This window comes from Schistocerca gregaria, chromosome 3, assembly GCF_023897955.1.
Source record: "Schistocerca gregaria isolate iqSchGreg1 chromosome 3, iqSchGreg1.2, whole genome shotgun sequence".
In the NCBI taxonomy this organism is placed as follows: domain Eukaryota; kingdom Metazoa; phylum Arthropoda; class Insecta; order Orthoptera; family Acrididae; genus Schistocerca; species Schistocerca gregaria.
The window spans coordinates 544,002,081-544,146,259 of record NC_064922.1 but is presented as its reverse complement, the minus strand read 5'-3'; positions in this window follow the sequence as shown (position 1 = coordinate 544,146,259).

The window sequence follows — 144,179 nt, the reverse complement described above, 5'->3', positions numbered from 1 at the left end:
AATAAAACTGCTCTCCGGGAAGCACAGCAAATAACAGAATTTTACTGATTCCCGGTATACAGTATGACAGGAAGAATACATGGTTAAATTTGTGGGTGATACGGGGCTATAAATGGTGTGAAATTTAGTACACAGAGCTGTCAACTATGGCGGGAACAATGGCTCCAACCCGACTGCGAAGCGAATGGAAGTCAGCTTGTTTTACAAATGCAGGTACATAACATGATGCAGCTCCATCTCCATTGCAGGTTTTTATCAGTCATAGTAGCTGGAGAAAAGCGGTGTGCCAGACTATCTTTAACCAATATCCAGATTTTTTAAGGGTGAGTAGTATGGAGATCGTGCTGACCACGGCTACATTCTTTGCGTCGATGCTACTTGTCGCAGCACTCTCGATTTCTGTTACAAGGAATCTTAAAGGACACCACGTGTCTTGTCTGACACCGTAAGTCATCTATCTCAGTCCTACCGAGAACATCTTTTACTTTGATCAAGCGATGTCTTTAGCACATTATGTAATGATGACGCGGGCCCCTTTCCTTGTTTTAACGATTTCACACTGCGACAGTTTGTTATTAGTGATTTCTAACCCAGGAATCCCGGTAGCACATGATGTTCTCAATCTGATATGGATATACTTTCTATCTGTTATTCCCCTTTGTTTAATCCATGCACGTGTGTCAAACATCCTTTCACATAAGGTGTTTTTATACCACAAACACGCTCGATGACTTGTGCTAAACTTTCTTTCTTTTTTGCTTTTAGGACTGATCTACTTGAAATACAGGGGCTTGGTTTCCCATGTATGGTTGTAGACTAATGTACGACGTACTGTAAGTTTTAAATGTCGGATAATTTTGGTCATTGTTAATTAAAACGGGGTTCTACTTTACATTCGTGTTTGCCTGTATATTAAAATACATACACATAGCTTCCTGGTTATGGCTCAGTACTGAGTGCAACGCTTTCGCGTGTACCGCGTATGTGTGACACCACTCTATGAGGAATACATAATTGTAGTTTGTGACCTTCGTACTTCTCGCTATCAATTTCGTACAATAAAAGTGTAACGACACATGATATTGTTTCTACTGATCTTCAAAATGTACAGGAATTTTTCTTTACCCATATTCATCACTTGGTTTGAAACGTTTCTTTTCTAGGCTGCACTACAACCGCACAGTTACTGTTCTTCAAATAATACAGGAATTAGTTTCTTGCAGCTTCTTAGTTATTCCCCAAGACCTGGGTGACGTAGGTTCAAGTTGACTAACCTACTTACTTGCTTACCTTCTTCTTCGACGTGTAATCACGACGGTTGTTACACTACACTGGATGCCATTATGGTGTTAATTTAATGAGTTCCAGCCCTCTTTACACTGTTTTCATATTACCTGACGAGCGTTAGTTTTCACACGATTACTTGTTTTATTAGTTGAGATGGTTGTTTATTCAGACTGCACACCTGCACCTCTAATGCCTTGATAATACTCGACACAGTGTTCTGCTATATTCGTGATATCCACATTCTCAGATAACCATTTAATCACAAAAGTACTAACTGACATATTACACTTTGTATGATATCCTCTGACACATGTTTTCTGGTGTTTTTTTTTTCTGTCGTAGATTATACCATCCTTCCTCTTCCCCTGTCTAAGGGCTACATGACATATAGGGGTACGCGCCTTTGGTTGTTCTGATTGCAGTGAATGTCTTTCTAATATACTGCGTATGTATCGCAGTACTTTTCTTTAGGCTTATATCGTAGCATATGGTCTGGTATATCACCTAGCCAAACGCGTGCTTACCAGCAGACTTATCACTATCGTGATAACGTTGGTTTTGCCTTTTCCATCTACTTCGATACTTACTGCCTAGTAGGAATTCCTTACTGGTTATTACATTAGATTCACAGTTTGGTACACTGGAAAAGTTTTATTAAATCAATTGCTTCTTACGATTTTGTGATCTATAAATTGCACTGATATGTTTTTATATTTTACTTTTATTAGTTTTTAGTAGTATGTAGAACACGATGATACAGGTAGTTATAGGGCTGACCTCCAGTAAGTGGTATATGTTTTAATAGTATATGACAGCATGTACTTAAATGTTTTACGTTTAATCTGTACTCGTCAGTATATGGCTGTATTCTATTACTCCAATTATTTCACGGGCATTATATTAGCATCACACCGTGATGATTGACCTGCGTTTAGTAGACTCCCTTTTTACGATTATATGACCTGTATACTTATCTCACTAGTTTTAGTTAATACGGTGCGGAACTGCTCTCTTATTTTATTCCTTAACTTATCTAAACTTTATGTAACTTCCTGTACTGGCTGATACTGTTATGTTATTATATATTACCATTGTACTTAAGACTTGTACCTAGCCCATTTTTTGGTTATCTATTTCTACTAGTACCATTTTTGTCAGTACACACGGCCTGAAGATGGCGTAGTAAGTAGCCAAAACTGGTACCCAAATAAAATAAGTCAGGAAACTAGGATCAAATGGCTGTGAGCACTATGGGACTTAACATTTGATGTCACCAGTCCCCTAGAACTTAGAACTACTTAAACCTATCTAACCTAAGGACATCACATACATCCATGCCCGAGGCAGAATCAGAAGATGCCACCGTAGCGGTCGCGCGGTTCCAGACTGTGAAGCGCCTAGAACCGCTCGGGCACAAGGGTCGTCGGAAACTAGGCGTCTGAAAGATGTTTCATTTGACATCCTAGATCGAACAGCCGAGTCCCGCAACCACCGCTGAAATGATGGACATACAGAAACACAAACGTGTGGTTCCTGAAGAGGGGCAGCAGCCTTTTCAGTAGTTGCAGGGGCAACAGTCTGGATGATTGACTGATCTGGCCTTGCAACATTAACCAAAACGGCCTTGCTGTGCTGGTACTGCGAACGGCTGAAAGCAAGGGGAAACTACAGCCGTAATTTTTCCCGAGGACATGCAGCTTTACTGTATGATTAAATGATGATGGCATCCTCTTGGGTAAAATATTCCGGAGGTAAAATAGTCCCCCATTCGGATCTCCGGGCGGGGACTACTCAGGAGTATGTCGTTATCAGGAGAAAGAAAACTGGCGTTCTACGGATCGGAGCGTGGAATGTCAGATCCCTTAATCGGGCAGGTAGGTTAGAAAATTTAAAAAGGGAAATGGATAGGTTGAAGTTAGATATAGTGGGAATTAGTGAAGTTCGGTGGCAGGATGAACAAGACTTCTGGTCAGGTGAATACAGGGTTATAAACACAAAATCAAATAGGGGTAATGCAGGAGTAGGTTTAATAATGAATAGGAAAATAGGAATGCGGGTAAGCTACTACAAACAGCATAGTGAACGCATTATTGTGGCCAAGATAGATACGAAGCCCACACCTACTACAGTAGTACAAGTTTATATGCCAACTAGCTCTGCAGATGATGAAGAAATTGAAGAAATGTACGATGAAATAAAAGAAATTATTCAGATAGTGAAGGGAGACGAAAATTTAATAGTAATGGGTGACTGGAATTCGAGTGTAGGAAAAGGGAGAGAAGGAAACATAGTAGGTGAATATGGATTGGGGCTAAGAAATGAAAGAGGAAGCCGCCTAGTAGAATTTTGCACAGAGCACAACTTAATCATAGCTAACACTTGGTTTAAGAATCATGAAAGAAGGTTGTATACGTGGAAGAACCCTGGAGATACTAAAAGGTATCAGATAGATTATATAATGGTAAGACAGAGATTTAGGAACCAGGTTTTAAGTTGTAAGACATTTCCAGGGGCAGATGTGAACTCTGACCACAATCTATTGGTTATGATCTGTAGATTAAAACTGAAGAAACTGCAAAAATGTGGGAAATTAAGGAGATGGGACCTGGATAAACTGAAAGAACCAGAGGTTGTACAGAGTTTCAGAGAGAGCATAAGGGAACAATTGACAGGAATAGGGGAAAGAAATACAGTAGAAGAAGAATGGGTAGCTCTGAGGGATGTAGTAGTGAAGGCAGCAGAGGATAAAGTAGGTACAAAGACGAGGGCTGCTAGAAATCCTTGGGTAACAGAAGAAATATTGAATTTAATTGATGAAAGGAGAAAATATAAAAATGCAGTAAATGAAGCAGGCAAAAAGGAATACAAACGTCTCAAAAATGAGATTGACAGGAAGTGCAAAATGGCTAAACAGGGATGGCTAGAGGACAAATGTAAGGATGTAGAAGCTTATCTCACTAGGGGTAAGATAGATACTGCCTACAGGAAAATTAAAGAGACCTTTGGAGAGAAGAGAATCACGTGTATGAATATCAAGAGCTCAGATGGCAGCCCAGTTCTAAGCAAAGAAGGGAAGGCAGAAAGGTGGAAGGAGTATATAGAAGGTTTATACAAGGGCGATGTACTTGAGGACAATATTATGGAAATAGAAGAGGATGTAGATGAAGGCGAAATGGGAGATACGATACTGCGTGAAGAGTTTGACAGAGCACTGAAAGACCTGAGTCGAAACAAGGCCCCCGGAGTAGACAACATTCCATTAGAACTACTGACAGCCTTGGGAGAGCCAGTCATGACAAAACTCTACCAGCTGGTGAGCAAGATGTATGAGACAGGCGAAATACCCTCAGACTTCAAGAAGAATATAATAATTCCAGTCCCAAAGAAAGCAGGTGCTGACAGATGTGAAAATTACCGAACTATCAGTTTAATAAGCCACGGCTGCAAAATACTAACGCGAATTCTTTACAGACGAATGGAAAAACTGGTAGATGCAGACCTCGGGGAGGATCAGTTTGGATTCCGTCGAAATGTTGGAACACGTGAGGCAATACTGACCTTACGACTTATCTTAGAAGAAAGATTAAGAAAAGTCCTAACCTACGTTTCTAGCATTTGTAGACTTAGAGAAAGCTTTTGACAATGTTGACTGGAATACTCTTTTTCAAATTCTAAAGGTGGCAGGGGTAAAATACAGGGAGCGAAAGGCTATTTATAATTTGTACAGAAACCAGATGGCAGTAATAAGAGTCGAGGGGCATGAAAGGGAAGCAGTGGTTGGGAAAGGAGTGAGACAGGGTTGTAGCCTCTCCCCGATGTTATTCAATCTGTATATTGAGCAAGCAGTAAAGGAAACAAAAGAAAAATTTGGAGTAGGTATTAAGATTCATGGAGACGAAGTAAAAACTTTGAGGTTCGCCGATGACATTGTAATTCTGTCAGAGACGGCAAAGGACTTGGAAGAGCAGTTGAACGGAATGGACAGTGTCTTGAAAGGAGGATATAAGATGAACATCAACAAAAGCAAAACGAGGATAATGGAATGTAGTCAAATTAAATCGGGTGATGCTGAGGGAATTAGATTAGGAAATGAGACACTTAAAGTAGTAAAGGAGTTTTGCTATTTAGGAAGTAGAATAACTGATGATGGTCGAAGTAGAGAGGATATCAAATGTAGACTGGCAATGGCAAGGAAAGCGTTTCTGAAGAAGAGAAATTTGTTAACATCTAATATAGATTTATGTATCAGGAAGTCGTTTCTGAAAGTATTTGTTTGGAGTGTAGCCATGTATGGAAGTGAAACATGGACGATAACTAGTTTGGACAAGAAGAGAATAGAAGCTTTCGAAATGTGGTGCTACAGAAGAATACTGAAGATAAGGTGGATAGATCACGTAACTAATGAGGAGGTATTGAATAGGATTGGGGAGAAGAGAAGTTTGTGGCACAACTTGACTAGAAGAAGGGATCGGTTGGTAGGACATGTTTTGAGGCATCAAGGGATCACAAATTTAGCATTGGAGGGTAGCGTGGAGGGTAAAAATCGTAGAGGGAGACCGAGAGATGAGTACACTAAGCAGATTCAGAAGGATGTAGGTTGCAGTAGGTACTGGGAGATGAAGCAGCTTGCACAGGATAGAGTAGCATGGAGAGCTGCATCAAACCAGTCTCAGGACTGAAGACAACAACAACAACAACAGAAACACATCAAGCGAGATACGTACACTATATACCCAAATCTAATCTGTCTCCGTGAAGTTTCTGTAACGCGTGATTAGCTTTTAGTGTCTCACATTGCTTTATTCCGCTAAAACTATCCAAAACAAAAACGTTTCATTGTAGGTCACGAGGTGGTTGCCAAGCATATGCCAGTTTCGTGGTTAGTAATACCGTCTTGAATGCGTCTGTTAGTGACACTGACGTACGCATTTACGTTACTAACTTGGCTCTTAGATTTGGATCCCAGTAACTACTAAGAACTCTAAAACTCCTTCTCCTACTAGAAGAAAAAAGACAAAAGAAGAAATACGTTTTGCCACAGGCTCTTGGGCATTGTTGATTTTTCCCTCTTAAAAATGAGAAGTTCCTGTCTTGAGGCATTACTACATCAGACATACTAGCCAAGCAAAATGTGGTTTCTGGAAGTTAGCGTGGGGAGAGCTACGTTGAATGGCCCGCAAAGATAAATTCTGCACTTGATTCTTACCTGTATAATCAGTTGAGGACTTCTTTACCTCATATCTTCTAAAGCTGTCTCGATGTCTCCTTTGAATTTCATGTCTGTAAAGGCCACGGTTCCTAACATGTGATATGAAGACAATGAATTTTGAAATGTCTGTCAGGGCTACTGCAATCGTACAATATAGTCTCGATACCTGAGAAGGCATATCATTCACAAATTCAGCCCAAATTGAGGAAAATGCATTTTTACAATCAATCCTAAATGAGTTCCAGTCTGAACTCATTACAAACAGTGTCGATACCCGTACTTGTGATTACGTGCTCCGGCTCTGGATGGCAGAATTCGACCCGATACAAACGTTTATCGAGGTAAAGTTAGATTTTAACTCACTTTTAAATAACCACTCGGAATGCACACATGAAGCTTCTGTTCGACTCCCTTAGACAATGCCTTACTATTTCCCTCCTGCCCGTACACGGTACACTTTCATGAGTGATCGGCTGCGTCCACGTGTCATTCGTAATATGAAATTAATTCTTTTGTTAATCTTTGCAGGGCAGATATCAGTGTGCGTAAAGTCTTTGCGTCAAACCAGATACGGGATTACCTGCTGTCTACCGTTGCTCAAGGACAGATCAACTTACCCACGTCGCTTTCCCACATTTCCAGTCCATACTGCATGACGATTAGTCACTTGTGGAACCAGTAGCTTGTTTTTCCTACCAGCTCAAACAGCTATACTAGAGTATGCAGCTCGTTACGATAAAATAAATCCTGATGTGTGTGGTAGCAAAACCGTCTCAACACAATACAGGATGAACAGAGTGCAGAAATTATTAAATCAACGTCATATACTTAGGAAAAATTGACGTAAAGTCTTCTTTTTCTGACGTTGGCTTCTTCCCTTATGAAATACCCCAAATGCTGTGGACTAAAGTGATTTCTGCAATGATAAAGATGAAGATGTTAATCACCGCTTTGGCGACTTGAAATGACCAACAGCTTCAAGTAACCCTGAAAGTATCTAATGATTAGTTAGTGACATGTTCCGTACACCGTATTCATAAAAACCGTCGATATGCTACGAGAATACAGGATCAATTTTGATATTTCGCAACACGCAAGGATTGTTGCCCAACTAACGCGTAGTAACGTCAAATCGATGAAAAGGTTACCATGTACCACCATGCACTGTATAGTTACTAGAAAAGCACGTATCTATATGCTGGGAAGGACGAGGGAAGAAACAGACAAATAAATGAGTGGAACAAAGGAAAGGATTACAAGTGGATATTGTAGCTATTCTTAACTAAGAATAGGGCTGACAGAAATATAGGGATTGGTCGATGACAAACAAGTTTTTTTGGGATCATTGCAGTTAGAACGGAGTATGTAGCCAATTAAAGGAGCAGATAATATCAGGAAGTGGATAGAACATATCTGGATGGTTAAAGATACAGTGAATGCTGAAGAATTCTTTATCTACTAATTCATGGACTGTCCATAACGATTGAACATTTTATTTTCTCATTACTCAATAAATTTCATTACGAGTAGTGAATTTGACCAGATTGTATGTGGAAAAGGAGTTATCGTAAACTTTTATAGGTCCTTAAAAAGACGTTAAAATGATTCACTTTTCTGTAAAATACACATACCTCAATTTTTTAGCAGTTTTGGTCTTGATAAATTTATCCCTCACAGAGCGCGAATGCATGAAAAAATACGAAATTCAAGAGGTTCCAGAATTTTCCATTATTCTTGTATAAAGATAAGTCAAGTCTAGTAGCTTCAGAACATAACGAACACGATTCTTCCAATTAAATATACCAACAACATCCACCATTCTACGTACCAGTCAAGATAAACTACTTTTGCTGAAGATGCCATATCGTCACAGGACCGTCATGTTAATTATTGGATTTGGCAATGCTAGTGATAGAGGGTGACTGGATAGCCTTCCTATAACCCCACCCCCCTAACCCCTCCCTCCCCCCTCCCGATGAGAACGTTTTCAGAAAGTTTGTGCATAGCTTCACTGACGCAGGACGTGGGGGAACAGCCCGGAATTCACCGTGTCGAATGAGGCAAACCGCCTGAAAACCAATCCAGGCTGGCCGGCGCACCGGCCCTCGTTGTGAATCCGCCTGGTGAAGTCGATCCTGGGCCGTACCACCTCCTCTAATTCCCGAGAGCGGCTGTCCAGCTATTAGCGGGTATGATTTCATTATTCAGTTTCAAGCAAGCGAATATCTGCCTGACAACATTTTCTAACTTTCGTCATACAGCACAGACGTGAATGACTGTAGAACGACTACAGAGAAGTGAAACAAAGAACTGACAGTATGCTCTTGTTCAGAGTGTAAGGTGCCTGCTTTCCTAATTTTACGTTTTTTGAAACTCGACAGATAGCCAAAGTTCTTTTGTTGCATTCAGCGATGCTGCAGAGAGCAGGAAGTCAATTCCCACTGATGCAGACCCAGCAACATGTTCGTATGGCCCTACGATGAACCACAAGTGTGGAGAGCTTCCGGCGAGCATCGAGAATGAATTTTACTCAGCAGTAAAGCTACAGATGAGCCACTAGTGTTCTGGCATGAGCGCCGATTTTATTTTATTAAATATTAATGATTAAATATTTTTTCGCGTAACTGGTACTAGGAGGAGTCCGCGGGTCATCATTGCTTCACCACAGGAATATCACAATAAACTACGTAATTCGTTTACTTGTCAGTGACGTACCGATGGCTACCAAGTGTTAAGATGTGAGTAAGAGATTTTCGCTTCATGCCAAGCTCCCCAGTCGGTGATATGAAGTACTCCGAGACTGTTCATATACGAGAGCCAGTGATAGAATATTTTCAGACACTGTTCACAAATGAATATTCGACTTTATCCTGCTCTCAGAACTTATTAACTTTCTGAAAGGAAACTTTAGTAGTACTAAACGGTTACTGTTATACAATATTTGCGAATAAACACTTCGTAATTGCATACTGGATCTTATTTCACAGGCACTAGCCACCATATCACTGATTACAATCATTGGTTGCCTGCTTGCCCCCAGGTCATTAGGGCTTCACCACCATAACGAAATGTCGTGTGGCGAGGGCCACCTGGCGGGTAAACCTGATCGCGTAGTGCAAGTCTTTTGAGGTGACGCGACTTCGGTGACTTGCACATCGATGAAGATGAAATGGTGGTGATGACACAAACACCCATTAACTGAGCGGAGAAAATATCCAACCCAGCCGGGAATCGAACTCCCGCCTCCCCATGCCCCATGGCATGACAAGCCGGCTCGCTGCCCACTCAACTACGGTGGCGGACACCACAACAATAGCGCTACGTCGTAGAGTAATAAATTCGATAAACAAATGAATATCGTTAACTTAGCGAAGATGTACGAAGAACTGCGAACTGTTACAATGTAAGTAAGAGATTTCGGATGTGCGCCAAGTTGGGTGATAGGACGTACTATGGTCCTGTTCATATGCGAGAGTTAGGAACAGAATGTATTTGTATATTGTTCATCTATAACATTCGGCTTTACCGTGCTGTCGGAACTTATTAACTTATGGGAGCATTCGCTCTATAATAGTTCATTGTAACTGTTTTACAGCGTTTGTAAATAAATGCATCGTAATGGCATCCTGGGACTTATTTCATAGAAACTAGCTAATTATACTCACAGGTTGCCTCTTTACTTCTTCTGAAGAATCGAGTCCGCTACCAGATCTGCTTTTGGGAATATCATCTATGAGAGCCTCAGAGGTAATACAAAAAAAAATCATCTTAATTAGGGCAGGCTTGGTCAATACACTATACATGGCCTATACCACTTCCTACGCAATCGCAGTTGTACTGTGGGACTTACCTAGACATTGAAATACATAAAGAAAGTTTGATTTCTAACTGACGAAATAGCAATAGAGCAGATGCTCAGTTTGCCGGCCAAAGTGGCCGAGTAGTTCTAGACGCTACAGACAGAAACCGCGTGACCGCAACGGTCGCAGGTTCGAATCCTGTCTCGGGCATGGATGTGTGTGATGTCCATAGGTTAGTTAGGTTTACCTAGTTCTAAGTTCTAGGGGACCAATGACCTCAGAAGTTGAGTCCCATAGTGCTCAGAGCCATTTGAACCTGCCTCGGGCATGGATGTCATTATTCACAGTGTTGAGAATGGCTGTCTTGTGACATGTGAGTCGGGTACGGGCAAGTTAGGGGGTGCCCCAGGAATCAGTGTTGGGCCACTCCTGTTCGTTATTTATACAAATGATTGCCCTCTAGTATACAGGGTAACTCAAAATATTTCTGTTTGATGATGACACTAGCTTGCTAGTAAAGGATGTTGTGTGCAACATTGGCTCGGTTTCAAATGGTGCAGTCGATGGCAAAAGTTCGTGACTTGAAAATAAACTAACGCTAAATCTCACTAAGACTAAGTTTTTTTCCAATTTCTCACACACAATTCAACAAATCCTAACGTTTTAACTTCACAGAAGGGGCATATGATTAGTGAAAGTGAACAGTTGAAATTTCTAGGTGTTCAGATAAATAATAAACTGCCGTGGAAAGCTCACGTTCAAGATGTTGTTCAAAGACTTAATGCTGCCATTTTTACTATTCGGACGCTATCTGAAGTAAGTGCTCGTACGACACGAATATTAGTCTATTTTTCTTATTTTCATTCGCTTATGTCGTATGTTACTATCATATCTTGTGGTAACTCTTCCCATTCTAAAAGGGTATTATTGGCTCAGAAACGGGCGGTTCTGGCAATAAGTTGTGTAATTTCAATAACCTCTTGCCGACCTCTGTTCACGAGTCTGGGTATTTTGATATTGGCCTCTCAATATATCTGTTCCTTAGTTTCATTTCTTGTTAACAGTATTAGCTTATTCCCAAGAATAAGCAGCTTTCACTCAGTTAATACTCGGCAGAAATCAAACCTGCATTTGGATCGCACTTCCTTAACTCTTGTATAGACAGGTGTGCAGTATAGTGCTGCACCCATTTTCAATAATCTACCATTAGAATTCAAAAATCGTAGCAGTAATCCACGCGCTTCCAAATCGAAACTGAAGAGTTTCCTAATGGGTCACCCCTATTCTGTCGAGGAGTTCCTTGAAAAATTAAGTTGATTCTTGTATTGTTGACTGTGTTTACTTAAATTTATGGCTTGACATTTTTCGGGTTCAAGAGGATTTTATTTTTGTCTGTTACTAGTTTCATGTTGTAATTTTATGTACTGACACGTTCCATGAGATTGGAGATCTGCTTCTCAATTTGGTGCTACGGAACTTGACGTGTAAATAAATAAATAAAAACTTTGCAGCGAAGCACTGAATAAATCCTGATCCACTCGAACAGCGTTTGTCAAACATACAATTAACATGGAGCTGGGACAGAATGGTAACTTGCAGTTTTAGACATTCTGATAAAAAGAAAAGTAGCGGTACCCTGCAATATGAAATCTACAGAAACCAGATCCACACAGGTCTGTACCTTCATACATCGTGCTGTCGTCATCCAGAACATCGGTACATTGTTCCAACAATTTTAGTTCACAGGACGCGTGCCATCTGTGACAAAGAAAATTTTTCAGTTGAGCTGCAGTAACTTTAAGATGGGTTTCGCCAAAATGGGTGCAAGCAAGTGATACGGATATCAGCAAAGGAAAGGGAGGAACGGGTAAGAGCAGCTCGTCATTATCCCCTATTTTGGACATGCTCTAGGCAAAACTGCCAGAGCCGAATTGCCCCGTGACCGTGAGTCACCGACCCCGGCACCCCGCGCCAGCAGGTAGTGGTTGGGAGGACAAGGCCACCACTGACATATACACTGAAGTGGTAAAAGTCACCGGATAGCGATACATGCATACGTAGATAGCAGAAGCATCGTGTATACAAGGTATAGAAGGGCAATGCATAGAAGGGCAATGCAATGGCGCAGATGTTGTTTGTAGTCAGAAGATTAATGTAAAAGTGTTGTCGACGTGAATATGACAGCACGGCGGGAATTAACAGCCTCTGAACACGCAATGGTAGTTGGAGCTAGACGCTTGGAACATTCCATTTCGGAAATCGTTAGGGAATTCGATATTTCACGATCCACAGTATCTATAGTCATCACGGAAAACAAAATTTCAGGCATTACCTCTCACCAGGACAACGCAAAGACCTTACGACCTTCACGTAACGACTGAGAGCACTGACGTTTGTGTATAGTTATCACAGCTAACAGACAACAATCACTGGGTTAAGTAATTGCAGAAATCAACTTAGAACGTAGGACGAATGTATTCTTTAGAAAAGTGAGGCGAAATTTGGTGTTAATGGGCTATTGGAGCAGAAGACCAACGCGAGTGCCTTTGCTAATAGCACGACATTGCCTGCAGCGCCTCTCCTGGGCTCTCCACAATGGTTAGACCCTAAACTACTGGGAAACCGTGGCCTGGTCAAATCAGAACCGTGTTCAGTTGCTAAGAGCTGATGGCAAGGATCGAGTGTGGTGCAGACCACACGCAGCCATAGACCCAGGTTGTCAACAAGGTAGAGTGTGAGCTGGTGGTGGCTCTGTAATGGTGCAGGCTGTGTTTACATGAAATGGATTGGGTCCTCTGGTCCAACAGAACTGATCATTGGCTGGAAATGGTTATGTTTAGCTACCTGGAGACCATTTACATCCACTCATAGATGCAAATTTTCTAATTAACAGTGCACCATACCCCTGGGCCGCAATTGTTCTTGACTGGCTTGAAGAACATTGTGGACAATTCGAGCGAATGACTTGGCCATCCAGATCGCCCGACGTGGATCTCATTCGCCACTTATGGGACATAATCGAGAGCTCTATTCGTTCATAAAATCCTACCTCTGCAACACTTTCGCTATCGTGGACTTGTATAGAAGCAACATGGCTAAACAGTTCTACCAGGGACCTCCAGCTACTTTGTGTGTCTATGTCATGTCGAGCTGTCGGCCACTGTGGCGTAGCGGTTCTAGGCGCTTAAGGCTGGGACCACGCGACCGCTACGATTGCAGGTTCGAATCCTGCCTCGGTCATGGATGTGTGTGATGTCTTTAGGTTAGTTAGGTTTAAGTACTTCTAAGTTCTAGGAGACTGATGACCTCAGATGTTGAGACCCATAGTGCTCAGAGCCATTTGAACCATTTGAACCATGTCGAGCTGCTGCACTACAACGGGCGAAAGGATATTCGACAGGATATTAGAGGTATCCAATGACTTTCTTAACCACATTTATATACAATACTCCCACGTAATTTCAGCAGTTGGCCAGAAGGTGATGAGAGCGACAACCATCGTTACAGGCCGGAAATTCATCGTAGGCTTCCGTCTTGAAGCCCGAGAAGATTTCGTCATCATTCCAATCCGTGTTTCACAAGTGTTCTGCTACTCTCGACGTGTCCCGGAAATGGGAAACTAGGGACGTAAATCCTAATTTGGCAGCGACGACAGGCTCGATAATTGCTGCTCCAGTGTTGGCCAGAGACGAAGCATGAGTGTGGCGGCTGACGCGCGCCGGCGAGACAGAAGAAGAAGCTCTCTGGAGGTCCACGTAATTGGTCGTGGGGTTGGAGGGGGGGGGTGGCACGGGTTGCGTGTGGCTGCGGCTGCTGTGGAGGCTCCTGCGGAGGCTATTAGAGGAATTAGGAGGACCGCCACCACATCAGGCCGGACCTGTTCCCTGCTCTTCTCCTCTATTCCCAACGGCCTGCCTGCCTGCTGCAATTAACTGCCGCCACCACAGCACAGCACACGACGTGCTTGGCAAAAATGTGCGCCGCGCGACGTACGCGACAAAAAGCGTTCATCACATTAGTTCACGGGCATTACTTGCGTCGCTGTGCTGCGATTCGCAGAACGTTAGGCGCGCACTGTTGCCTCGGGGCTCAGAGGGCAGGTAATGCGTGAATAAGGACCCGAGATTATGTGGCTCGAGAGCGCTGAAGCCGTCGTGTCGTCAGCATAAAAACTGCGAAGGCGAAGGGGCGGAAATGTGGAAATCGTGACATGCATCTTCAAAAGAACTTTCAGTACTGATGTGTGCCAGTTGCTAGTCAGGTGAAGTGCCAAAGTCTAAGCGTTCAATTTGTGTTTGAAATTTAACTGCAAATTTTCAAACGATTGGGCAAACCTACAGAAACACGCAGAAACGAAACACGCAGAAACGAAAGAAAAATGAAGTACGACAATTAATTACATGACAAGACAAAATAGAAAATAATTAGACAATATAATGAATTAATGAGGAAATAGTTGCATAAAACAGACGACTACAGTTGCTGAAGACGAATGAAGCGATAATCAGATAATTCTGATTAAAACGGTTGCCCAAAATTACCAGGTGATTATAGGCCAAACAGTATATTGTTCGTAGTATATAAGCCTTTCGAGCATATAGTTCATAAACAGCTGAAACAGCTGATGGAGTACCTTAACACATCCATCCCAAATATCAACCAGTCATCTGTTAACATCACAGAAGTGCATGTGTATTACTCAGTGTATCAGGTAGCTTGCCGTTTAGCGCCATTTTAACATGCCTTATTCCAGCAATGCTTTTGAAAGTGTTGATTTCGATATACAGTATTACGTATCAAAACTAAACAGCTGAATTTCTCAAACGATCGAGTATTGCAGTCCCGCCATTATGTGAAGAACAGATATCAGCGAGTCGTCTACAAGTTAAGAAAGTTGTGATAAAAACAAGAGTTCTCTAGAGTTCCCCACAATTCCTTTACTCACTGTACATCAACACTGCTTAATCTGTACTACGTTGTTGTAACTACCAATTTTACACCAACAACATCCAAATGTATCTAACCTTCACCATCAAAAATATTGCTGCTACAGTATCAGGTAAGAATTCCGACACCTTTTTATGTATCATGAGAGGCTCAAAGCTTGTTTTTCACATTAAACTCACAGGTCACCCTCATATCACACTGATAGGTGGACCTCATATAACACAGTAGGGGGTACTAATTCTAGCCATCACAACCTACAGAGATAGCTCTTTGGCAGGATTAAATATTTAACCATGATCATGTGTGATAAATTGTAGTATATATATATATATATATATATATATATATATATATATATATTGAAAATTCACTGATATAAACTCAGTTTTTAGTTTTGCTGTATTCAAAAGTTTATCTTTACTCACAAAGGATTTTTCATTATATTAAAAAAAACTTTACATATTTAAAACCTATATTCAAGAAATGAAATGAATTCAGCTTGCATCAAGCTAAATATTAAAAAGTACAAAAATTCAAAAACTAATTGAAAATTAAGAACAAGAACCAAATGAACTTTATTTGTTTTGAACCACAATATATAAAATTTAATCCAACAACTTTCTTTAATTTATCTTCATCTCTTGAACATATTTTTCTATAGTGAAGTGGATGAGTAATTTTGTATTTATCGTGTAATAGTGATAAAATTTTCTGACCATATTCAGTTACCAAAATTTCAGCTCCTGAAATACTCTAAGATTTATTTTTTCAATTCTGTTAACTTAGTGAACACTTCTGTATAGCCATTATTATTACTATTAAGTTTACTTCCTACATTTTAAATGGTGCCATCTATGTTCATTTTGTTTTTCTTTTACTTATAGAGAAAAAAATTAGAGTTTCAAAAATTACAATGTTTATTAACAGTTTTAATCTTTTCAAATCTAAATTTAACCATTATTATTTCCTCTTTCTTTTTGAAAATACTTCAAATGAAAATTTAAACATGAAGTCAACACTTCTATAACTTTTAATCATTTTTTATTCATTTATGTAACCAAAAATTGTGAGTACATATTGTATGTTGTGAATCATAAGTTAAGTTAATTTACCATAAGTTGTTATACATGTAATTGTACCATCTGTTGTATTTTCATTAAAAAATTTTGATTGTTGGTTTATATTTTCTTGAAATATTAGTTCATATAGATATATTTATTACATAGATTATAGTTTGAATAAAATTTAAAGGACATGTATTTGAATCATTGTTAAACTGTGTTATTCCTTTAAAATTTCTAAAAGCATCATAAGCTCTTAAAAAAGTATTTGGTGGACCAAGATTCTATAATTCTTGAGGAGAATTTCATTTCTTTCATAGCTATTTTGCAATTTAACATGATCGAATAAGGAAGAGTCTTTCTAGTGATTAATTTTTTTGACTAGTTTGGAAAACAATAAAAATAAAGTGCATCAAATTCAGCAGAATTATAACAACTAGTAGTATCTAGTTCAAAATTGCTTTATCCATTAAATCCAGCAATTTGAATTGTGCGTGATTCAAAAATTATTCTACTTCACTTGAATATTCTGGTTCATATTTAACAACAGGAATCCATATGTCCATACTTTTACATCATATTTAGCTTCATTAAGAAGCAAACTAATTTCATCATTACCAACCTGTCTAAGAAGTGAACGTTTTTGATCTATTGTTTAACTTCAGGGAGAAAATGACTCTAAAAACTCCTTTCCAGATTACTTATGTAAAATCCTGAAAAAGTCCTCCAAATAATTATAAGAATAAAGTTCTTCATTTTGTTTGTTTTCCTTTTTATTATTGTTAAGAGTATGTCCTTCCATAGTTAATTCATTTGATGGAGATGAAGTTAATTGAATAAGCGCTGGTGAAGAAATAAATGGATGTTCTATTCTAGACAAAATATTTTTTCCTTTTCTAAGTGTAGTAACATCAGAAAACGTTTGCACATAATTATCAATTTCTTTAATATTTGACCATCACATTCTGAAAATCAGTTCCATCTGTGTAAAAAACAACAAATGTCATATTAAGTTGTGAAACCAACCACCAACAATATTATTTCCTTCTTTTGACTATTTAAATTACTTTTTCTTTCCTCATTTCCATGAAATGAGTAAAATTAATAACTCTCAATATTTTCCTAGATTAATAATGAAAACGTTACTAATGCATTTTTAAAATTACTACTACACAAGCACCATTGAGCTCAATCAAATTATTATTTTCATCAGTTATAGTTATTTCCGAATTCTGAATAGTATCAACAATTGGAATACTTATAATATAATTTGCTTCACAAGTAATTGGTCCTCCAAAATTTAATACATTGTTTAAATGAAGGAATAGAATGATTTTCTCTATGAAAAAGATCAGAATGTTTAACACCCAATCCATCAGCTAGATTAAAATTTATATTTATTACTTCAAATGCAAAAAATTTTCTATAGGTTCAATAATTTCTACATTAAAACCTAACATTTGTTTGGTATAATCATATTTATCTGTAAATAATTTCACATCAACTTTAGAAGTAACTCTGTTTAGCATTTTATCTTTTTTAATGTGTATATTAGATTTTTCAGTTGAATACATATTTAAAAAAAATTTCAAACTGCATTGACCAACAGAAATTTTCATCACTTCTTGGTGAGTGTATAATTTATAATTTTTCGATTTAGTTTTGGACTTGAAAAAGTAGAATTAAAACCAACTAGTGAAACGGTTTTATAAGTAACACTTATGGTACAGTTAATCTTTTTGTAAGAATGGATACTTTATCATTCAACTGAAATAATTTACTCCATTACATTATTAAAAATTAGATAATGAAATGACAAATTGGGAACCACAAATAAGAATTCTAGAAAAAAATTGGGAATATGCACAGTAAACTTTTAGCAAATTCTATTTGATGTTCAGTAATAGGACCAAGTGACTGTTGAATATCGACACTAAAGTTTGATAGTTTTATTCTAGCACCTGGATGGTTGAATTGGAGTAAAATTAATCATTTGTAAATTTATTCTGCAAAATTAGACAAACCAAAATATCAAGCATTTTTAAAAGGTGAGAGAAAATAGTATATATCATCAGGAAATAATTGCCACTTTTATCGAAAATAATTACGAAATTATTATGTTAGACGAATGTGAAGATAATTTAGTTGTTACATTTGGTGATCTAGTCTCTAAATCAAGAGGCTATTTACTAGAGGTAGAAACAAAGGAATAGATTGTTTTTATTTAAGTCAAACATATTCAAACTATAAAATCAGTTAGAGATAATTTAAGTTTTAAAATATTTTCAGACAAGTTGATACAAATTTAAATCTTATTTAGTATGACTTAAAGTCTGACGATTTTTAAAAAAAATGTGTAGTGTATGCTGGAATAAAGATGAATTTGATTATATTACCATAGATATGAGAAGCAAAATTAACAATGATTACAGATAAGGGATTAAGAATTTTTTTTTAAAATTGAACATAAACATTAAACATAAACAATGAACACAAACACTGAATACAAAGATTCAATGTTAATTATGAAAATAATTGAAGACCATAAAATAGAAATGATTATTTTTTTCCTTAATAGTTGTTTACAAAATATGACCAAATTTGTTAATAAAGCTAGATGAGACAGATAAGTAAGGAATCAATTCAAAGAAGTGTTTAAAAAATTGGAAAGCAACTAAGAAATAAATAAGGGAACAATTCAAAGAAGTGTTTAAAAAATTGAAAAGCAGCTATGAACATACTATGAAAAATTTAGAAAAGGAGAGCAACCATTTATAAATCCAATTGTATGAGTTAACCAAGGAAACGAAGGATTATGTGATAATGCTTTGAAAACAATTGAAAAAATAGAGAAGATGGAAAACCAATGGTTACTCATAATCTACATTATGTAGATTAATTTAATTGTATTACAACAACTAAAGAATATGATAGTGATAAAAGTGAGTCAGAAATAAATTATATGATAGAGAATTATGAAAAAGAAGGAAAAATTAGAAGAGAAAGATGCTAAAAAGTGTGAAATAATGTTAGACGTTATCAGTCATAGTGAAGATACTGTTTTTGGATTTAGACCTGTTATTATTTTTAAACATATTGGTAAATACTCAGTTGAAAAGTATTTTGATGAATTAAAAATTGATGAAAAAGAATATGAAGGTACTGATGGACTGATGTAAATGTTAACTAAAAAATAAATTACAATGGATGCTTCATGTTATGAATTTGATTATGTTGATTTACAAAATTATGCTACAATTTTATTCAACTCAAATGCTCTATTTAATGAAAGTAATCTAAGTTAAACAGAAGCAAGTAAAGGTAATAAATGTAAAAATTTGATAAACACAGTTATTAATTGTTATTTTCCTATTTCTCCAGAAAGAAATATTAATAATTCATTTCAAAAAGTTGGTAAAGCTTTGATTTAAAACCAATAGAATATACTTAGATGAACGATGTTCATGATTTAATCAATAGATTAACAATAATTATAGTGAAGCATTAGCATAATGAAAAACTTGGAATAACTCAAATGTTAACAAATAAATGTAGTGATTTCTTCAACAACAATCAGAATGGAATTCCATATTTAATAAAATTTTTAATAACCATCCCCACATGTTTTGGAAATTAAGGTAAAGGATTTGTAAGTAGATTAATTAATAAATTGCCTTTCAAAATATGTCTTACTGGTTACAATAAGTGTGGCCCTGGAATGAAATTAGGAGAAAGAATATCTAGGGGAAATCAAGAAAGAAATCCATTAAATAAAACTTGTAAAAGGTATGATTTTGCTTACAGAGGTAATAAAGATTTAGAAAAAACGAATGTATGCTTCAGGTTCTTCAGTTGGTGAAAAAAACTGCAAATTTATTTGTGCAAATGAATAAATTTAGTATTGATTATACTTTGGTACCTAGTGACAAAAATAAATGAAAATCAATTAAAATTAAACTCAATGATGAATAATAAAGTAGAATGTATTAATTTCTTACTGAAATTTAAAAAAGAGATAATACAACTAAAACTGGTGAAAATTTACTTATTACATTAAGTATCCCAGTTGAGAAAAAATTATTGAATATATACTAAAAAAGAAATAAGATTCAGGATTAACAAAACACAAAGATGGATATTTACCAATTTTACTTGCTGCATTACATGTATTTGGTTCATTACACAGTGGTGCAGCAGCAATCACAAAATCAGTCCATGATGAACAAAAAAGTGATAAATTAGAAAAACAAAAAAGACAGAATTAAAGGAATAGGTTTAAAAAAGTAAAGAAGTTCAACGAAATTAACAAATGTTTTGTTAATTATATATCTAATTTTAACACAATAATTAGCTGAACAACTAAAAATTAAATATTTTCTTGGTGTTTTTGACTGATGACTTACCCAATCATCCTACAGATGGTGTATGAGGAATAGTAAATCTATATGCATCTGATCATGTTGGTATTCATTTGATTTCTTATTATTAGAACAGTGGTATTAAAATAGTTTTTGACTGATTTGGAGGATATATACCAAAACATTTAGTTAACTATTTGGAAAAAATGATTTATACTACAATGCTGAGAGAATACAAAACTCTAATTATGTAAAATGTGATCATTTGTGTATATTTATATTAAAACTAGGAACAGAGAATTAAGTAATCTGTTTTCGAATATGAAACTTTCCCATTTTGTCCCTGTTGGTTGAAGTTAATGTTTAGTCTGACTTCTCGTTTGCCTACCTGAAGCGATATGTTTTAAGTGCTGAAAAGGATAGTCATGTTTTATTGAGAGATTACATTGTCAACCATCCTGCCATTCCATTACAGTTAAATATTTATTGTGCTAGTAGCGCAGAGGTTGTTTGTTAGATGTTTTCAAATATGTGAAGTGACTGATGTCAGGTTTCTACAGTTCTGTAATGTTTAGTGTTCCGGTTGCACCAAGGCTATAAGATGTCATGCGATACATCCTTATACCATGTCGGACCTTTTGCCCAGTGTAGTGCAGCAGTTTGTCGTGACATGGACTGAAAAAGCCACTGACGTTGCCTGCAGGAATGTTGAGCCATACTGCCTCTGTAGCCATCCATAATCGTGTAAGTGTTGCCAATTTAGGATTTTGTGCACAAACTGACCTCTCAATTGTGTCCCATAAATGCTCTGTGGGGTTCTTGTTGGGCAATATGGATGGCCAAACCATTAGTTAAAATTGCCCAAAATATTTTTCAAGCCAGTTATGAACAGTTCTGGCCCAGTGACTGCGAGCATGACATTCGTAAAAATTTCATCGTTATTTGGGAACATGAAGTAACATGAGTGAGTGAAAATGATATCCAAGTAGCCAAACGTAAACATTTACAGTCAACATTCAGTTCAGTTGGACCAGAAGACTCAGTCATTTCCTTGTAAATATAGCCCACAGAGTAATGGAGCCCTCACCAGCTTCCAAAGTGCCTTCATGAGAAATTGGGTCCATAGCTTCATGTGGTCTCCATCACACTCAAATGCTTCCATCAGCTCTTACCAACTGAAATCGGAAAAGACGTGGCCAAGCCACGGTTTTCCAGTAGTTTATGGACCAACTGATATGATCTCAAACACAGAACAGGCACTGCAAGCGATGTTGAACTGTTCGCAAAGGCACTCGGGTCAGGTGTATGCTTCCATAGCCCATTGTCTCAAAATAACACTGCACTATCCTAACAGATACTTTCGCTGTACGTCCCACATTCATTTCTGGTGTTATTTCACACAATGTTGCTTGTATGTTAGCACTAACAGTTCTACGCAAACGCCCCTTCTCTCAGTCGTCAAGTGAAGACCGTCAGTCACTGCGTTCTCTGTGGCGAGTGGTATGCTCTGCACATTCTTGACACTGTAGATTTCGGAATATTGAGTTCCCTAACGATTTCCGACACTAAATGTTCCATGCATCTAGCACCAACTACTATTCAGCGTTCAGAGCCTGTTAATTATCATTGTCCAGCCATAACCACATTGGAAACCTTTTCACGTGCATCACCTGAGTGAAAATGACAGCTCTGCCATTGCAATGCCATTTTATACTTTGTGTATGTGATACTACCACCCAATGCACTGGCCTTTTATACCTTGTGTATATGATACTACTACCACCATCTGTTTATATGCATACTGCTGTCCCATGACGTATTTCATTTCAATGCATGTACTGCCTGAGAGAAGTATTGCGTGTTGAAGTGGTAAGAGATACAAACACAGAATCTTGCACTTTAATTTTACAACGAAAATGACTATTCGTTAGATTTAACATAGCTCATCTAAACAAACAATGGAATGACATACAACACTCTGGAAAGAAATAACAACAAGCAAGGAGTATCAGCTTATTGTCTGATACTTGTCATTCCACAGCACTCCACGAATCTGCACTGTGGGCGTTAAGGACTAAATCACACTATGAAAAGCAGTATCTAGCTAACAAGTTTTCTTTTCAGAGATTACTGCTGAAGAGAATGCAAGAGTTAAACATAATATCTTATAATACTCTTTTCTCAGAGAAAGTTTTGCAACAAAATCCATATGGTACAACCCCAGATATGCAGTCATTTCTCAAGCTGAAATTCATAAATGATGAAAGGATGTACGGGATGATTAAATTACACTGAATTAAATAGACTTGTTTCAACATCTAAACCCTCTAATAACGTTAATGCATGTAGTGGAGTGACCTTCCTGCCAGGTATAAGAGGGTAGGCTTATTAATTCAACTATATGGCACAGTTTAAGTGTAAACTGAGTAGACAATGGTATGGTGTGGCAACAATCCGTCATGGAACGTTCAACTGGCGTATTGAGGACAAAGGATTGTGAGGGTCCAAAATATTGATTAACACCACAGAAAGTGTAACACACTGCACCACACTATAAAAAGCTAGTTGGAAATGGGCACATTGGGTTTGGGACCCAAAGCAAATGATTTACACCAGCCGGAGTGGCCGAGCAGTTCTAGGTGCTGCAGTCTGGAACTGCGAGAATACTGCGATTGCAGGTTCGAATCCTGCCTCAGGCATGGATGTGTGTGATGTCCTTAGGTTAGTTAGGTTTAAGAAGTTCTAAGTTCTAGGGGACTGATGACCTCAGAAGTTAAGTCCCATAGTGCTCAGAGCCATTTGAACCAAATCATTTACAGGTGCCACCAAGACAAGCCAACTGGAGGCATAAAATGGTCTCAGCCCTTCCCTATACTCCAATGATCCACGCACATGAATTCCATGAGAGCTAGCATGCTCTAGTACCGATATCTGCACGACCACTACACAAGCCACAGAACTAGTCTATGCATTGGGAAGAAAACCCATACCTTGCAGAGGGAACATTCATAGCATTCTGAACTCGCTCATTTAAAAGCAATTGACATACACGTTCTGGATCACAACTCCTTATTTACGGAAAACCAGTTTCAATCTGCACTGCAGATCATCTTCTGGTCTGGCAGTGCAAATTGTAGTTTGTCGACATGGTGCAAAAACTAACATCAATTATAAGCTACACCTTGACCTGAAACATTTTATAATTCAACTCAAATACCTCACCTCTTCGATTTTTTGTGATTGGATCTCTTCAGTAATAACCTATTTCAATGGTAAATAAAACAGTTATTTATAATTTTGTAAGAGTTTATTTGATTAAATGAAGTTAACACAAAATAAAATGTAAAAAATATGTTTAAATAACGAACCACTTAGATTAGAAAGTTCCACAACTGTTACTGTTTCTTTTAATTATAACTGGAAAGAATTATTGAAGTAAATAAATCACTTTCCTTTTTAGTATTTATTAAATTTTAGCTAAAATAACGGCGGCATTAAGTAATTGAAATTGTATAGGATCAGAAGTTTAAGGGTGTATGGAACACCCTATGCTTACAATGTTAAATTGAGCTAAAAGTTAGGAACATTTTCTCATTTGTTATTTGGACGGTACTCTTGATTTTATCCATTGTGGATGTGGAACACTGCGACTGTGGTGTGAAAAGGTTTTCAGAAATTACTGCAGCAGTCGCCTGGTTGCAGTAATTTCTGAAAAACTCTTGATTTTGTCACAGAACGCAGAGATATGTTCTGCTTATATGCTGAATCATTAATTTCGAAAAAATAATGTATAGTTTTTCCGATATTTTATTTTTTGTAAATGTTAAAAAAAGTTATACATTTTAACAAGTATTTTAAAATTTACATCCATTAATACAAAATAATTCGACATATCTTTTAATTCAGATATATTAGAAGGTCTTACGGAGCAACTACAGAAAACTTCATCTTTCTACTATAAATAGGCCGAGAAAATGTACTTTATACAGCAAAAAAAACTAAAGTTACGGGAAATTAGCTTCAAAGTCTTTACTTCAGTACAAGCCTGCTCCATAGCTTTTATCATCAGAATCGTCCAACAGCTTCCTCTTGATGGCTCTGCTATGCTGTCTAGCCATCTTTGAATACACTTTTATGGCATTATCTGAAGACCTGAGCCATTCCTTGTCCAAACAAAACATAGCTGCGGCAGTTCGTAGTCCTACACAGAGCCCGAACTTCTGCAGAACTTTGCACTTTGTTATATTGCCCTGATTGAATAATGGAACAGCATCATAAACGCCAAAGTGAAGTGTGTTTATACCCACAAACACAGTTTTAGGTAGTCTATTCCATATCACATGGTTCACACACTCATTTGGATTTTGAGTCCGACCATGGAGACATTTCTTTAGTAGATTAATATCTGCGAGGTCTCGGAATATTGGTTTTATTTCATCCATTATGGCAGGTGGCAGGTGATGAGGGTGATTGTATTGTTTCTTAGTTACCCTGCCTCTGTTGTACTTGAACCAACTATCGTCTCCTTTTGGACATAGCCCATGTTGGGGATTCTCATTGTTTGAAGCTGTATGAAAAAACAGAGCCCAGACTGCTCTTCTCATTAATTCTGCATCTGCTGTATTCTGTCTTATTGCTAGACCATAGCACTTCTGAATATGATTTATCATAGCATCTGTCAGTCTATTTTTCCCATCTAAAGTTTTTCCATCGCTCAGTTTCTTGCCTTTCATGCTAGCCTTGAGCCGACGAAGTCTTGATCCCATCCTTTTCTGAACATGACCAACACACTCCAGTTTGGAAATTTTCACATCGTTACCATGGGGTCTCAGTTCCTGAATTTCTTTGAAAGCCTTTGAGTCACCATCTCCAAGATAATTTATGTATCTAACGTTGTACCATTTTACTGAGCGTTGATAAATACTTCTTACACCAGCGACTTCCATACCACCACTTGACCCATAGTAATTTGCCATGCACTCCTTTTCATGTTTATTTTTGATTTTCTCCTTGCATCTGCAATGCTTGGAAAGTATTGCCACATCAACTACTTTACCAGTGTCCACACTTGTAGCTGTTACTACACCATTCAGAGATGTGTGGCCTCTCTTCTGCCAGCTTCCATCAAAAGCTTTGGACAAGTTTCTGCTATTATTATTTTCAACAACTGCTCCCTCAACAGCATCTTTCATGTTTTCCTGTGCCACATCTTCTACAGCAGAGTCTATTGCAATTATGTGTTTGTTAAATTTTGAAGGTGGAGGAGGGAAATTCATCACACCACACAACATGGCACCTGCAGCCCTGCCCTTTCCTATACACCGTAATCCATAAACCAGTCTAATGTTTATGTCGTATAGTTTGCCTGTATCTGCAGTAACATTTACCTCATATTTTATAGACCCAGCATTTAGTTTCTTGTATTTTTCTTCAATTCCAGCTAGTTTTCTTCTTGAAGCACTTTCTGGTGTAGTGGCAGCTAGCATCGCTCAATGTATCACTACCAGTGTTGAGGTTAGTCGCTACTGGGACATCAGGTACAGATGAAGATGAATCAGACAAATTTTTAGTACACTCTACTTTCTTGCGCCAATGTACACGCTTTCTAAATACCTTCAGACTAGGTCTTGGCTTGTTGAAAGAAAGAAAACTCAATGACTTCTCCACATAAGACTTTCACAACAATGACATGGATGTACTCACAAAGGAAACAATACAAATGGTGCAGAATCTATTTTCAACTGTGTAGCAGTGTAGCTAACAAAAACGCTAACTCTCTTGTGCTCAATTATATCTCTGGCAAGGCTGTCTATATCAGGTATATTTCGCGTCTCATATACAAGGTGCAGAACATCGTGTGTGGAAATTAATTAAAAAAATTATTTAAAATAGTTCTATTCACGTCATCCAAATATTTTATACATGGTATTAAACAGGAGAGTCTAAATTTTTCGAAAATGCATTTACCCAAAAATCGATTTTTTCATCGAAAAACTCATTCCGTATACCCTTAACTTTCACTGCACACAGACTTTCATTATAGCAAGACACCTACCATTTATGAATATATATAGGTGCCATCAAAATTGGAGCTGTCGACACTGGTGAATTCTCCATTGTCATCCCAATATTCAGATGTTCGACAGTGTAGGGGATTTGACATTACTACAAGGAGTCCAACATGATTGTCTTAATTATTATTTCATTTGAATCTACTTGTACCCTATGTTGGACCTTCCTCACCATTACTTTTATGACACTTTTATTTTAGGAACATCTGGCGCTCTCTGAACGTAAATTATGAGTAACGATTGGCCATATCAAGTTTGATACCCATTGGTTGTTGCGCTAGTAATGCTCCTTATTAAACCCTGGAGCAAGCATTAAACCATTTAAATAACTTGCGACATTAGACCCCTGTAAATAATCCTCATGATTGCAGCTAATTCCTTTTGCTATTAATTTGCGTACCATGTTTTGGTATTAAAAAATCCGAACTTAGAGAGTACCACCGTTCTGAGAAAGGTTTGTTTACACAGAAATACAGCTGAGGATGCACCTACATGGTATGAAATCATTTGTACCTGTCTCTGTTGACTACAATAAAACAGCTTACATGGACAACTGGACTCTCAACCAATTCTACCAGCATTTCATCACCTCAGTATGATTTAATTCCCTTGAGTGATCCTTTCAGTATGTATGACTTGTTTCATTTAAATATATTAATTTAATTTTTAAGTCAAAAGCCATAATTTTGAATGTATTACTGGAAATAAAAATATAATTCAAAACATTTGAAAACTGCCACCACTATATTAAATGAAAAGTGAATTATTGAGTGTATGAAAAACTAGAAAGAACATATGCAACCATTAATTCAACATGTATTAAATTGTATGTAATCCTTAAACTTTTATTTTCTTCGAAGTTTTAAAGATTTTATTAGTTTCATTTATATTTTCATCTTTCAAAAATTTAAAATTATGTCAGCTCTTATTATGAGTCTGAAACCTATGCAATAAACCAAATTTAACATAATATTATTTCAGTGAAGATGATGAATTGTATATTTTACTTTATGTATAATTCTCATTGTTGTTAACTTATCAGAATCTAGGCAGATCTGATTATTTTTGTGTATTGTTTTGCTTATATACTTACATAATCAGTTGTATTTAACATAAGGAGAACCAAAAAACTTAAGAAAGTCATTACTACGAAATGTCCATGAAGGAAGCACATGTTTCACATGTGTCATCGATGATATGAGCCTACAGCATGTGGTTGGCAAGGTGCAAGGCACGTCCTGATACATGGAGACTGGACTGCCACCCAATATATTAAGAAGCTGTGTCCCAACCCCTCATGTGCTCAGTAGCATAGTAATCAAGATCGTCGAGAAAGGACCCTGGCGTACAAGCACCTTCATTCCGAGGCGTTTTCTGACACAATTTGGAAGCGATGATTTGTAGCTGGAAGATCTGTGCGTCACCATTAGGTGTTACAAGCGATCAACAAAAATTTGCTGTAAATTAACACTGAAAATTAAGGTGGCTTTGTGTCCTATATTAATGAAATCGGTAATGAAATCGTCTAATTGAGGAAAGCTTCGAAAAAAAATACAAGTTTAAAGGAACCAGCAATGAACTTTAGTAGCTTCGTATTTTCTGTTATTGAGTATAAGCTGTAAGTTTTCTGTGTTTTAATTCCCTGTCCATGTCACTGACTGTGTGATAAAATTTTATGATCGTTGGTGACTGTGCATAACTATTAGTTGTAACTATATGAAACTTTAGTAGAGAGAAGCCCCATCTGTATAGTTTCATAAATTATGTGCATTCTGTACGAAGTATGCCTTTGTGGAGGTGCTTGTTATATAATTGCATAACCTTTGTAAGTATCCTTGTTTTAGAACCACGCGACCGCTATGGTCGGAGGTTCGAATCCTGCCTTGGGCATGGATGTGTGTCATGTGCTTAGGTTAGTTAGGTTTAAGGAGTTCTAATTTCTAAGCGACTGATGACCTCAGAAGTTAAATCCCATAGTGCTCAGAGCCATTTTATCCTTGTCTTTGGCCTTCTAATATAAAACATTTACGCACTCTTTTAATCGCACAACACCGGCATGTAAACCGGAATATCCTTTCACTGAACCATATCTGAATCGATGCAAAATGTATTTACAAACACTATTCCCTAAATGCACCGAACACTTTCTGAACCTGACTTTAATTATGATACGGCTTACCTGTGAGACAACGAAAACATACATCAGCTATGCAATGCTTTTGACAAATCCAAACTCAAAATGCTCTCTAAATGCGACATACCATTTCTGGGAATGCTGGTACAGACGAATGACTAACCCGATGTTACCATATTTAATATATTCCGAGCTGCAACAAAAACATTCAAAAGATCACCCCGCCACACTAGCACGGCCAAGTCAACACATTTGTTTCAACCAAAATTCGACAAAGAAGTGTCCACCAGCACAGACTGGCTATTCGACAACAGTATGGACAGGGGAATCCAGAGTTCTTTCTGTGGCAAATCCCACAGACAAACTTGCCACTCCTCATAGTACTGAAATCTTACAGATCAACAATATGTAGGTGACACAGATGGACGGCACAAAAAAATCAAAACCTACGAGAAGTATGGTGCAGCCTGTTATCTCAGTGGAGTTCTACATCACTGATCGTAAATCGACCATCAGAGGTTCTGCGCACTTATGACTGACACTGACACTGAGGGAGTGATCTGCGAGGGTATTGCAAGCTAGGATTCCTGTTGTCCAAATTCGCATGAGATTTGCGGTGTGGGCTGGTGTGGGGGGAGGAGGGGGGAGAGTGGGAGATTTCGTGCCTTGTTTGATATAAATCACATTAGCAATGTCTATATTGCCTTTGGTGAGGACAAGGCTCAATGCCACAGTGGGGACCCACTGCTTGAATGCCTCCCCTCAGAATTCTCAAGCCTAGCAGACTCTCGGAGTGTGAGTGCTGAAGAGTGGAAGTTATCCACGTGCTTACAGAAGGCCTGATGCAACTGTGGAAACTTAGACGTGACCTACAGATCTCCATCATTTTAGTTACCAACTTCCTTCAGTAGCTCCTGCTGAGCTTTAAAGCAAGGCAGTTTTAGGTAGGAAACTGAGTACGTTGGGACCCACAGAAAGAGCGTTTGCGTTTGTACTGTTTGTTCATCCGCATCAGTTTGCGCTGCTAGTGTTGCCTCTTGGTTTAGCCCAAGTTAAAATAAATGTAAATGTCATGTGACTTCCCGCATCTCGTGGTCGTGCGGTAGCGTTCTCGCTTCCCACGCCCGGGTTCCCGGGTTCGATTCCCGGCGGGGTCAGGGATTTTCTTTGCCTCGTGATGGCTAGGTGTTGTGTGATGTCCTTAGGTTAGTTAGGTTTAAGTAGTTCTAAGTTCTAGGAGACTGATGACCTAAGATGTTAAGTCCCATAGTGCTCAGAGCCATTTGAACCATTTTTGTCGTGTGACTAGGGCCTCCCGTCGGGTAGGCCGTTCGCCGGGTGCACGTATTTCGATCTGACGCCACTTCGGCGACTTGCGCGTCGAAAGGGGATGAAAGGATGGTGATTAGGACAACACAATACCCAGCCGGGAATCGAACCCGGGCCCTTAGAATTAAATTTCTGTCGCGCTGAACACTCAGATACCGGGGGTGGACACCCCACGTAAACACTTGCGGTTGTTGTTACAGATTACAACTGATGGGATTGTTTGTTCCTTACATGAGAGGTAAGGGTACGAGTGTAGATTTTTGTAGTCGATTAAACAGATGCACATGATGGAACAGTGTCACTGGGGCACACTGATTGGCTTATCAGGGTATTCATTCTACCCCGCATAAGCAACCGTCTCACCAGAATACGAGAGGTGCTCATAAAGCTTTAATTACCATTTCGAAAAATTTAAATCACGAAATAAATATTTTGTTTGTTTGCAGGTGTATGTCTGTGATTTCTGTACACACTGAAATTCCAACGCCAAAGTTTCGTTTCACGCCACCAACCGAAAGGGTGGATACCCATTATAACTTTATGAACCGGTTGCCCAGTTATCACAACCACAGGTGGAAACGCAAGCGGCCAAAGACACTGCTAGCTAGGGCATAGCCACCTATGGTAAACTAAAATACGTAAACAGCGACAAACGTCGGTAAGCCCCTGCATATCAGCAACACTGACTGGCAACTAGCAGCTGCTACTAGAGCCGACCAACAGGCCACAGCAGAGACACCGAGGAGCTCGCCCACAGACGCAGAAACAATCTGCCAACATTCTCTCACATTGTGCTTCCGGTATATGACCTATCGGACACAAGATCGATAACAAACCTAGCTGTTGCAGGTTGCTGACGCTGAACGAGGGCTCTGTACCAGCACCAAGCGCCAGCCGCCGTGCAGCACAAACGCACGACGCCAAGGTTGCATCACACCCACTACTAACAAAGCCTATCCTTGCACAACCTATCGCAGGCAGCAAGACAACCGCTACTGCTCTTACCACCCGACCTAACTATCGCAAAGGTTTTTTTCCCTTGGCTCTTGCCTTGACACTTTTTTTTCCCTCTGCCCTTCAAACCGCTACCCTTCGTCAGATTTCGACCTACCTATCTCGTCGGATAAGCGCGTATTAACGGTTAATCCTAACCAGACGTACGCAAACATCGCAGTACCCACATCCTGCGACCCCTCACTTTAGTAAATACTAATCCTTATGCACAGATGGTAATAGACCTTTTGTGTTGGCCATCATGCCGGTGTGGGCGAGGAGGGGCGCCACCTCTATTAAAAAAAAGGTTGCCCAGTTTTGTTCTGGCATCTTTACTGACATGGTACAGTACGCCTTCACTTAGTTTTCAGTGTATTTCGCAAGTGCACGTGTGTACCTGCGTTTGGTTCACGGAATGTTTTACCACACGACAGCCTAATTTCTTCGTTAGGCCGATTCCACTCGTTAAGACGATTCGTTTCATATGTCACAAGCCATACTATAAAAGCAATTAGGTATTTTGCATAGCACAAAGTGTAATAAGAAAATACTTGGCTTGCATGTACACGGTACTAACAGTTCCTACCACCTTAGCATGTGGATAAATACGTATTGTAATAAAGTGGAAATGAAGTGAAAGAGGTTTCCCAGTTGACAACGCAGACACGTGACAGGAAAATACACTACGAGAGCCATGACACAGTGACCCTCGCAGCAGCAAGGCCAATTAGTGGACATTGGATGCAGTCCTTGGATTTGCGCGAGAGGTAATCACAAAATGCAGCGTCATGGGCTTTCTATAAATAATAAATATCAATGTAAATGTCGTGTGACTAGGGCCTTCCGTCGGGTAGACCGTTTGTCGGGTGCAAGTCTTTCGATTTGAAGCCACTTCGGCGACTTGCGTGTCGATGGGGATGAAATGATAGTGAGTAGGACAACACAACACCCAGTCCCGCCACTCAACTACCAAGGGCGTACTCCGTAAATAACAAAATTACGTAACACTGCCGTGGGCAGTACATATGCTTCACGTGCTGAGCACCTAGCCTCAAGGAGCTTTTAACGCAAGAAGGGAACTTCGAACTTTGTTGGTCAGGAGGAAGAGAGCATACGCACATATGCAGGAGTTTGTTTCGGAGATTCTTATTGGTAGACTAAGCGACAGTAGACATTAACAAGCAAGCACATTGGCTGATACCAGTCATGGAAAGAAGCGAAGCTGTGGTACACAGATGGAAGCCAACGACAGTGTAGTCTATTACGTATGGATAATTGAGGCCACACTCTGTCAGGAGGCGTGGTGCGTTGCACAGAGCACTTAACGGTCTGTGGTGCGCAGAGACAGATATTTTCCGAACATTACCAGTTCCACTTCTTGAATACAAATGTATACAGTAAGTCATGTAATAAATTCTTCTGTACAGGGAAGAGACTGTTGTTTGTCCTAAGGTAGAGTCCCCCCCCCCCACCCTCTCCAGCTCACCCCTCCCCTTACTCACTGACATATTTTGGGTGCACCGACAGCAGGTATTTTTCTGATTTTTAACAGTCAGCTTGGCTCGGATCACCACACTTGGCAGGGCCTGGGTTCACCAGCTTAGTTTTTCTTTTCACAGCATTCCTTACACGCTGAGTGGTGGGATAGATCACACCGAACCAGCACCGGCTCATTGGACCTGCTTCGTGAGTCCAATGACGACCTTCTTGTAGTCTTACTCATCTCAGTGACACGTAATGAGCGATGAACTAATGTATCGGTGTGATTCAATGGTTTCACATAGGATAAAGGTAGTCCTGGGTTGTACAGCTGTCCTCATTAGTTACCTGTCATTGAATTAGCGTGTAATTTACCGCTTAGTGGCTCCTTCATTCGCTGCTGTAATTCGCTATAGTCAACAGCAACATTTATTATAAAGAAATACCAACAATGGTTGACGTTGAGGGATTTCTTTGAAACAAGGTACACCCTTGAGACTATCACACGTGAAAATCAGTAGTTACACGACCACTGAGGACATTTGTAGAAAAACGATTTTGCAAGACGAATGACGGCAATCAAATATTCTCTTACCACGTGCGATCTTGCTCGTAATGCAATTACCAACTGAGCTATGCAGGCTTGACAAATTACGATCCACCCTCATACCATCGTTTCTGCCAGCACCTCTGCTCTGCTTTCCAAACTTCATACAAGATCTCCTGCCTGACACGCTGTCTGTAACGTGTAGTTGAGTGCTGTAATTCATAGGGAGGTCTCGCGGGCGCGTTCACTCAAGCTTGTACCTATTTTGTGCTGCTGTTGCTGATGATGATGATCAGGCCAATATCTGCTTTAGATTTCATATTTACGGTTTGACTTGAGAAAAATACTGAGTTTAGCGGCTCCTTGACTTTTGGGGATCAATTTTATGAGTTATACATGAAACTTTGACAGTTGGAGACTTTATTTCATGTGATGCATATTATTACTCTTTTAATTCGTTCACTACTGGCCATAAAAATTGCTGCACCAAGAAGAAATGCAGATGATAAACGGGCATTCATTGTACAAATATAATATACTAGAACTGACATGTAATTGCATTTTCACGCAATTTGGGTGCATAGATACTGAGAAATCAGTACCCAGAACAACCACCTCTGGCCATAATAACGGCCTTGATGCTCCTGCGCATTGAGTCAAACAGAGCTGGGATGGCGTGTACAGGTACAGCTGCCCATGCAGTTCAACACGATACCACAGTTTATCAAGAGTAGTCACTGGCATATTGTGACGAGCCAGTTGCTCGACCACCATTGAACGGACGTTTTCAGTTGGTGAGAGATCTTGAGAATGTGCTGACCACGGCAGCAATCGAACATTTTCCGTATCCAGAAAGGTCCATACAGAATCTTTAACATGCGGTCGTGCATTATCCAGCACAAATGTAGGGTTTCGCAGGGGTCGAATGAAGGGTAGAGCCACGGGTCGTAACACATCTGAAATGTAACGTCCACTGTTCAAAGTGCCGTCATTGTGAACAAGAGGCGACCGTACCATCACGCCAGGTGATACGTCAGTATGGCGATGACAAATACACGCTTCCAATGTGTGTTCACCGCGGTGTCGCCAAACACGGATGCGACCTACAATCACAGGCGCTCCTGTCTGTGATGCAGCGTCAAGGGTAACCGCAACCATGGTCTCCGAGCTGATAGTCCATGCTGTTGCAAACGTCGTCGAACTGTTCTTGTAGATTGTTGTTGTCTTATAAACGTCCCCATGTGTTGACTCAGGGATCGAGACGTGGCTGCACGATCCGTTACAGCCATGCGGATAAGATGCCTGTCATCTCGACTGCTAGTGATACGAGTCCGTTGGGTCCCAGCACGGCGTTCCGTAGTTAGGTTTAAGTAGTTCTAAGTTCTAGGGGACTGATGATCTCAGAAGTTAAGTCCCATAGTGCTCAGAGCCGTTTGAACCATTTTTGATTTCGACCAAGGCAAGCAGCAATGTCGCGATACGATAAACCGCAATCGCGATAGGCTACAATCCGCCCTTTATCAAAGTCGGAAACGTGAAAGTACGCATTTCTCTTCTTTACACGAGGCATCACAACACCGTTTCACCAGGCAACTCCGGTCAACTGCTGTTTGTGTATGAGCAATTGATTGGAAACTTTCCTCATGTCAGCACGTTGTAGGTGTCGCCACCGGGGCCAAACTTAAGTGAATGCTCTGAAAAGCTAATCATTTGCATGTCACAGCATCTTCTTCCTGTCGGTTAAATTTCGAGTCTGTAGCACGCCATCTTCGTGGTGTAGCAATTTTAATGGCCAGTAGTGTAGTTTGTTGCACAACACTCTTCTGTATCTTGTGGACTTACTAAACAAGAGGGTACAGGTACATGTTCAGCGATGAGATTTTCTTGAGAAATTTTTATTTAATTAACCCACGTTTTCAAAATTTCGTTGCTGTTCAATAAGGATCCATATTTCTTTGTTTCACCTTTAACGTTAAACATTAAAATCCGCACTGAGTGTATATAGAGTGAAAGGAGACATTAACGTCTCCAGACGATGAATGCCGATGGAAACGAGCTATCGAATACTCCATTACAATTAGTTATTCTCCAACAGTGAATACTTGATCAGCCGGTGGGAACGGCGACGTGAGGCGCTGTCTCCGTTTTCGGCTAGTAGCAGCTGCTGACTAAGATGGAATGATGTAAATAACTTATAAAGTTGCTGTGGGGACGGAGACAGAGAGTATTACTTTTTTCAGTAGTTTGCCTAACGAAAAACTCCAAGGACCAGTTAAGGTCATTCAGCGAGCATTTTACTTTGCTTTCTTTTCATGAAGTTTTGCGTCCACGCATTAACGATTAACGTTGCTGAAGAAACAGGCTTGGTCACAGACCAAAAATGGACTACGTGGATAATCGGCGCACATTCGATGAACGGCAACCAACCGCGAATTTCCAGTTAAAAATTTCACGCTGCTATTAGTGCCAGAGAAAAAGTTCGGCTACCTGTTTCTAACGGTAGGAGGCAATAAATAAAAACGCTGAAGTGTAAATATACGTTTGCTAGAAAATATCGAGAAGCAAATACTTATTTGCAGAATAATAGTAATCACAATACTCCATCCAATAAGAAGAGCCGACCGGTGTGGCCGAGCGGTTCTAGGCGCTTCAGTCTGGAACCGCGCTACCGTTGCGGTCGCAGATTCGAATCCTGCCTCGGGCATGGATGTGTGTGATACTTGGGTTAGTTAGGTTAGAGTAGTTCTAAGTTCTCGGGGACTGATGACCTCAGATGTTAAGCCAATAGTGCTCAGAGCCATTTGAACCATTTCCACTATAGCCCTTGCTTACGAGAGTGTATTTGAATCATTTTTGTATTAATTCCAATGCCATTTTGAGGTGACCTTGAATCCATCAATACGCCATCTTCTAGTTTTGACACAATCATGCGTTCAGTCATCTATTTGCACATTTAGTTTTCATAATTTTTTTTTCAGTTCTTCTACGCTAGCCCGCCAGTCGCGAAAGTTTTTTTTCTGTTGGTGGGAGGGCCGAAATGGTGCTCAGCTGTTATGTTCCCATGTTTTTCTGCATATGCTATTACTTTCAATTTATAGCCCGCATCAAATGAATACATTTTATTTTATTCCATTACGAAACTGGCAATTAAGGAAATATTGTACTGTTACCGATAGCCGGCCGCGGTGGTCTCGCGGTTCTAGGCGCGCAGTCCGGAACCGTGCGACTGCTACGGTCGCAGGTTCGAATCCTGCCTCGGGCATGGATGTGTGTGATGTCCTTAGGTTAGTTAGGTTTAAGTAGTTCTAAGTTCTAGGGGACTAATGACCACAGCAGTTGAGTCCCATAGTGCTCAGAGCCATTTGAACCATTTGTTACCGATAACACAAGTCACTTTCAGTTCAAGGTCACAAACACAGTAGGATGCAATGACGCATCGTAGGCTGTAAAATGTTTTGGGTTCGCGATGGTTGTGCGGCAGGGACACAGTGTCATCAGCCCTGTGGACTCCCGCAATTCATGTTCATCGCATCGATGCACTGCTGCAGCCAGTTGAATATAATGTCGCCAGTTACAGATACGTTTCCTGCGGCACCGGATGCATGTTATAAATATTTTATCCTACAGAACTTATCAAAGTTATGTGCTTTAATTTTATATAAAATATCTATATTTCTCTGCTTTGAATTGTAAATTTAGGTAAATAAAAACGTTCCTTAATAATGTATTAACAATTACAGAGAATTACGTATGTATGTTTTGTGCTGCATACAAGATAATGATCCCCTCAGCCGCCATAGAGCTACCTACCAGACATACTTGGTGGTCGTTGTGCCTACACCGCTTCTTTGTCAGTCGACAGCTGGTGGTGAACATGAGCGCTTGTAATCGGCGTGATACAATTATATTTTTGTTTGTACACAGTAATTTTACATTCGAAATGCCGATTTCAAGTGATCTTCATGGTAGTGAAAACTCGTCAGATCGTAGACATACATGTGTACAATATCATTATGGAAATTTCCTTGGCTTAATACCTGTTTCGCCCAGTGTCAGAAAGAACCTGATGCAGTGAGAAGCGAAATCAAATTAAAAGTCACGTATGTGTCACGTTGTGCAATAATTATTAGCTTCTTAATTGAATGTAAACCATGGTGAACTCTAACGCAGTATGTAGTGTTTTATACAAGGTTATAAGACAAATTATTCATTTGTTACGCCGGCCGGAGTGGCCGTGCGGTTCTAGGCGCTACAGTCTGGAACCGAGCGACCGCTACGGTCGCAGGTCCGAATCCTGCCTCGGACATGAATGTGTGTGATGTCCTTAGGTTAGTTAGGTTTAAATAGTTCTAAGTTCTAGGCGACTGATGACCTCAGAAGTTAAGTCGCATAGTGCTCAGAGCCTTTCATTTGTTACACAGTTTCAAGAAAAAATCTCCCTTTTAGAAAAGTTGTTTCAGTTAGAACTTCAGACGTTATTCGTAAAAAGATCTAACATTACAAAGGAAAAGCAAAATCAGATTTTAAGTCATAACGAAACATAACTTAAGTATCACGTTACAGTCATAAAACGTTATTCGAAAAGTTTTAAAATGCAGGACAGCAGTTGTTTTCTGAAACAGTTTGAAATTTTTCATACATAGACAACCTTCTAAGAGATTCACTGATCTAGACATACATATACACAAGACATTTTGTTGAGTCTTATTGTGCAGTGTTGAGTGTTGTTCGAGAATTACATACTTTCATCGAGTGTTGATGTGCAGAAAACATCTGATCATGTGTTCACGAGCTCAGACTGTCTTTCGTAGTAGGTTTAGCGAAATCTGAATCACTAAATGCAGTGTCACACTTGTAATTACCTGGCAGTGATTCAGTACTTCAATTTATTTTACAAAGTTGCGCAGCATGGGCGGTGAACTGTTTAGAACCAGAAAATCGACCCGTTGCCACGCTATCAGGTCATTCGAGCGTACACAGTACACATTTTTATTTGGTAAATTATAAGTGTCGATGACAATCATTTTCCACCTTGCCTATCCGTCTGCAGTGTGGTTCAGTTTTAAATGGAGATCAGAGATTGGTAGCCTTTGTACCTCATTAAGTCACACAGTTCACAGTCTTGGTCATATTTTATTTACACAGATAACCGAAATCGACTATCTATCATCAGGATTATAAATCTGGTAAGCAGTTTATTTACCGTGATGTTCAAATGTGTGTGAAATCCTATGGGACTTAACTGCTAAGGTCATCAGTCCCTAGGCTTACACACTACTTAACCTAAATTATCCTAAGGACAAACACACACATACCCATGCCCGAGAAGCCATGCCTCCGCCAGGACCAGTCGCATACCGTGACGTCATTCACAAGAGATGCAGCACGTGTATGGGAGACCTAGTTATGAAACAACCACAGAATAAGATTAGCAGACATAGCAGGCTCCGTATTGTAGTGTTAAAATGGAGGACGCTCAAGAAAGGAGGAGTCTGTCTTAGTGAGGACTATGAAGTATCGGTTCCGGTCAGAGTACTGCGCTGGACTCGCGAATACAAAACAATTCTTCATGCCCGGAGGAATGTTCCTGTCCACAGTGCATCCACCTAGCAGCTGTCAGTTTACATCTACATCTACGTGATTACTCTGCTATTGACAACTAAGGGCCTGACGGAAGCAGCTGTCAGTTTACATCTACATCTACGTGATTACTCTGCTATTCACAACTAAGGGCCTGACGGAAGGTTCAATGAACCACCTTCAAGCTGTCTCTCTACCGTTCCATTCTCGAACGGCGCGCGGGAAAAACGACCACTTAAATTTTCCTGTGCGAGCCCTGATTTCTCTTACATTATCGTGATGATAATTTCTCCCAATGCAGGTGGGTGCCAACAGAATGTTTTCGCAATCGGAGGAGAAAACTGGTGATTGAAATTTCATGAGAAGATCCCGTCGCAACGAAAAACGCCTTTGTTCTAATGACTGCCACTCAAATTCACGTATAGTGTCTGTGGCACTATCTCCCCTATTTCGCGATAATACAAAACGAGCCGCCCTTTTTTGAACTTTTTCAATATCACCCGCCAGTACCACCTGATACAGATCCCACACCTCACAGCAATACCCTACAGTGGGGCGGACAAGCGTGGTGTAAGCAGTCTCTTAAGTAGACCTGTTGCACCTTCGAAGTGTTCTGTCAATGAATCGCAGTCTTTGGTTTGCTCTACCCACAACATTATCTATGTGATCGTTCCAATTTAGGTTATTTGTAATGGCAATCCCTAAGTATTTAGCTGAATTTACAGCCTTCAGATTAATGTGACATATCGCGCAATCGAAATTTAGCGGATTTCTTTTACTACTCATGTGAATTGCTTCACACTCTTCTTTATTCACGGTCAATTGCCACTTTTCGGACCATACAGATATCTTACCTAAATCATTTTGCAATTCGTTTTGGTCATCTGGTAACTTTACAAGATGGTAACTGACAGCATCATCTGCAAATAATCTAAAAGGGCTACTCAGATTGTCTCCTATGTCGTTAATATAGATCACGAACAATAGAGGGCCTATAACACTTTCTTGGGGAGCGCCGGATATTTCTTCTGTTTTACTCAATGACTTTCCGTCTATTGCTAAGAAACCGTGACCTTTCTGACAGGAAAACACGAATCCAGTGGCACAACTGAAACGATATTCCATAGGCACACAGTTTGGTTAAAAGACGCTTGTGAAGAACGGTGCTGAAAGCCTTCTGAAAATCTAAAAATATGAATTCAATTTGACATCCCCTGTCGATAGCACTCATTACTTCATGAGTATAAAGATCTAGTTGTATTGCGCAAGAACGATATTTTCTGAATCCGTGCTGACTATGTGTTAGTAAATCGTTTTCTTCGAGGCACTTCATAACGTCCGAATTCACTAGGCCCTTTATGTTCCAAAACCCTACTGAAAATCGACGTTAGTGATATGGACCTGTAATTCAGCAGATTACTCCTATTTCCCTTTTTGAGTATTGGTGTGTCTTAAGCAACTTTCCAGTCTTTAGGTACGGAACTTTCTTTGAGAGAGCGGTTGTATATAACTGCTGAATATGGAGCTATTGCATCTGCATACTCTGAGAGGAACCTGACTGGTATACCATCTGGACCGGAAACCTTGGCTTTGTTAAGCGATATAAGCTGCTTTGCTGCACCGAGGATATCTACTTCTATGTTTCTCATCTCCGCAGTTGACCTTGATTGGAATTCGGGAATATTTACTTCATCTTCTTTGGTGAAGGACTCTCGGAAAACCGTGTTTAATAACTCTCCTTTGGTGGCACTGTCACCAGTGACTTCACCGTCGTTTATGCGCAGTGAAGGTATTGATTGCGTCTTGCCACTGGTGTGCTTTATATATGATCAGAATGTCTTTGAGGTTTCTGCCAGATTCCCAGACAGAGTTTCGTTGTGGAAATTATTAAAAGCATCTCGCATTGAAGCACGCACTACATTTCAAACTTCTGCAAAACTTTGCCAATCCTGGGGATTTTGCGTTCTTTTAAATTTGGCATTCTTTTTTCGTTGCTTCTGCAACATCGATCTGACCCGTTTATGATAATCACCTGGCTCTGAAATTTCTGTTTCGGTCACATGGACAAGCTTAGCTTTCGCAGAACATCTCCTCTTGTCTGTAAGTTCCCGTATTCGTGAAGTTTAGTCTAGCTCCGCGACCTAAAACTTATTTATTTATTTATTTTTCATTCATTTCCCCTTTCCATTTCTGCACACCTGGAAAATAAACTCAGAATTAAATTTTCACTGTGTAATAAACAACCTTCCTAACGTTTGTGTGGTGCATAAGGTTTCGAAGCTTTTTATTCGTCGGCAGTAGAGCGCACTGCGGACACAAAAATACAAATTTCGTCTTGTAAACGACAGATATGGCACAGCTGTTCTGCACTAAATTCATTCACGTAGATTTGATAGTCAAGTTTGCAAAGTTAGCAAAAGAGCACCAAGGTCTATGTCTTTAGTGGACAAGCCATCATATGGTGTGTGGCGGAAAGTTCACAATATTTTGGAATAAACAACTACTACATTTGTTACTTTCCAGCGTTATGGCAGACGGTAGATGACCTTTTGTTGCAAATTTTGGATAAACTTCTCAGACCAAAGAGAGTATGACTACTGCTGGCACTTAATAAATTGTTCCATCTGCTATTTAAAGGTGCATAGTCTCCTGTATTCTGCTTTTACTTGATGCCTTTGCTATAAAATATCATTATGAACAAAGCAATAATTTCTGCACATGTCCAAACTGAACACCATCAGATTTTATAAGCAATGACATGATTATGTTCATCTTGCCAAAGCCTGATGGGACCATAGTTATTGGTTGAATGGTTTTGGGCAGAATTGGTCTATTCCTTTTTTCTGTAGAGCTGCATAACCAGTTAATTACGAGGGTGAGTCAAATGAAAACCTTAAATATATTTAAAAATATTATTTGTTGTGCAGAAGTGGTAAAAAGCTGTATCACTTTTCAACATAATCTTCCCCACGCTCAATGCAAGTCCTCCAGCGCTTACAAAGTGCCTAAATTCCTACAGAAAAAAATTCTTTTGGTAGTCCGCGCTACCACTCATGCGACACGTGGCGTACCTCTCCATCAGAACGGAACTTATTTCATCCCACTGCGTCTTTGAGAGGTCCAAATATATGTAAATCACTTGGGGCAGAGTCTGGAGAGTATGGTGGATGAGGAAGACACTCAAAATGCAGGTCTGTGATTGTTGCAACTGTTGTACGGGCAGTGTAGGGCCTTGCATTGTCATGTTATAGAAGGACACCTGCTGACAGCAATCCACGTCGCTTTGATTTGATTGCAGGCTGCAGATGATTTTTTAGGAGATCTGTATATGATGCACTGGTGACAATGGTCCCTCTAGGCATGTAATGCTCCAAAATGACGCCTTTTTCGTCCCAAAAGGGAGTCAGCATAACCTTCCCTGCTGATGGTTCTGTTAGAAACTTCTTTGGTGTTGGTGATGAGGAATGGCGCCAGACCTTGCTCGCTATCTTCGTTTCCGGTTGGTGAAAGTGAACCCAGGTTTCGTCCCCAGTAACGATTCTTGCCAGGATGCCATCACCTCTTCGTTCAAAGCGCTGAAGGAGTTCTTCACAAGCATCAACACGTCGTTCTTTCATTTCAGGAGTCAGCTGCTGTGGTACCCATGTTGCAGACACTTTGAGAAACTACAGCACATCATGTACGATGTGGTGTGCTAACCCATGTCTAATCTGTAAACATAGTGCAATGTCATTCAGTGTCACTCGGAGGTTTTCCTTCGCTATGCCTTTAACTGCTGCAAAGTTCTGTGGAGTCACAACTCGTTGTGCCTCACCTGGACGAGGAGCATCTTCCACACCATTGGCGAATTTCCAACTCCATTCGTAGACTTGCTGCTGTGACAAACACGCATCACCGTACTGATCCTTCATTCATCGATGAATTTCAATAAATTTCATACCTTGTCTACGCAAAAACCTAATAACAGAACGCTGTTTTTCCCTGGTGCAAGTCGCAAGTGGGGCGGCCATCTTCATACTGATACTGCGACGGTATGTGTGCATCTGTACTATGCTGCCACCTACAAGCCATTCTGTACGCTGTTTGTAACACGCCTACAAACTTACAGGATAACGGTACGAAATTTCGATTTGTTATTACAAATTTAAGGTTTCTATTTGACTCGCTATCATAATTAAAAGTCAGTGTGAAGAGGGTGTTTCGTCCATCCAGTCATAATATTGAGTACGTAGCTACATTAGCACACAGGGAATTTTGCAGAGTTAAAAGAAAAAGAACACAATTTACACTCTTTATTTGTTGTGCATAGACACATTATAAAGTTCTGCATGTACGCAAATATATGAACATGCTTAAACACGGGCCATAGGTCTATATCTACATCTCACGTAGTGGAGTATTACTCATCAGTGATGCATATTGACACACAACATGTGTCACAACGCTAGGTAATGGCTCCTGCTGTAGGGTGTAAATTCTGATGTGCAAGCTGCACCAAATTCTTCATATCCTCTCACAGAAGTTATTTACATATTTTCATGTGGTTGCCTGCTGGTGCATTCATAAAATTACGCTGAACTGTTTAGCTTGCATATATTAAATACTTAAATGTACTCATATATTTTTGTAAATGAGTGCATTCTCTGTTACTGCATGATCTTTACTGTTCATGGAAAGTCACTACTGTAGGCAGTAGGGTCATTTAAGATCACTGAAGGGGTCTGAGGATTTCTGCTGAAAAAGGCTGCAATTATCATTGAATTATTGTCTAATTAAAGCCACTCATTGTTGGAAAATGTCGCTTTGCAACCAAAACCAGTACTGGACTGAACAGCAGTTATGATATCATTCTCACAAGAGCTCATTCACTTTCACAAACATTCGACTCTTCATTGTATTAACGAGTGATACTTTCACAACTGAAAGTTCAGACAGGGGATTTGTTAGAGAATACTCAACATCACCTGCAACAATGACAGTAATAACTTACACACACACACACACACACACACACACACACACACACACACACACACACACACACACACACACATACATACATACATGCACATATACACACTAATAATATTCACACACATGTATGTACACATCCACATGGGCACCTATGAGCACCTACACATACACTAACATGTGTACCTTTATATGTACCCAAACCTGCACCCACAAGCACACCCACACACACACACTCAAACATCTTCCCACACACTTGCACACAACAATTTACATCAACAATACATTATTATCATGCACCAACTAATACTTGCATTCTGTCTGAAATTCTTTTCTTTCTGTTGTGCTATGTCAGATGGAAATGATGCTGCAGCAGATTTAGAGAGTTTGTAACTTGTTCATAGTTAGTATTACTACTGCAGTGTGTGTAACCTACTGAAACTTAAAAAGTTCTGTGTAACACAGCTGCAGTATGTACTAGAATCATGGAAGACCATGAGCATGAGTCAGCTTATTACTATGTGTCTCAACAGCATTGTACCATTCAGCTGGGCACATCAGGGTCACACAAGACTCGTTATCATGCACCTTACACTCACATCTCCAACATACATTGCCACCCTCCTATGAGTCATGCTTCTTTCCAGCTCAGTAGGTGACACAGGAGAAAAACCAGGTGTGTACTGTGTGTAGTTCATCTTTTCAACACTGGTAGCAGTGTGGGAGTGGTTGTTCTTTCGAGCTCATGTGGCTGAGTGAAAAAAAAATGCAGATATTTTCTGAGTGTGATCCTTTTTCCAGGCTCAGGTGTACTTCACCCGTGATACACTCATAGATAATCAAAAAAGTAAAAGAATTCCATAGTCAGCAGAACTTTAGCTGTGGAATCTTCTTCTTCCCTTAACTCTGTGGTGCATCCCTGGCAGTGCCTGCTGAAAACATACATTAGAAAAAGGTCTTGTAGTCCCAAGGGCTGCTACACATGGCCGAGTGATGTGGTGTGATCCCGACACACCCAGCTAGCAACTCTGTTTGCCCCAATGGTGGGCACAATTAACAGCCATCTCTCAAGGCATACACTGCCTTAGTGGTTGCTGCTCATGTACTCACCCACTGCTCCAGTGCTAATGCAGAAACTGTTTATAAATACATAATGAAAATAGAAACAAAACACTGATATCATCATTTTAACTCAGGGCAAGTGACCTTTTTCCAAATTTTTGAACTTCAAAGTACTGCATTTTTAATAGCACAAGCAAGCTATCTCCAACACAACATTATAGGTATAGTTGATGATTTCATAGTTTTATTTGAGGATAAGAGAATTATGACTACCATGTAGAAATTCAAAGTACACCATTTCTAAGTGTCGCAACTGGGCTATCACCAACATAACATTAAATATAAAATTGTCACCTATCCATTTTAACTGTCCTATTTGGCAGCATGTTACATTTTTTCCCACCAGAAATATGTTAATGCTCCTTGAGAGAGACAGAATGGAGTTGGTGATGGAAGAGGGAGAGGCTGGCCTTGAGAGAAGAAGTAGGAGATGGTGGCCTTGAGGAATAGGTAAGGAGTGACCTTGATGGGGAGCACTGACCTTGAGTTAGACCCTCATGTAGATAGACACCAAAGTGTGCCAGAACTGGCTGTACCCTACTACTACTCATATGCATGTTATTGTTTTTGCATGTAAAAATTTTCAACTGGACTGTGAACAGTAGTCCTACAATTAGCTAAGTGAGCCAGTTGTCAGTTCTGAGAATCAAGGAAAATTATCTTTCTAGGAATCATGGCCATTAAAGCACAATTGTGATAAGACCAACAATGGTTTTGATAACAGACTCACTTTGTTAAAAAAGGAAACATTACACTTCAAGAATGCTCCCTTTATTACGTTCGTGTAATGCAAGATATACCTTTCCCAGATTTCCCATAATGCCAAGTACATATTCTGTGAATAAATACAAGGTGGTATCCTCAAGTTCACAAACTGTGAATTCTGTATGCAGTGGTTAAAAATTGGAAATTGGTGGTAAGGACTATGGGACCAGACTGCTGAGGTCATCGTTCCCTAGGCTTACACACTAATTAAACTAGCTTAAACTAACTTACGCGAAAGACAGCACACATACCCGTGCCCGAAGGAGGACTCGAACCTCCGACAGGGGGAGCCGCGCGAACCGTGACAAGACGCCTAAGACCGAACGGCTAACCCGCACGGCACAGAGGTTAAAAGTACACTGAAATATCACTAGCTATCTCCCAGTACATCCTTTGGAATTAGTGTGCCACGTGGGTGCAAGCTGAGTTGTGTGATTAGTTGTGTGGCGAGCATATTTCCATTGTCTTATTTTTGTGAGTTTACAGTGTTGAGATGGTTGACCTGAAAGAGGAGCGTGTATCTATAAAGTTTTGTTTTTAGCTTGGGAAAACCGCTCCACAAACACAGCAAACGTTCAAACGAACGTTTGGAGACAATGCCTTCAGCCAGTCACTCAGTAACGATTGACCGTTTCACCAGCAGGAATTTCAGACAACTGTTCAAGAGGATACGAACTTACTTCCAAAGAATGTCTCTAATAAAGGAAGTTGAGTTAATGGTTATGCAAGGGCCTTTCTTTATCACTGTCAAGAAAATCTTGGCATATAAAAATAAAATTAAGTCCCTGTTAATGCACATAATTACTCGTAAAGAAGGCATCCCTCGTTTTCAGATGTCCGTTAAAGAGACCTGTCGCAAGGTTCTGATCTGATTGAGGCACGATAAACCGGGTAACATTAACGAAAGTCGTACATGAAAACTTGGTCTGCACAATGACAATACAGGACTGCGCATTTCTATATTATTGAATATCCTTGGATTAAACGTAAGGTGACAATAGTTCAAAAAAGGTTCAAATGTCTCTGAGCAATATGGGACTTAACTGCCTAACTAGCCTAAGGACATCACACACTTCCATGCCCGAAACTGAAGCGCCTCGAACCGCTTTTTCTTTTTTTTAACTCATTTTGTTCGATATTGTTTGTTGCGTTTGGTCTGGGCGGACGTCACAAGACATCCGTTCAAGTTGATCGTTGATTCTTGGACTCAGTTTTTTTTATTTATTTTATTACAGAGAGCACGCAGCCCTCTGACCGAACACGCTGAGCTACGGTGCCGGCTTCCGCTCGGCCACACTGGCCGGCCGTTTCAGTGAAACTGGCTGTGTATCACATAGGACGACAGGTGAGGACCGGTCAGCATGATGATTGCTGGAATAACTCATTCACGCGTGTCACATAGCAGGAACATCAGGAAGGCCGCACGGGGTAGCAGAGCGGCCTAAGGCGCCTTGACAGGTTTTACGGGGCTCCCCCCGTTCAAGGTTCGTGTCCTCCATCGGGCATGAGTGTGTGTGTTGTCCTTCGCGTAAGTTAGTTTAAATTAGATTAAGTAGTGTGTAAGCTTAGGGACCGCTGACCTCAGCAGTTTGATAACATAAGATATTAACACAAATTTTCAAAAAACAACGGGGACTAACAGCGGTAGGTGAGCATACGAGGAAGTACCCAAAAAACCGGAATAATTTTTAAAAGCCATATATTGTCAAATTGCTTACAGAGCAACCTTATCCCCTTCAAAATACTGTCCATTACAGCTAATACATTTCTCCCATCGATGATTACACTGTTATAAACATCTTTCGTAGTCATCTTTAGAAATGGCTTACAGCTCCTCCCTCGTTTTTTCCTTGACTTTTTCAATGCTGTCAAGTCGATGTCCTTTCATTCCCTTTTCATGCGTGGAAAGAAGAAAAAGTCCCAAGGAGCCAGATCAGGTGAGTAAGGTGCGTGGGGCAGCGTAACTATGCCATTTCAGCCAAAACCTTTCCAACAGAGATGGCTGTATGTGCAGGTGCGTTGTCGTGGTGGAAGAACCAGTGTCCTGTCTGCAACATCGGGTCTTTTTCTGAAGAATGAAACGAACCCTTAGAAAAACTGTACACGACTGTGCTTAAACTGACACACAATATTTTTAGCGCAACGCAATCTGACTTCCAAAAATCCCTACAAGAGAATGGCCCTGACTAACATTAACCTATACGTTTCACAAATCACTTACCTCACAAAAATCTTCGTTACTCAAGCTACTACAATACAGCGAGCGCCACTATTGCCAGCTAAATAAAAGATTCAAACCACGGAAGGCACTAACTACTGATAGGCATAGTTAGCAAATGAACGATTTTAATAGAGAACAAACAGTGTATTTACCTTAATAGTCAAAATATATATAACACTTCATGACACCAATTCTTACAAATTTGAAAACTCCGCCATCTCTCTACCCACGTCCACCACTGCTGGCGGCTCACCTCCAACTGCGCAACGCTACGCGCTGTTAGCATCCAGCTGCCGCTGCTCAACACTACAATGGCAGACAACAATGCAAACTAAACACAGACTGCGCACAGCACAGCCAGTGATTTTTCATACCGAGCGCTAAGAGGCGTTACCAATAAGAAAACCTAAACAGCCTACTTACAAGAACAACGAGCTCGAAGATAGTCTACTAATGTCTGACAGTTGATCAGTTGTCGATTCGGGCAGTTGATGGTCGTCCAGGTCGAGGTTTGTCATCAATCGACATGTCGTCATTTTTAAATCCGGCAAACCACTCGTACACTAGAGGTTTTCCATAGCGTCATCTTCGTAAGCTGTTTTCGACATTAAAACAGCTTCAGCACCACTTTTAGCGGGTAGAAAACAAAATTTCACTGTTGCACTTGTTCTCTTAAACCTGTCATTACAAAAAACGAAACAAGAAAAAAGAGCGCTAGCAAAAACAATCACTGCAGATGAACAGAACAAGCCAGGTCGCAACACAGGGGTCACCGAACTGCCAAGTGACTTGCGCTATAAACGCCAAGCGGCGGTAAAGCTTACTGCACGAGCAGTGTATTTCCGTTTTCTGTTGCGGTACTCCCTCGTAAAAACTGAACATTCACTGTTGTATCAAACATTTCTGCAAGTTATTTACATTTACCGCAGTTAAAAGTTTTGTATCCCGCCTGGAAAGCGGCGTGTAGGTCTGCTCCTGTAAACTGAAGGGTACGCCGAATGTAGGAAGCGAGCAGGAGCAGGAAAAGGTACTGCGTATATGCTAAAACTCTTTTACTGGTGTATAAACATATAAAACTGATATTATTGCTTTGCGTACAGATGAGCACATAGATGCGAGGACGTTTCTCAATCATATCTAAAATCGCTGAAAAGAGGAAAGGCAGCTGGACCTGGTGGGATACCAGTTCGATTTTACACAGAGTAAGAAAAGAAACTTGCCCCCCTTCTTGCAGCGGTGTACCGTAGGTCTCTAGAAGAGCGTAGCGTTCCAAAGGATTGGAAAAGGGCACAGGTCATCCCCGTTTTCAAGAAGGGACGTCGAACAAATGTGCAGAACTATAGGCCTATATCTCTAATGTCGATCAGTTGTAGAATTTTGTGACACGTATTATGTTCGAGTATACTGACTTTTCAGGAGACTAAAAATCTACAGTGTAGGAATCAGCATGGGTTTCGAAAAATACGATCGTGTGAAACCCAGCTCTCGCTATTCGTCCACGAGACTCAGGGGGCCATAGACAGGGGTTCACAGGTAGATGCCGTGTTAATTGACTTCCGCAAGGCGTTTGATACCGTTCCCCACAGTCGTTTAATGAACAAAGTAAGAGTAATGGACTATCAGACCAATTGTCTGATTGCATTGAAGAGTTCCTAACAGAACGCAGCATGTCATTCCCAATGGAGAGAAGTCTTCGGAAGTAAGTGTGATTTCAGGTGTGCCGCAGGGGAGTGTCGTAGGACCGTTGCTATTCACAGCCGGCCGCTGTGGCCGAGCGGTTCTAGGCGCTTTAGTCGGGAACCACGGTGCTGCTACGGTCGCAGGTTCGAATCCTGCCTCGGGCATGGATGTGTGTGATGTCCTTAGGTTAGTTAGGTTTAAGTAGTTCTTAGTCTACGGGACTGATGACCTCAGATGTTAAGTCCCATAGTGCTTAGAGCCATTTCAACCTTTTACTATTCACAATATACATAAAACACCTTGTGGATAACATCGGAAATTCACTGAGGCTTTTTGCGGATCATGCTGTGGTATATCGAGAGGTTGTAACAATGGAAAGTTGTACTGAAATGCAGGAGGATCTGCAACGAATTGACGCATGGTGCAGGGAATGTCAACTGAATCTCAGTGTAAACAAGTGTAATGTGCTGCCAATACATAGAAAGAAATATCCTTTATCATTCAGCTACAATGTAGCAGGTCAGCAACTGGAAGCAGTATATTCCAAAAATTATCTGGGAGTAGGCATTAGGAGTGATTTAAAATGGAATGACTACATAAAATTAATCGTCGGTAAAGCAGATGCCAAACTGAGATTCATTGGAAGAATCCTAAGGAAATGCAATCCGAAAACAAAGGAAGTAGGTTACAGTACACTTGTTCGCCCAGTGATTGAGTATTTCTCACCAGTGTGGGATCCGTACCAGATAGGGTTGGTAGAAGAGAGTGTGAAGATCCAAGGGAGAGCAGCGCGCTTCGTTACTGGATCATTTAGTAATCGCGAAAGCGTTATGGAGCTGATAAACTCCAGCGGAAGACTCTGCAGGAGAGACGCTCAGTGGCTCAGTACGGTCTTTTGTTGAAGTTTTGAGAACATACCTTCACCGAAGAATCAAGCAGTATATTGCTCCCTCCTACGTATATCTCGCGAAGAGACCTTGCGAATAAAATGAGAGAGATCAGAGCCCACACAGAGGCATACCGACAATCATTCTTTCCACGAACAATACGAGACTGGAATAGAAAGGAGAACCGGTAAAGGCACTCAAAGCACCCTCCGCCACACACCGTCAGGTGGCTTGCGGAGTAAGGATGTAGATGTAGATGTAGAAGTTACAAAGGCAAAATCTGTAGTGGCTCCCCCACTATGAAATAGAAACAATTTTGCTTGGTCGTGTACTCGCAAGCCAATGGGCAGAATCTGGAACGGCGCTCGCAGAGCTGCAAAGCTGGAGGGCGCTGTCGTCTGTTTCTGTGTGGTAGTGCCAACCTACGAACTTGCACCTACGCCGTGGCATCGTAGCTATCGATACCACAAAAAGTTAGTTTAGTATAACTAATTTATAAACAGCCTTGTCTATAAGAAACTTTCTGAAAACGACAACGTGAATCCGAGATATAATCTTTTAATCACTTACTGCGAATGTTTGACATGAACATACCATGAATCTGTCTCGTATTTCCAAATGCAGAGAATGAATTTCTTATATCGGTTTCAAAAGTTCCCAAGAATGAAGTCACGTCGCGTTTAAGAGACAACGAAATCCGTAACATACCATCCAACAAAGCTCCAGCATACAATATTATGACATGATAGAAAGCCTCCAGTAACATTATGAGTGACCGATTGTTTCATCTTTTTCTAAACGGCGAAATGGGAATTTTAAATAAGGGAAATCTATTTTGAGATAGCAATCTCTGAAAAGAATTGGCTACATACGAACAAAATAAAAAGAAAAAAATTGAAACTGTAATAGCGAAGCACGTTGCCACATCTGCTTCACTGCTGTTCTCTGGCAGTCCTGAGTGTCCGCAGTAGTCATCGTGGTGACAGAGGAGCCGCCTGCGCGGCGCGGCGAGTGCCGCCTGGAAGTCACTGGAAGCCGCGAGAAGAAAAACAAATAGCGCAGGTGTCTGGCGTTAAGTGTCGGCGGGCCGGCCGGCAGTGCGCATGCGCGACAAGTGGAGCGCGCGACCGCGCGTGTGCCGGCCGCACCTGCCGGCCGCGGCACGCGACACGCGCCGCCAGCGCCCCGCGCCGCCGGCGGACAATGCGGCGGAGCCCTGAACTAACGGTTCGCTGCAGTGAGAGTCGCCGCCGCCGCTTCTGGGCGAGGCACGGCGCAGCTGCTGCTCGCGCCACTGTACGCGGCTCAGTCTAGTCGGCTGCCAGGTGCCTTTCCAGCTCTCGCAGTTGTCTCAATCGTATTTGGAGGACTTCCAGATTATTGGTTTTGATTCGTATTGTGCATCATCAGAACCGTGTCTGGTTACGGAAGTAACAACATATCAAACAGTCGTTTTGCGCGCACCGGAGACAGAATAAAAAACGAAACCGGCAATGATAATGGCCTCAATTGGTGCGATGATGAAAGTCGGGTATGGCATATCCAGCTGATGCCACTCACTGATGAGTAAATAGCACAGAGCTATCATATAGTGAAATGTTGATCGTTACGTTCCACCTACTGCTGCAAACAGCTCCGTACGTACAAGTCCAAAAGCTAAGGGTAAGATATCCTACATTTACATGTACATTTATACTCCGCAAGGCACCCAACGGTGTGTGGCGGAGGGCACTTTACGTGTCACTGTCATTACCTCCCTTTTCTGTTCATTTTTTGAGTTCGATGTATCCTAAGAGCGGTCAATGTAATGACTAATTCCATACGTCTCAGAATCAACAGCAGGAGCCGCGTAATATTCCTCATAGATAATGAGGCTGTCCACCATCCCTAGTTCCAAATGTTACAGTTATCAACTTCTCTCCCTCAAGAAAGAGTCTAGCAGTAATAACAGACCAAAGTCTAAATTGGAATGAGCACATAATTTTAATGGGAAAGAAGCATCAGCATGGCCCTATGCCCCACAAAATATGAGAAACTCTTCTCTCTTGTTGTACAAACACTTTCAGCTATAGATCTAAGGATGTTATCGTGCAAGGTCTTTATCAGAAAAGCTCATAGCGTCTGGAATTGGTTATGATTGCCTGTGTTCAGTATATCTGTGCTGTTCGACTCTTTGATCATGTTTCACCATCATACGCACAGCTATCCCGGCTGTGTGCAGACAAGCGCACAGATTTCCATACTGTTTGTCTACTCTACTGCCAAATCAATGTACACCGTCCCTCACATGTCTTCTCGACATTTACGGCTCTTGTCTAGACAGTATGGTGGCAACATCCTTTTCCACCAGAGCAGTATCCTATCGGTACGACTCCAGCATTCAAACACATTCTCGAAGTCCTTCTGAGCAGCAGCAACCCAACTTGATAATAACCTCCCGGCTCGGAAGAACTGAATAAAACCTTCAGTTTTAGAAGACAATTAATGATATACTTACTAAAGCAACAACAGTGATTACCATTGTCCGTGTACGCACTTGTTAACCCTGTAAGTCGGTCTTTTCAACCAGACCTTGGTAGTGCAGTCTCCTTAAATTCACTTTTCCCACAATTCACTATATCAGAAAACAGCTACTTAATGCACCTATATATTCTTTTTGTAACTACAGCTATTATTATCACAATTATTATTATTATTATTGGACTATTATTATTATTATTATTATTATTATTAGTGACAGAAAACCATTAACAGAAGTACTGCCAGTATCAACTGTATTAGATCATAATCAGTACTATAGTCGCTATAGACACTGAGAGCATTTTAAAACTATTTGTCATACTAAAATAGCTATTTCTTAGGCAACTATTAGATAATAGACACTGTAGGTGCAAACACCTGGTCCGATGTAGAAGATGTCCTGTTAGCCCTACTAAGATCAGGTGAAAAAAAAGTAAAATGAAATAGAAGCTGTGAGATCTGATAACTTGAAAAACAATACGAAAATATTAAATGTGATTTGCGAGCGTAAGAATTTTTTAAGTGTCATAGTCACCAAACTTCCGCCGCGCGGAGTGGCCGCGTGGTTTGAGGCGCCATGTCACGGACTGCGCCTTCCCTCCCTCCGGAGGTTAAAGTCCTTCCTCGGGCGTGGGTGTATGTGTTGTTCTTAGCACAAGTTAAAGTTAGTTTAAGTAGTGTGTAAGATTAGGGATCGATGACCTCTACAGTTTGGTCCCTTAGGAGATCACCAACATTTGAACCAGACTTACATCTTACTACATGCAGCGAGGTCCCGAAGGAACATGACGGCCCAACGTCCCGTCAATTACAGTACGGTACCATTAGAGACGGAGTTCAAGCTCTGATTATACGAGGAAAGGGAAGCAAATTGAGGGGGTTCTCATCAAGGGAATCATTGCAGTATTTGCCTTAGCCGATTAAAGAAAATGACGGAAAACTTAAATCCCGGTGACCAGATGGGAATTTGATGCCCTCTTCTCCTGAATGAGCCTGGCACTATCACATGCGTTGCCCGTCTTGCTGGTTAGGATTCTCATTGTTTTGTTGTACAATGCTCTCCACAGGATGCTGAGTGACGGTCAGTTGACAGTCTCAAGGCAAAGATTCAAATCTACATCTACATGCATACTCTGGAAATCACATTTAAGTGATTCGTAGAGGGTTCATTGAACCACCTTATCAATTCTTTATTATTCCAATCTAGTCTGGCTTGCGGAAGGAACAAACAAAAAAAAATGGGTCAAATGGCTTTGAGCACTATGGGACTTATCATCTGAGGTTATCAGTCCCCTAGAACTTAGAACTACTTAAACCTAAGGACATCACACACATCCATGCCCGAGGCAGGATTCGAACCAGCGACCGTAGCAATCACTCGGTTCCAGACTGCAGCGCCTAGAACCGCTCGGCCACCTTGTAAGAGTCTTTTAAGAAAGATTAAGCTTTACGGTTACAGTGAATGAATCTCTGAACCGTGGAATGGGTACTGAACTCGAATTGTCTTGTGGTGTGTTGTAACTGCAAGTGGTGTGCTTACTCTGTGTTATTGTTAGCAAAACTTTACACGAACTGATTGCGCAATGCTACTCCCAGTACCAACAAAGAAATACAGTCACTGAAAATTACATTCAGCCTCTTAAGCACTGAATCATCTGGCCCTGTTCAAAACTGATAACTTTGGTCCCTGTGCACATAACAGTAAATTCAACTGTCTTACCTCTAGAGCAGCAACGGAGTAACGCGATATAGTCTGGGCTCTCACGAAAAACAAAAATAGGCTACCTACAAGCTCAGCGGTGTACAGTGCTGGCTGTAATACTTTGAAATGCACATGAAATTGTTGTGGCTGATAAATGAAAACATTTAAGAAAATCCAACTGCTTTAAAAAATATATGACCTGGACGGGGAGGGAGAGACCTACTGGTTATGGAGAATAACTGAGTTTTTTTATCAAAATTATATTGCAAGTTAAGTTTGGCTTGTCAAAAACATTGGCAACTGAAATTAGATTACTCACAATTGATTTAAAAACAATGAGATTTAAACAGCAAATATTATCTAACCCCATTAAACCAGTATAAATGCAGATTATCAAATTACATACATTTCTGTTAACAAATCGTATAACCACTTAAAAAATTAAATATCTAGCTAGTCTTTTTATCAAAACAAATTACGTACATTCTGGGGTCACTCACCAATCACAAATTATCAGCCAACTCATCTATGCTAACGCGCTGGCGAAAATAGAAATCATAATCCTTTAACATGTTTACCTTGCTTGCATGTAGACTTCCAAGTTCAACAATATTGACATACCTAAATAAATCTAACACTTAGTGTCTTCACACAGCAAAACGAAAAACTACACACTCCATCATCTTTCACTCGCAGAAGCTACGTACAACTGAGCGCCAAGCGCTCTCTAACTCTAACACTACAATAATCTCGGACCAGAAGCAGCATCACTGAGTCTGCGGTCTTATACAATTGTGCCCCAGTATACTCCTTTCAACCTGTATCTTTCCGTAAGAGCTCTGACTTCCCTCATATTATCGTAGTGATCGTTTCCCCCCATGTAGGTCGTAGTCAACAAAATATTTTCGCATTCGGAGGAGGAGGAAGTTGGTGATTCGATCTTCGTGAGAATATTCCTCCACAACGAAAACCGCCTTTATTTTAATGATGTCCATCCCAAATCCTGTATCATTTCGGTGACACTCTCTTCCACTTTCGCGAGAATAGAAAACGTGCTGCCCTTCTTTGAACTTTTTCAATGTAGACTACTCCGCCAGTCCTATCTGGTAAGGATTCCACACCGCGCATCAGTATTCTAAAAGGTGACGGACGAGCGTAGTGTAGGCAGTTTCCTCACTCGATCGGTTACATTTCCTACGTGCCGTGATATTAAAACGCAGACTTTGATTACAATTCCCCACAACATTTTCTATGAGTTGCTTCCAATTTTAGGTTGTTCGTAGTTGTAATTCCTAGGTATTTAGTTGAGTTTACGGCCTTGGGATTTGACTGATTTATAGTGCAACCGATGTTTAACGGATTCCTTTTAGCACTCATGTGGATGACCTCACACTTTTCGTTATTTAGATTCAATTGCCAATTTTCGCACCATACATATATCTTTCCTGAATCATTTTGCAAATTGTTTTGATATTCTGATGATTTTACTAGTCGATAAAGGAAAGCATCTGCAAACAACCTAAGACGGCTGCTCAGATTGACTCCCAAATCATGTATATAGATAAGGAACAGCAAAGGACCTATAACACTTGGCCAGAAATCGCTTCTGTTTAACTCGATGACTTTCCGTCAATTACTACGAACTGTGACCTCTCTGACAAGAAATCAGAATCCAGTCACATAACTGAGACGATATTCCATAGGCACGCAATTTCACAAGCCGCTTGTGTAGTACAGTGTCAGAAGCCTTCCGGAAATCCAAAAATACGGAATCAATTTGAAATCCCTTGTCGACAGCAGTCAACACTTCGTGCGAGTAAAGAGCTAGTTTTGACTCACAAGAACGATGTTTTCTAAATCCATGTTGCCTGTGTATCAGTATACCGTTTTCTTCGAGGTAATTGCTAATGATCGAACACAGTATATCTTCCAAAATCCTGCTGCATATCGACGTTAATCATATGGACCTGTAATTTAGTGGATTACTCCTACTTCCTTTCTTGAATATTGATGCGACTTGTGGACTTTTCCAATCTTTGGGTACGGCTCTTTAGTCAAGCGAACGGTTGTATATGATTGTTAAGTATGGAACTACTGCACCAGCATACTGAAAAAGGAACTTAATTGGTATACGGTCTGGGCCAGAAGACTTGCTTTCATTAAGTGATTTAAGTTGCTTCACTACTCCGAGGATATTTACTTCTACGTTACTCGTATTGGCAGCTGTTCTCGATTCGAATTCCGGAATATTTACTTTGTCTCCTTTTGCGAAGGCATTTCGGAAGGATGTATTTAGTAACTCTTTCTTTGCAGATGTATGTTCGATTATATCTCCACAGCTATAGCGCAGAGAAAGCATTGATTGTGCCTTGCCGTTAGCATACTTCACATCCGATCAGAATCTCTTTTGATTTTCTGGCATGTTTCTAGACAAAGTTTCGTTGTGGAAAATATTACAAATTCTAGATCATGTTACGCTCTGTTACTTTATTCAAATTTACCTGTTACATTCTTGATAAAATGTCATCCGAGGGATCTTTCGTAACCTCTTACACGAGGGCTATTCGGAAAGTAAGGAATGATATGTCGCGAAATGGAAACCACAGTGAGAATCAAAACTGTTTTATTTGCAACGGTCAGCTAAACCTTCTAGCTACTCCTCTACACAGTCGCCGCTCAGACGTAGATATCCGTCGTAGCTTTGTACCAACTTTACAATTCCTTCGTTATAGAAGACAGCCACCAGTGCTTTTCGACAATTTTCTACTCTGGACTGCAGCTCGTTGTTTGTGTGAAAATATTGTCTTCATACCCAGCGGTTCATTTGGTCAGAGACGAAATTCAGGTGTAGCCAATTACGGACAGTATTGTGGGTGATCAAACACTTTGTATGGTGTCAGGCAAATCCAACACCTTCCATGAAAACCCTGACATGATAAGCAAATCCAGTAGTATGTCACATAGCTCCATATAAATCGTGACATTAAATTAACCAAAGTAATACGAGGAACGGGTGAGCAAATGGAATACCACAGACTAACACAAGAATGCCTAAATGCATGTCATACCTTCCCACCGTGAGACAGACGCAGTTCCGAGGGGCGAAACGAGAACAGCAACCGAGAGCAAAACCATGTTAAGCTGGAAGGCCCAACGATAAGGGACGGACACCCACGTCGCCAGCTAACCGCTAGGACCATCCCCCCAAGCCCATGTTAAAAGCTAGAGAAGAACAGTATAGATCTTACGATAACACAAAAAGGGTCACACCCAGCCACAAGTTTTAGCGTGAGACTTTTTCGCGTCTCTGGTACGACATGACCACCCCCAGCCCATGTTAAAAGATAGAGCCCTCCAGAAGAACAGCCGGCCGCGGTGGTCTCGCGGTTCTAGGCGCTCAGTCCGGAACCGCGCGACTGCTACGGTCGCAGGTTCGAATCCTGCCTCGGACATGGATGTGTGTGATGTCCTTAGGTTAGTTACGTTTAATTAGTTCTAAGTTCTAGGCGACTGATGACCACAGATGTTAAGTCGCATAGTGCTCAGAGCCATTTGAACCATTTGAACTAGAAGTATAGATCTTACGATAACACTAAAAGAACCACACCAGCTGCAAGTTTTAGCGTGAGACTTTTTCGCGTCTCTGTTACGTTGCAAACTTTAAAAACATTGCCCCACCACGAAAAGTATAACGCTTCTTATTGGACAGACAGAATTTTTGTAGGCGGAGCTTAAGGTTAACATTGAGACCCTGATTGGTCAGACGAAAACACAGCTAGATAGTTTTTTTAAACCAACTTCGGTAAATTGTAGTAAGGAGAAGTTAGGAGAGAGTTGCTTCTGAGACGGCGAGTTGAGCGGAGCTGTGCTGCCAGCCTCCCCCTGACGAACACCGACAAGGTAATGAACACACGCGATGCTGCATAACAGCGCATAAAGCCTCACTCCTAATTGCAGAAGTTTCATCTGTTACAGCCCTTTTTGCGTAATACTAGTGTCTATTGTCAATTAAAGCTCATGGTGTTCACATTTGCCACTTGAAGTAAAAATCTGAAACCCGATGATTTTTCTGTTATATAGTTATTGAGAAGCCACATCAGCCACTGTAATTTACGACAAGTTAGATAAATAATTAAAGATAATTGAGGGTCACTGTAGACCATTTTGATAGTTTTCTCTCTTGTGAAACTTAATTCAAACCTAGATTATAGATGTGACATGGCATAGGTCATCCTTCGATCCATTGTAGAACTTGGAAACCCACTCAGGGAATATTCGTTCACATTTTTGTTGAACACAGTTGGTTTTTACCATCCTGTATTAAAACATTTCCTTTTATCAATAGTGAAATTTATAAGCAATGTTTTGTGAATAGAATAAAATTTCCAGTGGTAAACTTAACTGCTTTTTCGACCTTATTTTACCAGCTAACTAAAACTAGGAAAGCCTTGAACCCCTTCCACTAAATGTAGTTAGTATTAAGATTCTTTTAGAGGTAGTGCAGTGGAGCTGACGCTGAGATCATTAAGTATTTGGTTATACCATCGCTGGTCTCACTGAACTCTTCTGAATTCTACATGTCATTTGTGGCCTGGCGTCTCCTTACCAGCAACAGGTCCCAGGTTCAAACTAGTCAATTCCCTAAAAAAACACGCTGAGAGCGTCGTTGCGCGAAAGTGGTAGGTAGACACAATATAGAACAAACAGACATCACGCAGAATGTTAGAACTTCCCATCGAAAACACTGCACGAGCATCTTCATTGCCGCTGCAGAGTGCGGCCGACAATAGTCGAGTACAACGAACCGCACGACAGTTATGTTATGATTGCATAGCTTCAGGCGAAATCTTTCGCCAGGCTCTTATACTTGGCGGGAGACGCTAATTTCTAGCCATTTTTACGTTCTCACTGTGATCTCAGAACTGAAAAGAGCCACATGATGCGATCGACAGCGTACTAGACACAGTGCCCAACGTATCTGTTCAAAGCTTCATCAGATTTTCACTGTATTTTCCATTTCGCGACCAACTGTTCCTTACTTTCTGAATAACCCTCATATGTATATTTAACCATCATGCTATCCATAGATGATACTTTTGCATACTGAAATTTATGTAAAAACTCACATAGATTGCTGATGGATGCGGACAAAGAATAACGTGTATTGTACCTAATCTATCACAGCTAAACATAAGTCGCTCGTTAGATCTGTAGTAGCTAAACTTCAGCCCGAATCAAGTATTCGTGGGACCCATGATTCTCGGCCTTGTTGCATAATACAGTATTAGTAAAACACCAACACTTAAAAGGGAAACAAGCAGTCATAATAAGCGGGAAGTGGTAACAGAGTGGCAGGCAATGTGCCGTTGTTGTAGACTCAGAGCCTGTTGGGGAAAGATTTGAAGGTAGGCAAAATGAATCAAGACATCAAAGGGTATTGACTACTATGTCTTAATATATATTCTTTTATTAGGAAATGATAATAGTCACTTTAGCTGTGGTGCAGTCTTCCTGCAACTGCAAAAATTGCTTCAGAAAAGTAGGGTTTCTCCAAATGTACAAAAATGTTTGAAGGTTCAATAGAATCATGTAGGCCAACCTAGTACCAAATACACTATTCAAATTTTAGAAGTATTGCAATAGATGAACATTGGTGAATACTGTACTTTTCTATCTTTATTGTAATTTCAGTCGCCAAAAAGGGGCGGGCTGGCAGCAGCACAATTTTTCACTATTCAGCCAAGAGAGGTACAGAGAAAACATAGGCAATTGAGAAAATAACACATAACATACAATGGTATAAAGTGACAAATTAACAAGAACAAAAACAGATGAGTAGAAACGATAGATTTAAAAACTACACAGACGAGAGCCATACACACATGTGGAGAATGAACACAGAGAGGCGACACCACAGTGGGAACACAAATGAATGACGTCGACAACACTGCTGGTGCTGGTGGAATGTAGCACTGCACACGGCACTGGAGTAACACTGACACCATAATGAAAACGTTGAAAAATGCTGCACAAAAGGGGACCTACCACTGGGTGAAAGGAGGAGGGGGAGAGAAAAAAGGGGAGGGACGGTAGGGGGAACCAGGAGAGGGTAGGACAGGGGCAGTGGAGGGCAGAAGGAAAGGAGCTGGAAGCCCAGAAGGGAGGGGGTGAAAAGGAAAAAGAAGGTGTTCAGCAGGGGAAAAGGAGAAAGAAGGGAAGGGGGAGAGGGAGGGAGAGAGGGAGCCCTGAGAAAGGGGAGAAGAAGGAGGGATTAGATCTGATAGGAGGGGTAGATGGAAGGCACGAGGATATCATCCGGAAGAGGGAGTTGGTGGAAGCCACCTTGGGGAGTCAAGTTGGAGACCAGCTGGAACACTGTAGTACAGGTGCAGCAGCATGCTACGGTGGGAGAGGATGGGGAAAACCAAAGAATGGGAGGGGGGATCCAGTTTGCTGGAGACATACAGGATCCGCATTCATTCTAGGAACAGGAGAAGATGGGGGAAGGGAATCAGATCTTAAAGGATCTGCATGGGGGATGGTAGACAGATGTGATAAGTGAGGCAGAGTGTATAGTGCTCAAGGATTTGGAGGGATCTGTAGTAGGTGGGGGGGGGGGGGTGGAGATCCAAGTGGGGTGGGCATAACAGAGGATCAGACAGATGAGGGATTTATCTGTATGTAGGATAGTGGAAGAGTCTAATCACCATGTTCAACCCAAGAGGAGTTTGAGGAGACAGAGACAGTTATGTGCCTTGGCTTGGACTATGAGGAGATGGGGGATCCAGGAAAGGCTCCGGTCGAGAGTGATGCCAAGTTACTTGAGGGTGGGAGTGAGGGCAATGGGGCGGCCATAGATAGTAAGGTAGAAATCTAGGAGGTGGAAGGAGGGTGTGGTATGGCGTGCAATGATTGCCTGGGTCTTGGAGGGATTGATCTTAAGGAGCCATTGGTTGCGCCATGCAGTGAACAGGTCAAGGTGAGACTGGAGGAGGCGCTGGGGACATTGGAGGGAAGGGGCAAGAGCAAGGAAAGCGGTGTCAGAGACATATTGCACGAGATAGACAGGTAGTGGGGGCTGCGGCATGTCCACTGTGCACAAGAGGTAGAAAAGAGGGGGGAAAGGACAGACCCTTTGGGCATGCCAGTAGAGATGTAGGAGGTGTAAGAATTGTGGATGGTAACATAGGAGAAGCGGTGAGAGAGGAAGGAGGCTATTAGGCGAACATAGTTGATGGGAAAGGAGTAAGTATGGAGTTTGAAGAGGAGGCCGGGATGCCATACATGGCATGTTCAAGGTCAAGGGACACAAAGATGGCAGAGTGAAAGGAACTGAGGTGAGTGGAAAGGAGGTGTATCAGGTGGAGGAGGAGATCATTGGCAGAGAAGGAAGGTCACAAGCCACATTGGGTCAAGGGATGGTGCTGGTGGAGGTGGTGGTGAATGTGGCGGCTAAGGGTAGACTCCAGGACCTTTCTGAAGACCAATGTGAGACTGACAGGGTGATAGGAGGAGGGGGTTTGGCAGGTTTGGGAAACATAAGGATCTGGGAAGTCTTCCACAGGTTGGGGTAGAAGCCAGTGGAGAGGATAACATTGTAGAAGGTGGCTAGGACATTAAGGAAGGAGAGGGGGGTTTCTTTGAGGTGGTGGTATGTAATACAATCGTGACCAGGAGCTGTGTTGCGTTTGGTGTGTTGTGTGGTGATGATGTCTTGTGTGACAATGGGCGTGTTGAGATCAGATGGTGGGGTGGTCCCCAAGTACTGAAAGCTAGGAGCAAGTGGGTGGGGGGGGGGGGGGGGGAGAGAGGTGTCAGTGCGGTCCTGGATGTCGGGGAAAAGGGAGTAATCAAATGGGGGATCATCAGGGATGGAAAGGACGTCAGACAGGTGGGAGGCAAGATGATTCCCAGTTGACACAGGAGTAATCATGGACGAGTCTCTGGGGTAGGTCTGGGTTGTGGGCAGAGTGAGGACGAGGTCTGCCTGATAGGGTGTGCAGGACAGGAAGGTGATCACTACCTATAGGGTCATGGACATCAGCAGTAATGCGCCCAAGGAGGTCTGGGCAGGTATGTTGAGGGAGAGGTAGAAGGTCAGCTTGAAGGGTGGCAATAAATAGATGCCACTGCCGTAACTGTGCGTGTGTGCGGCTGTGGGTGTTGAGGTCAGCGACAATCACATAGGAGGAGAAGGTGCAGTCTGTGTGGGTGAGGAAATCATATGGGATCGGGGTATTAGGGCATGTGAAACGGTGGCACAGGTGATGGTAAGGCCATGGAAGAAGAGACTGGGGGTCAGGTGTTTGGTAGGATCATTGAAGAGAGGTTGAGGTCAAACAGGTAGATGGTGGAGGTGGCCAATGGCAACTCCAATGGCAACTCCGCCATGCCCAATAGGAAGGCGATTGTCGATGAGGTGAAGGGTATACAGGGAGGTGCTAATCGTGTGAATAGGCCGGAGAAAGGTTTCATTGAGGACGAAGGCATCCACGCGGTGGTGGGAGAGGGTGTGGAGTAGATGTTTATTGGTGGGGAGGGAGCGGATGTTGGTGAATAGAATACGGTGCTGCTGTCGCGCCATAGTAGGGAGGCGAGACGAGGGTGTCGAGACGGGAGAAGGTAAAGTGGGCGAGGTTGTGGGAATAGATGGCATAGGTGTTGAGTGCTGTACTTAACAGGTTTTAAGTCACATTATTACCCTACTACACACCAGTAATCAGTTAAATGAAATTAAATTAAGAAGAAGTATTATCAAAAATGAAACATTCTGAAACAGAAGCTATTGGTGGCCAACACAAGTTACCATTTTCAAGACAGATAAAACTGTTAAGGCAATGGAAAAATTCATTTCATTGGCAAATATCACATGTTCCATGGGAGAAGATCATCTTCGTTTCGAGTTAAAAGATGGCCCGTGACTAACGAAGCACAGGTTAACCATTCACACGTTATGTAACTAGTTTTAAAAATAAGCAGCGTTTTACTCACCATAAAAGTCGTTAACTGAAGAATTAACGATGTGCTTGAAATAGCGTTAACATACGGGAAGGGATTGAAAAGTAATGCCTGCGAATTCTTATTCTGCTCTCACTGTCGGATGAGGTAGACTACTATATATCAGGAATATTACTCGGTCGACATTCCCCTCATCGTAGACGCAAGTTGTAGCCCTCTCCCCTAAGGGGGCTCCTAATGCAGCGTGTAACATGACGGTGTGTAATGTAACACTGAAAGAATGAAAGCTGTGTACGGTGATGACTGTGTCGACACCAGTAATGTGCAACGTTGGGTTTTCGTGCTCGTAATGAAGGAAACGGTTACGCTATGTGCGACAGAACTTCGGGTGTTTCCAGAACTTAAAGAACACTTTTGAGGAATTCACTTTGATAGTGATGAAGTGATGCAAGCAGAGATGAGACTGTGGCTCCGTCAACAAACTCAGTGACAGTGACGATATCAACAGACTGATCTCTCGTTGGGAACAATGTGTTCGTCGCTCGGGTGACTACATTGAGAAATAAATATATAGACGTGAAGAATAAAGATTTAGAATCTTAATAATTTTTTTTACTTTAAATACTGAAAGAATTTTCATATAAAAATTCGGAGGTGTTACTTTTTGGCACACCCTCGTGTTATACAGCACTTGAATGTGTAGAACACGTATTATTTACAACGTCTCACAACAACAAAAACAGCATAAAATCGCGGAACTGCTTATAGCGGTATCCAACGCATATTCCTTCAAGTGAGTCCAAAGTCATTCACTAGGTCGAATAACGGAACAGGTAACATCATGTCTTTATAGGTACACCTTTCGTACAGGTACAACATTCTTCCCTACCGTCTAACTGCCACAGCTGATGACCGAACAAGAGAAATGCAGCTGAAGTAGCAGCGTTCTGGACTTTTATGACTACCATGTGACTGCTCGTAAGCCAGCTTCCGATGTCAGAGCCAGCTACTGGGAAAGGCAGTGAGCAAGTTCTACCTGCTGGGACACAGAAAACAAAAAATGACTCCAGTTACTAGGTTCCCACGGCCAGTGTCAACCTGAATAAAGTAATTTTGGAGTTTAGGCCCCTCATTATCAAACATAAAACAACTAAAATGCTGACCTTTCGATCGACACTGCAGCGGTCTTCTTAAGTCTCGAAGATGACCACTCCAAAATCTGTCGAAACGTCGGCATTTTTACGTTTCATAAAGAGGAAGCCTAATCCTCAAAACTATTTTATTTAAATTTGTTTGTTCCTCAGAGGTTTTCCGTCCTGCCTGGGCGGCAACCGAACCGACGAAAATGAGGACGCTTTCTGTACAAAGGTCCTACATTGAAGAATAATCCAATCAAATTTTCAATAGATTCGAACGGTTATTGTCGCTTTGGAGAAACTGGCAAGTTCTTTCATACTGACAGTACCATATATCAGATTAAAGGATCCTACTGGATAACAAAGTCCTGCTATACTGTACGTAAGAAATTTGGCTACGATTGTTTCTTCCCTATTTTTCTTGGAAGGGGAAATTTGCATGTAAGGTTATACAGACATCGAAATAAAAACAATATTTTTTTTAAAGAGGGCACCTGTGATATTGTTCTAAAGGGGTGAACAACATTCCGCTGGAATATAAAATAGGGTTGATTCTGTTACGATAACTTACTTCGTTATTCGACCTCTTTCTAGCGCTCCTGTTCGAGATGCATTCAAGTTATAAAACCACCAATTTTTTTCTCACGAAGTAATCATATAAAAATTGTGAAACTTGTGTCATTTCCCGACGTAATCTCCTTGCACCCGTATACTTACAACATCGACGCCATGATTACATGGCCGTTGAGAACGCTTTTACAGGAATGTGGTGTGACCACGGGAAAATCACATCTGTGTCTCACCTATTGTCACGGCGTGTGAAAAGAAAGTCTCACTTATATCGTTATCACGCGTTGACATTGCCTCGCAGCGTGCCACGCGCACAGCATTTTGGTCGTCCATCAGCGTTCGTGGCACCCACCTGGACGACGCTTTTCGCCATTTTAAATTAAAAAAAACAGTCTTCACTTTTGTGCTGCCGCTGGAGTTCTGTGTTCCGTACAGTAGGCTTGCTGCCATCTCTGTCACTCATTCACAACGAGTGCACGCATACTTTAAAGCAAACCGCATGCCTCTATTTCCAGTTCTGAGGTAAAAAATCGGAGGTGTTAGAACGCACTGTTGCAGTGCACTGTCTGACCAAAATTATTAAAACACTCCTACGCAATACGGGATTGGCCAATAGCCGTCACGGGAGGTGTACCCGTCGTTATAAAAGGAGGCAATAACAGCAGAACGCGTTGGTCAGTAGAGCTCACTGTTTTTCAATGAAGACTTGTCATTCGGTGTCATCTGAGTAACAAATCCATCAGGGACATTTGAACTCTTCTAAAGCTTGTGACGTGACTGTGTTGTGGAATCGCGAAGCAGAAACTACATCTAAACCAAGAACAGCAACACCTCATCTACTAACGGACAGGGACTGAAGAAGGTGGTTGTAAGACATCTCATGAAATTAGCGGAGGCAATCGTTCGTTTCAAAGCGCTGCCAGCAGTCCAGCTGGACCAATGACTGCTGAAAAAATGGGGTAGAATGATCGAACAGGTCCTCGTAAGCCATACATTAATGTAGTCTACGACGAGCCACGTTTGATGTGGTATAAAAAGTGACGCCAGTGGAGGACCGGAAACGAATGGTTGGGGGTGATGAATCACGTGATACTCTGATCCGATGGAATGGATTGAGTTAGGTGAATGGTTGGGAAGTGTTACCTGCTGTTATTTTTGGTGAAAATACTGAAGTACGGAGGAGGTGCTACTAGCGTATTGGGATGTGTTTCGTTGTCAGGGAGTGGAACCTTCATCGTGCTTAAGAAAATGTTAATATCAAGGATATGAACCCATCCAACAGCACTGTGTACTGCGTGCAATAGAAGAACTTTTCGAAAACTCTAATTGATTACTTCAGCATGGTAGTACACCCGGTCATCAAGCAGAATTTGCGAGGAAATGTTTTGTGAACAACGTTCCTGAATCCGTCTTGATCTGGCCGCAATTACATTGAAAAGAACAGTATCAGATGCGTCTCGCTTGCGTTTATAAAGCATCTTCCGTGGTTATTCTGTAAACTGCATACATACGTTTGTACATTTCTTGTTGTTTCAGGTTCAAAAAAAAATACATTTTAATTACGGTGCTTCTTTACACGTTCAGCTTCTTCCCTCCTTGCTAGCAGCGGTTGAAGTCGAAAGACTTCGATTCGTATTTGCACTTGGCAGTTTTTGCCATTCTGCAATAGTTCTTGCGCTGCATTATTTACACTTCAGTTTTGTAAACAGTTTTTCATTCCGCTCAGTAACAGTGTTTATGTCTGTTCGTTTGTTTTCGTTCACGTTCTGAATGTTGCCAACCTGTGAAGCAACTTGTGTGTGTGTGTGTGTGTGTGTGTGTGTGTGTGTGTGTGGAACAACTTTGGGATGAATTCGAAAGTCGACTTCGCTCCAAATCCCATCGTCCAACAGGACAATTTTCTGAGGTATCAGCTCTCGCGGAAGAACGAGCTTCCATTCCTCCAGACTTTCACATCCCTCACTGAATGTGTCCCCAGGCAAGATCGGTTTCTGTCATAAAGGGGAAGAGTGCACAAACCTCATATTCATGTGCACTAGCTAGTGATCTCCGGACTCTTTTTATCAGCTCGTGTACGTTTCTCAGCACGTGGCGACGCGGGCTCGAGTCGTAGTGTGACGACCTCAACAACGAACTATAACACGTTCCAAGACTGTTCTTTCGCAGTTATCGCACGTTCTGTATTGGTTCTTTACATCTGGTATTTGCCTATGGACTCCTAACGTGATGTGCACAGAGCAGGTGCCGGTTGCTAGGAGTAGGCACGCGCAGGAGTGGCTGTTAGCAGCAGACAGCTGGATGGCCCGTGGCCCGCGTATACCGGTCCTCTCGTCTGCTCGGCCAGTCCAGTTCCAGGGAGGCGGCAGCTGCCAAAACCATTAGCGGCAGGTGCAGCGCCTGGCCCCTCCCCCCCACCCCCACCCCTCCCCTCACCTTTAGAGACCGCTGTCCACCGCCTCTCTCCGTCCCCAACTCCTTCTCTCCTCATTACGCTTATCATTCGGTTATCCCACTTATTGGCCCGTGCCGGATCCCAGGCACGAGCCAGGCCGGTTCGGCGCCGCAACACGAATGGACAGGACAGGACAAGACAAATCGAAGCGCGTGAATGTGCCAGGATCACTGGTCGGACGAAAAGGCCATCCGCCTGCAGGACCGGCACAACTCGAGTACTGTTGTTGTCTTTCCTGGCGCCGAATCGAACGTCGGCACACGGGGGTGATTACTCGTGAGTGACGCGACTGTCACAGCGGAAGTGTTTAACTGCTTGCACTTCAGGGCAACGACCTCCGATTTCCGATGCAGTTACAGTACTCAGCGCTGCTCGTGTAAACGATAATCCTCATTTTGGACACTCATTCACCTCCCTACGTGCGCCTCGTTAGCAGATTTCAAAACACCAACACTATTATCTAATCTTCTTCACTGAAGCAGTGTTCTGACTTGGTACTCGAACGATTACTCTTTCTTTGTTTGTACTGCCTTCTACCGCAGCAGTTATTTCTTAACAGTTATGTTTTCCTTGCTCATCGCGAATTAGGGAAGTCAAACGCGTTTTCCTTTGTAAATAAAGCATCTTAAATTGAAGATTTGAAATAAAGAGTCTCTAAGTATCAAAATCATTAATTTGAAAAAGCAAAAATTTCAAATACGTTAGGTAATTAGTAGCCATAATTGCACTACTAATGCATTTTATTTAAAAGTTACGCGTAATACGGATATAGTTTACAAAGAAAACTGCAAATATTGTATGGCAATATTACGGGAAAAGTTACTGAAACTGGAAATGTAATGAAAAGCTCTAAGTGCCGTCGTTCAATGGTCAGCAAAAAGATAATAAAAGTCCACACTGCTTCTGTAAAAACGAATGTTATAATTCTTTGTCAGGTACTGCATCATTTCGATCAAACGTTTTTCTTCGCGTATATAGCTTGTAACATCGAGGTCAGATACTTGCTATCTCTTGACGTCCTTTACTCATTCACCTTTTCTCAAAACAGGATGCCTTAACAGGCCTGAATTTCATTTACGTTTGGCTTATGTTTGCCCAACCACAGCCACTGTACATCGGATACGTTGAAATTTTTTGTTTTTTGTTTATGTTTCTTGAAATCTAAATAGTCAGATGCATTCATGTCACTGACGATAAATGGCTTCATTCGTCTGATTGCTGTATCGTGTCCTTTACATCTGCCGGATCAATACAGTTGGTAATTCAAGAATAGATATTCTGTCCAGTTATAGTGTATGGTGTGCCGAGATCAGTAATGAGAGTTACCTCCTGCGCTGGACAAGCTCCTGGACGAACACTTTTATTACTTGAACTTATGTATTCATTTTCCAGCTTTTTTCTTATTGCTACCGTAAAACCTTCTCCTTTAATTTGTCGTTTCTTTCTTTCACAATGTTACAAAAATCAGCTGCTCCGCCATTTTATTTAACAGTAAGGGCTAAGGAATATAGATCCTTTCATACGTTAACAGCAGACGGTATAACATCTGCTGATCACATTGGTATTACTATTTCATTCGTGTCAGTTTTTTGCGGTTGGGGCTTGGCATGTAGATCCCATTTTAACACAAAACTTCAAAGTTCCTTATTATAGTACTTACAGCCTTTTTTATTTCAAGTCTTCAGTTGTTATTCTATACATATTTTCGTATTTTGAACACCTAATACATTTTTATGCACTCACTTGGAAATGGAAATTATTTTACTATCAGTACCTTGACCGAACAGATACTGACGTACTTCCGTGTATACGGGACTTGTTCATAGTAGTTTCGTCCCTATGCGAGCTTATTAATTTCAGTACAGAAAAGAAAAAGGTAACGCACTGTGAAGAATTATGCCTATTGGTTTTACTTAACGTTTCAGGTCGAGATCGTAAGACAACATTTCTCGAGAAACTTGTCGCCATCTTTCACACTTTGAGAATGATTCATCATAGACCTGAGGGACAGGGGAGAATTATACCGATAAATCGCCTAGACAGCTGAATGTAGCGCAATGATGGCGAAACAAGTGATGGCGAGACACAATCAGAACAGCTGTATGGCTAGAAGACTTTGAACAGGTCCTACAAGGAGTACAGAAAGATAATATCGAAGGGATTGTTCGACTGGTTTTGGGAAATAGAAGGGAGGCATTAGATGAAACCCAGGCAGCGATTACAGGTGGAGTGTCACCACGAAACATCTGAACTGATTAGTGGAAACTGGGTTCAGATCTTGAGTTGCAGCACGTGTTTACCGCTTACACAACACCACAGACAACAAAAGTTCCACGGTTTGGGAGCTAGAATTATCTCTGACATTCTATGGCGTTAATCAATGATTCTTGCTTACGTTGGTGGTCTTCAAATCGAAACCGACGTGACCGTCGACGAGTTAAAGAAAGGCCACACTAAGCAACGAATCTCGAGAGCCGTACCTTTCCAAACTCTTATAGTCATAAAATGTCTTCCACTCCATTACCTTGTCTAGTACAGCAACCGTATGAAGAATGCTTAAATTAAAAACAGTCTTCACTGCAATTTATTCTTTTATTTAAAAATCATCAGATTATCAATAGGGATAAAAGGATAGCAAAACTTAGCGTATGCTCGTAGCATACACAGCTATAAATGTGAATAAGGAATTGCTACACTTAAAACCTATGAAACGGCTCCGTACTAGACTGAGGAAAGAGTCGAGTCAGATGAATCCACAGACGTCTAGTTAAAAACACTATAATATCGTGTGGCCGTGGAGTATAATGTCAAATAAATGAAATTGAAAGAAGTGTACCTTAATACAGTAGTACCAGGAGGCCATAATGGTGCAGTGGTAAGACCATACTCACAAAGATGTGTACGCATTCAAACATAGTAGACAGAGATTCCGCCGTAAGGCCGTGTCCTACGTAAGCGTCTGAAGCGACCGACAGCGAGTCATCTCTGGATACGTGACACTCCAGAAACAAGCGGCAGCAACGTGTGATACGCTCGTGTGTCCAGCGTGCAAATGACGATCTCCCACTACAAGATGGCTACTAGAGCCAACCAGCTGTTTCTGGAAACGGCGCCCTTAAACAGTACGGTACTGTAGCTGGAGAGTAAGGCAACAAAATAAGCTCTTTGCTTAGCACAATAAGGCGATAGAGAAACGTTGTATATGCAATATACGAAGGGAGGAATCTTCATGGAAAATTTCATAATTTATATCATCAACTGCGAAGATCACCAGACAAATCTTCGAAAATACATGGTTGAGCAGAGAGACGTTCGACTACGTCATCAAGAAATTAAAGACAAATGTTTCTTACATGGCCAAGAACATTTAACAGCCGATAAGTGTAGAACAATGACTGACCATCGTAAATACAGATGAGTATAAACCTCCACAAGGTAACCATCGTGTAATGATAGCGTCGTAGGTACGTAAATGGTATCGTTTGTGGGATCCGGGTTCGATCGTAACTTTTACTTACATTTCAACTGACCTGGTTACAGTCTTGTCACCAAAGCTGTGTACCACGTTTTATCTATACTGTTTACATTGAATCTCAAAGTATATTTTTAGGTCTCATCAAAGTACTTGGTTTTCAGAAAGGGTGTATACATCTATCCCATAACATCACACACATTCAATTCCGAATAAAACACACTGACCACAAAATGTTACTGAAATTTCATTGTTGGGAACATAAATCATCAGCAATCAATGTTAAGGCCAAGCGTTTCAATTAATCTGTATACTTTTTATTAGTGAAGCATACAACTCTTTTGACAAGAAAGTCCAACTCCCTGTGAAACGATTTTTCTAAAACTACGAAATAATACTCATTTGAGAAACATTTGATGTAGCTCATTTCCTGTACATGATTTCTAGCATCGTTCAAAGGCACTCTGATTTATTTTATTTTTACGCAAATCAGTTCACGAAATATTTGACCGATTTCTTTTTATTTAAATTTTATTCAGAAGCATATTTTATAGCCACCGAATTTGCCTTCCTAGTGTCTTCTAGAAATCCCTAAATTTAATACTTAATTTGAAGGAAGCCTTTTGACAGTTACATATAGCACCAGTGTATCTTCTTATGTGCAAAATGGCTTCGTTTTGAAGAGATGAACTGTCTGACACTTCACTTACGTAGCTAACTGCAGCTGTTTGCGAAATATTTCGGTTTTTTCCTTAATTATCTTGATTATTTTCAAACAATTACTTGTAAATATTTTCTTCCAAAACTAGACCTCACGCTGGTCACTTAATACACCATTTGCCCATTTCTCAGTCTTTTTTTGGCTATCAAAATTTGGACAAATACTCATTGTGTACGTTATAAGTAGTCTTGTTCTTGATCCTCTCAAACATTGGACCAAAACGTTTCGAGTATGAATCATACGACAAAATAGTGCTTTTTGCGTGCTGCCATTTCCAAGATACCTCGGTTTGATATCCTGAACCGTTGGTGAAATAGGACGATTTTTACGCTCACTTTGTTCCCGATGCGCAGGAAACCATTCGTGTGCTCCGCGGGGGTCCCGTCTGCGGATATAACAACCAATACCTTGAGAATGAATGAAAACAGATACAATCCAGTTCTCACCTTTGAATACAATTTTGATATGTTGGCTACATTTGGTACGCAATAATGTATGACCTAAAATAAACTATACGCAAAGCCTATGCAATGTGATTTTATCTCTCGAATGGCTTAAACATTTCGTGCCATCTTTACTTAGTTTCGTGCAGTACAGTAACTATGTCGAATAACGAAAATAAATGCAGTCCTCCATTGAGTGGAGATATCAAGCTGTAGAGCGCGGAAGAACAAACTTTTTTCACCAAATAGTTTTGTTAAAATCGGATGACAAGTATCTCACAGCAGCCGGCACGTTCGCTCCAGCCCTTTGCCGAGATGAATCGTAGTTGTCGCTGTCACTGTCGGGCGCGCCACAGCGACACGAACGTCGCGCGCCTACTGAGGGACAGACACTTCCCCAACTGCACCTGCGGCTGTGTTTTGTCGTCTGAAGCCGTCGCGCGCTGTCGGTCGCTCTTCATGGCAAGAGCGTCAAACTGGCACATAGACGAGGAATGGAATGAGGCTTCCACATAGTTACTGCAGAGGACACACATGCTTTGGCGCTCAAAGCAAAACAATGTGTCTGAAATCTTATGGGACTGAACTGCTAAGGTCATCAGTCCATAAGCTTACACACTACTTAACCTAAATTATCCTAAGGACAAACACATACACCCATGCCCGAGGGAGGACTCGAACCTCCGCCGGGACCAGCAGCACAGACCATGACTGAAGCGCTTAACACCGCTCGGCTAATCCCGCACGGCGCGCTCAAAGCAGTTACATGACAATAAGCGTATACAAGGTGTTACAAAAAGGTACGGCCATACTTTCAGGAAACATTCCTCACACACAGAGAAATAAAATATGTTATGATGACATGTGTCCGGAAACGCTTACTTTCCATGTTAGAGCTCATTTTATTACTTCTCTTCAAATCACATTAATCATGGATTGGAAACACACAGAAACAGAACGTACCAGCATGACTTCAAACACTTTGTTACAGGTAATGTTCAAAATGTCCTCCGTTAGCGAGGATACATGCATCCACCCTCCGTCGCATGCAATCCCTGATGCGCTGATGAAGCCCTGGATAGTGGCGTATTGTATCACAGCCGTCCACAATACGAGCACGAAGTGTCTCTACATTTGGTACCGGGGTTGCGTAGACAAGAGCTTTCAAATGCCCCCATAAATGAAAGTCAAGAGGGTTGAGGTCAGGAGAGTGTGGAGGCCATGGAATTGGTCGGCCTCTACCAATCCACCGGTCATCGAATCTGTTGTTGAGAAGCGTACGAACACTTCGACTGAAATGTGCAGGAGCCCCATCGTACATGCACCACATGTGGTGTCGTACTTGAAAAGGCACATGTTCTAGCAGCACAGGTAGAGTATCCCGTATGAAATCATGATAACGTGCTCCATTGAGCGTAGGTGGAAGAACATGGGGCCCAATCAAGACGTCACCTACAGGTCCTGCCCAAACGTTCACAGAAAATCTGTGTTGATGACGTAATTGCATAATTGCGTGCGGATTCTCGTCAGCCCACACATGTTGATTGTGAAAATTTACAATATGATCACGTTGGAATGAAGCCTCATCCGTAAAGAGAACATTTGCACTGAAATAAGGATTGACACATTGTTGAATGAACCATTCGCAGAAGTGTACTCGTGGAGGCCAATCAGCTGCTGATAGTGCCTGCACACGCTGTACATAGTACGGAAACAACTCGTTCTCCCGTAGCCCTCTCCATGCAGTGACGTGGTCAACGTTACCTTGTACAGCAGTAACTTCTCTGACGTTGACATTAGGGTTATCGTCAACTGCACGAAGAATTGCCTCGTCCATTCCAGGTGTCCTCGTCGTTCTAGGTCTTCCCCAGTCGCGAATCATAGGCTGGAATGTCCCGTGCTCCCTGAGACGCCGATCAATTGCTTCGAACGTCTTCCTGTCGGGACACCTTCGTTCTGGAAATCTGTCTCAATACAAACGTACCGCGCCACGGCTATTGCCCCGTGCTAATCCATACATCAAACGGGCATCTGCCAACTCCGCATTTATAAACATTGCACTGACTGCAAAACCACGTTCGTGATGAACACTAACCTGTTGATGCTACGTACTGATATGCTTGATGCTAGTACTGTAGAGCAATGAGTCGCATGTCAACACAAGCACCGAAGTCAACATTACCTTCCTTCAATTGAGCCAACTGGTGGTAAGTACAGTACGTACTGACGAAACTAAAATGAGCGCTAACATGGAAATTAAGCGTTCACGGACACATGTCCACATAACATGTTTTCTTTATTTGTGTGTGAGGAATGTTTCCTGAAAGTTTGGCCGTACCTTTTTGTAACACCCTGCTCCAGAAATTGTTGAACCAATATAATAAATCCAAGAAGTTACAGTTCACCACAACTTAGTCGACCGTAAAGGAAACCTTTAAATTACTCCAAAGAGATAAAATAGTAGCACCAGCCTCGACTAAATAATACCATGATGTAACCACCAAAGATGGGCGTCATCCCAATAATAGGGGATAAAAGAAATTCTTAAAGCAACAGGTCACGACACGACATTGTAAGTATAATGTCTAAGAACGAATCAGTGTGGGAAGGGATTAATAAAACGAAATGGAAGTCTATTAGAAGAGAATAGTCAAATAATATAAATATTTAAAAAACTGGCATAAATGAATCATAGCAGCCTTGGTTCCTAGCGGTGAGGTGATCGTTTAACAATTGTTCGTTGTCTGTTCAAGTACGATCAGAGATTTCCAACTGTTCTAACAAATCAAGGTTTTTGCTTCTCCGAGCATAATGTAAGAAGTGATTCTTCAGTTTCTCCCGGCGTATTTGTTGCTCGAACAGTCCACGGGTATACTGCCGGTTCAAAATGTTTAATAAGGTCAGTTTTTAAAATTTTTACATAATCTTTGTTATGCTCTTCTAATGGGCTTCACTTACGGTTTTATTAATCCTCTCTCCTCACCATCCCCCCCTCCCCCACCCAACTGATTCATTTTTAGGTATCATACTTTTAGATTCCTCCCCCCATGAACCATGGACCTTGCCGTTGGTGGGGAGGCTTGCGTGCCTAAGCGATACAGATGGCCGTACCGTAGGTGCAACCACAACGGAGGGGTATCTGTTGAGAGGCCAGACAAACGTGTGGTTCCTGAAGAGGGGCAGCAGCCTTTTCAGTAGTTGCAGGGGCAACAGTCTGGATGATTGACTGATCTGGCCTTGCAACATTAACCAAAACGGCCTTGCTGTGCTGGTACTGCGAACGGCTGAAAGCAAGGGGAAACTACAGCCGTAATTTTTCCCGAGGACATGCAGCTTTACTGTATGATTAAATGATGATGGCATCCTCTTGGGTAAAATATTCCGGAGGTAAAATAGTCCCCCATTCGGATCTCCGGGCGGGGACTACTCAGGAGGATGTCGTTACCAGGAGAAAGAAAACTGGCGTTCTACGGATTGGAGCGTGGAATGTCAGATCCCTTAATCGGGCAGGTAGGTTAGAAAATTTAAAAAGGGAAATGGATAGGTTAAAGTTAGATATAGTGGGAATTAGTGAAGTTCGGTGGCAGGAGGAACAAGACTTCTGGTCAGGTGACTACAGGGTTATAAACACAAAATCAAATAGGGGTAATGCAGGAGTAGGTTTAATAATGAATAGGAAAATAGGAATGCGGGTAAGCTACTACAAACAGCATAGTGAACGCATTATTGTGGCCAAGATAGATACGAAGCCCACACCTACTACAGTAGTACAAGTTTATATGCCAACTAGCTCTGCAGATGATGAAGAAATTGAAGAAATGTACGATGAAATAAAAGAAATTATTCAGATAGTGAAGGGAGACGAAAATTTAATAGTAATGGGTGACTGGAATTCGAGTGTAGGAAAAGGGTGAGAAGGAAACATAGTAGGTGAATATGGATTCGGGCTAAGAAATGAAAGAGGAAGCCGCCTAGTAGAATTTTGCACAGAGCACAACTTAATCATAGCTAACACTTGGTTTAAGAATCATGAAAGAAGGTTGTATACGTGGAAGAACCCTGCAGATACTAAAAGGTATCAGATAGATTATATAATGGTAAGACAGAGATTTAGGAACCAGGTTTTAAGTTGTAAGACATTTCCAGGGGCAGATGTGGACTCTGACCACAATCTATTGGTTATGACCTGTAGATTAAAACTGAAGAAACTGCAAAAATGTGGGAAATTAAGGAGATGGGACCTGGATAAACTGAAAGAACCAGGGGTTGTACAGAGTTTCAGAGAGAGCATAAGGGAACAATTGACAGGAGTAGGGGAAAGAAATACAGTAGAAGAAGTATGGGTAGCTGTGAGGGATGTAGTAGTGAAGGCAGCAGAGGATAAAGTAGGTACAAAGACGAGGGCTGCTAGAAATCCTTGGGTAACAGAAGAAATATTGAATTTAATTGATGAAAGGAGAAAATATAAAAATGCAGTAAATGAAGCAGGCAAAAAGGAATACAAACGTCTCAAAAATGAGATCGACAGGAAGTGCAAAATGGCTAAACAGGGATGGCTAGAGGACAAATGTAAGGATGTAGAAGCTTATCTCACTAGGGGTAAGATAGATACTGCCTACAGGAAAATTAAAGAGACCTTTGGAGAGAAGAGAACCACATGTATGAATATCAAGAGCTCAGATGGCAGCCCAGTTCTAAGCAAAGAAGGGAAGGCAGAAAGGTGGAAGGAGTATATAGAAGGTTTATACAAGGGCGATGTACTTGAGGACAATATTATGGAAATGGAAGAGGATGTAGATGAAGACGAAATGGGAGATACGATACTGCGTGAAGAGTTTGACAGAGCACTGAAAGACCTGAGTCGAAACAAGGCCCCGGAGTAGACAACATTCCATTAGAACTACTGACGGCCTTGGGAGAGCCAGTCATGACAAAACTCTACCAGCTGGTGAGCAAGATGTATGAGACAGGCGAAATACCCTCAGACTTCAAGAAGAATATAATAATTCCAATCCCAAAGAAAGCAGGTGCTGACAGATGTGAAAATTACCGAACTATCAGTTTAATAAGCCACGGCTGCAAAATACTAACGCGAATTCTTTACAGACGAATGGAAAAACTGGTAGATGCAGACCTCGGGGAAGATCAGTTTGGATTCCGCCGAAATGTTGGAACACGTGAGGCAATACTGACCTTACGACTTATCTTAGAAGAAAGATTAAGAAAAGGCAAACCTACGTTTCTAGCATTTGTAAGCTTTTGACAATGTTGACTGGAATACTCTTTTTCAAATTCTAAAGGTGGCAGGGGTAAAATACAGGGAGCGAAAGGCTATTTATAATTTGTACAGAAACCAGATGGCAGTCATAAGAGTCGAGGGGCATGAAAGGGAAGCAGTGGTTGGGAAAGGAGTGAGACAGGGTTGTAGCCTCTCCCCGATGTTATTCAATCTGTATATTGAGCAAGCAGTAAAGGAAACAAAAGAAAAATTTGGAGTAGGTATTAAAATTCATGGAGACGAAGTAAAAACTTTGAGGTTCGCCGATGACATTGTAATTCTGTCAGAGACGGCAAAGGACTTGGAAGAGCAGTTGAACGGAATGGACAGTGTCTTAAAAGGAGGATATAAGATGAACATTAACAAAAGCAAAACGAGGATAATGGAATGTAGTCAAATTAAATCGGGTGATGCTGAGGGAATCAGGTTAGGAAATGAGACACTTAAAGTAGTAAAGGAGTTTTGCTATTTAGGAAGTAAAATAACTGATGATGGTCGAAGTAGAGAGGATATAAAATGTAGACTGGCAATGGCAAGGAAAGCGTTTCTGAAGAAGAGAAATTTGTTAACATCGAATATAGATTTATGTATCAGGAAGTCGTTTCTGAAAGTATTTGTTTGGAGTGTAGCCATGTATGGAAGTGAAACATGGACGATAACTAGTTTGGACAAGAAGAGAATAGAAGCTTTCGAAATGTGGTGCTACAGAAGAATACTGAAGATAAGGTGGATAGATCACGTAACTAATGAGGAGGTATTGAATAGGATTGGGGAGAAGAGAAGTTTGTGGCACAACTTGACTAGAAGAAGGGATCGGTTGGTAGGACATGTTTTGAGGCATCAAGGGATCACAAATTTAGCGTTGGAGGGCAGCGTGGAGGGTAAAAATCGTAGAGGGAGACCGAGAGATGAGTACACTAAGCAGATTCAGAAGGATGTAGGTTGCAGTAGGTACTGGGAGATGAAGCAGCTTGCACAGGATAGAGTAGCATGGAGAGCTGCATCAAACCAGTCTCAGGACTGAAGACAACAACAACAACAACTTTTAGATTCGAGTCAAGACTTGCTGCTTTATGAATTTTTTTATCCCTTGTTACCCAGATCACACCAATCTTTGGTGGTTATCTTACGGCTTTATTTAGTTGCGGTTGGTACTATTATTTCATCCATTTGCAAAGGTTTCCTTTATTGGCGACAATGTTGTGATTAATTGTAACCTCCTACTTTTATTATAGTGATTCATCCATTTTAGACTTTTTTTGTAAGCATTAAATGTGCTGACTCTCATACAACTGTTTAAAGTGCCACCCATGTGTGTCCTCTGCAGTTATTATACGCAACCCTCGTTCCATTGTTCGTCTTTGTGCCTGTTTGACGCTACTGCCGTGCAGTTAAGGCGGCATCTCTGTGTATTATATTTAAATGTGTACACATCTTTGTGAGTGTAGTCCTGCCATTTCACCATTCTCACCTGCGGGTACGTCTTTATTAAGGTTTCCCTTGTTAAGTTTGGTTATTTATTTAACATTCTCTCCCGCGGTCACATGGTATTACATTAGTTGTTTTGGACTAGGCCTCTGATTTAACGCGTGCTTCCGTCTAACATAGGGCCGTTTCATGGGTTTTAAAACGCTGTAAATGGAAAATTTTAAGATTAGTAGCAATTCCTTATTCATATTTAGAATCGTGCACGCTAGAACAGTACCTCAATTTTTGCTTGTCTAATCATCCCTATAGATAAACCAAGATGGCCTAAGAAAGCGAAACGCTTTGTTAATGTAAGAATAAATCACATGCACGACTGTTTTTCATTCAAAAATCTTGGAATCACGGTATCGGCAGCTACTGGATTTGACAAGAAGACTGATTCGATAATTATTGAAGGGGATCTGAATGCTCGCCTTCATGTGACAAGAATAGTAAATCCCGTTTGAGCAGTTTTTCAAATGACATATTTCAGCAGGATAATGCAAGACCCTACAGCGCAGTTTGCAGAAAAAACTGCTTGAAGAATGTAAGGCTCCTTATCAGTACTAACAAGTCCTCTGATTTACCATCCACAGAGAATCTCTGGGATGCGATGGTAAGACATGGACCAGATTCTAGCCAGCTTTCTTCAGCTTACATAGCATGTGTTGCAAGTATGACTAGAAATTCCTCACGATGGCAACCGGAAGCAGTTCGTTTGTATGCCACAGTAAAGTTAGAAGTGTATTCGTGCCCATGGGGACACATCTGGTATTGACTTAGATGATGGATATTGTTGCGAATGGAAAGAAAATGAAGAAAATGCAATCATTTAATACACGTTATGTAATGAACATCTCCATAAAGGTTGACAATTATCGGACTTCTGTTTCATGAATTAATATTTCCCATTTCAGTCAGTGCATTTATTCAAATAGAGGTTAAAAATAGATTGCATGCGAATCCAAAGATTAGTATACATCACTTACGGCATTCATTTCTCTTCATTTTTACAGATTTAGAAGAGCAAGCAGCGTCATTTACAGCATGTGCACACAATATCAGCAGCTGGCTCTCCTGTAGGGGTACAAAACAACCATGCGACAACTCTTATTTTTGCGCGTCTGTACATTTCACGGATGCGACTTGTTTGTGTAGTGATATAACTGAAAAACTTCTGCATTTCAGACAGCTGTTGAGGTACGTCTTCAGTAAAGATTACCAACAAATGATGTAAAACTGAAATTTAAACACAGAGCCGATATGCCTTCAACTGAAACAGCAATCAGTAAAATCAGTTCTGAGTGCAAAATAACTCAAACCTAACACGTAATGTAAGGAATCCTGCAACACAGAGGACAGCTGTGAATAACTGTTCCCTCGGTGAACCCGCTAAGGTACTCACCAAACAAGTCCAACAAGCGCCGATGACTACTCCCAGTTATTACCTTTTAACCGTGAATTCTGTAGCCACTAACAGCAGACCGTCTATCGACACATCCGAGCAACGTGTTTCTTAGGCATGTAAGATAATATAATTGGGACACACACTCGCTGGAAATGATAGTCAATTCAATTTCGGTAGCTGCTCACAGTGGCCAAGAGGCCATCAGATTTCTTTTTCTTTTTTTTCCCCTCCTCATCAGTCTTATGACTGGATTGTTGCGGCCCGCCACGTCCTCAATTACTAGCTATGTGTATTTCATTTTCTGTCGTCCTCTACAACTTTTACCGTTTTACTGTCTACAGCTTTCTCTAGTACAACAGAAGTTATTCCCTAATGTGTTAACAAATGTCCTATGATCCTGTCCCTTCTTCTTGTAAGTGTTTTCCATATATTCCTCTCCGCGTCGATTCTGCAGAGAACCCCGTCATTTCGCACTTCATCAGTGTACCTAATTATCAACATTCATCTGTAACACCACATCTCAAACGCTTCGATTCTCTTCTGTTCCCGTTTCCCACAGTCAATGTTTCATAACCATACAATGCTGTGCCCCAAACGTACATTCTTATAAGTTTCTTCCTCAGGTTAAGGTATATGTTTGCTACTAGTAGACTTCTCTTGGCCAATAATGTCCTCTTTGTATGTGCTAGTCCTGTTTTTATGTCTTCCTTGCTCCGCCGAGCATGGGTTATCTTCTTGCCTAGATAGCAGAGGTACTTAATTTCGTCTACTTCGTGAACCATAATTCTGATGTTAAGTTTCTCATTATTTACATTTCTGCTACTTGCGGGAGGATCTGCAGCGAACTCACGCATGGTGCATGTAATGGCAATTGAATCTCAATGTAGACAAGGGTAATGTGCTGCGAATACATAGAAAGAAAGATCCTTTATCATTTAGCTACAATATAGCAGGTCAGCAACTGGAAGCAGTTAATTCCATAAATTACCTGGTAGTAAGCATTAGGAGTGATTTAAAATGGAATGACCATATAAAGTTGATCGTCGGTAAAGCAGATGCCAGACAGATTCATTGGAAGAATCCTAAGGACATGCAATCCGAAAACAAAGGATGTAGGTTTCAGTACGCTTGTTCGCCTACTGCTTGAATACTGCTCAGCAGTGTGGGATCCGTACCAGATAGGGTTGATAGAGGAGATAGAGAAGATCCAACGGAGAGCAGCGCGCTTCGTTACAGGATTATTTAGTAATCGCGAATGCGTTACGGAGATGATAAGTAAACTCCAGTGGAAGACTCTGCAGGAGAGACGCTCAGTAGTTTGGTACGGGCTTTTGTTGAAGTTTCGAGAACATACCTTCACCGAGGAGTCAAAAATGGTTCAAATGGCTCTGAGCACTATGGGACTCAACTGCTGTGGTCATTAGTCCCCTAGAACTTAGAACTACTTAAACCTAACTAACCTAAGGACATCACACACACCCATGCCCAAAGCAGGATTCGAACCTGCGACCGTAGCAGTCGCACGGTTCCGGACTGCGCGCCTAGAACCGCGACACAACCGCGGCCGGCCCGAGGAGTCAAGCAGTATATTGCTCCTTCCTACGTATATCTCGCGAAGAGACCATGAGGATAAAATCAGAGAGATTAGAGCCCACACAGAGGCATACAGACAATCCATCTTTCCACGAACAATACGAGACTGGAATAGAAGGGATAACCGATAGAGGTACTCAAGGTACCCCCCGCCACACGCCGGAGTATGGATGTAAATGTGGATGTATTACTTTCGTCTTTCTTCGGTTTCCTCTCAATCTATATTCTGTACGCATGAGACTATTCATTCCATTCAGCAGATCCTGTAACTCTTCTTCACTTTCACTGAGGATAGAAAGTCATCAGCAAATTTTGTCATTGATACCCTTACACCTCGAATTTTTATCCGACTCTTGAACCTCTCTTTTACTTCCGTCATTGCTTCTTCGATGTGTGAATTGACCAGTAAGAGTGAAAAGCTGCATCCCTGCCTTATACCCTTTTAATCTGAGCAGTTCGTTCTTGTTCTTCCAGTTGTACTGGTCCTTCTTGGTACTTGTACATATCGTACACTAGCAGGGGTAGCCGGCTTCTCTCACGGAGGTGATTTGAAATTGCGTCATAGTTAGAATAAAAGAATAACTTTTAAAGTATAAGAAGTAAAAACAATTTATTGAAAATACATTCTAATTACTTGGAATAAAAGAATAAACATTATGAGGTAAACACAGTTTATCGAAAACACATTCTTACTGTTTACAATACCTGTTAAAGTAAAAGAGGTAAAAAATTGATTGAAAACATATTCTAACTGTTTGCAATACTTTTTTTATAAACAACAATTTTCATTTTCTTATCCGGAGTATATATATATACAAATTTTCGAATTTCCTACTCGAGAACGGGTTACCTATAGTTGACCGGGAGACAGGGTCGATGCCGCAATATTGTGCGCCCTTGCGCTTTGTTAATTGTATAATTGTGGGCTAATCTGATTGGAAATTGCAGTCTTTTAAATCGGTATGGCACTTGGGTAGAGATCACTGGTATTCTGTAGATTAATAGTGTGTGTGTCTTGTACTTTCCAGTCATAAGTAAGGCTTCGATCATGTCGTTCGACTGTTGTGTGAAATAACCTTTTGCTAGAATGAGATTTTCACTCTGCAACGGAGTGTGTGCTGATATGAAACTTCTTGGCAGATTAAAACAATGTGCCGGACCGAGACTCGAACTCGAGATTTTTGCCTTCCGCGGGCAAGTGCTCTACCAACATTTTTTTTTTTTTGTTAGTTTTATTTTGTTCGCTTCTGTTCGTTGCATCTGCTCGGGGCGGACGTGGAAAGACATCCATTTAAGTTCGTTGTTGATCTGTTAACTTAGTTTTTTTTTTTATTACAAAGGGCACATTACCCTCTGACCGATCACGCTGAGCTACCGTGCCGGCAATTTTTTTTTTTAGGCAGTGTTTTTTAAAGTGTTTCCGTCAGGAATCGAACCGGGGAATCAACTGAGCTACCCAAGCACGACTCACGCCCCGTTCTCTCAGCCTTACTTCTGGTCCCGAGTTCGAGTCTCTATACGGCAAACAGTTTTAATCGGCCAGGAAGTTTCAATAACCTTTGCTCCTTTACTTAGTTTTGGTGAGTTGAGATTTCTGAGTAGTATGAGTGGAGATTCAATTTTAAGGTGGAATGGCATTCCTGGTACTTGTCGAGAGTTTAGAAATTCTGTAGGGAAGTTCACAGATTCTTCAATTTTTACCATCGTCTAAATCGATTTGTATATTCTGTCTTTACCGGGAGTTTTCTTTTGAATATTAAACCTGATATCGTTTAAAATATTATTTTTAGTTGCCAAAATTATCCTTCTAAATAGCTAGTCCGGATTGGTATAGTTCTGAACAATATACGGACAAATTTGGTCGATAAGTTCGTTTTCAGCACTGGCTATGCTGCAGAAATCATTTCTTAATTAATGATGCCGGTCGTCTGGTCAGTACGTTGTCTACCTTCGTTTATTTATGTAAAAGCTACTGAACAAAAAGGTGTAGTTGCTTCGTCTTTCGATAGTTCAGCTTTCATATTTTTTGTTAGTCGCAGTATTTGTATGTGTGGCCAGAGATGAGATTTTCTTAGGCATGCATTGCTCTTGTCAGCTGTTGTTGACTTGGGAATAACTGGAAGTGTTTGTCGAAAATCTCCTTAAAGTATGAGTAGAGCTCCTCTTATCACCTCGGACTTTTTTTCGTAAATCTTGTAACATACTGTCCGTGGCTTCGGGTGATTTTTCATGTGCCATAATGCATTCGTCCCAGAAAATAATTTTATCTTCCTCTAGAAGCCCACCCCGTCCAGAAGCTCATCCCGTCCAGTTGCTCTTGACATTTTACTTACCGGGAATTGTTCTTCAGCAACATTCAACGGTAATAATAGAGCAGAATGGGCAGTACATCCTCCTTCCATAAGTGTGGCTGCAATGCTGAATGAAGCCAGGGCAAGAACGATCTGTCGTTCAGTACGTATTTTTGCCAGCAATACATACGTATATCAGAAACGTTTTCCCGGTGTCGCCTAGTGTGTTTAAGTAAATACTTCCGACAGGGTTGTCGATCCGGTCCACGATAACGTTGTAAATTTCCTTTTTGATTATTATCATTGATGAGTGGTTTGTTGTGAGCAATGTATTAAAGTAGTTCGTTGATGTTGTACCTTTTTTTCTTTTTTTAGTTTCGATGTTTGGTACACTGATAGCATCCTTTCGTGCTGTTTGCATCCCACTTTGTACAAAGGTCTGGTAGTTCATTGCTAAACATTTGTCTTCTAGGAGAATGAGTGTTTCGTAGATGATGTCGTTGTCGAATTCGATGGGCAGTTCAGTATGAGCTTGTAGGATTTGGTACTGTATGTCATCAATCATCCTCTCTTTGGAGCAGTCCAGTAACCGTTCTGGATTCGATGTTACACACGTTATTACAATTATGGCGAATAAGTCTCATTTGTTCAGCAGGGGCTGTGTGTGAGGCTTCTTGTACTGTTAATTCCCAGTGGTGGTTGTTTTCCAGTAGTCGTAAGCGCTCACATGCTTCTCAATATGTCCGACATACGTAACCGTCAACAGTCTTGAGATCTGTGAAACTTGTTGGTCCCCGTATTTCGTGTAGCAACATCAATGGTAACTGGATGAGCTTCTTCTGGTATACTTTGTTTCCGTCGTTGGAGGGTCTTTCTTGTTATGTCCCACCTATAATACAATATGTGATCGAAAGTATCCGGACACCAGATTGCATATGACTTACAAGTTTGTGGCGCTCTCCATCCGTAATGCGGAAATTCGATATGGTGTTGGGCCACCCTTAGCCTTGATAACAGCTTACTCTCTCGCAGGCATACGTTCAGTCACGTACTGGAAGGTTTATTGGGGGAAAAGCAGCCCATTCTTCATGGAGTGCTGCACTGAAGGGAGGTATCGATGTCGGTCGGTGAAGCCTGGCACGAAGTCGGCATTCCAGAACATCCCAAAGGTGTTGTATAGGATTCAGGTCAGAACTATGTCAAGGCCAGTCCATTACAGGGATGTTATGTCGTGTAACCACTCCGCCACGGGCAGTGCAATATGAACAGGTGCTCGATCGTGTTGAAAGTTGCAGTCACCATCTCCGAATTGCTCTTCAATCAGTGGGAAGCAAGGAGGTGCTTAAAACATCAATGTAGGCCTGTGCTGTGATAGTACCACACAAAACAACAAGGGGCGCAAGTCCCCTCCATGGAAAACGCGACCACACCATAACACCACCGCCCCCGAATGTTACTGTTGGTACTACATGCGCTGGCAGATGACATTTACCGGGTGTTCGCCATACCCACACCCTGCCATATTGTGTACCGTGATTCGTCACTCAACACACTATTTTTCCACTGTTCATTCGTCCAATGTTTGCGCTCCTTACACCAAACGAAGCGTCGTTTAGCATTTACCGGCCTCATGTGTGGCTTATGAGCAGCAACTCGATCATGAAATCCAAGTTTTCTCATCTCCCGCCTAACTGTCATAGTACTTGCAGTGGATCCTGATGCGGTTTGGATTTCCTGTGTGATGGTCTGGATAGATGTCTGCCTATTACACTTTTCTATCCTCTTCAACTGTCGGCGGTCTCTGTCAGTCAACAGACGAGGTCGGCCTGTATGTTTTTGTACTGTATGTGTCCCTTCACGTTTCCACTTCACTATCACATCGGAAACAGTGGACCTAGGAATGTTTAGGAGTGTGGAAATCTCGCGCACAGACGTATGACATAAGGGACATTCAGTCACCCGACTACGTTGAAGTCAGTGTGTTGTGCGGAGCGCCCCATTCTGCTGTCTCACGACGTCTAATGACTAATGAGGTCGCTGATATGGGAAACGTGGGAGTAGGTCGCGGCACAATGCACCTAATATGAAAAACGTATGTTTTGGGGTGTCCGGATACTTTTGATCACATAGTGTACATATGCCTTCTAAGGGTCGGCGGAGAAGGCGGTTGCTTATCTACACAGGAAAAGAGATTACGTCGTGCACTGATATCATACTGAAGCCTGTCAAGTGTCGAAATTCTTTTATTGTATTTTCCAGCATGGGATCATGCCAAAGTTATCATAACTCGTTTCGACTTTCCTGAAACTTATTATCATCTTCAGATCATGTGTTTCAAAGTTAAAAACAAAGAACAATCGGAATAACAAAATAACACAAAATTATAAACTCTAAGCAACTTCCGTGAACAACTACACGCACTACAATATACTGCGTGGTAACTTGTTAAATTACAAGTGAATAGGCAGGAAGAGGAACTAACAAACTAAACATATCTGCACTCTATTTGGCAGAAATGAAGTCAAGACTTAATTGCGTCACGGAATAAAACTTGGAACTCTTAAATAGCCAACATAAGATAAAAATATTCACAAAATAAAATTAATTGTAAGATACACCTATCACACACTGAAAACTAATGAAAGTTACTTAACTACTGGTGTAGGTAAGTTAGTTAACTAGAAGCGGACCAGGCATGTAGGTTTTGAAATCTAACTCGCTTACAGTGAACATTTAGCTTACCTGCACCAGTAGTTTACTCGTCTGTTGAGCCTGTGAGTAATCTTCCTGCCTAGTCTGGACAGTGACCGCAGAGGGAATGTTGGTGATTAGGAACTCCAAACTTATGCGTATAATTGATTCATTAATATAATATCAGTGATGTCGCTACGTCCTAAGGTAACGCCAATGAACATGTTGCCGGGACGTCTCGTTCTACATGTGAAAGAGGCTGAGCCTGTGGCTATCGCACTGCGTGCATCCAGCTGCAAACCGGAGCTCTGAGGACATCCTCATTTGCCTTACACGGCCAGCACGATTCATGATGACAACGAGTCTTCCACGCAGCATAACTCAGTGTCTCCAGCACCGTATCAGAACCAACTGCGGTCCATAGACTGGTTGCAAGCGACTTTCTACTATGGATATCCAACCATAGCGCGTCTATGCCATCCCTTAAAACCTTTCTCGTTATACACTGGTTTAAGGTATACAGAACAATTCTTTGAATTTTATCTGTGACTCATATCGTCCTCAGAGCTAGATATTTGAGTTGTCATCAAGAAGACAGTAACGTTTGTGTTAGAGTATTCGACTGCCATACCAAATATATGTCTCAACTTAAACTGTATTCTGGTGGCCACTATATGATCTGCATCACATTGCAGTGACATGTTCTATTTGTCATAATGCTGTATTAAGAACAAGTACGGTAGTGACCGTCCTCTAATTTTTGTCCAGAGTGCTCTTTTTTGACAAAATAACAAAAAACAGATGGACCAGTTGTGGTGAGAGCAGACCTCTTAAGGAGTGAAAATAGATGCCAAGGATCGGTTTCATTTAGACATAGTCTAATAAAAAAAATGTGGTACGTATTTTATCAGAGTCTATCCTCCGTGTCGAGACGAACGATCAGTCAGCAAAAGCCGATGGATGGTCAGCAGTCCATGCGACAGCCCTCCCCCTTTCTCTATTTCCGAGCCCTCCCCCGTACATTAAGACCATAAATTTATTAGCGTCCTGGCAGGATTTACATTTCTACTCGCAGTGACAATAGTAACAGCAAACTGCTAGTGAAGGCTTCGGAACTTTATACACCCTTAGGAACTTTATACTTGCTCAAACCGGCACTTGTATATATCGGAAATCTGCTCAGACCGTACAAGTATTCCAGTCCCAACTCATTCAGAGCACTTTTATGTGCCGATGTTTTTGTATAAAGCGGAACGTGTCTGACGCGGAGACGGAAATCAAATCTTACAACATACTAATTCATTGTATAATGCGGAAAAGAGCTTACTCAGTACTACTGTATTTCGGTTCACTAGTTATTCACTACTCTACAAGGACGTTACTTTTAACACCTCTGTTAAGCGGCGCAAAACCAATAAAACAGGTCCAGTGCAGCACGGCTCTGCTGGTGTGGACCTGTAACCGGACCGCTCTGTGCAAAAACGAACAAGTTACTATCAGTTTGTGGGCTTTCTCGTTTTCTCATTATTGAAGCACGCCGGCGCATACAGCATCTTTCAACACTCTGCTGCAATCAGCGCAGTGAAAGAAGTGGGTATCATCCCGTTAAACAATGGTTTTACCCGGCAAGGTCATTATTTTCTGCCAGTTTCAGTTGACTACTAGCACTTTTAGAGATCCAGTTAACATGATGTCGAACAAAAGGTATAGGTCCGCAGCTCGTGGTCGTGCGGTAGCGTTCCCGCTTCCCACGCCCGGGTTCCCGGTTTCGATTCCCGGAGGGGTCAGGGATTTTCTCTGCCTCGTGATGACTGGGTATTGTGTGCTGTCCTTAGGTTAGTTAGGTTTAAGTAGTTTTAAGTTCTAGGGGACTGATGACCATAGATGTTAAGTCCCATAGTGCTCAGAGCCAATTGAACCATTTTGAACAAACGCTAGGTGTCGTTACTACTTAACGGAAAGACTAATGTAATCGTGGAGAGTGAGAAAGAAGCACTCTCTGTGCGCGAAATTATGTTGCGTTTCAAATGCGGTAAAACACAAATTTATGGGACTTTAAGAAACAAAGACAAGATTCGGGACGAATGGATGAAAGGGAACGGGCAAATGAAAAGAAAGGCGAAGAAGATCGGGAAAGAAGTATATAACAATAATAAAAGAATTATTGAATTAATGAAAATACGAAGCAGATGATTACATTCGAAGTGATGACTTTCTGTCAACTAACTCCATTTTCACTTCAGCAACACAGAGCATGATGAAGAAGAAACAAGGGAAAATAATTTAAAGATCGAGTAAAAAGATAGAAATTACGTGTTATTCATCAGTTATTGTAATAGTCTAGTGTCCTATTGTCCAATATACAGTAGATGCACGTCTACTGTGCTAAAGTGAAAGTACGTAAATACAGTATATGCACAATTAATTTTTTTACTGTACTTTTGTGCATGATACCTGACAAATTTTGCTTAGCCCAGTGAGTTTTGTATAATCCGGAAACTTGTCCAATTTGGAAAATTATTTTAGTCCCAGGCGGTTCCGTTTTAGCAAGTTTTACTGTACTACAGTTGCAGATACTGATATCGACTGTACTGGTACAATGACGTAATTACATCGTCATCCAGAAAAATGTGAAAGCAAATGCGACTGGAGATAGGAAACACACCTATCCTCCACCACTTCCCCCAACCCCAAACCACCTTCAAATAAATAGAGCTCAACATGCGTTACCACAAGCTGTAATATTAATACGGATACAGAAGTAATCTATCTATAGTCTATAAATAATTTTTGAGGGTTCTATCTCCATCAATTTCTTATTTTCTATGTTTACCCATATATGTTTCTGTTATAGTTCCATGATGTCACAAATGTACTCACAAAGTGCACTGATTCACTTGCGTTTATGTTGGGTCCTAAATGGGAAGCACATCACAGATCAGTAAAGTTAACTCAGTGAAACAGACCCGAAAGAGGTCGAAATGAGCCTCAATAACTAGTGCCCAACTATCCTGATAGCAAAATATGTAAACTTTACACTCTCTTTAACACCCCTGTCTCTCTTTAAAAATCTATGTAAAATTAGTGCTTGGCTACTGCACATGCAAAGGAAGTTCATCACGATGAAACAAACACCCTATACGTGCAGTAGGTTATTACCTTCAATTAATGGTCGCCTAATTACTTTGTATAAGGGTGTTGTAGGATGTCAAGGATCTAAAAACGCAATTTATATTGAGAAAAAAAATATTTTTTTGTTCTCGTTGACTGACCAATTAAAGCAAAGTAATGCTCTGAAAGCTATTCCAAAATAAAATGAATTGACTCTAAACTCTCTAGGACTTGCATTGAAGTGGAAGATCGCAGGTGCGACATTACCTCCTATTTGATGTACCTTGGTAATTGGGCCATGCACGACCCTGTTTGAAAAGAATGGTTCGATTAAGACGTATGATGGAGTCGCACACGTCTGTTTTCATTACCTACAGCTAAACTCGCTGCAAATAATAACATGTACCTGTTATCCTGCAGTCAGTCTATGCATTAGGTAGAATTGCAAATTAATAAAATAACCAGAAACATTAAATAAAAGATAAATGAATAATTAACAGAAGAGGGTTTATTCTAACATCTGTAACTTATGTAAGAGACGCCAGAGGATTATGCTGAATAATGTTTACTCAAATAAAAATCTAAAATAAAACTGTAGTGGTCCTACTATTAATAATTACAATACAAATAGAAGTACAACCATACTAAAGTGTAATAATGTTGCATACTACAAACATGGTAGCAAAATCCCCAAACTAAATAATCACCCAAGATCCGTTAAGAAATAGGCCATTTCGTAATTGCAATAAACGAAATGTTCGCCAGTTCAAATACAACAGAGTCCAGAATGACGTTTTGCACTTCAACACACCAGAGATAAAGAGCAGAAACTCATGTTTTGCTTGGTTTTATTGCCGTAATGCAAGTGGAAAAAGTTAAAGTTCTGAACTGGAGCACATTCAGATTTTACGAAAGTAAAAGTCCCTTCAAAAGTTAATGTATTCTAAAGGCCATTTACCTACACGACCAAATATCACTTGTTTCCCAAGGCAGGTCTATCTTCTTCCAGATATCGACGTAAAGTGACCTGAATATCTCCCTCGAGCGTACCACTCAAAAAATGGCAGTCTTTACTTGACTCCAATAATACTCTGCCACTCCCTATTTCTCGTTGGATGAAGGCCATCACCACCAAGAATACATCTTTCTTGTGTTTTACAGACATGATCTGACTGTCACTTTCTGCACTAAAGTAATAAACAGTAATAATATTTTACAAAAATGTTATGACCATTTGGTCACACTCGGACCATTTACAGTAAGTACAAATAACAGAGTGTACATAAATGAATAAGCCAGCATTCTTGTTCAGGTACGTTCACTTTAGATGACAGTAAAATGTTGTTAGATTTTGGTTCAATAATTACGTAGGTCTGTTTGAAAAAATAATCTTTTAACACACTCTTTGATGCACGCGAGTGCATAGATCATATATAACCTAGATTGCGCTCGTTCCCATAAATCTCTGTCGCGTTAAGGTTTGGAACCAACATCTAAGTCACGTGATGCGGGGCAGGAAGCCGAGTTCCTGCCATTAAGCACTGTGTGGAGCTGACACTTACAGTTTTTCTCATTTATAGCTGAAATAAAGCACTGATATTGACAATTCTACCAACTTTAATACTATTGTTACAACTGTAGTAGTACACTTGACGCAATTTCTCCGAAATTTCTCATAATAATGCAATGGTTATCGTTTTTACATGTGGTCAAGTTGAAACGTGTTTACAGTTCTTTTTAACTAGCGTCAGAATCACTGTTCATCAGTGAATACTTGTTTTTTGCTTGTTTTTTTTTCACTGAATTCTTGTAGTTCACCGCTTCCACAGGAGTAGAAAACAAAGTAACGATTTCGCACGCAGCATTAGCCATTAACGATTCCACAAGAGTGAGTGAGAAATATTTGAGTAGTTCTTTGCTTTCGTAAGTAAGGGAATTCGTTTACGGGCATAATATCAGCTATTTATACAAAATATGCGCATATATTGTCTGACTTTTGCTTAATCCAGTTCAGATACCGAAATAGTATCAAAATAGGAAGCGTAGTATGTTAAAAAACGTGGATTATACTTGAATAGTGAGCTAGATACTAACGATATGTCGACTCAAAATCTTAGTCATTTATCAAGTTTTACAACCATGAACCAACAAGTGGGAAAGTCGCTGAAGCGTTCTTCAACTCTATAAACAAGGCAATAATTACCAAAAAAACTCAGGCTTGTAATTTCCAACAGATTTTATTTAAAAATACCCCAGAATAATATACATAATTGTTCTAGAATTTGAAACGTTGCTAAAGAGAGAAAGCTTCCATGGGCGTCAAAGCCCACTGCAAACAAAAAATAATCTTAAAACGCTCTTTACACAAATATTAAGAACCAAACAGACAGTAAATGGTTTACCGAGAAAACTCCGACAGAAGCAGGATACCTTTTAAGACATAACAGCGGAAACAACGCAGAATCAGATATTAAAAATACAGTACAGTGAAAGGCATTTTTCAGATATTAAAAACTTTGAATGACAAGTAATGGCACATCAGAGATGCTCGGAAACTATAATTCAGATGTGTGTGAAATCTTATGGGACTTAACTGCTAAGGTCATCAGTCCCCAAGGTTACACACTACTTAACCTAAATTATCCTAAGGACAAACACACACACTTATGCCTGTGGGAGGACTCGAACTATAACTCAGATCGAGTCTGAATGAAAACTGAAAGGAAAGGCGAAGAAGGAAAGATGTACGCCTAGGTGTCACCAGGAACAAATAATAAAATAATCAACTTAAATTCGGCGGAGAACTGGAATCTACTGATAACCGCAGCGACCGCGCTATGGGTTACAATTCAAACTGGCCACCGCCAAGGCGTCGTCCCCCAGTTAAACGACCAGCTACAACGGACGACGAGCTCAGCTGATTATACCACTGAAACAACAACATAAAACCACACAGGAGCTGGGTAGTATCCAGAGTAACAACCCTTACAACATTAGAAAAATTTCAAAACAGGAATACGGCCACAAGGGACCCTTAAGCCATTCATACCCAGCTCTTCGTGCTAACATGAAATAGTGATGTAGACAAATTACTCCAACAAAATTTTTCGATTAAACTCACTCATATGGGACACAACTAAGTTATGTCCACACTCGATGACACGGTTCTGCAGCATACTATGCACTTCAGACAACAATGGCAACGTTGCGACAAAGCTGTCGCTATTCGCTTGGTAAATGAATGATTAACATGTTCGCAATATAATAATATTGCAAATACAGTAGAGCGTCGATTATCCGAACGTCGGTCAACCACTTATCCGAACTGTGTACTCGCTCGTACCTGTTACTCTCCCACCCTACCGTCATCACCCCCTTCACTCCCAAACCAAGTTTCCCACAGTAGTCGCCGCACTGGGCCACCGCTGGTGGAACACTGCTTCTAATGGGGCCTTCACAAGGCGCTGCTGACCGGCCAAGCCGCCAGTCGCTGTGATTCAACAATCAGCACACTTCGGTCGGCTTGGCACTGGCAGTAGAAGCAGCGGCAGTATCAAAGCTGTTCACAGCAACAGCTGCGCCAGCTTAGAGTTGAGGCGTGCCGCTCCGCACAGTTTGCAGGATTGTTTAATAAACTGTGCCACTACTATATATTCCTACTGAAGTTGTCTTTGTATGTTACTTTGTAATACTAAAAGAGATTCCTGTTTTTATGAATAAATTTACTGTACAGTACTTCTTTTTGGCAAATAAACATGTACAGTTCGATTATCCGAACAAACCAGTTTTCCGACACACCCGTGTCCCCCAATTACTTCCTATAATCGACGCTGCTGTAATGGAGTTTACAACTATACCAATGGTTCTGTCCTTCTATTTACAACTTCATCAGTGACGGCCTAGGACTCAATCAGGAAAAAGAGTTGGTAATTGAAACAATACAAATCCACGATTATCTTCTTCTGGTAACAGTAACATAGTAAATAATACACTTCTCACATTCCCTCACGTCATTTAGCAGCACTGTCTAGACCGTCGGCCTCTCACTAAGTGCCGTAGACACTCGCCGACCGCCTGCTAGTCTCCGCCCCAGCGCCACTCCCCACGTGACAGAGGGGCAGAGCATGCGCAAAGAGCCGCCGCCGACAACCAGCCTGCACACCGGAGGAGCAACCTACCGACTAAAACCAGCCCTCTCCCCACAGCGTCGTGCGCTTAAATAGCCGAAAAGAGGAAAACCGCGCCCACGCGACACAAAGTCGATCGCAGAGATCTTATATGAATAGAGAGAAGCGACTGGCGCCAACGGCGCCACGTATCACACCCACCCTAACTTTCAAGTAATGGAAATACCTCTGCAAGTATTTTGAAATAGTTCCTTTTCACAATTGAGATTTTCATCTGTTTGTTAAATGTGTAGGGTCAAAGGACGATTTCTCTGTGCATATATAAAGGTCATTTATTATGCTGCTAACACAAAGTGCAAAATTTGATCTGTAACAAAACTATACTGTAGATGGAGAACCCTCAGGGATGTGTAATAAGTGAAAATGTAGAGTAACAACAGGCATATGTAGACAGTCTGAATTAACATTAATGTACCTGTCTCTGTACTGCATTGTTATATTCATACCTACAGCAGCTAATTAATTAAAGTAAAAAGAAAGTTACTACTTTGTAAAAAGCTGCCATGGCCACAGTTATATTAAATATTTTCTGTTTACCTCCCACTGGTAGCTTAATAAGAGTACTAACTTGATTGCACTTGAACAAAATAGTTACTTATATGTGCAAAAACTGCTTCATATGCATTACTATTTACCATAGAGCTTTATCCACAAGTAACCAACAGAAATTTTTAATCATTAAATCTAGATTCCACGTAATAAAAAAATGGCTAATTTAAGTATAATTTTCTATTGAATTCGTAGAAATTCCCAATTTCTTGCTTTGTGTTAGGTGGGAGCTTGCTGAACGCTACATCTTTGCAGCAGACTCTTCTCGTAACACTAGGCAAGAAGGAAAAGTGCACATGAGAATGATTTTGATTGCCTTGTATTGTATTAAGTTCCCCAGAGTTCAGCTGAAACTTGCTTTTTTTTATCTGTAAGAAAAACCGTTAAGGACTATAGGTATTGGGGAGTAAGAATTCCAAAACCTTTAAAAAGCATTCTGCACAATGTGTGGTTAACTGATTTACGCAATAATATTGCTGCTCACTTCTGGTGAATAGACATAATCTGCACTCCAGCCATGCTAGAAACCACGTCCAAATTCTCACTGCTCTGGGATTACCCATGTCTGGTCACACAATGACTGCCCCTGTACCTGAGTTGCCTCTCTCCACCCTGCCGCCTCGCACCCAACCAAGCAAGCGAATTCATCTCACCTCAGTACCAGCCCCACAAGGCCGAATAACTCAGTAAAACACATGTAAAGATAAACAGTGTGTAGTGCGTATAAGACTTCCACATCTGGGCACCTCGCAAAATTATTTGCAATACCATTTCATTGAGAGCTGCTCAGAAGGTGGAATTCGCTGGTGCTTGAGATGAACTTACATTCTTTAAAAACAGCAAATAAGATCCAGTCACCACCTAACGAGAGCCGGGAAGCGAATCCCTCTGGATTCCAACACGTCTCTCCCAAATCTCTGTCACTAAGATCGTGGCAGAGGAAAACTTCTGCCAATATAAAGAATGAATGTGCCTTTTCTACTCAAAATCAGAGGAAGGCAACTTTAAGTTGCTCAACAACCTCAGCAAAATGTACGATTCCAAGTCATGAAGTTGGCAAGAACTTCGAAAGGTCTCTCTCTCTCCATCGGCTAGATATGGCCGCGCTGTGACTGGCGGCTGTGGCATGGGCCTTACTTCGAATTTTCCGTTTGTAAATTTTGGAAGGAGCAGTGACCGTTCTCATGCTAGGAGGGCATCAGGAGGCGGATCCACTTTGAAGTACAAACAGAAAGGCGGATTCCACGGTCGAGAATCTTCCAGGGAAAGCTAAGGCAACAGGCGGCTCCGCGTACGACAAATAGGTTAGCGTCTGGAACTGACCGCGGCAAAGTTCTCCAAACTGACCTCCACCCAGGTGACATCTACTCCCAGCTCTAGAGGTGGCTTGATGCCTCCCGTTAACCGTACATGGCCTGCCAGGCACCTCAAGCTTTCTTCTTCTGAAGAGAAAATGAATACTTTCCGCACCGGAAACTGTATCAAACACAAACAATTTAATATCACGAAAATTTACTAAAGCTGAATCCTAATCGCAAAATGATGAGTAACACGAGGGTTGTGCAGAAAGTAAGTTCCGATCGCTCGCGAAATGGAAACCACTGGGAAAATCCGGTTAAACTTTGCACATATGTGTTAGGCAGTGTCTCTAGTATGCCCGTCAATCGTGTCACGTCGCTCTTTTCAGTTTTGAGTGAACAGTGAGCACGTAAAGATGCGTAGGGAATAGCGTCTGCCACCAAGGATGAGGGCCTGGTTAGAGATTTCGCCTGTGTCAGGCAGCCCACATAACACAACTGTCAAGCAGTTCCTTCTTCATACAAATTCTCGGCCGCACACTGCAACGGCAATGGTGACGCTCCTGCAGCGTTTCCGATGAGAAGTGTTTGATCACCCACAATAAAGTCCATAATTGGCTCCCCCTGAGTCTCATCGCTGCTCACAAGAACCGCTGGCTATGAATACAAAATTTTTCAACGGACAACGAGACAACGAGCTGGAGACCAGTACAGATTGCTGGCCGAAAGCACAGGTGGCTGCTTTCTATGACGAGGATATTGGAAAGTTGATACAACAGTACGACAAAACTCGAAGTTGGAGCGGCGACTATGTGGAGAAGTAGGTGGAAGGTGTACCTAACTGTTGCAAATAAAAAGTTTCTGGTTTTCACTGTGGTTTCCCTTTCGCGACCGATCAGAACTTACTTTCTGGACAACCCTCTTATTTATTCTACAATTCATCAGATTGCACACGACATAGCTACTGTATGGTGCGAAACAAGTTTGATTCGCTTTGCCGTAATCAACTAAATCTTTAATGATGACGACTATTTACTGAAATCCTATTTCGTACCAATCATTTTCCGTAGCTATTGTCTCACATTACAAAATTGTACTACAGTTTTCGGAAACGAAAATTTTTTGACCACGGAAAACAGCACTTTATAACCGTAGAGCATCACAGATGACAACGGAAAGTTGCGAGAGACAGATATAGAATTTCCAGCATAATGTAAGGAAAACAACGTTTAAACCCCCTTACATGGAACATAAACGTCGATCTGGTTGAAGCCGATCAACGTGTGAAACAATAGCGGATGAACTTCATTGGACAGTTACTGCTCTTACCACACTATCCAGTCACCTCTCAAAAGCCTGGATAACCACCTTTCGGAGGCGTGGACCGCTGCGACACGTGCAGGAAGAGAGCCAGTAAGGTTCTGGAAGGTACCGAGAGGGATGTGGAGCTATGCCGACTCCAGTACAATGGCCAGCTACTCTGGGTTGCTCGGTTGAGGATCCATGACACGAACAGCCCAATCAAGGTGGTGCCTCAGATTTCCGATTGCATTTAAATCTGGAGAGTTTGGTGTCTGGGGGAGTGCGTTAAACTTATCCTGGTGCTTTTATAACCACTCACGTACACTGCGAGCTGTGTGACACGTTGCATTGTTTTGCTGGTAGATGCTATAGTGGCGAGGAAAAACAAACTGGATGTATGAATGGATGTGGTTCCCAGGAATAGAGGTATACTGGTGTCGACCCATTGCGTCTTGACATCAGCTACCGAATGCCCTCCGGCATGGACCCTTCCGACGATTGCTGCAGGGTGTCTGCTTTCATTCGTTCCGTGCCGTAGATGCCACCGGTCACCTGCCCGAAGGAGCATAAAACGTGATTAGTCTGAAAAGGCCACCTGCCGCCTCTCAGTGGACGTCCAGTAGCATTATTAGCGTGCAGATTCCAGCCTACCCTGCCGATGAAGAGCAGTCGGCATGGGTACATGAAAGAGGCACTTGCTCCGGAGACTCATACGCAGCATCGTTCGCTGAACGGTCGCTGAGGAGACACTGTTAGTAGCCCCTTGGTTTACCTGCGCGGTCAGTTGCTCAACAGCTGCACGTCTATTCGCCCGTACACATCTGCGCATCCGTCGTTTACCCCTGTCGTCTAGGAGCCGTGGTGCATCACATTTGCCTCTGCCGTGGTTTTCGTTAGCACCAGGTTGGCACAATATACCTTAACCACGGCGGCACGTGAGCAGTTTCGGAAATATCTCCACCCTCGGCCAAAAACCATGATCGAGCCCTTTTGTTTCAAAAATGGTTGAAATGGCTCTGAGCAGTATGGGACCTAACATCTGTGGTCATCAGTCCCCTAGAACTTAGAACTACTTAAACCTAACTAACATAAGGGCATCACACACATCCATGTCCGAGGCAGGAGTCGAACCTGCGACCGTAGCGGTCACGCGATTCCAAACTGAAGCGCCTAGAACCGCACGTCCACACCGGCCGGCAGGGTCTCCCCGACACGCTTTATATACCCTCCGCTGCTGTCTGTGAGCGGTTATTGCACGTTGACGTAGAACGCAGGCGGTGGACACATTAATGTGACTGGACCTTGTTTTAGATTTTGCCAGCAAGGTGCATTTCCTACCAGATCTTTAGTAAGTTTATTTCTAACAAGTGGCGCTAAACAGCCCTTAAGCCAGCGTAGTAGGGCCAGACTATAACCGACTTAATGTAAAAGTAAAGTATTCATCAACTCGATATTGTATTGAACTACACAGTTCTTGATTGGACATGGTCTTGTTGGATGTAGTATGCTGCTGCCTTCCTCCGTACTTCGAACTGACTTACCCAGCCAGTTACAGGGGATCAACAGATTGAAGTGGATTCCGAACCACGATGCTGCTAGGGATTTTTAACATCAACAATCATTGGCAGAGATTAAACAAGTGATAACTGACGAACAGAAAACCTTGTACCTGGAATCGAACCCGAGTCCCTTGAAATTGTGTTCGGGCACTTTGTCACTGAGCCACCGAGCTTAGCCAGAACCCAATGGGGTTTACGAAAAGTCCAACCCCATTATCTCCAGCCTGGACAAAACACCCCCACTCTTTGACTGTATATCACTGGTGTGGCCAGGAATATGTTGCAAACCGATGGGTTAGTTTATGTTATGTACTAGAAATTGAATAATGGTGATGTGCAGCAGGTGACGAAACCTGGTTAGGATTTCTATATTAACGTTTTATTTGCTTTATTTCGAAAAGAACCAGTTACGTTGTTGCAGCATGTGCTCGAAGTCTGCGTAGCCCACCAATGGAGGTTGACGGGAAGGCGCATTACGCACAATTAAGCTATAAATAAGGGGTATGTCTCCAGAATGAGATTTTCACTCTGCAGCGGAGTGTGCGCTGATATGAAACTTCCTGGCAGATTAAAACTCTGAGCCCGACCGAGACTCGAACTCGGGACCTTTGCCTTTCCCGGGCAAGTGCTCTACCATCTGAGTTACCGAAGCACGACTCACACCCGGTACTCACAGCTTTACTTCTGCCAGTACCTCGTCTCCTACATTCCAAACTTTACAGAAGCTCTTTTGCGAACCTTGCAGAACTAGCACGCCTGAAAGAAAGAATATAGCGGAGACATGGGGTATGTCTGTCAGTTAATGCATCAAACGCATAGTGAAGAACTTGCTAGAGCCCGATCCTCATCGAATTTACATTGCGTGTTAACTGTTGGTCTGGGTCACTTGAGTGGTGTTTTTTGACGTCTTTGAATGCGTGTGTATGCAAATGTCGGGCTAATCCCGAATGACTGTCTCACAAAGTGCCATAACACACGGAACAAAAGGCTGCAGCTTTCACAGCCAAATGGCCAACACGACTTTCCTCCCTTTGGTTGACTGCCGTCTGTGTGACAGGGCGGACATCCGACCACAAAGTAAAACTAAAATACATCTGCCAAATGATGGAAATAGCAGAATACATACGATGAGATAAACGCTAGGAAAGGGGAATTATTCTTACTCGTACTTATTGATTTGCATGTTGTTTACTAGGAAAACATGTACATTTGGTTCTTATCCATGGTTTTAAACTCAAAAACTAGTTAAGGGTGCAAATCCCTATTTAAAGCATAAGCGATTGTTGTCCGCTAATGCCGTATTTCAAGCGTCTCGTGAATATCGTTGAGTAACACATTTCAAGTCTCCGCTTTCTGAGACGCCTAGCTGTCACAAAAAACACTTTAGAATTTAGACCCTACATTTTATTATACTTTTCACACTTATTTGTCTCCAGGAAAATGTTTGTGTTGGGTTAGCGTATAGTTACGAAATACATTGAAATAAATTGTTTGTGACAGAGTGCAGAACGCTTTAGCGCATGCTACATTTCTTGTGAATGTAGCAACGTGTAGTAGTAGCAAAATGTATCAAAGTGTAGTAGTTTAATTTTCTCACAGATTACCTTATACTGATAAGATTTATTTCCTCCTTTAAATGTTAGGCGCCATTGTATTCTGAAATTCATTTAGTTTACTGTGGAACAGGTATATAAATTTTCTCAGAAAACTTGAATGAAGCTGTAAGCCCACATTTCACATCCAGCCGATTGATTCCCGAGCGGTCGGTTGCCTGCATATTTCGCATGGCCAGAACACTCCTCGGGAGATGCCCAAAATCGAGAAAAACGAAAACCTCCGCTCTGAGTTACAACCTGGTCTGCCGCCTGTTTGAATTATTCATCATTTTCTTTTAGACAGGTGCACTGCAGCAGGAATATGCGGCCTCTACAGATATTACCATTCTGAATTACTCGCTTAAAGGCAAATGTCTTTGTAAGGAATTCTTATTATCGCACATTACTAGTTTTTACTCAACACAGAGGAGTTTCCGCCTAAGAAATATCTTCAACTGCCTTGACTCAAAAATTGCTTCCGTAGGCTTATTAGTGCATTAAATCGCGTACCGAGTTAGCAGCGAGCATCTCAAATGGCTATCTTTGTGCTAAGATCCCGAAACGACTGAAGTCGAAAATATACAGTTCTGCACTCCGCCCGAACGCCTTGTGCTGTGCAGTATGTTGGCTCGCAACAAAAGAACCAGAACGACGACTTGCTGTAAGACAGTCCACACTGAGACGAACAATGTGCGATGTGACACGTTGCAATAAACACTTAATCAGTGTGATAGTTGTGTCCTAGCGGGATGATACGGTATGGGATATGGTGTAACATGCGTTACGATAACCTACAAGGCAGAACAAATTACGTTTCTGGCTCAGTTGCAATCAAATGCTCTTCTGAATAGGACTTTATTGTGGTACAGCTTTCAAAAAACTGTAAAGATAAGGAAGTATAGAGTGCATCCGTACAGCGCTATTAACATCAACCATGGTTCCGGTGTAGTGTTTCGTCAACTACAGTATTTCAGCACGCCCTCATCGGCTTAGCATTCGTTTGCTGGGTACGGGCTTGGCGACCACACCGTTTCTGAGCTGCGGACCGGCATGCACCACCAATCCTCTGTCACCGTAAGCTCTGGGCATACTTCGGGGATCACCGCGCCTCGCGGCGGTGGAACGTCGCGTGTCACAGGGAACGGGAATCTTGGACTGACCGCCAGAATCACGAGAACGGTACAAACGCCTATTAAAAAAAGAAAAAGAAACCTCGATCTCAAGGTATGCTGCATGCTGAATAGATGTATGGCTATTGAGATGGAACAGTCATTAGCGGGCAACCTCTGGGGAATCTGCCGCATCTCCGTTGTACTGTGTAAGGCGTACCCGGGCAAGTGGAGCGTTGCCTGGGTAGACTTTATTTGCTTATGGGAATACCATGACGCTTAAATCTCATGTTTCTACTCCCAGCGGTTCGGGTGGGCCGCTGGGCTGCATTAACACCGAAAATCTTAAGAGGCGTCGTGGTCCATCTGGGTCACCGCTGACGGTCAACGACAGTAAGCAAATAACCAACGACAGTCTGTAGTGGGTAACGTTTTTGTTGAAATGAAATGTATGGACGATTCTTTCAAAACATTGCCGCCGTTCTATAACCATAAAGCTCTCGAATGACTTAGAGGGCAATTCAAATCTATCAAGAGGCTGCCAAATGCTAGTCTTCTGCTGGGACCTATGAAGGCTTCCCAAAGACACAAGCTGTGGAATACCGAGCTACTTGTAGATTATCCCATCAATGGTGAGCTACACACTGGGTTGTATAGAGTTGAAAGTGTTGTCACAAGCTGGGACATTATGGATATGGATAAAAAAGAACTGCAACAGGAATGCAAAACGTTATGAAACGGACTGATGAGGACTTCCAGAAGACAGCATCATTTATTCTGACATTCAGTCTGCCAAAGTTGCCACAGTATATCGCAGCAAGATTCCTCCGCCTTAAGGTAAGACCATATGTCCCAAATCCAATGTGCTGCTTGAAGCGCCAATGCTTCGATCACACCACTATGGGTTGTAACTACAGGTGGGCGATTTGGAAGCTTGAAACATGAACAGGGTTTTTAATGCACTACGCCACCCACTGTGTGTTAATTGATCCCCGGCCCATGCTGTCTGGAGCATGGAGAAAAGAAGATACAGGAAATTAAAGTTACACTATGAGTCTCATGCTCTGATGCACAGAAGGAGTTTAAGGCCAATCAGCCACCTAGTTCTGTCAATTCTTTTGCCTTGACGTTGAAGCAGCCTAACCAGGACGCCAGTGTTAGACACAGACTACGACTGTTGAGCAGGGCACATCTACCTGCACCTGTAAACGCAGCTGCGAGCCTGTCTCACTGGTTCCACAGCCCAATCATGCTATCGCTGGAGTATTGAAAGTTGCCAAACATAATTGAAACCTACAATTTCCTTGGTAAGGGGATGTAAGGAGAAATGTTAGAGTCCATGTACCGCTGTGTATCATTTCCTGCTACTACCTTATTGACATAAATAAACAGGAAGACTTTTGGCTACCACAATTTCAGTTTATTACAACACAGATTGAGTAAGAGAGCACATCACAATACTAGGACAATAAAAACAGGAAGGCGTTGATTAATAAGAGCTTTAGCAAACCCAGTTATGAAATAAATCTTAATTTAATTAAAAGGGAACAGGAAGACCTCCAATAATAACAGCTTCAGTTAAGTTTAATTACCAAACAGAAAAAGGGCAGGCCTTCTTTAATAACAGCTACCGTTGAATAAAATCACCAAATAGGGAACAAGCAGACATTCTTAACAACAACTTCAATTAAGATAAATTACCAAATAGGAAACAGGCACGCCTTCAATGATAAGAGCTTCAGTTAAGCAAAATTAGTAAATGCGAACAGACAGGCTTTCAATAATAACAGCTTCAGTCACAAACTTGAGATGAGACACGCTCCTCTAAACCACCTAAAAATAAAATTAAATGACTGAAAATTTCGAATCAACTCCTAGTTACACAACTGACAGACAAATATCTCTCAGGCAAATCCCAAATTGATAAAATTTCAAAGATTGGAAATTTTAAATCAACTTCAGCGACAAAACAGTTAGACAAATAACTCTCAGGTAAACCAGTATTCACCGTTAAAATGGCTTCCATACTGCGATTAGTGGGTTTAAGACATACACTCCTGGAAATGGAAAAAAGAACACATTGACACCGGTGTGTCAGACCCACCATACTTGCTCCGAACACTGCGAGAGGGCTGTACAAGCAATGATCACACGCACGGCACAGCGGACACACCAGGAACCGCGGTGTTGGCCGGCGAATGGCGCTAGCTGCGCATCATTTGTGCACCGCCGTCGTCAGTGTCAGCCAGTTTGCCGTGCCATACGGAGCTCCATCGCAGTCTTTAACACTGGTAGCATGCCGCGACAGCGTGGACGTGAACCGTATGTGCAGTTGACGGACTTTGAGCGAGGGCGTATAGTGGGCATGCGGGAGGCCGGGTGGACGTACCGCCGAATTGCTCAACACCTGGGGCGTGAGGTCTCCACATTACATCGATGTTGTCGCCAGTGGTCGGCGGAAGGTGCACGTGCCCGTCGACCTGGGACCGGACCGCAGCGACGCACGGATGCACGCCAAGACCGTAGGATCCTACGCAGTGCCGTAGGGGACCGCACCGCCACTTCCCAGCAAATTAGGGACACTGTTGCTCCTGGGGTATCGGCGAGGACCATTCGCAACCGTCTCCATGAAGCTGGGCTACGATCCCGCACACCGTTAGGCCGTCTTCCGCTCTCGCCCCAACATCGTGCAGCCCGCCTCCAGTGGTGTCGCGACAGACGTGAATGGAGGGACGAATGGAGACGTGTAGTCTTCAGCGATGAGAGTCGCTTCTGCCTTGGTGCCAATGATGGTCGTATGCGTGTTTGGCGCCGTGCAGGTGAGCGCCACAATCAGGACAGCATACGACCGAGGCACACAAGGCCAACACCCGGCATCATGGTGTGGGGAGCGATCTCCTACACTGGCCGTACACCTCTGGTGATCGTCGAGGGGACACTGAATGGTGCACGGTACATCCAAACCGTCATCGAACCCATCGTTCTACCATTCCTAGACCGGCAAGGGAACTTGCTGTTCCAACAGGACAGTGCACGTCCGCATGTATCCCGTGCCACCCAACGTGCTCTAGAAGGTGTAAGTCAACTACCCTGGCCAGCAAGATCTCCGGATCTGTCCCCCATTGAGCATGTTTGGGACTGGATGAAGCGTCGTCTCACGCGGTCTGCACGTCCAGCACGAACGCTGGTCCAACTGAGGCGCCAGGTGGAAATGGCATGGCAAGCCGTTCCACAGGACTACATCCAGCATCTCTACGATCGTCTCCATGGGAGAATAGCAGCCTGCATTGCTGCGAAAGGTGGATATACACTGTACTAATGCCGACATTGTGCATGCTCTGTTGCCTGTGTCTATGTGCCTGTGGTTCTGTCAGTGTGATCATGTGATGTATCTGACCCCAGGAATGTGTCAATAAAGTTTCCCCTTCCTGGGAAAATGAATTCACGGTGTTCTTATTTCAATTTCCAGGAGTGTATGTGAGCAACTGAAACCGCTAGGTACAGGAACGCTCCCTGGTGCCCCTGTCCAACGGGACTACACACACTATCACAAGGATGACCTGACTGGCAAAAGGGCCTAGGAAGAGGTCGCTTTGTTTGTCAATAATGCGCGCCGCTCCTCTGCTCTCCCACTAGCTACTGACCTGCAAGCGCTTTCACTGTATTCCGGCTATATTTACTGCGCGCATCATGTAACTGACTCTGTGCCTCTAGCCACACGAGCCCCAAAATAGGCGCTCCAACTCATTTCTGTGCTGGTAATGGTTCATTCTCAGCCACCAACCTCTCTTTCTTCTTTCCAGCCCTTATGAACTCTGTTCAGTGGAAAGTCACTGAAGACCTTCATTCCAGTAACCACCTCCCACTTCGTATTCCCCTACTGGATGGAGTTCTCCCTGAAAGGACGCAGCCACGTCGGATGATCAGCAGAGCCACTTGGACAATGTTCCGCCACAGCATCCAGGAGTGGGTAGACCACATTACATGAGCAATCCACCATGACACTGACCCCTCCATTCCAAAGCCCTCTCATCAGCGTAGGAGGCCCCCTCTGCCTGACAGATGAGCCCTTGCAGTCGTTCAGGTCAGGTGTGCAGCTCTCCAACAGTTTAAGAGCAGCCCAACAGCAGAAAACCTCGGAATCTTTTAACTAGCGAGAACAAAGGCTCGAAGCATCATCAATGAGAGCAAGAAAAAGACATCAACCGTTCCAGTTGTTCTACTGTGCCGTGGGAAGCCATCAGGAGGATTCATAGGATTTCCGGTAACGTAATTCGGTAATCTGCAGCAGCGTTGTTGACTCAAGGGTGTCTCCAAACAACACCGTGAGACGCGGAGACAGAAGAACCACACCGCCCAGCAACAGCGCCCTCGCTGGTGGAACTGCGAAACTCAGGTGCCGTCGGTATTGTCGCTGGCTGCAGGTATCGATGTCTTCTGGCGTCTTCGTCTCGAGAAAATTTCTGTGATGACGGGATTCCAAGCATTATTCAATTGGTAACCACTGTCCCGGTTCAATAAATTTCCAGCACTGCGTATTTCAACGGATTCTTTAATAATGGAGTCCCAAAAAGTTGTTGCTGTGGCCAAAATCGAAGTTTTGTCGTACTCCATTGAATGTCCGTTAGAAATACAATGTTCCGCAATTGCATATTTACTGGGTTGCAGTAGACGGGTGCAACGTTGATGTTCTGTACAACGCTCTTCCACAGTACGTGTTGTCTGTCCTATATAGGCCATACCACATTGACACGGTAATTTGTAAATTCCCGCCTTCCGCAGCAACAGATCATCCTTCACCGAACCCAGCAAATCTGAAATCTTAGAAGGCGGACGAAAAACAACTTTCACATGAAAAGTATTTAGAATCCTTGCTATTTTAAAAGAGATATTACCAACGAAGGGAAGAAACGCTAGAGACTTGGCTGGCGCACTCTCTTCTTTATCCACTTCCCGGTTCCTGGCTCTAGTTGCGAAAGCCCTGTTAATTTGCCGGGTCGAGTAACCATTGTCCCTGAACACCGTTCTTAAAATACCGTGTCAATGTGGTATGGCCTATATAGGACAGACAACACGTACTGTGGAAGAGCGTTGTACAGAACATCAACGTTGCACCCGTCTACTGCAACCCAGTAAATCTGCAATTGCGGAACATTGTATTTCTAACGGACATTCAATGGAGTACGAGAAAACTTCGATTTTGGCCACAGCAACAACTTTTTGGGACTCCATCATTAAAGAATCCGTAGAAATACGCAGTGCTGGAAATTTATTGAACCGGGACAGTGGTTACCAATTGAATAATGCATGGAATCCCGTCATCACAGAAATTTTCTCGAGACGAAGACGCCAGAAGACATCGATACCTGCGGCCAGCGACAATACCGACGGCACCTGAGTTTCGCAGTTCCACCAGCGAGGGCGCTGTTGCTGGGCGGTGTGGTTCTTCTGTCTCCGCGACTGCAACGCATGTGCGGCAGTACTATCAGCGCACTATATAAGACGGAACGGCTCACCTGAAGATGGCTGGCAGTTGTCCAGCCGAAATATCGTGCGAAGAAGTTTACGACGACCGGCTGCAAGCCCGAAATCTATTTGAACAATTGATTCGCCGGGAAAATTTCAAATTTTACAACACCGGGAGATATTGCACAGACAGTGCCAGAACATTTTGCGCTGATTACTGCCACTGTCAGACAGGATCCATCGTTTCCTTGTAGCCGTACCAGCATGGAAAGGGGTGATGTTGGAATTCAGGTCGCTGCTGCTGCGGTCACAGTTTCGAATCCTGCCTCGGGCATGGATGTGTGTGATGTCCTTAGGTTAGTTAGGTTTAAGTAGTTCTAAGTTAAAGGGGATTGATGACCTCATATGTTAAGTCCCATAGTGCTCAGAGCCATATTAGATTTCAATTCTAACAGCTCGGAGTCCTACAACCGCCCATTCTCCATGTAGGAGCTGAACTCGGCGCTGCTTGTGGCTCCTAATATTGTGCCCAGTCACTACCAAATCCGATACAGGATGATTCAGTACTTGTCACCAGCGTCAAAGCAAATCCTTCTCGAATGCTTTAATCTTGTATGACAGACAGGCAGCTCTTCCAACTCGTGGAGAGAGGCATTTCTGATACCTCACGTCAGTCCATGAAAGAATCAAACATGTCCCAGTTGTTACCAAAGCGTCGCCTTAGCGAGCTGTATAGGAAATACCTTGAGCGAATGGTTAACCGTCGTCTGGTTTGGATGCTCGGGACCAAGCACCTCCTAAGTCGCTCTCAGTGTGGACTCAGATTTCGGTCTACTGTGGACAACCTGACCCTGCTAGAGGCGGCTATTCAGCAGGAATAAAACAGAAAGCGTCGCTGGTTGTAGGTGAAGGTGTAAATTTAAGTGCCGCTCGAAACTGTACAATACATACGCAGTGGTCACTATAGAACGGACACCGAGGAAGCACCTCCCTTTTCACGAAAAAGTAAGACCTTTTTTCCTTCTAATTTATTTTTATTTTTCAATGTAGTCTCCTTGTTAGCGATGCTCCCATCTCTCTAACCCGTCCAAATAGTAGAGTCTTTCTCTGTATGATAGCTGTTTACGAATGTGATGATTTCTTCATTCGACAAAAATTTCTATCCTCCTAACTCATTTTTAGCCAAGGAAAGCAGGCGAAACAAAGTTCGTGGATTTTCGTCATGGCAACAGTATTGTTATAGAATTATTTTCTTCTGCATATGTAACAGTTTTACCTTCATTTCCGCTTTCAGCTTTTCAAGTAACATGACGCAGTATGCTCCTGAAATAGGTTATCCTTTTTCTCTGGCACCATTTGGTGAACTTGAGCTATGTTGTCGTCAACGGTTGCAGTTTCTGGCCGTCCCGAGCGTTCATCGTCACCCAAGCGGGTACAGCCACATTTAAATCCAGCTACCTAAACTTTCACAGTGGTTTGTTGCTGCTGCAGAGTCGCCGTACACAGCGTAAACTCGTGTTTAATTTGCATAGCCGTATTGTCTTTCTAAATCAAAACTGTAATGACAGCTCGATACTCAGTTTCAGCCATTTTCATAAAAATACTAGCAACAGTTCACTAAACGAATGCCAGACAACAACTACGCGTCCAAAACGGCTGAAATTTTGATTAGTGCCTTACTGCGCGCGACCAACAGATTCCAAAACTTTTGTTGACAGGCGCTGCTATCTTTATGGTGAGGTCGGAAACTTTCCAGACTACCCTCGTACTTACACTATTTTGCAGAGATTGAGAACCTTTCTACGCCAGCGTATTTAGTAATTCCATCCTCCACCTCGACATCGTTCGATCTCCTGTACTTCAGAAAATAATGTATCATCCGACACGATAACGATAATTTTAATTCGAAATTACCGGTTTCAACCGTCACCGGTCATCCTCAGATCACGCCACCACTGCGGAGACCACATTTTCAATAGCCGAAACCCCAAAAGAATATCGTCAACAACATATATTCCAGCACAGGGAATAACGGAACTACCGTTTCTTGTGCTGACAAATTTGTTATCAACATTGCAGACTTTGCTACGTTTCATAGGATTCATCGTACACCTTTTTGAATTAACATGTTATTTTTCTTGTCTGCAGTAACATTGATGTCGTAGTACGACGCTTTCTTTGGCACAAGTAGCAAGCAGTGACGTTTGGGGAAAGTAACTTCCACATTTGTTTTATTCTCAAGAATTCCCCTGACTGAGAGAACTATGATAGAATAAACAATTACTGGGAAATATAAGGTTGCTAAGGCATGTGACTGAATGTCAGGATATAGCCTCTCATTGTTGGTAATAAATCACCAACGTCTTGCGTTGTATGATGGTTACCGGAATGAAACTTCCTGGCAGATTAAAACTGTGTGCCGGACCGAGACTCGAACTCGGGACATACTTGGTATAGCACTTGCCCGCGAAAGGCAACGGTCCCGAGTTCGAGTCTCGGTCCGGCACACAGTTTTAATCTGCCAGGAAGTTCATATCAGCGCACACTCCGCTGCAGAGTGAAAATCTCATTCTGGAAGGTTACCGGAATGTTTAAACAGATGAAACTGTAGTTCGAGATCATGATAAACATATAACACTAGTTGAGCAGTTTATAGAAATCACAGAAAACATGGATCGATATGGCGAATGAGAATTTGAAACATTAATATCCCGAGTACAAGGCCCATTGATTCATCTCGTTTGATTTGACTCTTATGTATGCATTCACTATCTAACGGACCACAGACTATTGGAGAGGAAGAAACCACTCGTCATATTAGTGAGTATATGGCTGCCAAGAAGAATATAATAATTCCAATCCCAAAGAAAGCAGGTGTTGACAGATGTGAAAATTACCGAACAATCAGTTTAATAAGCCACAGCTGCAAAATACTAACTCGAATTCTTTACAGACGAATGGAAAAACTAGTAGAAGCCGACCTCAGGGATGATCAGTTTGGATTCCGTAGAAATACTGGAACACGTGAGGCAATACTGACCTTACGACTTAACTTAGAAGAAAGATTAAGGAAAGGCAAACCTACGTTTCTAGCATTTGTAGACTTAGAGAAAGCTTTTGACAATGTTGACTGGAATAATCTCTTTCAAATTCTAGAGGTGGCAGAGGTAAAATACAGGGAGCGAAAGGCTAATTACAATTTGTACAGAAACCAGATGGCAGTCACAAGAGTCGAGGGACATGAAAGGGAAGCAGTGATCGGGAAGGGAGTGAGACAGGGTTGTAGCCTCTCCCCGATGTTATTCAATCTGTATATTGAGCAAGCAGTAAAGGAAACAAAAGAAAAATTCTGAGTAGGTATTAAAACCCATGGAGAATAAATAAAAACTTTGAGGTTGGCCAATGACATTGTAATTCTGTCAGAGACAGCAAAGGACTTGGAAGAGCAGTTGAACGGAATGGACAGTGTCTTGAAAGGAGGATATAAGATGAACATCAACAAAAGCAAAACGAGAATAATGGAATGCAGTCGAATTAAGTCGGGTGATGCTGAGGGAATTAGATTAGGAAATGAGACACTTAAAGTAGTAAAGGAGTTTTGCTATTTGGGGAGCACAATAACTGATGACGGTCGAAGTAGAGAGGATATAAAATGTACACTGGCAATGGCAAGAAAAGCGTTTCTGAAGAAGAGAAATTTGTTAACATCGAGTATAGATTTAAGTGTCAGGAAGTCATTTCTGAACGTATTTGTATGGAGTGTAGCCATGTATGGAAGTGAAACATGGACGATAAATAGTTTCGACAAGAAGAGAGTAGAAGCTTTAGAAATGTTGAGCTACAGAAGAATGGTGAGGATTAGATGGGTAGATCACATAACTAACGAGGAGGTATTGAATAGAATTGGGGAGAAGAGAAGTTTGTGGCACAACTTGACCAGAAGAAGGGATCGGTTGGTAGGACATGTTCTGAGGCATCAAGGGATCACCAATTTAGTATTGGAGGGCAGCGTGGAGGGTAAAAATCGTAGATGGAGACCAAGAGATGAATACACTAAGCAGATTCAGAAGGATGTAGGTTGCAGTAGGTATGGGAGATGAAGAAGCTTGCACAGGATAGAGTAGCATGGAGAGCTGCATCAAACCAGTCTCAGGACTGAAGACAACAACAACAACATGTCTGCCAACGAGACTGCGTTTATTGTCGACGCCATAATTTTTGTAAATAGGTTAGACTGAGTGTTGGTATTAGGAGTGGGGAAGCGTCTCTGTTCCAAATATAGTGATTGAGTTATTTAGGTATGACGTTGGCATGAGTATTGCCTAAGAAAACCTTTAAGTTTGTGAATAATGGTAATTCTTATAGGGATACACATTCCACAAGGAACTTTGAATCCTACTGTTGGTAAATCTGGCAAAATAGATTGACGAATGCAGTAGTGAACCTGGTCCATTAACACCACTCTCGGATCGTAACGACTGGGGCGAAGCCGTTTGACAGTCCAGCACGAAAATAAAAAAGTAAAAAATAAAAATAATAAAAAACCAGTTGAAATGTGTATAAGGTAGCAATGCAGTCTGACGCGTCGACAGCCGGTTGCTACGAGGTCTCGCCGTAGACTTATCCTGTGCTTGTTCCCTAATGGTTCTAACCATATAGGAGTAGATGGTAAAACCATTACAAGAAAGTATCCCACGACCTCTGGAACGGTTCATACATAAGAAACTTTGCTCCTCTGTAACAGATGGTATCAGACGCGTGTGTGTTGCAGCACTTGTTGCTGCTTGCATGTCTGTTACTGTTCTAGATGATTACTATTAATGAATCATAAATTTTGTTCTTGATTTCAATTGCTATTAATCTGGTGGACGAAAAATGTAACACAAAACCGAACTATAGTAGACAAAAAAACCGCCAGTGAATTATAATATATATTTCTACCACTCATGTGGTTCGTCGGAGCGATAGGTACAGACAGATTGCATCAAATAGAACGAATACGTCATCGAAGTTAAGTAAAAAGTACAATCTGAAAGATTGATGTTCAAGAAACTGAGGATAAATTGTAAATGCAAATTCATCCGTTAAGCCACAATTACAATCAGATTCTTTCACTAATAAAACTCAAGTAACGGTGGTATTTGGTAAACAGCCCACTACGATCAAACATCATCACTCTTGGAATGAGATCTTCGGATTATGCGTTCCTAGTATCTTGAATTTTGTGTTACGTATTTTGGTACCTCAGTGCAATGGTGCACTAAACGCCCGGAAGTTCACCATAAAAAGTAATTAATTAAATTAGCACCTACCAGATGATATGCAGCGCAATTGCCAGAATTCTAAAATGGAAAAAAACTGACCCAAATGAAATTTTGCATGATGATGCCATTTCGGCAAAGGCAGTTTTGAGCTGTTAACTTTGTCCTCTACGGCGTTCTATTCTTAATTCTTTTTATTAGCTTTTAATAGGACAATCCTTCCCCCAAATCTTCCAGTACGAAATACCTTCTTCTTCCTGTTCTACCTACTAGTTTTCTCGCTTGCATTCTTTCTTTTTGAAACAGCTTTCCTTAGAATATCTACGTTCGACCCTTTTCGTTTTCCTAGTTCTAGTCTATTTCAGGAGACATCATGTTTCCATACCTTACTGCGTTAAGATACTTAGCTTTCTCCATTTTTCTTCTAAGTCACATTTGAAAGTCTTTCAAAAAGTTTCGTCATTGATGTTGAAATTTATCATCAATACACAGCTACTTTCATCATAATACATTTTGTAGTTATATTTTTTAGATCATTTTCTATTACTACTTGTATTTTCCAGATTTTTCTAGTATACTATTCGTAGTACTTCTCCGAAACATCTTCCACCAACAGCAAAAAAATTTACGAAATATGTGAAACATTATACTTCTTCAAATTTTTTTTTCTGCGTCCAATACTGTAGCCTGGTAGCTGTCTTGAATCCGAAAGATGGAAGCAATTTGTACTCGTATTCGATCGGCAAGAAGGGCAGAGATAATATCCTAAGGATTCTGATAACAAAAATTTGCGCCAGTGTCGCGCATTAAATTCCACATTTCTCTGCAGTGTCGCATGAAGTAAGGTCTTGGGACACTACTGAAAGAGATCCGTCTATCGAATAGGAACGTTAAGCTCGGGAGCCCCTTTGGTACTTTTTGAGAGGAGCAAGCTATGTTGCGGTTCCGGGTTTCACTCTCTCCCTTCGGCGATTATCACAAAACTCAAAAATGACACGAAACTACAGACACATCCAATGCAGTTACCTACACTCGACATATAGACTTCAGAGACGTCTCTCATAAACAAGGAGAAGGACCGTTGTAAGCGGAAGAATAAATGTCTTTGGGGATTTTCATAACAAGGAAACACTACCGAGAGACGTCTATATGACTGGAGTACAATTAAGAAAGTGGAGTTATAGAATAAAAATCCACGTCGGTTGCTAGTATTTACTTGATCTATCCACGACCGAACTCGAAGCACAAAATTTTATGCTCTGGTGCTACCAACTGCGAACACGAGAAGAGGCTACTATCGTACAATTACTACAGGGTAGGCATTCCAGAATGAAAGCTGCAAGTGTATTCACATAATTACGGGAACATATATGTGTGGCGGTCGGGCCTATCAGGCATTGAAGGGTCACACCCACGTCAAACAAGCACGTGGGACCGGAAAACAACGTCACTAACAACATAAATAAGTAAGTACATAACTGAACTCACCCGTAGGAATAGCACCCACGGCGCCCGCGTGAACAGCATCACACAAAAGTAACCAGTGCAGGCAGACCAGAAGCCAGCTGACCGCGGCGGTGGAAGCCAATTATGTAGCCAATGAGTTGAGGAACTGAAGCAGACAGACGAAAAGAGCGGGAAACAGGAGTTGAATCGTCCGTCCTTACATAAGTGTGGTTCACAAAATCGATTCATTCTCCTACCACACCTCACCTCTGATTGTCTTATTGCTGAATGTTTAGGTGTATTTTTATATATCATCCGTAGGCCCTACCTACCATTTTAGTTGTATTTTTGTCTCAGATCTCTTTAATCATATGTACTCTCTCACGTTGTCTTTTAGGCATTAAAAAAAATGGCTCTGAGCACTATGGGACTTAACTTCTGAGGTCTTCAATCCCCTAGAACTTAGAACTACTTAAACCTAACTAACCTAAGGACATCACACACATCCATGCCCGAGGCAAGATTCGGACATGCGACCGTAGCGGTCGCGCGGTTCCAGACTGCAGCGCCTAGAACTGCTCGGCCACCGCGGCCGGCGGTCCGTCTGCACTAGTTACTTTCGTGTTCTGCTGTTGCGGGCGAGCGCCGTAATGCTGGTCCGACTGATGAGTTCAGATATTTTGATTTAAATTATTACTGATTTCTGTCCGGAGCCGTCCCCAGACTTAACGCTTTGGTGGCAGTCCTATGCGACCGTTTGATTTGGGTGTGCCCTCCATGAGTGACTAGCCCGATCGCCACACATTTATGCTCCTGTAATTATGTGAGTACACCACTGTACAGACGTGTAGCTTTCATTCTGGTATGTCAGTCCCATAGTACTTTTGCAATTTTCCAAATAAAATGATATACATCTCACTTAAAAACTCACGCGATAATTATTTTATTTTATTTCTTAAAATATAATCTACACCGGCTGAAAATGTTAAAATTTTTACGTTCGTTATATCAACATCTAATAAATTCGGTATTTTTTTTATATAGAAGACTGTTGATTGCCTTGTTATAAAGGTTAAATTACGTGTCTGCATTGGTAGCACTATCGAAAACAGTATTGCATCGTTTCGTAGTATAAACACGCTTTGTATGTCGAAGTGCTAACGTTTTTCCCAGAAAAAATGACGTATAAATTGGTAAATTTCTGAAAAACAAAGTGTTTTTTAAGAAGCGTGGGTTTCATGGTAACAGATTTTCGAATTAAGGGAACCATTGTGTTCAACATGTGGCGTATAAAGTTACAGACAATGAAATACAGGCAAACTCGTCAGTATCTGGAGAAACGCCCATTAGTGCTTCGGAAATTAAAATAAAACGTTGTAAAACACAGATTTCTCAAAACGGAAGTGATGTAAATGGTAGGTTAGGTTATATTCTGATAGATTTACACATCCTTAGAAGGGTGTTAGGTGAATGTGTGTGTTGTAAAAATTGGGGAGGGCCAGTTATTTTACATGAAGACAGTTAGGTATCAAATGGACTAGCCAGGAAACTTATCATTAATTGTGCCAGTTGTAAATATACTCTTTCATTTTGGAATTCTGATAAATGTGAAGATAATTATTTTGAAGTAAATGTTAGGTGGTTTTCTGGATTCAGAGCTATTGGCAAAGGACACACTGCAGCAGAAACAATGTCTGCTGTGATGGATATGCCACGCCCACTTTATAAAATCTACAAGTTTTATTGGAGCAGCTGTTGAATACGTTGCAATTGAGTCAATGAAGGGTACTGCAAACGAAGCTGTTGAAATAAGTGATGGCATGACTGACACACCAGTAGCTTTTAATAGCACATGTCAGAAGTGCAGCTACAGTTGTAAGAATTCTGTTGCTACGGTGACCAGAGTGAATACTGAAAAGGTAATAGATTTCCAGAGATTAACCAAATATTGTTCCAAGTGTAAATCAGGGAAGGAAGAAGGCAAATCTGTGGCTAAAATTAAGAAGGAACAAGTGACGGTATGGAGGCCTCTGCAGCTACTGAAATTTTTATTTGATCTGTGAACGAAAGGGGAGTGTGTTATACTAAGTTATTAGATGATGGTGACTCAAAAGCACGTAACAGTGTAGTAGTCGCTCAGCCTTATGTTTGAGATTATCACAAAACTGGAATGTGTTGGTCAGGTCCAGAAGAGGATGTGCACAAGGTTGATGAAGATGAAGTAAAGTTCGAGAGACAAGAAACTTTCTGATGGTAAAACCATAAGAGGCAAGCTAACAGACAAAATGATTGCAGAACTACTGCCGTATTACGCTCTGGCCATTAGAAATAATACTGAGGATTTATTGAAAATGAAGCAGGCAGTATGGGCTACCTTCTTCCATAGAGTGTCAACTGATAGAAAACCAGTACACCACGTTTGCCCTCCTGGACCTGACCCATGGTGCAATTACTGCAATGCCCAGTACTCAAACAGTTCATACGGCCATCAACATTCCATCCCAGCAGCAGTCGTGGATGTCATAAAACCTATTTACAGAGACCAGGCAAATTATAAATTACTGCAGAAGCGTCTGCATGATCAGATCCAAAATCTCACTGAGTCGTTCAATACTCTTATATGGACTCGCTTACCAAAAAATGTTTTGTTGGAATGAAGACACTAAAGTGGGCGTCAGTGATGCTGTTATTGCTTTTAATGATGGCAACCTTCGTAGGGTGAAAGTGATACAGCATATGAGAATTAATCCTGGAGCAAACAGCATCAGATAACTTGAACTGGTGGACAAGGTTCGCATTCATAAAGCAGAGTATGGAGTACAGCTGGGCACTTAGGAGTCCAGAAAGAAGAAAAGAAGAAAACACTTGGAAAAAAGATCAAGAGGACGATATACAGCGATATACAGTATGGTGCAGAATGCTTCTGAGTGACTAAAAATTAAAAAAAATAAAAATTAAGCATGTATTAAGTGAGTTACTGTCTTTTGAAACTTTGGAAGCCGTTCCTCAAAATTTACATTTTCTACTGCATTCTTCGCTAAATCTCAGAAACCACTTCGAGTAGAGTATTCAAATTTTCAGGGAGTAATAACATACATATCCTGAGTCTACTGAACAAAAAGAAGAGGATAATGTTAAGTACAATCAAAAGTATTTAGTATGACGTACAAAAAACGTACACAAAATTGAAACTGTGCAATTAAAAAATTGTATTTCCGAAAGCAGTGCCTGAAACGCAATTATCGTAGTTCCGTAGACTCAGAACACACACTTTCATGTCCTGTAAAAGTTTCATGTCAATGGCTACAGTGGGTCCTGAAATACAGGAAAGTCAAGTCACTAAATTTAACATTGTCGGGATAGGGAGTTCAAAGTCCCCTTAAGCTGAAGCTAAATGTAGCATTAATTATTGAAAATTCGTAAATATATTTCCTCGTTTTATCAGTTTATACACTGAAGAGCAAAGGAACTAGTACACCTGCCTAATTTCGTGTAACACTCCCTCGAGCACGCAGAAGAGCCGCAACACGACGTGCATTGACTCAACTACCATAATGTCCGAAGTAGTGCTGGAGGGAACTGACACCATGAGTTCTCCAGGGCTCTCCATAAATCCGTGAGAGTACGAGGTTGTGGAGATCTCTTCTGTTCAGCACTGTGTAAGACATCCCAGATATGCTCAACAATGTTCGTGTCTATGGAGGTTGGTTGCCAGCGGAAATGACTCAGAAGTGTGTTCCTGGAGCCACTCTGTAGCAGTTCTGGACGTGTGAGATGTCGGACGTTCCTGCTGGAATTGCCCAAGTCCGTCGGAATGCACAATGGACATGAATGGGTGCAAGTGAGCAGGCAGGATCCTTACGCATGTGTCACCTGCCAGAGTCGTATCTAGACGCATCAGGGGTCCTATATCATTCTAACTGCATACGCCCCACACCATTACATAGCCTTGACTAGCTCGAACAGTCCCTTGCTGACATGCAGGATCCATGGACTCATGAGGTTGGCTCCATACCCATACACGTCCATCCGAGTCATCTACATCTACATCTACATGACTACTCTGCAATTCACATTTAAGTGCTTGGCAGAGGGTTCATCGAACCACAATCATACTATCTCTCTACTATTCCACTCCCGAACAGCAAACGGGAAAAACGAACACCTAAACCTTTCTGTTCGAGCTCTGATTTCTCTTATTTTATTTTGATGATCATTCCTACCTATGTAGGTTGGGCTCAACAAAATATTTTCGCATTCGGAAGAGAAACTTGGTGACTGAAATTTCGTAAAAAGGTCTCGCCGCGACGAAAAACGTCTATGCTGTAATGACTTCCATCCCAACTCGTGTATCATATCTGCCACACTCTCTCCCCTATAACGCGATAATACAAAACGAGCTGCCCTTCTTTGCACCCTCTCGATGTCCTCCGTCAATCCCACCTGGTAAGGATCCCACACCGCGCAGCAATATTCTAACAGAGGACGAACGAGTGTAGTGTAAGCTGTCTCTTTAGTGGACTTGTTGCATCTTCTAAGTGTCCTGCCAATGAAACGCAACCTTTGGCTCGCCTTCCCGACAATATTATCTATGTGGTCCTTCCAACTGAAGTTGTTCGTAATTTTAACACCCAGGTACTTAGTTGAAATGACAGCCTTGAGAATTGTACTATTTATCGAGTAATCGAATTCCAACGGATTTCTTTTGGAACTCATGTGGATCATCTCACACTTTTCGTTATTTAGCGTCAACTGCCACCTGACACACCATACAGCAATCTTTTCTAAATCGCTTTGCAGCTGATACTGGTCTTCGGATGACCTTACTAGACGGTAAATTACAGCATCATCTGCGAACAGTCTAAGAGAACTGCTCAGATTGTCACCCAGGTCATTTATATAGATCAGGAACAGTAGAGGTCCGAGGACGCTTCCCTGGGGAACACCTGATATCACTTCAGTTTTACTCGATGATTTGCTGTCTATTACTACGAACTGCGACCTTCCTGACAGGAAATCACGAATCCAGTCGCACAACTGAGACGATACCCCATAGCTCCGCAGCTTGATTAGAAGTCGCTTGTGAGGAACGGTGTCAAAAGCTTTCCGGAAATCTAGAAATACGGAATCAACTTGAGATCCCCTGTCGATAGCGGCCATTACTTCGTGCGAATAAAGAGCTAGCTGCGTTGCACAAGAGCGATGTTTTCTGAAGCCATGCTGATTACGTGTCAATAGATCGTTCCCTTCGAGGTGATTCATAATGTTTGAATACAGTATATGCTCCAAAACCCTACTGCAAACCGACGTCAATGATATAGGTCTGTAGTTAAATGGATTACTCCTACTACCCTTCTTGAACACTAGTGCGACCTGCGCAATTTTCCAATCTGTAGGTACAGATCTATCGGTGAGCGAGCGGTTGTATATGAGTGCTAAGTAGGGAGCTATAGTATCAGCGTAATCTGAAAGGAACCTAATCGGTATACAATCTGGACCTGAAGACTTGCCCGTATCAAGCGATTTGAGTTGCTTCGCAACCCCTAAGGTATCTACTTCTAAGAAACTCATGCTAGCAGATGTTCGTGTTTCAAATTCTGGAATATTCCATTCGTCTTCCCTAGTGAAGGAATTTCGGAAAACTGCGTTCAATAACTCCGCTTTAGCGGCACAGTCGTCGATAACAGTACCATCGGCACTGCGCAGCGAAGGTATTGACTGCGTCTTGCCGCTTGTGTACTTTACATACGACCAGAATTTCTTCGGATTTTCTACCAAATTTCGAGACAATGTTTCGTTGTGGAACCTATTAAAGGCATCTCGCATCGAAGTACGTGCCAAATTTCGCGCGTCTGTAAATTTTAGCCCATCTTCAGGATTTCGCGTTCTTCTGAACTTCGCATGCTTTTTCCGTTGCCTCTGCAACAGCGTTCGGACCTCTTCCGACCAGGCAAAATGTTTCCACTCATCAACAGTGCAATGACGGTCCCAGGCGTGGTATAAAGCTTTGTGTCGTGCAGTCATCAAGGGTAAAGCCCATATCGATGACGTTTCGTTGAATGGTTCGCACCCTGACACTTGTTGCTGGCCCAGCATCGAAATCTGCAGCAGTTTGCGGAAGGGTCGCACTCCTCTCACGCTGAACGATTCTTTTCAGTCGTCTTTGGTCCCGTCTTTACAAGATCTTTTTCCGGCCGCAGTAATGTCGGAGATTTGATGTTTTACCGGATTCCTAATATTCATGGTACCGTCGTGAAATGTTCGTACGGAAGAACTCCGATTTCGTCGCTTCTTGAGAGGTGCTATGTCCCATCCCTTGTGCACCGGCTATAACACCAGGTTCAAACTCACTAAATGTTGAGAACCTGCAATTGTAGCAGCAGTAACCGATCTAACAACCGCGCCAGACATTTACTGTCTTATATAGATGTTGTCGACCGCAGCTCCGTATTATAGTTCGAATGGCTCTGAACACTATGAGATTTAACGTCTGAGGTCATCAGTCCCCTAGAACTTAGAACTGCTTAAACGTAACTAACCTAAGGACAACACACACATCCATGCCCGAGGCAGGATTCGAACCTGCGACCGTAGCGGTCGCACGGTTCCAAACTGAAGCGCCTATAACCGCTCGGCCACACCGGCCGGCTCGTATTCTGGCTGTTTGCATATATTCGTATTTGAATAGGCGTCCCAATACCAGTTTCTGTGGCGCTTCAGTATATATCTGTTTTATTACGAGGGCAAGAGGAAACACTCTCCGTCTGCACAGTAAATCCTGTTGATAGCAACCAAATTTCTTACTCCTATTTTTGTGCATGTTGCATAGAACCAACAAGTTTTCTGGAAAAATCGCAAGAAAAAATGTCTTTATCAATTGAAAAACAATGGGGTTTGAATTTAGAATTATTGGAATATCCAATATTTTCACCACATCTAACAACATCGGTCTTGCACTTGTTCCTATATCTAAAGACATTTTTGGCTGGCGAACTTGCTGTGTTCTCTGAAGAGGATAGACTATCTAGAATCACACTACAATGAACATAATCTGCTGACTGAAGAATTTTGAGTTACAAGGATTGAACTAGAAAAGAATTACATGGAAAACTGGGAGTATTCGACCTAAAAAAAGTCAAGAGGAGAATTTTGCAGGTTGTCCTCACACATAGCTTTATCTTGAGTCTTTTAATTAGATATAACACCTTGTGCAGTATTATACTGACGCTATAAGGAGCCAACCCGATTGAAATTTAAGAAAAATTGATGCATCAGTACAGCCTATGTATAGGCTATTCCCGATATTAGCTGCTACAAATCTGCTATGTCAGGTTATTTATGTCGGAGTCCTCTATAACGTTAAGAAAAGCTTTAAGGATTCGTCTATCAATCGCTATATTTGGGAATTAACTTTGCATATTACCTGTTAGTTGTACGCTACTGGGCAATAGTGGAACAACAAATGGATATTCGTTAAGGAAAACAGGAAACAGAGAATTACGGTGCACATATTTGCTTACAAACGAACAAGCGTTAGAATATATGCTTCCTGTTGAAAAAAATTAACGTGCTGTGAACCACAACGGCCAACGCTGCTGACATCTGTTGATCTTATAGTGAAAAGCTGTCTCACCGATTGCTCTAACATCCACTTCCATAAGGGACAAAGCACAACTTTTCGTTACTGTAGGAACACTCACTGGCTACACTAACGCCCATTCCTTCATAGAAACTGAAAGTTCTTGAAGGAATGGGCCATCATAACTTAACTTTATGTGGTTTCATTGCTGCAATGTCTGAAGTGGACTATGAGGATTTCCGTAGCTTTACGAGTGTTACCGATAACCCTATGAAACCAAATATTGATGTTCGTGGTAACAATGTAAATTTGAGAAATATTAGAGAGACCAAGTTTTAAACAGGGTATCATGAATTGTCGCTGAAGCAAAATACAGTTCTCTGGAGCCGTGAGAGGCTGCCATTTTCTTTAAGTCACATCGTAGGAGACACAATTTGTCATTTCCCCACACTTTGTAGATATCTTGAAAAAGCTAGTGCCGAAATACTTAGGTGGATGGCAAACATCAACCTTCAAACAAAAAGATATTCTATCTAATCTATCTTATATATCTATTCTTTATATCTATACTTTTCTGATACTTGTGTCTAAACTACACAACAGTCAGGAAGATACTATTGTCACTAATCTGTGGATGAAAATTTTCTGGGTCAACATTGATAATAATAATATTAACTAAAATTTCATGGTTTGAAGTGGGCACGTGATTTTTTTTATAGGAAATATAGAAAGTTGAGACTTGGTTAAAAGCAAGTCAGACCTATGACCCAGTTAGTTTGCCTACAAATTTTATTTTCACGCTCATCTATTTTTCTCAAAACTTTGTTTCTGTGCTTTGGGCCCCTATGATTCTCAGTGCTTCACTTTAATCATACAGGAATTTTAACATGCAACGGTGATTTATGCAAACTGTTTCTCAAATTGCATGGTCTGTACGTAAAACAGAAGTTATGAGCAGACTCTAATAAGAAATACAATCGTTTGAGGCGGTAGCAAAAGCTTTAGAACGACGCTACTGTAAACGAGAGAACTCAGCAGTTAGAAATTGTCAGCCCATTGTCTTGGGAGAGCTCTTGGCAACTGTCGCCTAGTTTATGAAGAGGGGACAAAGCCGAAAGCCGGCCAGCTGCCTGGCGACAGCCCACCACATGGCGCCTGTGGAGGTGAGGTCGCTGAACCTCGCCGGCTAAGACGCTCTTCAGATATTACGTTCTTCAGAGCACTTGTTAGCTACTGTAGACAGCTCGGCCTGCGAGGGGTGAGGCAGGGAGCTGACAGACAAGTCTCTCTCGCCTCGCGACTTTTCGTGGTTTGAGATCTACGCAGATAAGAGAAATGATATTCTCATTCACGCAACATCCAAAACTCTCTTATTAGTATCCGCATGTTTTTTATCTAAATACGTGTCCACAAATAAACTTTCTACAACCAGTTTAACCTAGTCGGTACACAGGTACTTTGACGATAAGACTGTTCCTGGACCAACCTTTTGTATCGTCGGACTGAATCTCCTAATTTGTAATCCGTTGCCTAAGAAGTCAGAGACAGATAACCATTAAGTTTTAATGCTTTGTAGCCTGTTATACCTTCAGTTCCGCACGCTTTCTGTCGTACCACCAGTTCCCTTATGAGCGTTTCCACAGACCTCGATGTATGTGGGGCGCTCAATAAGAAATACGACATATTTTTTCCGGAAATCGAGTTTTGTTTTATTCAGTATTACGATACACTATGTTATTCCCCACTCTTTTGATAACCAAACCCTATTTTTCAATGTAATCTCATTTCAAGGTGACGGCGTTACGCCACCTTACTCGGAGGGCCTGTATGCCTGCATGGAACCATTCTACTGGTCGACGTAGGAGCCAATGTCTTGCTGCATCATCACTAACTTACCCTTTAACCATGCACTGCTTCCCACGGTACACATCCTTCGTTGGGCTAAGCAGATGGAAGTTGGAAGGTGCGAGGTCCGAGCTGTAGGGTGGAAGAGGAAAGTCTAAGCTAAACTCCACCAGAACAAGCCATGAAGGCCCAACGGCACCGACCGATCGCCATGTCATCCTTAGACCCACATACGTCACGGAATGCGGATATGGAGGCGCGTGATGAGCATACCGATCTTCCGGCTGTATGTCAGTGTACGAGACCAGAGTCGCTACTTCTCAATCAAGTAACTCCTCAATTTGCTGCACAGTGCACCCCGCTTGTCAGCAGCGCTCGGCAGACCAGATGGTCACCCATCCGAGTGCTATCCCAGCCCGACAGCGCCTAACTTCGATGATCTGCGGGAACCGGTGCTTCCACTGGGGCAAGGCCGTTGGCATGAGGAAGAACAGTCCAATAAAGTTTTGTGAGTCCTTCTCTGGTGCCTAGACTTGTGGGAGGCCTTGCATTTTCATGGAGATGAAAACCTAGTCTGATCTGTTGTGGCTTTGAACACGTTGAAGTTACACTATGTGATCAAAAGTATCCGGACACCAAAAAAAATCATACATTTTTCATTTTAGGTGCATCGTGCTGCCACCTATTGCCGGGTACTACGTATCAGCGACCTCAGTAGTCATTAGACATCGTGAGAGAACAGAATGGGGCGCCCCACGGAACTCACGGACTTCGAACGTGATCAGGTTATTGGGTGTCACTTGCATCATACGTTTGTACGCGAGATTTCCGCACTCCTAAACATCTCTAGGATCACTGTTTCCGATGTGATAGTGAAGTGGAAACGTGAAGGGACACGTAAAGCACAAAAGCGTGCAAGCCCACCTCGTCTGTTGGGTGACAGAAGCCGCCGATCGTTGAAGAGGGTCTAATGTGTAATAGGTAGACATCTATCCATACCATCACACAGGAATTTCAAATTGCATCAGAATCAACTGCAAGTACTATGAGAGTTAGGCGGGAGGTGAGAAAACTTGGATTTCATGGTCGAGCGGCTGCTTATAAGCCACACATCAGGCCAGTTAATGCCAAACGACGCTTCGGTGTGGAGTGACCAATCAAGGTACACAATGTGGCGATCCGATGGCAGTGTGTGGGTGTGGCGAATGCCCAGTAAACCTCATCTGCCAGCGTGTGTAGTGCCAACAGTAAAATTCGGAGCCGGTGGTACTATGTCGTGGTCGTGTTTTTCATGGAGGGGGCTTGCACCCCTTATTGTTTTGCGTGGCACTATCACAGCACAGGCTTACAGTGATGTTTTAAGCACCTTCTTGCTTCTCACTGTTGAAGAGCAATTCGCAGATGACTGTATCTTTCAACACGATCGAGCACCTGTTCATAATGCACAGCCTGTGGAGGAGTGGTTACACGACAATAACATCCCTGTAATGGAGAGCCCTGACCTGAATCATATAGAACACTTCTGGGATGGTTTGGAACGCCGACTTCATGCCAGGCCTCAGCGACCGACATCGATATCTCTCCTCAGTGCAGCACTCTGTAAAGAATGGGCTGCCTTTCCCCAAGAAACCTTCCAGCACATTCCATGAACCATGGACCTTGCCGTTGGTGGGGAGGCTTGCGTGCCTCAGCGATATAGATGGCCGTACCGTAGGTGCAACCACAACGGAGGGGTATCTGTTGAGAGGCCAGACAAACGTGTGGTTCCTGAAGAGGGGCAGCAGCCTTTTCAGTAGTTGCAGGGGCAACAGTCTGGATGATTGACTGATCTGGCCTTGCAACATTAACCAAAACGGCCTTGCTGTGCTGGTACTGCGAACGGCTGAAAGCAAGGGGAAACTACAGCCGTAATTTTTCCCGAGGACATGCAGCTTTACTGTATGATTAAATGATGATGGCATCCTCTTGGGTAAAATATTCCGGAGGTAAAATAGTCCCCCATTCGGATCTCCGGGCGGGGACTACTCAGGAGGATGTCGTTATCAGGAGAAAGAAAACTGGCGTTCTACGGATCGGAGCGTGGAATGTCAGATCCCTTAATCGGGCAGGTAGGTTAGAAAATTTAAAAAGGGAAATGGATAGGTTAAAGTTAGATATAGTGGGAATTAGTGAAGTTCGGTGGCAGGAGGAACAAGACTTCTGGTCAGGTGACTACAGGGTTATAAACACAAAATCAAATAGGGGTAATGCAGGAGTAGGTTTAATTATGAATAGGAAAATAGGAATGCGGGTAAGCTACTACAAACAGCAAAGTGAACGCATTATTGTGGCCAAGATAGATACGAAGCCCACACCTACTACAGTAGTACAAGTTTATATGCCAACTAGCTCTGCAGATGATGAAGAAATTGAAGAAATGTATGATGAAATAAAAGAAATTATTCAGATAGTGAAGGGAGACGAAAATTTAATAGTAATGGGTGACTGGAATTCGAGTGTAGGAAAAGGGAGAGAAGGAAACATAGTAGGTGAATATGGATTGGGGCTAAGAAATGAAAGGGGAAGCCGCCTAGTAGAATTTTGCACAGAGCACAACTTAATCATAGCTAACACTTGGTTTAAGAGTCATGAAAGAAGGTTGTATACGTGGAAGAACCCTGGAGATACTAAAAGGTATCAAATAGTTTATATAAAGGTAAGACAGAGATTTAGGAACCAGGTTTTAAGTTGTAAGACATTTCCAGGGGCAGATGTGGACTCTGACCACAATCTATTGGTTATGACCTGTAGATTAAAACTGAAGAAACTGCTAAAATGTGGGAAATTAAGGAGATGGGACCTGGATAAACTGAAAGAACCAGGGGTTGTACAGAGTTTCAGAGAGAGCATAAGGGAACAATTGACAGGAATAGGGGAAAGAAATACAGTAGAAGAAGGATGGGTAGCTGTGAGGGATGTAGTAGTGAAGGCAGCAGAGGATAAAGTAGGTACAAAGACGAGGGCTGCTAGAAATCCTTGGGTAACAGAAGAAATATTGAATTTAATTGATGAAAGGAGAAAATATAAAAATGCAGTAAATGAAGCACGCAAAAAGGAATACAAACGTCTCAAAAATGAGATCGACAGGAAGTGCAAAATGGCTAAACAGGGATGGCTAGAGGACAAATGTAAGGATGTAGAAGCTTATCTCACTAGGGGTAAGATAGATACTGCCTACAGGAAAATTAAAGAGACCTTTGGAGAGAAGAGAACCACGTGTATGAATATCAAGAGCTCAGATGGCAGCCCAGTTCTAAGCAAAGAAGGGAAGGCAGAAAGGTGGAAGGAGTATATAGAAGGTTTATACAAGGGCGATGTACTTGAGGACAATATTATGGAAATAGAAGAGGATGTAGATGAAGACGAAATGGGAGATACAATACTGCGTGAAGAGTTTGACAGAGCACTGAAAGACCTGAGTCGAAACAAGGCCCCCGGAGTAGACAACATCCCATTAGAACTACTGACGGCCTTGGGAGAGCCAGTCATGACAAAACTCTACAAGCTGGTGAGCAAGATGTATGAGACAGGCGAGATACCCTCAGACTTCAAGAAGAATATAATAATTCCAATCCCAAAGAAAGCAGGTGCTGACAGATGTGAAAATTACCGAACTATCAGTTTAATAAGCCACGGCTGCAAAATACTAACGCGAATTCTTTACAGACGAATGGAAAAACTGGTAGATGCAGACCTCGGGGAGGATCAGTTTGGATTCCGTCGAAATGTTGGAACACGTGAGGCAATACTGACCTTACGACTTATCTTAGAAGAAAGATTAATAAAAGGCAAACCTACGTTTCTAGCATTTGTAGACTTAGAGAAAGCTTTTGACAATGTTGACTGGAATACTCTTTTTCAAATTCTAAAGGTGGCAGGGGTAAAATACAGGGAGCGAAAGGCTATTTATAATTTGTACAGAAACCAGATGGCAGTAATAAGAGTCGAGGGGCATAAAAAGGGAAGCAGTGGTTGGGAAAGGAGTGAGACAGGGTTGTAGCCACTCCCCAATGTTATTCAATCTGTATATTGAGCAAGCAGTAAAGGAAACAAAAGAAAAATTTGGAGTAGGTATTAAAATTCATGGAGACGAAGTAAAAACTTTGAGGTTCGCCGATGACATTGTAATTCTGTCAGAGACGGCAAAGGACTTGGAAGAGCAGTTGAACGGAATGGACAGTGTCTTGAAAGGAGGATATAAGATGAACATTAACAAAAGCAAAACGAGGATAATGGAATGTAGTCAAATTAAATCGGGTGATGCTGAGGGAATCAGATTAGGAAATGAGACACTTAAAGTAGTAAAGGAGTTTTGCTATTTAGGAAGTAAAATAACTGATGATGGTCGAAGTAGAGAGGATATAAAATGTAGACTGCCAATGGCAAGGAAAGCGTTTCTGAAGAAGAGAAATTTGTTAACATCAAATATAGATTTATGTATCAGGAAGTCGTTTCTGAAAGTATTTGTTTGGAATGTAGCCATGTATGGAAGTGAAACATGGACGATAACTAGTTTGGACAAGAAGAGAATAGAAGCTTTCGAAATGTGGTGCTACAGAAGAATACTGAAGATAAGGTGGATAGATCACGTAACTAATGAGGAGGTATTGAATAGGATTGGGGAGAAGAGAAGTTTGTGGCACAACTTGACTAGAAGAAGGGATCGGTTGGTAGGACATGTTTTGAGGCATCAAGGGATCACAAATTTAACATTGGAGGGCAGCGTGGAGGGTAAAAATCGTAGAGGGAGACCGAGAGATCAGTACACTAAGCAGATTCAGAAGGATGTAGGTTGCAGTAGGTACTGGGAGATGAAGCAGCTTGCACAGGATAGAGTAGCATGGAGAGCTGCATCAAACCAGTCTCAGGACTGAAGACAACAACAACAACAACAACCTGATTGAACGTACGCCTGCGAGAGGGGAAGCTGCCGTAAAGGCTAATGGTGGGCCACAACCACATTGAATTCTAGCATTACTGCGACCTATCAAAACTTCATCAAATTATGGGACCTAAAGCGGAAATATTCGACGATGTTCAACAACAAGTTTCGTATTTTGCAACCGAAATTAATCGAAAAGTAAAATGTGTTGCGTTGCTTACTGAATGCCCCTCGCAGTTTCTGAAAGTGAAAATCAATCTTTGCATCCACCATAAGCTGTCAAAGTTTTGAACGAATGAACCGTATTACATAATATATTACGCTGCTGTCCAGTTTCGCCCGGTGACTATGTTCAAATGAGTTTGTTCCTGTGAGAAGTATGTCACTGTTTTGAAAAGCCATTTAGTTTTACTTGAGAACAAAGACCTGTTTACACACATTCACACGTCCAAAATGAACACTACCTCTATGCCTCTATATTGCAATAGCATAGGTATGTAATGAAAACTTTTGTCCTAACTCCGTTTTGTTTCTTCAGTTGTCTACCATTTCAATGACCGCTCTTCAGCCAAAGTTACTTTGTAAGTATAAAATATAAAAACAAACGGTTTGTCGTTAAGTCTGGTGTTTATGACAACGAGACGAATGTCGTCGTAACTGCCGTCTGCTTCACATCTCCCGTGCAGCAAGCTACGTAAATTTAAAAATTAACTGTGTTTTTTTTACTTCTTTTTTTGTGTTTTTGCTTTTAGGAAGCTTTAATTTTCGAGTACAAGTAATAGTGTTCCATAGATTTCATGTTTGTTTTGAATACAGTCGACAGACAGTTAGTGTTTATTTTCCTTGTTCCCAAAAAGTAGTGTCTAGTAACCACAGTTCAGTCAGCTATCAGCCGCCTTTAGTGAATTAGCAGTCTGGTTAAAAGTTGATTACTTAACTCTCTACAGTAAATTGTTGATTTATTAGGATGGATAGGAGGTGTGACTGCTGTGTACAGACGCAGGAGGAGCTCGCCACTGTTCGCGAACAGCTGAACGTGCTGATGGCCGCGGTGTTGAGCAGGGGGTCATTGTGGAGGCTGGTCGTGTGGCATCGCTCGCTCTGCCTGTGAGTGGACATGGGGCCGGTCCTTCAGTAAGGTCCGAGTAGGCACACGGGGGGAGGGGTTTATTAGTGACTGGGAGCTCGAATGTGAGGCGGGTGATGGAGCACCTTAAGGAAATAGCGGAAAGGCCAGTGTTCACTCTGTCTGCTTGTCGGGGGTGGGTCTCATCCGAGATGTGGAGGAGGCCTCGCCGGCAGCGACAGAGAGCACTGGGTGCACCCGACTGCAAATTGTTGCTCATGTCGGCACCAATGACTCCTGCCGTCTGGGTTCAGAGGTCATCCTCAGTTCATACAGGCGGTTGTCGGAGTTGATGAAGGCGGAAAGCCTCGCTCGCGGAGTGGAATCTGAGCTAACTATTTGTAGTGTCGTTTCCAGAATCGATCGCGGTCCTCTGGTTTGGAGACGAGTGGATGGCTTAAACCAGAGGCTCAGACGATTCTGCGGAGATCTGGGGTGCAAATTTCTCGACCTCCGCTATCGGCAGGAGAAATGTAGGGTCCCCCTGAATAGGTCAGGCGTGCACTACACGCAGGAAGCGGCTACAAAGGTAGTGGAGGACGTGTGGAGTGCATATATAGGTTTTTTAGGTTAGAGAATTCCCTCCCTAGGCCCGACAAGACACCTCCTGAGACGCGACAAGGTAGCAATAGACAAAACGCAACAGGAAGCGACGATACTAATGTGGTAATAGTAAACTGCAGTAGAGTCTATAGAAAGGTCAGAGAACTGCTCTCATTAATAAACGGTCACAATGCCCACATAGTGCTAGGGACGGAAAGTTGGCTGAAACCAGATGTAAGCAGTAATGAAATTCTTAACTCAGATTGGAATGCATCGTGCAGAGACAGGCTGGACAGTGAAAGGGGAGGCGTGTTTGTAGCGATAAAAAGTGCAATAGTATCGAAGGAAATTGACGAACATCCGAAATGTGAAATAATTTGGGTGAAGGTCACGTTTAAAGCAGGCTCAAACATGGTAGTTGGATGTCTCTAGAGGCCCCGTGACTCAGCAGCTGTTGCGGCAGAACACCTGAGGGAAAATTTGTAAAATATTTTGAGTAGATTTCCTGAACATGTTATAGTTTTGGGTCGAGATTTTAATTTACCAGATATAGACTGGGAGACTAAAAAGTTTATAAGCCGTGGAAGGGACAAAGTATCCAGTGAATTCTTTTAAAGTGTGTTATCTGAAAGCTACCTTGAGCACTTAAACAGAGAACCCACTCGTGACGGTAACATATTAGACATTCTGGTGACAAACAGACCCAAACTATTTGAAACAGTTAACGCAGAACAGGGAATCAGCGATCATAAAGCGGGTACTGCATCGATGATTTCAGCCGTAAATAGAAATATTAAAAAAGGTAGGAACATTTTTCTGTTTAGCAAAAGTGACAAAAAGCAGATTACAGAGTACCTGACGGCTCAACACAACAGTTTTGTCTCAAGTACAGATAGTGTTGAGGGTCAGTGGACAAAGTTCAAAATCAGCGCAGAATATGCATTAGATGAGTATGTGCCAAACAAGATCGTAAGAGATGGAAAAGAGCCACCGTGGTACAACAACCGAGTTAGAAAACTGATACAGAAGTAAAGGGGACTTCACAGCAATCATAAACATAGCCAAAGCCTTGCAGACAAACAAAAATTACAGGAAGCGAAATGTAGTGTGAGGAGGGCTATGCGAGAGGCATTAAACGAATTCGAACGTGTAGTTCTTTGTTCTGACGTGGCAGAAAGTACTAAGAAAGTTTGGTCTTATGTCAAAGTGGTAGGTGGATCAAAACAAAATGTCCAGACACTCTGTGATCAAAATGTACTGAAACAGAGGATGACAAACTAAAGGCCGAAATACTGCACTGTCGTTCCTACTCTAGATTGTCGCACAGATGACAACATGACAGATGTCGAAATAGATGAGAGAGGAATTGAAATACAATTAAAAGCGCTCAAAAGAGGAAAGGCCGCTGGACCTGATGGGATACCAGTTCGATTTTACACAGAGTACGCGAAGGAACTTGCCCCCATCTTGCAGCGGTGTACCGTAGGTCTCTAGAAGAGCGTAGCGTTCCAAAAGATTGGAAAAGGGCACAGGTCATCCCCGTTTTCAAGAATGGACGTCGCACAGATGTGCACAATTATAGACCTAAATCTCTACCGTCGATCAGTTGTAGAATTTTGGAACATGTATTATGTTCAAGTATAATCACTTTTCTGGAAACTAGAAATCTACTCTTTAGGAATCAGCATGGGTTTCGAAAAAGACGATCGTGTGAAACCCAGCTCGCTCTATTCGTAGACGAGACTCAGAGGGCTATGGAACACGTGTTCCCGAGTAGATGCCGCATTTCTTGACTTCCGCAAGGCGTTTGATGCAGTTCCCCACTGTCGCTTAATGAACAAAGTAAGAGCATATGGACTATCAGACCAGTTGTGTGATTGGATTGAAGAATTCCTCGATAACAGAACGCAGCATGTCATTCTCAATGGAGGGAAGTCTTCCGAAGTATGAGTGATTTCAGGTGTGCCCCAGGGGTGTCGTAGGACCGTTGCTATTCACAATATATACAGGGTGGTCCATTGATAGTGACCAGGCCAAATATCTCACGAAATAAGTGTCAAACGAAAATATTACAAAGAATGAAGCTTTTCTAGCTTGAAGGGGGAAACCAGATGGCGCTATGGTCGGCCCGCTAGATATCACTGACATAGGTCAAACGGATATCAACTGCGTTTTTTTTTAAAATAGGAACTCAATTTTTTATTACATATCCGTTTAGTACGTAAAGAAATATGAATGTTTTAGTTGGACCACCTTACTCTCTTTGTGATAGATGGCGCTGTAATAGTCACGAACAGTTGCTAACAGGTAGGTTTTTCAAATTAAAATACAGAACGTATGTACGTTTGAACATTTTATTTCGGTTGTTCCAATGTGATACATGTACCTTTGTGAACTTACCATTTCTGAGAACGCATGCTGTTACAGCGTGATTACCTGTAAATACCACATTGATGCAATAAATGCTCAAAATGATGTCCGTCAACCCCAATGCATTTGGCAATACGTGTAACGACATTCCTCTCAACAGCGAGTAGTTCGCCTTCCGTAATGTTCGCACATGCAATGACAATGTGCTGACGCATGTTGTCAGGCGCTGTCGGTGGACCACGGTAGCAAATATCTTTCAATTTACCCCACAGACAGAAATCCGGGAACGTCAGATGCGGTGAACGTTCGGGCCATGGTATGGTCCTACGACGACCAATCCACCTGTCATGAAATATTCTATTCAGTACCGCTTCAACCGCACGCGAGCTATGTGTCGGACATCCATCATGTTGGAAGAACATCGCCATTCTGTCATGCAGTGAAACATCTTCTAGTAACATCGGTAGAACATTACGTAGGAAATCAGCATACATTGCACCATTTAGATTGCCATCGATAAAATGGGGGTCAATTATCCTTCCTCCCATAATACCGCACCATACATTAACCCGCCAAGTTCGCTGATGTTCCACTTGTCGCAGCCATCGTGGATTTTCCGTTGCCCATTAGTTTACGTTACCGTTGTTGGTGAATAACGCTTCGTCGCTAAATAGAACGTCTGCATAAAATCTGTCATCGTCCCGTAATTTCTCTTGTGCCCAGTGGCAGAACTGTACACGACGTTCAAAGTCATCGCCGTGCAATTCCTGGTGCATAAAAATATGGTACGGGTGCAATCGATGTTGATGTAGCATTCTCAACACCGACATTTTTGAGATTTCAGATTCTCGCGCAGTTTGTCTGCTACTGATGTGCGGATTAGCCGCGACAACAGCTAAAACACCTGCTTGGGCATCATCATTTGTTGCAGGTAGTGGTTGACAATACCAATTTTTCAAATTGGAGGCAAGATACCTTGTTTTTGAACACTATTTTTTCAGTTTCTGTTTGTATAGTATAAACACATTATACATCATGTTATATGTTGGAATTTACCACCTCAATTTCAGGTATTCAATTTCTCCGTGTGCAACATGAGGATTGCTGGGCACCCAACTATTGTGATTCTTAAATCACTACCTGAAGTTCACTATGGGCCACCTCAGCCCTGGTATTTGTAAAACTATAAACATAAAAATACATCATTAAGAGACTTAAACACATACACACACACACACACACACATACACACACACACACATACAAAATAAAATTGTCTCAGGAAACTGAACTATTATTAGCTGCAATAGGCAACCTAATTAGGTAGCTAATTATTCTAGTGTATGAAAGCCACACAGTTGACATTAAAAATAAGTAGCTTTATTACAGTTAAAATGCATTGTCAGTTACTAAAATATGTTGACAGTTCTGGGTGTGTAATACTTGTAATATCGCACTTCAGCGCACTTGAGACGGATGTGAGCATCACTTCCAACGTTTTGATGGGCCAGGTTCCTCAGTGTCACCAGAAATACCTTGAGTTACGGATTCAGGGTCTGTACATAGAGTTGATACCAGATTGACCTCTTCTTTAAACAGCGAGTCAGCCTCAGCAAGTTCGTTGACTTCGTCAGTGGTTTCCTCAACATCCTCCATAACATCTGCTTCACTGTCTTCATATAAAAATTTTGGCACGTTTTCACATTTGACCCCAATACATTTCTTGCAAATTGAAGAACATTCCAAACCCGCTTTTCTGCAGGAGCACGCTCCTCCACAGTTCAGATTGCATGAGCATGAAACAATGTGAAAAAGTGCTTCAGGTGATGGATCTTGGCTCATTATAACGGGTGTTGGACCGTGGTCACTGTGATTCCAGCCCCATTTCTCAGGAGGTTTCCAGTTTCCCATCCAACTTTGGACTTGTTGGTAAGTCCGTAACGAATTATGTTGTGCATTGTCTTGTGTAGGTGACAACGGTGCAAGATTCAGTTTGCTTTTGTGGCAGACTTGGCGAATAGCTGGTACCGCAAATGGTCTAGTGTGTGGGACTGCTGACACATCCACTATACAATGCGATTGTAACCTGTTCTGCTGCTGTTACTATTTCTTCACGGGTAGCATGTGGTTTATTGAACGTGCAAAGCGCTGAGTTTAGATGTTCATTTTTCGCAACAATATTGCTGCACTTAATTTTTCCTTGACCAAAAAAAGCGGATGTTGTATCACATCCGCTAAAGGCGTGAGTGAACAGAATATATTCACTGTCAAACTTGTAAGATGCAGTAGAAAACCATTTGTCTTCTCCATTTCCTCTTCCTGGCTTTAAGAAAAATAAGTTTTCAATTACCTTGCCGCAAGCCAGTCATGAGCACAAGTAGGTCAACATCTTCTCCTACAATGGCAACACTTCCAAAATCTTTAGTTCTTGAAATGGCAGATGTTACAATCACAACGTCAACATCTTCTTGTGCCTGGTGCACTTCAATGCTACACTCCAGAAATTCCTTTTTAAGAAGTGTGATCAAACGCATCTTGTTTCGTTCGTTGTACAAGAACTTGTCCTGAGGGACTTGGTTCACCATTTCTGATTCAACCACAACGTCAACCGAAGAATGTTTTTTGGGCCTACGAATCCTCTCAGCACTCTTTGTGCTACATTTGTCTCCCTCACATGGATACCCATCAAATGAATAGCAAATTGAGATCCAAAATGACGTTGCAGGTATGAAACATAGCTTTGGGCTATTGACTTGAAGCAAACATTTCGAGTCCAAGTCACTTTGTGAATAAGATACCCTCCATCAATGACAAAAAATTTACTCGGTCCACCTGACTTCACATCTTCCACTGGAACGAAGGCACTGTAGAATGAAGATTTTGTTCCTTTTCGAATGCCTTTTTCTGAGAACAGGGACATTGGGTAAGGAGCAAGTTCAAATTTCAGAAAGGCTTTTAACTCTTCTTTACTTTGTTTCATTAAACAAATCCTTTGGAAAAGAGTTAAGGATGAACAGGAATAATTTTAGTGGTCCCAGCTTTTACAGAATTGAACGCAGAAAGGAGAGTCACAACTTTATCTTTTCTACGGAACTTTACATCGTGAAAAACTATTCTTCATCCTGAAAGCGTGTGAAAAATGCTTCCCTACTTCCATTCAGCTGGACACTTTATATTCTTTTCATGCGTTTTTCCCACTCTTCGTGACACATATGACAATTAACATCTTCCGTTCCAACAACACCACTGCTGATAGACATTATAAAATCACTTCCAGGGAAGAGAGGGTGCACTGAAAACCAATCACGCAGCTTACCCAAGTCTATGCCATCTCGTACGATGCGACAACTTCTTGCATCTACATGCTGTTCTGATGTTACTGCGCTCACTTCGCAATACGACTCAATTTCTTCACAAATGTTCTGCATGTGAATCATACCCAATGTCCATCTGGTTAATACACTATCCGTAATTCCTCGGCCAGAAGTAAGTCCTCCAGAACTTTTCATGGTTCTCATCAATGTTTGTTCTATAGTCATGTCAGAAGGAACCCCTGACCAATACTTTTCTGATCGCCGGATTGTAAAATGTCCTTTCGTTGTGAAATTCTCATATTTTGATAAATCAATTTTTTCCTCGACTCTCAACATATCCTGTAAGTAGAGGATGTAAAGTGTCCAGCTGAATGGAAGCAGGGAAGCATTTTTCACACGCCTTGAGGATGAAGTTTCCAATTTCGTGATCGATCCGCTTCAATAAATTGTTTCATGAGAGTCACCATCTTGTAGTACTGAACCCATAATTTTGCTGTGGGTCCCTTAATTTCAATCGTTTTCAGGGCAGTTACAAATTTTTTATAACTTGTTCCCTGAAAACACTGGTATCCTGGCCAACTGACAGTTCTGACTCACCACAAGGAGAAGACAAGTCACTCATTGTTCCACGTTCATCTTCTGTTAGCTCAATGTGATACCACACTTGACAGGTCAAAGCAAGGTGACACAATAAATTCGCTCGCACAGCTCTGGAATATGTATGTCCTGACAAAATCTTTTCAACGCTGTTTTCAGCGAATATTACACCACATAAGTCCTTTAATTCACTTCCACCCATGATCATACCGATACATCCCATGAACGACAGAAGGAAATGGAAACCTCCAAGTCGGACCTCCACATTATGAAATTCAGGAAGGTCAATCTCCATAATATCCCTTGCCTTCCAATACAGAGGCTGATCAAATATGACAAAGCATGTAGTCCCATTATGTCTTTTACATGCATCTATAGCTATCATCAGAGCAGTATATATGGTGTCATAATGGGTTGGTGATGAATTAAGAAATGGAAGAAACTTTATTTTAGAACGTTCATATTCTTTGCCTGCCGTCAAGCGTTAGATGTAACCATTCCATCCTGAAACAACTGCATTCTAATACCATTTACAATATAACCACGTAATTTCCGCTGTTGAGATGACAATCTCACCTTATGCAGGAGCAATTATGTCCAAATCTTCAATTTTTATAGCCTTCAGTCCTCCAACTTGTGTTCTGTGGAATGTCTATATGTCATTTTTTCCGGCTTCACTAACAAGTTGAGCTAAGGGACGATGATTCAACTTTTTAATACTTTTCTGAGGAAGCAACGCACGCAATCCGACGTGAATGTGTTCGTAGTTACTGAACATGATGCTGTTTGTCCTGGCCCTGCAGCAGAGTGAGATGGTAAATTCCAATAAATAACGTGATGAGTAATATGTTTATACTACACAAATAGAAACTGAAATAACAGTGTTCAAAAATTAGGTAATTTGCCACTTTCCTCGAAATTTGAAAAATTGGTATTTTTAGACCCGCTGTAGCGCCTTAGATACTGAGAGTAGAAAAAAATGGTAAGAATCAAATTTGTAGAGAATTTTGTGCTCTTTAAAAAATAAAATAGACATCAAAGCGATAGGAGCAAATGAAACTGAGATGTTTTGAAATACGGAAAAAAGTCAGAAATTTTCGAAGCTTTTTGACTGCACGAGAAATTTTGTTGGCTAAACTTGGTTTTCTAACCTTTTCAACAATCTTTTACGCACCTTTTGCAAGGTACAGGCTTTTTTTCTGACATTTTTACTGGACTAAATTGCGAAAGCGTTACAGAGATCATAGATAAACTCGAGTGGAAGACTCTGCAAGAGAGACGCTCAGTAGCTCGGTACGGGCTTTTGTTAAAATTTCGAGAACATACCTTCACCGAGGAGTGAAGCAGTATATTGCTCCCTCCTACGTATATCTCACGAAGAGACCATGAGGATAAAATCAAGGAGATTAGAGCCCACACAGAGGCATACCGACAATCTTTCTTTTCACCAACAATACGAGACTGGAATAGAAGGGAGAACCGATAGAGATACTCAAGGTACCATCCACCACACACCGTCAGGTGGCTTGCAGAGTATGGATGTAGATGTAGATGCAGATGTAGTTTTAAAAGCTTCAGAAACCGTGGTAAGAATGTCTGCATTCCAGATGAGTTTCCTACCAAGGTTGAGTCCTAAGGACTTGACTGTCTTAGTGAAAGAGACAAGATGGTTCCAGATAAATAGGTGGAAGCTAGGACGGCAGAATCACAAACAGATGCTGCCACAGGAGATGGCTAGACTTTCTTGCGGTTAAACTTTTATTTTGATTTATTTCATCATTCTACAAGTCGTGCTAGAAGGTCACATTAAACAATTCTTAAAATGTCTGTTGGACTGGTAGATACGTGGTGGTGTAACCATGTTGGATGAGATGGAAGAGCCCATACGCATTGCATCAACAGCGAGATAAGTTGAACTGTCATCAAAATAAACACGAATACAAACTAGTTAATGGTGAAGAGAGTTTCGCTGTGCAATCCGTACGGCAGAGATTTATGCTTAGACATACATGTTATTTCAAAGCCTGGAGTGTGCATTTGAGCTTTCATTTTTGAGGGACTTGACAATTCTCACATGATGAAGGTCAGCTAATTGTCCACAAGTGAATGATCAAGTGAAGAGAAGTTGATCTTCAATAAAGTGTTTAAAATCTTGTGTTTTTAAATTGTGAAAGTAAAATGTAACATTGCGTAACAATATTCATTTCGTGAGATTACGAGCTTGTGGTTATATAGAAAGTGGAGGTATTGAAGTTGAAAGGTAGATTCTTTGAAAGACAAATAGGTAGTATTTCAATGTTCACGTAATGGCTGTAAGAATCCGCATATTTAGCTGATTGGACATCCACAGAAGACGTTGTAAGATCTAATAGCATTTCATTCGGTCCACCCCAGTACGTCTAATTGCAAGCAGCTCACATCATCAAAGCCGAGGATCAAGGCAGTCATTTAGGTACAGTCTTTCGTAACTCCCGAAAAACAATGGATTCAGTTTTATATCAACGGTTATTAATTACCGTACTATCAAATGGGGTATAAACCGAAATGTGTGACTGACTGAGGATATTTTGTTGGGGAGGACGGGGAATGATATTTTGGATCGAGAGTCACTTCAATGTGTGTAAGTAATGTCAGGTGTGCTACAGGGTAGTGCGTTGGGATGCTTGATTTTCGTATAGTGCGTTGATGACCTGCAGAAATATTCAGTCAGATATTGATAAGGCTGGAAAATGGTGCAATGATTGGTCAGTAGCCTTACATTATCAGCAATCTGAAACTGTTTACTTCACAAAACGAAGAATTTAGTATGATTACTAAATCAGTGAGTCACAAGCGGAATGAACTCATACAAATACTTGGGTGAAATATTGATAGGGGTATGAAACGGAGTTGCCATATAGGTTCAGTCCTACGTTAAACAGTTGGCTGACATCGGGACAATGTAGGAAGCAAGGAAAAAGCAATCAGTGTACAAAGGAGACTGCTTAGAAAACTCTCGTGCAACCTGTCGTACAGTACTGCTGAAATATGTGAAACCTACACGAAATAGAAAAGTCATAGGATACTGAGCGAATGCAAAGAAGGGCAGCATGTACAGTAACAGTTGTGACTAATGGGAGGCCGTCACGACGATGCTTAACGGCCTGAAATGTCAGACGCTTGGAAACAGATGCCACTTATTCCGTGAAAGACTAATTAGGAGGTTTTAGGTACGAGCGTTGAGGAAATTAGAAATGCACAACACTCTCCCACGTATAGTTGCCGCAGGCGTTGTGAAGATAAGATTAACCAGAGCTCCCACTGCGTCATGTATTGTCCGCTTCTGTAGATGAGCTGATAGTGTGGTTGACCCGCGGTTCTGCCAGGGAGTTTTCCTTAGTGGGAGCGGTGGAACGGAGTCCATTCGGCCTGGTGATGCCAACTGGGGAGTTTAGGAAGACGATGAAGGCTCTGAGAGCGGTGTGCTGACCGCATGCCACTACTGAGCTCATACGCACGACGCCGTATGGCCGAGGACGACATGGCGGCTGGTCGGTGTCGTGCGCTCCTGTGGGTCTCATAATGGAGTTACCTGTCTCACGAAGTCATTTAAGCAATCATTCTCAGTCACGAAACTAAATTATTTTCGAAAGATCATTAGCCTTATCACATTTTTGTAATGCTCTAATATTGATTATGTAACTTATCAATAATTCTTTTTCTCAATTAGTAACGTTAATGCAATGGAGGTTACAGGTTCCTCACATAGTCCACCCACTACACACGTATGTTGTGCTTTGCCTTGTACACTACTGATGATAAAAGTGAGACATTTACGTAACAAACGCTAAATATCTCAAGAAAATGCTTTCTCCAAGTTGTGAATAGTACCTGCAGTATTCCAGAAATGGCTTCGTTACTCTCCTCGAAACAGATAAATGATTTAATTGACAGTACGACACAGCAGTAACAACATAAGTGTTACTATAGTGCAGTACACAGTATTATTATTATTATTATTATTATTATTATTATCCTGTTAGTGGCTGTGGTCAGACACAAAGCGTTAACAGCCTGAAGTCTTCCAATTTCTGCCTGAGCAGAAGTAAGGAGTGCAGCAATCAAGAGATTTATGAGCAGTAAGTATAGAAGATAGTGCACACGTTTTTAACTGGGTTGATTTTAAATGGGGTTGCAAAGTGCAGGCCAAGCACGTGCCGCAAGCCAAAGCGGTAGTACAGTGAAGGTAACTACTGGACCAAGTGGCTACCCTTGGTAGTTGGCTTTCTTATCTGAGAAGGAGCTGTAGGTAGCCCATTGCGATGCACCACGAATTCCTTTCTCATTCAAACACACACACACAAACACACACACACACACACACACACACACACACACACAAACTAAATATCATTCGTTTTTCATCGTTTTAAATATGAAAGCATACCAAGAAAAGTCTTTCATTTTACAGTTTAGTAAGGTGCTAAAGTTGACAACAATGTGGAGGAGCGAGGGGAGACAACAGACAGCAGGGAGGGGTTACTAGCTAGAGTCTAATTGCACTCAGCGGTAATCCTCTAAGAAAGGTTGAGAACCACTGTTCTTGAAGGAATGGTGGATATTGAGGGCTATGACAGGAACACTCATTTGCAGGAAAAATCCTTGTATGGTTTCCGTAAGAGAAGACGTTTTTAGTCTACAATTGTTTATGGGCCAGTGGCGCGCAAGTTCGCGTATTACCCATCGAACCTCTTCGAAGTTTTTTTCTGGTCCAATCTACTTTGTTGTTTTCAGTCTCTTTGTTCGGGACGTCATTCTGTCATAGGATTAGGAGTGGCCCCAAAATTGAACCATGTGCGACTCCCATTGTGGTTTCTCCTCAATCATTAAAATTTTCTATTTTCCCAACGTTGTTTGGATTATTCTTGCAATCTATTTATTAAGAATGATTTAAACTATTTTTGTGTACAACTTTGAGTTCCTTAAATGATGATGTACATTAAACCTGTTCTACCACAGAACCCATTAGAAATAGCGCATATATCCATATAAAGCCTTTTATCTTCAAATCAGCGATCCTCTTATATCCCTGGGTACCATCCATTCATCGTCAGAAGTCCTTGTGCCGTACCGGTACGCCGTGGCGCGATTGAATATCGACACATCCCTCTGGTTGCCAGCATCGCTGGCCGTGGTAGAGTCAGAGCGATTTTCCTCCACCAGAGGGACGTACAGTGACTATGAGGTCAATTTCAGTGCGAGCACGGGAACGTCTGGATCTCCCAGTGATGGAGTGTCAAGCGGTTTGTGTGGCGATGGCGGATAGTAAGTCGTGGCCGAAAAGATCCTCGGCTCGTTGCTGCATTTGGAATTTTAGTCAGAGCGTGTTACGTGACCTACTCTATTTGATGGATCACTAGAGTTGCCCGATGTAGGTTACGTTTTTGTGTTGCTTGGACATCTACTTGGATCTATATTACTCCGAAGAAGCCTGTGTCCACTGTGGTGCCGGGTTGGTTTCCTGTCAGCCAGTTGTTATGTACTGAACATTAGGGCGACTGGTGGATATGTTCAACCGTTTTCAGCCAATGATTGGGCGATTGTTGACTTATGTTGCTATTTCCTGGGAATTATGGTGACCATTCAATTACAGTCCCAAACCGTTAGAGCTGATGTGTGAAAAGACAGTTCTCCTACTTGCCATTCCCATTATCCATCGTCGTCTGCAAAGCAGCTCTTGAGAAATTTTGAAGCGATCTCCTTCAAATCATTTTACTAAGTGTTTTTCACTGTTAAACTGGTGGTGTGGAAGCCTCTTGAATGGATTTGGCACGAGTTAACAGGTGTTACCTAAACTCTGCCGCACATAACGTACTTTCAGCGAATTTCCAAATTTTCTCCCGTGGCTTTCGACTTTGTAATTTTTTTCTAAACTTGTTAACTTGTAAATTATATGTTTCAGGATAGCTTGATACACATGTGGTTCATATCGTGAGTGTCGCTAAAAGCGTCACGAGTAAAATATATGGTTATTCCTAAAGCGGTTGCTCTCTCTGTTACCCGTACGGAAACAAAGACCTAAAATTTCAGTTGGCGAGACAGGTTGTGTTGTTTTGACCTTACATGGGCACCTCGTCTGCACGACCAACTGATTATATTTTATGCATACTTGTCATCAGTCTGTTTACTGGGAGTGCTTGCTTTTCTTATTTACATGGCACCTGTTTCACTTGCTGGAGGATGGCGGATGTTAATGGGCCGTTAATCATTTATGTAGGTGTCTAAAGCTTAAATAGGGAATGTATTGTTAAACGCCAGCCAATGTCCTTGCCGCAGTGGTATCATCGGTTTGCCTCAGATAACCGAAGTTAAGCGTTATCGGTTTCGGCTAGCACTTGGATGGGTCACCGTCTGGGTCTGCCGAGTGCTGCTGACAAGCCGAGTGTACTCAGCCCTCGTGACGCCAATTGAGGAGCTACTTGTTTGACAAGTAGTGCGTCAGTCATGTAAACTGACAACGGCTGAAATAGAAGCGTGCTGACCACATCCCGCCCCCCTCCCCCCGCACCCCTCCCCCGCCCCACTCCCCCCGCCCCCCTACCTATATCCACTGACACCTACAGGTTGAGGATGACACGGTCGTTACCGTTGGGCTTTTGCAAGGAGTGTTCGGATGGTGTTTGTTTCCTTTAAGCGCTACACTGCTGATCTTATTAAAAATCTGTGTTAAGACTTTAATTTAACGTCAAGATTACAAAAAAATTGAGATTTTTTTCTTAAAATTTTTTCCTAAATGGTATTTTAGAGGTTTTGTGAGTTATGTCGCCAGTTGTCTTGCTTCCAAACTGATAAGTCGCTAGCAGATTTAATTCTGGTGATGGTTGTTAAGATCTGTTAGATCTGTTGGATGTGGCAATAAAGTAATTTCTTTTTTATTAAGTTTGTTAATAAAACTTAGGCACAACATCCTACCCCTCAACACAAGCTACATCTACATCTACACCTACATCTACATACATACTCCGCAATCCACCATACGGTGCGTGGCGGAGGGTACCTCGTACAACAACTAGCATCTCCTCTCCCTGTTCCACTCCCAAACAGAAGGAGGGAAAAATACTGCCTATATGCCTCTGTACGTGGTCTTTTCACGAAATATAAGTTGGCGGCAGTAAAATTGTACTGTAGTCAGCCTCAAATGCTGGTTCTCTAAATTTCCTCAGTAGCGATTCACGAGAAGAACGCCTCCTTTCCTCCAGAGACTCCCACCCGAGTTCCTGAAGCATTTCCGTAACACTCGCGTGATGATCAAACCTACCAGTAACAATTCTAGCATCCTGCCTCTGAATTGCTTCTATGTCCTCCCTCAATCCGACCTGATAGGGATCCCAAACGCTCGAGCAGTACTCAAGAATAGGTCGCATTAGTGAGTGTTTCACAAGCGGTCTCCTTTACAGATGAACCACATCTTCCCAAAATTCTACCAATGAACCGAAGACGACTATCCGCCTTCGCCACAACTGCCATTACATGCTTGTCCCACTTCATATCACTCTGCAATGTTACGCCCAAATATTTAATCGACGTGACTGTGTAAAGCGCTACACTACTAATGGAGTATTCAAACATTACGGGATTCTTTTCCATATTCATCTGCATTAATTTACATTTATCTATATTTAGAGTTAGCTGCCATTCTTTACACCAATCACAAATCCTGTCCAAGTCATCTTGTATCCTCCTACAGTCAGTCAACGACGACACCTTCCCGTACACCACAGCGTCTACAGCAAACAGCCGCACATTGCTATCCACCCAGTCCAAAAGATCATTTGAAACCTTCCCGTCTATTATTGGATGAACGTTTGCTTGCTGACTG